This window comes from Struthio camelus, chromosome 25 (assembly GCF_040807025.1).
Source record: "Struthio camelus isolate bStrCam1 chromosome 25, bStrCam1.hap1, whole genome shotgun sequence".
NCBI classification, from domain to species: Eukaryota; Metazoa; Chordata; class Aves; order Struthioniformes; family Struthionidae; genus Struthio; species Struthio camelus.
Genome location: NC_090966.1, coordinates 5,229,832 through 5,367,525, shown reverse-complemented (window position 1 = coordinate 5,367,525; position 137,694 = coordinate 5,229,832). Strand labels below are relative to the sequence as shown.

General features: G+C 49.5%; 7 protein-coding genes and 1 long non-coding RNA gene across 12 annotated transcripts; 3 read left to right on the top strand and 5 right to left on the bottom strand.

Moving 5' to 3' along the window:
- Positions 1 to 13,854: 13,854 nt before the first annotated feature.
- On the bottom strand, positions 13,855 to 15,523 carry HOXB13 (homeobox B13). Its single transcript, XM_068918760.1, has 2 exons — positions 14,914 to 15,523; positions 13,855 to 14,108 (listed from the first exon to the last, which is right to left on the bottom strand). The coding sequence occupies exons 1-2, from the start codon at positions 15,521 to 15,523 to the stop codon at positions 13,855 to 13,857; spliced, it is 864 nt and encodes a 287-aa protein (XP_068774861.1).
- A 4,482-nt stretch (positions 15,524 to 20,005) lies between these two features.
- Positions 20,006 to 40,296, bottom strand: LOC104144342 (uncharacterized). 2 transcript variants are annotated; one of them, XR_011136321.1, is made up of 6 exons: positions 40,166 to 40,296; positions 39,548 to 39,684; positions 38,398 to 38,527; positions 37,538 to 37,676; positions 35,829 to 35,864; positions 20,006 to 23,946 (listed from the first exon to the last, which is right to left on the bottom strand). It is a non-coding gene; the product is annotated as an uncharacterized lncRNA (long non-coding RNA). The 2 variants fall into 2 exon arrangements; XR_694105.2 differs by lacking the exon at positions 35,829 to 35,864.
- A 7,249-nt stretch (positions 40,297 to 47,545) lies between these two features.
- CALCOCO2 (calcium binding and coiled-coil domain 2) lies at positions 47,546 to 60,495 on the bottom strand. The gene is made up of 13 exons (XM_068918948.1): positions 60,377 to 60,495; positions 57,456 to 57,644; positions 56,757 to 56,859; positions 56,228 to 56,361; positions 55,354 to 55,479; positions 54,725 to 54,852; positions 54,084 to 54,174; positions 53,170 to 53,292; positions 52,345 to 52,431; positions 51,205 to 51,300; positions 50,358 to 50,499; positions 49,636 to 49,667; positions 47,546 to 49,140 (listed from the first exon to the last, which is right to left on the bottom strand). Exons 2-13 carry the CDS (start codon positions 57,633 to 57,635, stop codon positions 48,964 to 48,966), a joined length of 1,419 nt encoding a protein of 472 aa, XP_068775049.1. The 5' UTR covers positions 57,636 to 57,644; positions 60,377 to 60,495; the 3' UTR covers positions 47,546 to 48,963.
- A 213-nt stretch (positions 60,496 to 60,708) lies between these two features.
- On the top strand, positions 60,709 to 63,750 carry ATP5MC1 (ATP synthase membrane subunit c locus 1). 3 transcript variants are annotated; one of them, XM_068918945.1, is made up of 5 exons: positions 60,709 to 61,353; positions 61,769 to 61,817; positions 62,403 to 62,480; positions 62,747 to 62,922; positions 63,526 to 63,750. In XM_068918945.1, the coding sequence occupies exons 2-5, from the start codon at positions 61,779 to 61,781 to the stop codon at positions 63,638 to 63,640; spliced, it is 408 nt and encodes a 135-aa protein (XP_068775046.1). In that variant the 5' UTR covers positions 60,709 to 61,353; positions 61,769 to 61,778; the 3' UTR covers positions 63,641 to 63,750. The 3 variants fall into 3 exon arrangements, with proteins under 3 accessions (XP_068775046.1, XP_068775045.1, XP_068775048.1); XM_068918944.1 differs by having other exon boundaries at positions 61,256 to 61,412; XM_068918947.1 differs by having other exon boundaries at positions 61,298 to 61,460.
- Positions 63,751 to 66,280: 2,530 nt separating this feature from the next.
- Positions 66,281 to 78,061, top strand: UBE2Z (ubiquitin conjugating enzyme E2 Z). The gene is made up of 7 exons (XM_068918941.1): positions 66,281 to 66,648; positions 68,279 to 68,351; positions 70,158 to 70,345; positions 72,128 to 72,239; positions 72,864 to 72,976; positions 73,510 to 73,600; positions 75,537 to 78,061. Exons 1-7 carry the CDS (start codon positions 66,296 to 66,298, stop codon positions 75,705 to 75,707), a joined length of 1,101 nt encoding a protein of 366 aa, XP_068775042.1. The 5' UTR covers positions 66,281 to 66,295; the 3' UTR covers positions 75,708 to 78,061.
- Positions 78,062 to 78,350: 289 nt separating this feature from the next.
- SNF8 (SNF8 subunit of ESCRT-II) lies at positions 78,351 to 82,850 on the bottom strand. Of its 2 annotated transcripts, none has more exons than XM_068918942.1 (8): positions 82,731 to 82,850; positions 82,259 to 82,309; positions 81,482 to 81,620; positions 80,894 to 80,998; positions 80,111 to 80,183; positions 79,354 to 79,495; positions 79,059 to 79,133; positions 78,351 to 78,592 (listed from the first exon to the last, which is right to left on the bottom strand). In XM_068918942.1, exons 1-8 carry the CDS (start codon positions 82,782 to 82,784, stop codon positions 78,455 to 78,457), a joined length of 777 nt encoding a protein of 258 aa, XP_068775043.1. In that variant the 5' UTR covers positions 82,785 to 82,850; the 3' UTR covers positions 78,351 to 78,454. The 2 variants fall into 2 exon arrangements, with proteins under 2 accessions (XP_068775043.1, XP_068775044.1); XM_068918943.1 differs by having other exon boundaries at positions 82,193 to 82,309; positions 82,731 to 82,838.
- A 1,269-nt stretch (positions 82,851 to 84,119) lies between these two features.
- Positions 84,120 to 96,662, bottom strand: GIP (gastric inhibitory polypeptide). Its single transcript, XM_009675300.2, has 7 exons — positions 96,256 to 96,662; positions 92,315 to 92,499; positions 90,065 to 90,192; positions 88,849 to 88,995; positions 88,377 to 88,508; positions 85,296 to 85,388; positions 84,120 to 84,257 (listed from the first exon to the last, which is right to left on the bottom strand). The coding sequence occupies exons 3-7, from the start codon at positions 90,136 to 90,138 to the stop codon at positions 84,248 to 84,250; spliced, it is 456 nt and encodes a 151-aa protein (XP_009673595.1). The 5' UTR covers positions 90,139 to 90,192; positions 92,315 to 92,499; positions 96,256 to 96,662; the 3' UTR covers positions 84,120 to 84,247.
- A 5,005-nt stretch (positions 96,663 to 101,667) lies between these two features.
- On the top strand, positions 101,668 to 134,078 carry IGF2BP1 (insulin like growth factor 2 mRNA binding protein 1). Its single transcript, XM_068918962.1, has 15 exons — positions 101,668 to 101,930; positions 103,081 to 103,141; positions 122,383 to 122,431; positions 122,969 to 123,020; positions 123,751 to 123,814; positions 125,685 to 125,966; positions 126,766 to 126,900; positions 127,155 to 127,277; positions 127,829 to 127,964; positions 128,083 to 128,205; positions 128,578 to 128,694; positions 128,970 to 129,044; positions 129,429 to 129,560; positions 129,793 to 129,906; positions 130,828 to 134,078. Exons 1-15 carry the CDS (start codon positions 101,756 to 101,758, stop codon positions 130,918 to 130,920), a joined length of 1,731 nt encoding a protein of 576 aa, XP_068775063.1. The 5' UTR covers positions 101,668 to 101,755; the 3' UTR covers positions 130,921 to 134,078.
- Positions 134,079 to 137,694: the final 3,616 nt, after the last annotated feature.

Sequence of the window (137,694 nt, the reverse complement as noted above, 5' to 3'; positions counted from 1 at the left end):
ACTCATGAAATCACATTTATCGCCGTCTGCCGTCGGCGATGCAACGCCCCGGGCAGGGGAATCCGGAGGGGGAAAAGGACAGCTCGTCTAGAGGATGCCAGCCGTGGAGATTCAGGTTTCAAAACTGCAGTCGCGGGCAGATATTTGTCTCTCAGCCCAGGCGCTCCGCGCCGCGCCGGGAACCCGCCGGCTGCCCCGTGCGAGGCCCGTCGGGGCTTCACGGACACCCCTTTCCCTTTCGTTTCTGGCCGGGCACGGCCACAATAAACCCCTCAGTCGCTCTCGGAAGGTTTCTCAGGTCATTTTACCCAGGCGCAGTGAAAAAGCCGGGTGAGCGCAGAGCCCAGACGGGGACCCTCGGCGCCTGCCTACAGGTTTGGGGACGGGATGCGGCTTTGGGCTTGGACCCTCCTGACTCCTCTCCGCGCTGCTCGGAGTCGGGAAAAAAAAACCATTTCCCGGTGCCCCCCTGCCACGGGCCGACCCGGCCCGGGGATCATAGCAAGCAGAGTCGGGCTCGGGGAGGGCGGGCGGCGCCGTGCGGGGGGGGCAACACTGCATTCCCGATGAGCCCCGACCCTCTCCCCTGCCGTGGCCTGCCTCCCTTTACAGAAAAGGACCCTTTGTTGTTGTTGTTGCTGTTGTTTTATTATTACTGTTACTGTTACTGTTACTATTACTATTACTATTATTATTATTATCATTATCATTATTATTATTATTATTATTATTTTGTTTCTGCCTTTGAACCTCAGCGCGGCCGCGGAGCGCAGGGGCACAAACGCGGGGCCGCGGCGGGGATTTACGATCTGGCCCTTTGGAAACTGAAGCGCCGGGAGGATTTACTGTAAAACGTTGCAACGGCCTTCCTGGCCGGGAATTTAGGTGGGGGGAAAAAAAAAAAGTCCAAGAATGTCACTTAGCCAGTGTTTGTCGCCAAAATACGTGCTCTTGTTCGGTCGGCGATAAATTTCCTCTCTGTCACGCAGCAAATTGAACCGCAGTGGCGGGGGAAGGGGGAGAGACTCCGATTTCTCGACGGGAAGGGGTTTTTGCAGACTATTATTTCTCGGCAGCTTTGTCCCTGCGTGTCGGGTTCAGGCAAGCCCCCCAGCCCGATGCTTTCCCCACCACCCCCCTGGCAGGAGGAAGAATCACCCCTGTGTTGCAAAAACCCACTCTGGGCAGTCCCTGCACACACGGACTCGGGGCTCTGTGGTGGAGAAGGGATGCTGATTTATACCCGAGGGATTACTGGAGTAAATTACGCTTGCTGAGAGATGAAAAAGGCCAGGCACACACGGGCACCGCAAGCCAGGTCCTGGGAAAAGGCACAGCCCTTTGGGGTGCTCGCCCCTACTTAGCACATCTCAGAGGGCTCTCAAAGGGCTGTGGAGGGCTCAAAGGCAAAGTCAGCAACAAGGGCAAGAAATGAGGGGAGAGTACAGAGAAGCCAATGGCCACAAATTCCCTCTAAGAATTTTGATAGCTCCTTTGATTTCCTGCTTGCGTTTTACATTTGCAGCAAAGGGAACAGTCAAAAAAGAAGCAATGAAGAGGAAAAGGGTCTAACTTGCAGTATTTGCGGTTAGTTCTTCTAATTTTTAAGGCTGAAAAGGGAGAGGGAAAAAAAGATCTGGCCAAGCAGAGATTTTCTAAATCATTTCTCCCTCATTCCATCCAGGGCTGCTCTCGGAGGCAGCCAAACATGTGAGTGGAGGAGCAAAAATCTCAGCCAAGGGAGGCAGAAATTTGGGCTGGCAAACCAGTATATATGCCCCTTCTGCACTGCTCAACATCCAGAAATGCCATTGTGTTCAAGACAAGAGCGAAGCAAGAGATGTTCCTGCCCCCGTTCCTGTAGCAGAGGTGGGATTAAAACATTGCTCTTCTCACAGAGGCCACATCTAGAAACGCCACTGGGGTAGCTAAATTGATCCTATTGTCCTATGGGAGTTGCTGGGGTCTGTATTTGCTGCTCGGGCATTGCTGACCTAGCCAGCCATGGTCTGGACTATTCCCGTGTGCACCTGGATGGTGGGCTCTGAAAGCATTCCCACTCCAGAGCTCTGAGACCGAGGAGAGCCCCCATTGACATTAGACAATGTGGCCTTTTCCTCCTGAAGTCTTAAAGAAGCAGATTCGAGAAGACTGGATTTCAGGTACTGGCTAAAGATAAGAGTTAATGGTGGAAGGGGTTACGTTTTGAGAGCGCGCGGCCCTTTGAGGTGAGCAGCCCTGCTTTCCACACGGACTCTCCGTGGCCTTGTCTATTGTAAAGACATTCACCATGCTCCACCTAGTGTGACTGTGAAGGCTCCTATTCACACGCAGGGGCTCTGCTGTCTTTTTATGAACTCTGCTGTCAGCTGTGCTAGAGGACACAACAGGTCTGCCAGCTTTTCAGACTGATTCTGGCCTAGTGCTGACAGCCAGGCTAGACTCTAGTCATATTTGGAGGGATTTTCTCGCAGCTTAGACTATAAATGACATTAGCTCTTGTATAGCAGTGTTCCGCTGAGATCTCAGAGTCCTTTACAATGGATGTAAGAGGTAAAAGTAAAATTAGCCAGAAATTATGGTAAAGCCAGAAATACAACTCAAATCTGTCATGTCCCAGGGTAGTGCCCCAGCCACTGGGCTCTTGGATCTTCTAAAGTACATGAATTCCTTTACAGCAAAAGCTGTAAAACAAATGCAACCCAAATCTTTTTTTCTTTTTTCTTCTTCGTCTTTTTATTTTTAACACAGCCTTGAGCTTTGAATTCATGTTGAGAACAGAATGAAGGCAACGTTTATTTTTGCCTTTGAAAAACCTTAGGCCTGAATGTTCACTTTTCTTCTAAGACTTGGGTGGGGAAAGGGAAGAACTGGTTTCGTTCAGGGGAATATTATGGTAAGGAAGAGTTATAGTCAATGTCAAAGTCTCCAATTATTTCATTAAGGATATTTCTTAATATATGTATTTTACCTCTCCGTGGAGTATGGAGGAAAGTCCCGCAGTAGTGGGATGTGATCAAATGCCGAAAGTCTCCAGTGTGTTTTCAGCTCTGCTCCATACATCTCACACTGTTTCAAGCATTTGTGCAACCCCAGGTCTAGTGGAATGTGTCTGAATGATGGTTGAGCACAGATGTAGGAAAAGATTGCCAAAAGCACTCCAAGAAAGGACATAGGATTGGCAATAAATAGAGCTGCATCAGCAGGAATGGAGGCTACGAGCCCTGGAATCTCGCTCCAGATTTCACATCCTCCATGGACTGGTGACGATGGGGAACTTTTGAGAGGGACAGAAAGCAAGCTAGCTGGTGTCCCAGCACTAGCATTTCAGAAATAGACTCTGCACTAGATTTAACAATGAGAAAAGAGTAAGTGGTCAACCAGAAATGAAAAATTCTGGGGATGTTCAATGGTTTGAGTACCAAAATACTGACTCCACTGATTTACAATGATGGGGGCTTGACCATGGGCATGGAAAGCACCATGCAGCTGATCTGAGAGTACTGGGATTCTCAGATGTTAGTGGTCCACAGTGCAGCTCAATTTAGACTAAAGGGGTAAAGGAGAATAAGAGCCTGTTCTCCCACAGTCTACCAAAAGCTATCCAGCCCTAGAGACTAATGGGGCACGCATAAGGGCCTGGTATGCCTGATATCTCCCTTCCCTCTCAGAAGAGTGATCCTGGAAGCTTGTAGGAATGAGCTTTGTCCTATTTTCATTTGCACTGAGCTGAGTCATGGGGGAGGAAAAGCTCATTTATTAATGTGAACAAAGTGATAAGGTTGAGACCGGCATCCCTTTGGTTACTGTTGAAGAACAGGCACTAATTTCCCTGAGGTTCCTCTTAAAGCCTTAGCTGAAATTCCTGGTGCTGGGGGCCTCATCAGCCCCTTCTTTGCCTGCCAGCAGGGCAGAGGGGGCAGCAGCCTGCTTGGCTCTGCCGTACCCAGTCTGGCTGGACAGGACGACAGCAGAGGTGCCATGATCTCCTTACGCTTCCCCTAGAAGCGCAATGGAGCTGTGCTCAGGGCTGTGCGTGAGCGTAGGCTGCACATAAACACTCCTGACCTTGGATCATCTGCCCAGACTGTAGACACAGCAGTAAGGTATCATAAAGCCTCAGGTGTGTGATTTTTATGTAAACATTTATTTAGATGCCGGTTCCGTGGTCTATTCAAGAGACTGTACCTAGAGCATGTTTGCTGCTGTGTACAAACTTTCATGCTTCCTTGAAAACCCTCCTAGGTTATGGGGCACTCAGGAATAAGGAGTTGGGGAGTTCATGAAAAGAGGCATGGAAAACCAAGAGGTTTTATCGGAGAAGGCAACATACATTAACCAGGGGTTCCCATAAAAGTATCGCTGACCTTCCTCTGCTTGTGAAAAACCCAGTGTCTGGGGATCTGCAACACCAGGGTATTTGTTTCCCCATTTATACAAAAGCACTTTTTCCCTTAGCTGTCAGTGAGGAGGAAGGTACGAGAGCTTGGTGAACGTGCTGGAGACCGGAAATTTATTTATGTTGGTTCTGGAAAAATATGCTGAAGCCATCTCAGTGCTAATGGCCAGAGTCTGACTTCTTGGAGGCAGAAATAGGAACAAAACCATCCTTTTGGAACCATCTCTAGAAGGAACAGATCTTTCCTAGGGAAATAACCTAAGATCTGGGATAAACTGGTATATTTCAAGAAGAGAGAAATGCCATTCTTCAAAAGTATGTTTAAGAAATCTAGAGATGTTAAATTCTATTTGAAAATCTTGAGGAGATGGATGGATGTTGCAGAAAGGGCGACTCCTCAAGTGCCAGGAAACTCACCCCAACCTACTATGCAATTCAGCAGTGGAATTTTAACAAGAAGCACCTGCCTGTCTCCTCTAACTCAGCACTGGCCTTTATGGCTTTACACACATTGTTAAATTTAATCAAGCACATCAGTTTACATATTGTTTCTAATGATTAAACTCTCCATGGCTGATTTTTTACATATAGGTTAATGCGCTTGCAGTCTATTGACATTTCCAAGGGAATATTAGTCAGCCAGGAACGGGAGGACTGTTTGCGTTCTGTGTTCTGAACCAGTAGCCAGCATGTTCTCGGCGCATGCACCCACCAGTTCATGCAGGTTCTTGAGGAATACTGTAAGCCAAAAATTATGAGACCGTAAAGGCATGTAACTTAACAGCCAATCTGTACTTTGTGTGTGTGTATGTGACCCAAGTAGAAGCAGTAGCCCAGCAAAGTGTCCCCATGGCTGGCCCAGCTCAATTGCTGGCACCGCTGGAAAGTCCGTACACAGTCCACTGCAATCTGTTTGCCATGATGCCCTTCAGATTAATATGAGAGGAAATATTTTGTGCTAATGAACATTCTCTAGGGTTAAAAATTGAGACACTCCCTCCCTTCCCCCCCAAAAGGAGGAAGTTGGTGTTGGGGGGAAGGAAGGGCTGTCACAGCTTGGAAGTCCATGGCACAAGGACCTCCATGGCACCACACAGCATATCTGGAGGACATTGGACTCCCTGCCTATGCACCGCACAGATGAACTGGCTTATAGGCAATACATCAAACATGTCCCAAGTACATCAAACTTTCTGAGCTCAATGGAATTCTTCTATTCCTGTATTCCTTTGTTCTGTACCTCAGGACATCCCAAAGCCATGACCAAATTCCTCTTCTTCCATCAAGACAAAATGTCGTGGTGGATAAACAGGACAAGACATGAGGCCATCAGTTCCCACTTCTTTCTCAGCTACCTTCTTGTCTGGCTCACCCTTGTCTTCACAGGCCCATAGGGGGTCTTTTCTGAGTATAGACATGAAAGAATACAAGAGCACATATTGCTTTAGGTATTAAAAATCACAGATACGTTGTCCATCTGAAAGGCATTACCTTAGGGTACCGCTGCTTGAACAGGAAAAAGTAGAGTGAAGAAACTGAGAAATCCACTGTAGGAGACGAATGAATATTAGTTTCCTTGGGAGGAAGAACAACTCCACCATCAGTGGAGCTGCAAAGCTGGGTTGGTGATTCAGCACTGTCGACCAAGGGATATTGTGGAGTGACAAATAGGAGAAACCATAATAAGGGGACATAAAATAATGATTCACACTGTGAAGAAAGACTCTGCTTCAGCCCTTGCAAATGTGCAGGAAATGATGCTCTCATTCTCCCCCGCACTCGAAAATGTTGCTTTGAGCTTAGCTGATGCAAAGGGCTGCAGAATTTTGCAGCTGAACTTTGTGGGGATTGTCACTGATTTGCACAGCTTAAGTAAGCAAGATGGAATATACTAAACTACAAATCCCATAAGTGATTTAAGTTATTAAATCTCATTTGAAAGTAGATCTGGATACGATTCATTGTGAGTTAAGTGCCTAGCTACCTCTCAGGTAAGAGAGGAATTTGCACTCCAGTGAGAGGTGCACGTTTTGTCAGATTATGTTTTGTGTCCATATTAGAAAATATGTACTATGGCAAGACTTACGTAGCTGGACCAGTGCTACCCCAAGACAGGGTTGTGGGCTATCTGGTTTAAATCCTGCTTAAAATAAATTTAGAAAAGCATCTTAAGTAGAAGCAAAGATTATCACTATCAGAGCTTGTCAGGTCAAATGAGCTGTATTTCTGCGTAGCTCCTGGCTTTTTGGCATATGTTTAGCTGCTTTATCTATAGTGTCTCCAGCTTTCTGGGTTGCTCTGTCTGGCTGTGTGAATTGCTTTGGAGGTGTCACAGCTATTGAAAGCTGTTGCTCCAGGAGCTTCTGAGATTGACTGAGCCCCCATACTTCATTTCACAGTACAAGAAAAACGACATTTAACCTAATTTAGGTAAATTCCACTTCTCTCCTCTCCTCATTCATACAGCGAGCTGGTAATAAACAAAACGTGAGAAAAGTATAGAGTTTTTATTTTCTGAGTAAGTTAATGCAATACTTACATTTCCGATACAATTTTTTAAAAAGCGTGTTTCTGTCTTCGTGTGTGGATGTGAACGCCTGTATCCGAGCAGGTGATTGGTAAAGCAAAAAGAAATTTATCTTATGTCACCTCGCTGATTTTGGGGGGATCACGAAGACATATGTCGACGTGTATAGATTAAAGACAACATCTTCGGTAAGAGATTTCTTCCGGATAGTCTTTTCCTGCTGGAATTTTCCAAAGGAGCCGTGTTTTCCTTCTTTCTTTCATCTGCTAACAGCAATTCAGATAAGTAATGACTGTCATAGCAACCTCGGTTATTTACCCCCGCATTTGCCGAGACCATTTCAGCTGGGTGCGGTGCCGGAATACAGTGTTAGGACACCCGTGCCCCAGACGGTGCTTGAAAGCTGCCTCAGCTTAAACCAGCTCAAGCTCATGCATTTCGTTTTCCTATTTAAAAAGTCAATTTACTGAAGTATCCCGCTAAAATGAATGAAGTCTCTCTCTCTTTTTTTATGAATTGCTGAGCACTGCCAAAGCATATGCACGCAAAAGCCCCCACGTCTCCGCTTCCCTCCCGTTTCCACAAGTCTCCTGCACTCCAGCGCAATTCAGTGGGAACCAGATACGAAAGCCCATTTGCTCGGTTTCCATTTTCCGTGCTTAGTGCTGCTGTAAGGCACATATTTGTTCCTTTTGCACAGGCTTGGGTCTGTCCTTGACGTTTCCACACCTCATGCCCTTTTACTTTTGATATTCTTACAAGGACCTGGTTTCTGCGTCGCAGCCCCAGGATGCCCCGGATTGAGCTCAGGGACCGGTTTTGGTGCTGTTTCAAGGCGAGCTGGGTTTCGAGGTGAATTTTGGTAAACTACATTCCCTCGAGCCTCCTAAATGCGTGCAGCAGGTCTCTGGAAAAGGATTATTGCGGCAGGTGAGGGTGACACGGCCAGGCATGGCATCGCCGCTTTCCTCTAGCCATCAGCCCCCAAGTGCCCCGTCCCCCAGCGCCTCAAACCGCCTCGCTAGCCTCGTACCTACGTTTCGGTCAGGAATGAATAGGATGAAAGAGCAACGTATCCTTTCGTTAGCTGCTTTTTCTGCTTTGCACAACCAAACAGAAGCAACCCCAGGATCTTCTTCCCCCCGCCCCTCCGCGCAGAAAACCGTGTAGTTTCATAAGAACCGGTTTCATAAGTTTCATAATAACCGGTGCATTGACTTTTGCACTAAAGTAACCTGTTCTTTAGGTAGTACCCTTTTGTTGGCTGCGTGGAGAGGCTTCCTTGCTTGCTTATAACAAATAAAAAAGCAATCGAGTGTATCCTCCAAGCATCTTTCTTACTCTTGGGCATTAAGAAAACAAACAAACAAACAAATCACTACAGGTAGTGTAAACACCCTCGGGCTGCAAAGTTGTTCAGTGGGAGAGGAGACACTTGCAAGGAGAGCTCGAATAAAGCCAGAACTCTACTCTTTTAGGTAGACCCGTGCTTCAAAAGTGACTTTTTCCCTTTCCTCCCGTAGCTGGGGCCGGTTTCGAGATCCCGGCAGGTTTCTGCTCCCTCGGGGGAATCGGGGTCGGGGTTGTCGCTGGGGCTGTAGCTCAAGGCGGAGGGGAGCCTTGCGGGGCCGAGCTAATCCGCCGTTTCCGCCTCGCTTTTCTGCTCGGGTTTGGATTTCTCCTTCTGCCCCTGGCAAGCGGCAGGACGACCCGGAGCAGCGGCAACCGGCGACTTGCCGCCGGCCGCAGCGAATAAGTCGCTGCGCGCCCGCTAAGGCTGCCTTCGGGCAAGTTAATGCAAATTTAATTAAGACGATGGTTGAGCCTGACCGCAGAGCAACCGGTGCTGCGGCGAGGAGCTGCTCCGCGGGCTGCTCCGCGCAGCCCCGCGCACGGCACGGGGCTGCCTGTGCGCTCCCGGTTTCCAAGCGTGGCTGCATTTGCAAAAGTCTCCTTTGGCCACCAGCATGCGAAGCCGGCTAAAGTAAAGGCAAACGGGGGCTTTCGCTCGAAATAGATCTATAAGAGCCCCCTTTTCTCTGCCTTCTGGTTGCGACAGACAATCGTCTACGGATGTATAATGCATATACTTCACAGTCTTACAGTGCACATTAATATTCAGCTCACGACTCTCGGCAGTAGGAATGAAATTGTTCTGAATGCGCATTACCAAGCCCGAGTAGGAAGCCATGACTTTATTAAATTTCAGCTCACAAAAAAATGAAAACAAGTCTCATATGGAAGCCTGCTTGCATATATCAGAACAAAAATCTTCATGAAAAGAGCTTTTATGTGCTATTTAGGGAATATTTCATTCCAGTAGCGCTTCTATAGTGGCGATGAGACTCATCAGTGGCGACTCACTTGCCAACAATAAGCGTGTTTTATCTTCTTTTATTTTCCATTTGTTTGTTTGTTTGTTTGTTTTTAATAAAAGGCAATTAAGTTATGTAGCAGTGGAAGACAGGGCTTACTCCGGTGGCAAATTAATTGTATTTTGCCTTCATACATAATGTAACACCACAATATATCGAAAAGGCATTTTCCTGGCAACACTTCAGAATAACGAATTTCAGCTTATTTTTAATGCATATGTTCTGTTATTTTGTGTCTAGATCTAAAATTTACATTATGAGGTACAACTGGACACATACTATGTGGGTAAAATACTTCTAGGCTTTGTAAAATAACTCTACCAAAAGAAAAGAGGTAGAGAGAGAGAGGCAGACAGACAGAGACAAAGATCCCGGAGATCCTGTTTTATTGTGTTTTACTTTTGGACTCAGTTTAGGAAGCAAATGAGGTCAAGACTTAAAAAAAATATACCTTTGATTCTGCTCATAAGATTTAGCTGAGACTCTGCTGTGAGTTGCAAAAAGGGCTAACATAGAAACGTCCCCAGTAATCTCGGGTCTCCGTTAATGACATCCCGTCAAGATGCTTGTAAGACCCAAGAATGTTTACAGCGTGGGCTCAAGTTCAATGACAAAACCCTTTGAAGGGGAAAGGAAAAAAAAAGCCCAGACACTTTGTGTAGTGGGCATGAACTTGAACAAAAGGAAGGAGTCAAAGACTGGGGGGAGAGGGGGGAGGGCGTGAAGGACTCGGCAGAGGTGTTGCCACTGTGCGTATTTCTGTCTCCCTGGTGTTCATAAGTGTCTCTCTGGGAAATTTTAATCTAGTTGAGAAAAAGAAGAGAAGAGAAGAGAAGAGAAGAGAAGAGAAGAGAAGAGAAGAGAAGAGAAGAGAAGAGAAGAGAAGAGAAGAGAAGAGAAGAGAAGAGAAGAGAAGAGAAGAGAAGAGAAGAGAAGAGAAGAGAAGAGAAGAGAAGAGAAGAGAAGAGAAGAGAAGAGAAGAGAAGATTCAGAAGGAAGAGAGAAGAGAAGAAAACACCTCCCACAAGGAGGCCAGGGCTGCGCTTGCCCCCCGAGCGCGGCCTCGGGGCCCCGGCGGGTCCCGGCGGGTCCCGGCCAGACCCCCGCAGAAAATCACCTCAAACCCTGCGGAGACGGGGCACCCCCTCGGCAGCGCACCCGGGGGCGAGGCACCTCCGGGCAGGGCGGATGCAGGGGCCTCCCAAATGGCCCTGGTTTAAACTCACATTTTCTTAATAAAAACACTTCAGAGGTAGGCACTGGTGCCCCTGCCCTGCCCTGCATCCTCCCCCACCGCAGACCTCCCAGGGCTGCTCGGCTCCAGATTTTAGGGCTGCTCTGCCCCTGGTTTTCTGAGTTTCAAGTTCAATGGCAAAGCCCCCCCGCCGGGAGCCTTTACCTGGCCCGCCTCCCCCCGCCAGCGGCTCCTTCCCAGGGTTTTACGAGCATGTCAGGCCTTTCTTGCCTTTTGCTGAGGCCGACGTGTAAAGGTTTTACAGCTCTCCCCGAGACTTTCCTCCTCCCCTTCCCATCTGCATTTTCCGCCTCGGATTCAGGGCTGGACTGAGGACGCGAAATGGGGGTAGGGGGATCAGGTCTCCCAGTTTCAGCCCAGTTTCCCCCTGGAGAGGGGGGGAGAAGGCGGTCACACATGGTCTGACCTGGGCTGGAGGTGTCTGGGGGTCCCCCTCCACTGCGTTTCTAGCCACACTAGTGGTAAAAGACCCAAGCAGGGGAAAAGATGAAGGGAGAAAAAAAAAAGGGGATGGGAAAAAGAAACTTGTACTTAAAAGGATTAACCCTTTACATGCCAAAGAGGAGAGCTTTAAGGCGAGCGTCCGTTTCCAAACCCGTAAATAGACCTTGTTTCTTTTGAAGTTGCACTCAGAGATGAGCTGCGTGTAATCGCGGCCGTGTTTTTTATTGGAGTATTTGTTTTTATTTGGTGAATATCCGAGTGACTTCTTACTGTATAGTAAAGCTGCTTCTGCTCTGCAGTCTCTGCAGATTCATAGAAATTAGGGTTAGAGGACTCATTACTGGTAGCACATGGGAAAAGGAACGGAGATTTTCTTTCATCCACCCATTCAGAAAAGCAAGACAAACATTTCTAGCTGCTTTTTAGGAAGGGGAGGAGTGGCGGGTCATGCTGACTGCATTCATGAGTCAGGACCAGATTCCCCTCTCCAGGACACAATTAAAAAGATGGTTCAAAGTGGAGTAATTCAGAGCAGAATCCGGATGGGGAAGAGCGAAGCATAATCGGCCCCTGCGTGGCAACGCTGCTTGAAATATTTCAGCTGCCGGGTCATCCATCACCGCTGTCAAGGGCCTGTGCATCGTTCAGGTTTCCCTGTATGTGCCCTCCTTCACACACACGCACCAGCGCAGACGCTCGCAAAGAAAGCTTTAGAGACCTGCGCAGAAATCTGTGCGCATCTAGAGGCGCCTAAACTTTGTCTATAGGCAGATGTCTATAGGCGTCTATACCCTGTGTGTGCCTGTACTCTCTCCCGTGCTTGTCTCTACCTGCGCCTCCGTGCTGCATGTATCTGTATGTTTGCGATATGTTTCTATACTGCGAGTTTCCATACTGCACAATTTTCTTTTTGACTGGAGTCGCGGTAACAATTCTGCTCCTTCCCTTCCTCATCTCCGCCCCCGGCCTCACCCAAAAACTGGTCAGGGCGTGCGGCACTGAGCCGGGAAGGCTCCTCTGGCCGGGTGACGATCTGCCAGGACGGAGCTTGCCCCGGCCCCGGCGGCTCGCCGAGGCGGGACGGGCAGCGCCGAGCTCCGGGCGGCCGCGGTGCGCGGCCAGCGCCGCTCTTGGGGGCCGCCGTGATTTATTGCGTCTCCCCCGCTGCGTCACCGCTTGGAACGTCCAGCCCGAGAGCCATTGGCTCTTCCCCTCCTGCCCCTCCCGCCGTCATCAGTGACGTCACGGGCGGGGTGACGCCCGCCCGCGCTGCGCCCGTGGTGCCGCCGGCACCTCCCGCAAAGCCAAACGGCTCTAACGAAAATAGGAGGGGAAACGGGTGAGCGACATGGTCTCAGACAAGAACAAACCCGCTGTTAACAAACCGGGCGGTCACTACTTAGGGTACGCTGCGGTTCGCTGCTTCCAAGCTATAAAACGAAAAAAAAAAAAAAAAAAAAGCAATTTTAAACGACTTTAGAGGTAACGATATTCTGAAGTTTATTCGCCCTTACGGAGGCTGAACGGCTGTTTTTAGGGTTTTACAGGCAAGCTGAAGTGCAACGCTGCTGAGGTGCAATGCACCCTGCAAGCCGTCGCCTTGCTTCTTTTAAATACCGAGATCCTGAGCGCAGAAACTCCATCTGTGAAGCTTACGCTCGTGTTGCTTCTCCCGAGTTGTGAGCATAGCCCTAAAAGACCAGGTGAAAGCGCAGGTTTGAGCCTGTTTCCTGTCACCTTATTTATTCTGTTGTAAATGATGGCAACGTTTCTTGATGTCGACCAAGATATTTTAGTATTATATGGCGATAATTTCAGCATATGCTACGAGATGTATCATTATGGTTATGTATTATTAAAAGAAGGAAAATGTGCATATAAATACACATATATTAGCACAAAGGAAAGTGTGTATGGAATTATACAAATTGCATTTACCTGTATCAAAACATATGCATGAACATACATTTAATTTCGTATGTATGCATGTATACAAACACACGTATATACAAGTTTATCTAAGTATATATTTATATTCACATATCCAGTAATATATAGCATGTATACGTGCATACTTTTGGATATCTGGATATATATAAACACATGAACACAAATATTGTATAGGATAAAAGGTAAAATAAAGCATATTCCTAAATATGTGCATATGTATATTTTATATATAACCGTACAAACATGTAGTGTGTATCTTCGTAAATGTGTGTCGACGTGTACATGTGTTATACACATATATTATCCATTAGCACAAGAGCACACGTTTATGCAAACCATTTGTGTGTATTTCCATATAACACACCTGGACTACATTTATTCTCCCTTACACACGCGTTTTGATACTTTAGCCTGGAATTAAGGAGATTTTTTTTTTCCTGCGACACGTAAGACTTTTCTTTCTTAAAGACCATTTCCCCTGAAAAATTCGCCAGCGCTCCGTGCCCGAACAGCCTGGCTCTCGCCGCACGCCGCACGCCGGCGAGCTGGGGGTGCCGGGGAAAAGCCGGGGTGAATTACGTTTCTGGGGTCAATTAACTCAATTAGGCAGTTTTTTTTTAAGCACTCAAACAAAAAAAAAAAAGAGAGAGAGATAAAAGATGGGGGGAATACGATGTCTTTAGTGGCGTTATAAGATGAGAATGAACTGTACATGGTCCTCTACGTGCAGACGGGTCAGATATTGCGTCTTCTTAAACCGCCGGCGTTTGCGGCTGGGTTGAACCGTCGGAAGAAACGGAGCGGAGTGCGGCGGCCCGACGGGGGGTCCCGGCCCGGGGCTGCTCCCCCGGGGCGGTGCGGGCCCCAGCAGAGCCCTGGGGCGGCGGTGAGGGCCGCCCTCTCCTCACGAGGTGCTGCTGCTTTTGATTTTGGCGACGACTTTCTTCTCCTTCACCCTCCTGTTCTGAAACCAGATGGTGATCTGCCTCTCCGTGAGGTTGGTGGCGGCGGAGATCTTCCTCCTCTTGTCCCTGGTGATGAATTTGCTGCTGGCGTACTCCTTCTCCAGCTCCTTCAGCTGCCCCTTGCTGTAGGGGACCCTCTTCTTTCGGCCCCGGCGGAAGGAGCAGCCGTCGGGGGGGAGCTGCGCGGCGGCGTCTGGGCGCGGGGAGAGACGGGGCTGAGCGGGGCCGGACGGTCCGGGGTCGGGGGATCAGGAGGGGCCCGGGATCTGGAGTTACGGGGCCCGGAGAAGTCTCCCCCTCCCCGGTCCCCTTTGCACCCCGGCTCCCTGCTACCCCCGCGCTCTCCCGCCTGCTTTCCCCTGCAAAGAGCAGCCCCTTTCCCTGCTACCCCATTTTTACCCCCTTTTTCTTCCAGCGGGGGACCCCACCTCCCTGTCGCCTCTCTTCCCTAACGACATTTAACTGTATTGCTGCTGTTCTTTTTTTCCCCGGGGAGAAATAAGAGTTAATGGCAAAGTTACCTACATGAAGCAGCTCCGCGGTAACATCCGCGGTTTCATTTTGCGGCGCGCACTGGTAAGTCGGAGCAATGCTCAAACGCGTCTACACTGCAGGCGTAGCGTCGGGGGCACGGCCGAGCCGGCGGGGGGGGGGGGGCAAAGCCCGGCTCTACACGGCTGGGGCCGTGTCCCCCCCGCCCCAACCCAGCCCAAATCCGATCTCTCTCTGCCCGCAGCTGCAGAGCGTGTGCGAGGCCAGACAGCGGTAGCATCTGCCTCCGCGCGAGGGGCTGCAAAGGGCGGCGGTGGTCCCAAATATTTGTTGCCTCCTTCTCATCGGCTGCCGTTTGCCTGGCAGAGCAATTCCCCGTCCCATTATTTTTCCTCGTTAGGGGCGACCAGGGCTGCAAACCTCACCTGCGCCGCACAGACCCATCGGCCTCCCTCCCCTCTCCCAGCCCCTGCGTACCCCAGGAAGAGGGCGGTTGAGGACGTTACCTGCAAAGGCAGATTTCAAGAAGTACCCAGCCTGGCTTTGCTCTTTGGGACAGCACATCTGGCTGTTCCAGCCGCTGGTCAAAGCCCACGGCTGGTGATAACTGTCCACGGGCAAAAGAGTCTCATGCCGGGCTTCCCCCGGGCCTCCTAAGGTCTGAACCACCGAAACGTCCAGGTAGCTGGCCACGGGCTGGTACGGGGCCCCGTAGCCGGGGTAGAAGGCGAGCTCGGCGGGTCGGCTCGGGAAGTCCTCGCTGCCGGCGGCCGCGTCCAGGTACTTGTCGGCGGGGAAGGCGCCCGGGCCGGGCCCGGCCTTGAGGGCGCTGCGGGCCACGCGGCACGAGTAGTAGCCGCTGCCGAAGTATCCGTAGGGCAGCGGGGCGGAGGCGGCCGGGCCCGGCGGGGCGGCGGGGCCCGGCGGGGCGGCGGGGCCGGGGAGGCACGGCTTGGCCGGCTCCTCGGCCGGGTAGCCGGGGTTGAGGCCGGGGGGAGGCGAGGGGCCGCCTAGGGCCGGCGGGGGCGGCAGACCCCGGCCCTGGCTGCCGACGAAGCCGCCGGCTGCCAGGAGCCCGTCGAGGCCCGCGGGGCCGCGGTGCTCCGGCGGCTGCATGCGGGGCGGCGCGGGGGCCCGGGCATGGGGAGCGGAGCCACTGCCCGAGGGGGGTCCCCGGATCTTTTTAAAAGGCTGAGAGCTGCCGAGAGCTGCCTTTCCCCGCCGGCCTGTCCTGACGCAACGGCCGGGCCCTGCCTCATTGGCTGCCGCTCGGGGGGAAAAGGACGGAGAAGGAGGAAAAAAAAAAAAAAAAAGAACCTCCAGCCCCAATAAACCCTGGCTGCAGAAATTGCGAAAATACTTTTATTGCAATTGGAGAAGGAGAGGGGGAAGCCTCCCCCTCCCGCACGTGACAGGCGGGTGCACGAGAGGCGCCTGAGAAGGCGGTTTAAAAACTATATCTGGCCGCAAAAAAAAAGTGGGGGAGAGTTGGGGGGAGGGATGGGGGCAGAGAGGAGGAGGGGAGGGGAGGGGAAGATCACAAAGAGAGCAGAGGAGCAGTCCCCGACGGTAAAATCCAGGCTGAGATTAAAATCACCTTTTGCGATGTGTCCTTCCCTTCCCACGCTGGTCCGGGGGGCTTTTGCCTTCGAAAAAAAAAGCTGCCACAGCCCCTGGACACCCCGGGACTCCTCGGCCTGGCGCATCCCCGGCGGGCGAGAGGGCGCCAGCCGTGGGGCAGGGATGTCCCTCCGCAAGCGCCGAGGGACAGACACCCCCCCTCTGCCCCCGGCCTGGGCAGGGGTCCCCCTCGCTCCCCTCTCTCGACGCCCGCGCACACGTCCTCCCGCTCCGTGGCAGTCTGCGAAAGCCTAGATGCCTGGAGAAAAGGGCAGGGAGCAGCCCTGAAACCAAGAAAAGAGAAGGAAGGGGGTCGGCGGCACTCAGGAAACAGAGCAAAGGCTGGAAAGGGGGAAAAACCCCACCAACAAACAACCCTGTGCCCATAGCTGTTGCCTGGCACGGCCGCGGGCCGAGCTGAGCCCCGGCCCAGGTTTGCAGTTCAGACTTAACCGTGGCCAAGAAGCAGCCCAAAGCGAAAGAGTTTGGAAACTGAAGGGGGCTGGGAAAATAACACCGAGAACCCCTTTTAGGGCGAGCACGGACAGACGGATGGAGAGACAGGCGGACGGGCAGCAAGGCAGACGGATGTGTGGAGTAAATACACTGGCGTGCGTGCAAGTGTGTGCGTTAATGAGTTATTCAGATATGCACACTTTTCGTTGTCTGTACAGGCGGCACAACCACACAGAGCCGCGCTTCTGCCTCCTCTCTGGTCTTCCCCTAAGGCCTTGCCTGGATGAAGCCTTCTGCTGAATCCCCCAAACCCAGCTCTTGCTCACAGTCAGTGCGAGGGATCGAGCCCTCCGCCTGTCGCCTTTCTTTGGTGCAAAGAGAGCGGCACTAAAGTTCAGCCGCCAAGAAACGGAGAGATTTTTCCTTTCTGAATATCAGACCCTAATAAAAATGCCCCTTCCACCATCTCCTTAGGGGTCAAAGCCCGACCCTTTACGCCCAGAGGAGCAAGGACAGTATTTCACACCCAGGGACCGAAAGACAGACATAAAACGGGGCTGAAAAACGAGGCGTTTGCAAAGCTCAGGAGGGTGCGAGCAGGGAGAGCTCCGAAACGCCTCCTCGCCCCGACCCGAAACCTGCGGAAAGGTGAGCCGAGCCCGGCGGGGAAAGCTCCGTCTGGCCGCGGCAGCTGGCAGCGAAGCCGCCCGCCCCGGTGGAGCAGCGCTGCTCCGAGCCCCGCGCGTCTGCAGGGGCCTTTGCGCCCCGGACCGTCTCGGCCAGACCCGCTCCCACATCCCAGCCTCCCGCCTCGCCTCCAGGGAAGCAAATAAAGCCAACCGCAAAGCTGCGGCTCAGCCTCGGCTCACCGGCCCCGCTCTCGCACTTTTGCTAAATTTAGACTTTTGAGCCTCGCCGAACCTGATGATTTTCTTGTCCTGAGAACATTAAAAGAAAAAAAAAAGTCTGCCGTTCTCGACTTCACCTTTGTGATTTCAAAGCGTCTTTCCTCTCTTGGCGCAGTTTAACGACTGCCCTGTTTCTTTGATGCCCTTTCGATTTTCCTGCGCTCCTGCCCTCTCCCCACTTGCCTTGAAACGGCGGCTCGGGCAAGGCGGCAGCGAGGGGCAGAGAAATGTTTGCAGACGGGGCTGGAGCTCCCCCGCGTCTCCCGATGCTCTTTTCCAGAAAGGTCGGGCTTAAATTGGAGGTCAAGGCCAAGTTGAAAGTTAAGAGCCTGTTTGCTTCGGGGGCTTCCCTTCGCCGAGGAGCTGCTACGACCTGGGAGGTTTCCAGCCCCGGCCGCTGCCGTCCAGGAGCCGGCGGGCCCCGGCGAACCGACGGGTGAAGCCTCTCGAGCTCAAACCATGCTGGATATTTTCAGGAGAAGCTGTCCCGGCGTGAGGCCAAAGCGGGATCCGCGAACAGAGCAACCTGTCCGACTTGCTCCAGATTTTTCTGGTAGTTTGTATCATTTTATTTTCTTGCAATTTTTTTTTTTTTTGGAACACAAGGAGGGCTATGCACCAGAAGAAGCGCTCAGCCCACCCTGCGCGCAGACAGACATCGCCGTAAAACGAGGGTACAGACACCCGTCGCTGAATAATGGAAATAAGATTTTTTTTTTTTTCTGTTTCACAAGAAATCCTCGGAGCGGGCTTGGCTCGCACCCTGCCGTGCCTGCGCCGCAGTTCCCAGCAGCAGCCGCCTCGGCTCTCTCGCCTTGCGGATGGTACACCAGGAGAAACAAAATCGCAGAGGGAATCCGCTTTTTACCTGGTTTCACCCCAAACTTGCACTTTGGCTAGTTTAGTCAGAGAGGCTGCCGATTTCCGAAATTGCGGCATACCTCAAACTTTTAAAAATCCAGATTCCGTTCAGTGATTCTTCTTTATTACATGGTAGGAAAATTTCGACCACACTTTGCCGTGAAATAGTTCAAAATGTGGGTTCCAAATTCAAATTACGATTTCTGCTCCTTGACAATTTTACAGAGAAAATTCAGTGTAATATTTAGTGCTACTTTCAATACGGCAAGAGGAGTGGGTTTATTTTAAAGGAAAGGATTGATTTCTTTTACTCACTCGTCTCTCCTATCAACAATTGCACTTATAATTAACAAATATGTTTATTACTAATTATATTTGCAACTATCTTTTTGCTATATTCCCGATAGTATCCACTTAATATTTATGCCATCTGGAATCTGAAAAGCTTTGCTCTAACTTTTTGACAGTCTGTAATTTTCTAAGCAATTGAATTTGAAGCTGTCGTTACAAAATTCAAGAAAAAAAAAAGGAACCAAACCAGACCCCAAGCCCAAAGCAGTTTGAAGAGGAAAAATTGGAACTACTTAAAGATTTAACGTTTGGAAATAATCACTGCTGGAAAATTGGATTCTGGGTCTAGCTGGAAGGGAGCCCAGCTCTTTGGTTTCTGATTTTGGCAATATTTCTGGGAGGAAAAATCAAATAAAGGCAAATATTTTCATCTTTTCTTCTCTTTTTTTCCCCCTCTCTGCCAGTCTCTCCTGTTCCACCCCACAGACATCTCTGGAAGCGCCTTGATGTGTAGGTGCGAATATTTCTCTCCGTGATGCCTGCAAGGCCAGAATCTATATTTTATAGCGCATTTCTCTTTGGATCCTTGGAACGAATCAGCTGGCGGGGGAACACAGAATATGGTCTGACTTTTCTTTTCTGTTTTTATCCCCGTATATTTTCCCTGCTCAGCCCTGAAATTCTGGCCAGGCTCCCAGGGCTGAGGCTGCAATCACTGCAGCGCACTGCTGGATCCTCTGGGCTTCGCGGCCATTCAGGGTGACCCCAGTGGGGTTTCCGACCAGGGGCCTTTTGCTCAACGTGGTTTGCCCCATCCCTTCACCTCTCAGGTCTCCTCTCCCTTCTCGGGGGTTGACTGGAGGCTTTTTTCTGCGTGTTTTAGTTTCCCTTTGAGAAAACGGAAGAGCTGAGCTCCACCTCGGACTCCCTCGTTTCTCGCTCCCGGGCAGGGGAGGGTTGTCATAGCTGAAATTTCCAGTTTGGGTCTTTCCCTCTCCTTCTCCAAGACCTCAAGGCGGCTGCACGGCTCCCGCAGGACGCAGCTCTCAGAGCTCAGCCTTTGCCTCCAGCCCCAGCCCCAGAAGATTTGCCGCTTGCCCAAACCTGTTGCTACCTAGAAAATGCCCCTTATGGACCCCTCCCCGATCCCCTGCAGCCCTGGCTTCCCCCCTCTCCGAGCTCCCCAGGGGGTGGCTGAAACCCCAGAGCGGGGCTAAGCCTGCCCCCGGCTCCGGGGGAGCGAGATGGGAGCCTGCGGTGGCTTTGCCCCTTCCCGAGGTCACCCACAGAGCAGAAGCCTGGGGGCAGCAGGAGTACATGGGCTGGGGGCAGCTTATGAAGCAGAGAGACAAAACGCGGATGTGCGTCTCCCACTGCAAACAGACAGTTGTACGTCCTCAACTTGGAAATAACCATGTGAATGTGGGTAGGTGCCCACAAATTGTGCTTGCTCTATGCCCAATCTAGCTCTTCAAACACTCTCTTTAAATATGTCTAAATGTGCATCTCCGCACAGCCGCTCCACGCCCGCTCCTATGCTTTTGTATACATGCACTGTGTATACAGCCGTGCATCCCGTCCGTCCCTTTCCGTTCTCGCTGCTCGGCGCCGAGCCCTGCAGCGTGCGCACATCGCTGCACGCGCCGTGGGCCGCTGCGTGCACGCTGGGCCTCTTCCCGGGAAGCCGTTCGTTTTTCCTCGAGTGCCTGCTCAGCTGAAGCAATTCACTTCAGCCGTGGTGGGAGAGAGGGGAGTTGGTCTGTGCATAGTTTTAAGTCCTTCCTCTGTAGTTTAATTCTCCTTGGGGAGCCTTCAGGATCCTGATGCGTTTCCCCTCTGCTTGCACGGAGCAGGGTTGCTGGTGTGGTCTTATCTGAAGCTGACTTTGGGTCTGGAGGGAAGACTGGGAAGGGGCCTACCTTGATTACTTCTTCCTGTATGGAGGGACTGGGGCGGGGGGGGTGAGCCACATTTTTGGTGGCATCTGGAAGATTTTGAGGCCTCTTCCCCTAAATAAGCGTGTGAGGGATAGATTCTCATCCCTCTGATGGGGTAAACGGGAGGAGGGAGAGGGAGGCCGACATAGTGGTATGCAGCCGAGGGCAGGAGCTGCTCTCCCTGCACCAGGCATGCAGCTGATGGGGTATCCCGGCTCCAGGCAGTGTGGTGGTGGAACCAGAGCACCCTGCCAAGAACAGTCCCAGACGGGGTGTCCCCTTCCATGATCCCTGGGGCAGCTGATGGGTCACAAGCGTAGAGGCGAGTTTGCCCCAAAGGCTTGTGTGCATGCTGAGGCAGCAGCAGGGCTCTGACAGCAGAGCTCTGGCAAACCTCGCTGCAATTTTTGAAGCTGTTCCTGCCTCCACTTTCCAGGTTGGGTGTAGCTCCAAGCAGGATGGTGCCTCTGTTTCCAGCACAGCTCCGCAGAGCTGCCAGGGCTACCTGCTCTATGGGTTGAGGCACGCTGCAGTAGGCAATGACTTCAGTCACCTCTTCCTTTTTGGTTTGCTTTCTGCAGCGAGGAGCATGGACAGACTGCTGCCAGCAGCTGCTACAGCAGTTTCACAGGTTTCTGGGGCCCAGCAGGGCAGTGGTGGCTGTGGTGGTTCGTACCCGCAGCCTGTTGCAGCCCCGCAGTGAACCTAGAGCTCTGGCCCTTCAGCTGCTGGAGGCAACTTGACTCATTCAACAGTTTCCAGTGAGGTGTCTCACCAGGGTCACACAGCAGCTCTCTCATGTAGACCAAGGGTGAGCGTTGCCCTCCTGCTGCTGTGCTCTCCATACGCGCTCGATGGTTATTGTTTTGTCTTCTGGCTCTCTGGTAATTCAGAGATTTCTCCCTAGGGCAGAAATCCAAACACAAGACCTTTGTCTTTTGGACTGAGCTCTGCCTCAGTGAACTGCTCTATCTTGGGAACACAGGCTACTGATAGAGCAATATTCACCGAGGGCCAGGCCTAGCACACACTCCTAGTGTGATTCATGCCTGCTCCCAGGAAAGCCTCACTGAGCTCAGTAGGATGGATCATAAATCATGGCAAGAAGAGTGTTTGCTGTTCCAGCTCCGGGCAGAGCGTGGAGCTGCCAACCCAGGTGGTTGGCGACCAGCCAGAAGGATGACCGAGGCCCCCAGGCTCTGCACTCATTTTTCATTGCAGTGGAAACTACAGCACTGCCGTGGACCAGCCTCCTGCCATTCATGGTCTTCATAGCAGGTAAAATACTGAGGAAGTGTACAGGTGCATCTCCTTGGGGCAGTCAAGTGGTGGGCAAGCCACAGAGGCTATCCAGGCTGCAGCACTTCTGACTACACAATGTAGGCTGCAGCGTTTTGCAATCAGTGGAAATCTGGGACATTGCCTTTCCGAAAGAATCTTGCATGTTTTTTACCTCTACCGCAGGGAGAGATCCGTGTATATCTGAAAAACAGACAAGCAATTCATTCAGGTTTATGCTACCTTCCCGAGCCTGGATCAATGATGCCAAAAGCAGGGAGTTATATACAGGCAGAGGGGTCAGCTCAACATTGCCTGGCCAGAGTGGAGGCATTCATTGGTGCAAAACCTGCCACAACCACATCCAAGCATCAACCGGCACAGAGCCGTGTGCTCTGTATATCCTTAGGGAACAGACATGTATGTGTTTACTTGTGGTTGTCCCCTTCTTTCTGCGATCAGAAAATTTCCAAGCCCTTAGGATGTATGGGCTGAAAAACAATTTTTATTTAACTTCCCCTTGCCCTTGGCCTGGGGAAGAGAGTGGTTCCCCTGGCAGATGTGTTGGAGACATTCGTTATTAATAGATCGCAGCAGCAGGGAGTGTGGGTGCAGGTGCAGGAGTCTCCAGTACTGGGGCTCCAGATGTTACTGCAGCTACTGGGAGAGGGTCCCTGCCACTGCCACTGTCACTATAAAAAGTTTTTCCTTATGTTCACACAGAACGTCCTGTGTTTCAGCTTGTGCCCATTGCCTCTCATCCTATTGCTTTTTTACTGTGAGGTGCCCTATTGCTGGGCTCCACTGTGCTCTGACTTTAAACTCTGCGAGCCCCAGTTGGCTCCGACCCACCACTTACTTCTCTTTGGCCCAAGGAGACATAATAATTAAGACCTGCGAAACATAATAAAAACAAGACATCCCTTTGAAAGCTTCCCTGAGAACTCTGTGTAACTGAAGTGCATTCATTAATATATTGTATTAATAAATGTATCAAAAACATTAGCATTAATTACTGATATGAATACAGTAACAATTACATTGATATATATTATGTTATAGGCATTATTATAATCATTATGAATAAAACGACATCATCCCACACGTGTAAGTATAAAGGCGGGTACAGAAAGATGCTATGATGGCAGCGTGGAGGGGCAGAGGCTTGAAACAAGCATGTGCGCGCAGAGACAGGGGTGTGCCTTTGGAGGCATCGTGGGGAGAGCAAGTTACTGAAGTGCAGCAGGAAAGTAAGAAGTGCACAAATAAACAGGGACTTTCTTTATCACAGTTAATGCAGTGGTCAGGCAAGGTTTCTTTCTGCTTGTTCCCTCCTTTCTTTAGTAATGTATGCCAAAACGAAAAAAAACAAAAACCAAAAAGCAAAAAAACCAAGTACCGAGATGACACTGCAAAGCAGAGAAATAAGTATAACATCAGTTAAGAACCCTGTCTCACTTTTTTGCTTGCTTTCTGAGGTGCCTAAATTACACTGACTGTCACCCGAACGGCAGAGGAGCCTTACCCTCTGCCCCTTTCTCTAACATTTCGGCATTATTCGTTTGTAGCTGACTGGGGAAAGGGAGGACTTGTCCTTCCCTGTGTGGAAGGCCCCGGCCCTGGCGGGGTGGACGCCCCGCAGCCCCCGCACCCGGCTGCAGCCCGCTGTTACCTGCCGGTGGCCCCTGATAACCCAATCTGCTCTTTTCTCTCCTGGGCTGACAAAGGGATCGTGTTCCCTGCAGTGAAGGGATCCGATTTGTTCTACGTTAATTATCCGGATTATTAAAAATGAGCCAAAACTGAAGATGCCCCCTTATCCTAAGGGGAGACCTCTGGCTGCCTCCAGGAGGATACCACAGCCCCGGCGAGGTGCTGGGCACCCGGCCTTCTCCTCTGCAGGATCTAGGTCGATCAACCCTTTCCCTCGCCCCCAGGAGCCTTGGGGGGAGCCCGGGGCAGCCCCTTCCCCTGACTGTGCTCCCTGGAGGGACCTTGGCGTCCAGGGCGTCCCCAGCGAGGTGCCCGTGCAGCCAGCTCATTTAAGGAGAGCTTTGTTTGTGAAGGACCCAGATGGGACCACATCCACATTTGACTTAGCTTTGATTTTGGTTTCATTTTCTTCCCTTTTCTTCTTTCCAGAAGATTTATCCTGGAGAAAACCATGGGGGTCCAATCCTGGAGATCCCTGGAAGAGAAAGGAAGGGACTGACACTTGGATCTGGTAGGAAAAACTCAAAACCTTCCCTAATGAATCATTCATGTTCTTATGAAACCTTAATGGAAATGAAATAACGCATCTTTCAGTAACCTTTCCCAGTCCGATTTATAGCCTTTCACGCCATAATTTCGAGGCAATCTCTAGAGCTTCCCATCCTCCAACAAGGAGAATCAATTTTCTTAATTATCAAACAATCAGGATGCAAAACACGAAACCGATTATAGCACAAGCAAAAAATTAAAAAAAAACCCACACATGTGCATGCTCTTAGAGAAGCTATGTATAAACGGGACAGTTATTTATCTATTATTTATTTCTGTCTGCACCTCGGTTATCTTTCCTAGTCCCCACTAACTGATACATTCCTTTTACCCAGAATCAGTTCTTAGTGCCTTTCTGCTAGGTATTTATAGACTGAAGTTGTCTACACACCAGGATTCTCACTGAAAGAAATCTCATTTTCAGGCTTCTGATATTTTAGCTTGTATGATATTCTTAAAACCCTAGATATTGAAACACCTGGAGCCAACATTTTCAAAGGAGTTGTAGTTCTGATACGGTCAGCTCCCACATCCAAGCTGCGCTCCACTGCCCTACAATGACACCTTACAGTCTCACTGGGAACCTGTCCTGCAACATTTTGATGGTCTCAAACTACCTCATTTTTTTCTGATTTTAGTTCAATTCTTGCTGCTGATCAATGCAGCTAGAGAATATGTCTAATTTCCAAAGCATGATGTAGGAAAAAAAAAAGATCCACAACCCCTGGGTTATTCACTAGCACACTAAAAAGTCCTTCAAAGACCATTTGCATTAATTCCCTTTGAAAATTGTCCTTTCAAAGTTATCCAGACCCAGTTTCGTTATGGAAAAAGAGATAGAACATGTACCTGTATTTGCATATTCACATTGAAGAAGAATGTATCTGGCTAGTTATTATTTTTTTTTCACATTCCCAAAAGTTTCCAGAATGTTTAATGCCCTTATCCATACCATTCTAGATTCACCAGGAGAGGCAGGTCTCAGTTTTCTTTTCTATTTGTTTGCATAGTCTATATACCAAACCAGCCAGAGCACTTTCTAAACACACGTTTGACAGATGGCACACAATTAATGTTGCCTTTCCACTGTTATTATGTAAGACTTACCCTGTTGACTAGTCACGTACCACAAGATATCAAGCAGAGCTGGATCATTTTATGAATGCCAGGACCAATAAAGGCTGATTGTTGGTCCTCGGTGGTTTTGAGTAATGTTACCACCCATATAACTTAGTGTAATGATATATCTCTGCATCCAGTCCCCAGCCAATAAAAGCAGGGTGTGACATTGCCATCAGTGGCTTCCTATTTTCCATTCATTACTAAACACATGTTTTATCACCTCAGAATCATGATAGATTGTTGCTTAAGAAAAGAGATTAAGGAGTGAATACTGTTTTATCATCACTGATTCACTGTAATCCTCTCTTCTCTGGTGCTCCCACTTGTTTACCGCTTGTAGGGAACATATTTGCTTTTTCTTGGATATTCTGAAAAATCTGTATTGGCTCCGCCTGACCTCTGCACTTCTTGGGTGTAATAACCCAATGACTTCAGACTGAAGCAGATGCTTTTCTGGATGTGCTGTGGGGGTGGAAATCTAAAAGACTTTCAATAGAAACATGTCAGAATACTCAACAAGCTACATTCCTCACTGTCTCTGCTAGAATATAAATTTTCAGATATATGTTGTAATGAAAGAAGTTATCCCATATGCACCGGAGCTAATTAAATCCCAATCACATGTTCCCAGCACAGGGAATGCGCCCTGGGAGCTCCACTCACACAAGCCGAGTCTTGCACCTTCCTACACAAGCTAGTAGCTGGAACTACAGGCCCCTGAAAGATGCGAGGCAAATGTTTTGGCTCCTGGCCTATGTTAAGCCTCTATTATTCTGTTTTCACTCCTACTGTTGCTTCAGTAAAGCTAGTGTGGGTTTATCTTCTTGTGCTACACTCATACTTCCATTTGCGGAATATATCCTGAGAGCCCTGCCCCAAACCTGCAGGAGGTTATCCATACTGCCTAGGCTGGACTGCAACACCACGTGCTTCGGTGCTCTGGTACCAGGCTGGGAAGACCTGTGTGGGTAGGGCTGTGTTAAGATTGTATTAACTGTTGGCCACTTGGCTGGAGAACGACTGAGCTGCAGCAACTTAGCCTCGGCAGAACTCCCCAGGTCTTTCTAGGAAGGAGATCTCTGAACTCAACCTGAAAGGACTGCGATGCCTCCAACCTACAGTTTTTGAGGGGAAGCAGGAAAATGGAAGCTGAGGCTTCTTGCGCCAGTAGCTCTTGAATTGAGGCTATCAGAGGACAAATATTATCTACACAAACTGAAAAGCAATATGAATAAAAAAAATGCAATTTTCACATGTAGACTAACCCTTTATCTCATTTTGCGTAATTGTATTGTTGCTAAGGGATTATGCACTATTGAAACTACAAATATCTCTAGTCTGGATCATTTCTTGGAGCCTTTCATTGATAGTATTGCTGTATACAATAATTATAGCTCACAATCACCTTACTTTGCCCAGCTGTTATTGATATAACTCGTCAGCCAGACATTATTCCAGAAACATACTACTAATAAATGCCACTGAAACCTGCATATATACAAAATATGACGGAGTGAAAAATAATAAACCTGTTACAGTGAATGATCAGAACGAGGCAATAGTCACATGTAGGAAGACTTGAATGCCTTCAAGGCAGAGACATTTACTGGAATTGCTTCCAAAATACACAAGTCAAAGTGAGCAGAACAATGGATGTTTGGTTAATCTCAGCAGGGAGGAAATTTATACAAGAGAAACCAAGGAGGTGGTGCTTGATATTTTTACACAACGGGATACCTTAACCCGATTAGCCGCTCACATCTCCTCAACTCCTGAGCACAAGCAGCACTAAAGGAGGGATGAGAACATCTCTGTGCTTTAAAATCGATGGAGCTGCTAGCCTACTCTTGTAAGGACCTTCCCTCCAGAAATATCCCCTTTTCCTAGCTTTCTGTAACTCCTCTTTGCTAACTCCCATTTCACAGGAGTTAAAATTAGAAAATGGCACCATTTTCCTTCTTCTGGCAATTTGATTTTTAAGCGGGAAGCATTGAAAAGACAGCACTGTCCTGCTTTCCCCTCTGTGATCAGTAGCACGGTAGTGCCACATGTACAAGTGCGGATATCGTGAAGCAGGTCTTCGTAGCCAAATGAAGCGAAGACAACTGAACCTGTGCTTGCCCTTAGCTGAAGGGCAGTGTCAAAACTTCATTTTCTTTTTGATTAACTCTCAGATTAAGTAATTTAAATGGAAGGAAAGTGATTCTGCTGAGTGACACTAATTTCAGTCTGATTCATTTTACAGTGTTGTAAAAACAATTATGTGCCTGGCACCCTCCAGAACATTGAACACTGTTCAATAACCATCAGATCTACTGAGATGAAACTGATACAGCTTGTTAGAGCATAAACTTATTGAAAATGTGCTCTGTAGCCAGACCAAGTGGACAGTGGCTTATTTTTTGTAATATGAGCTTGGCTGGTTTTCCTCCAGTTAAATAAAAAGCTGCAGTTCCTATAATCTCTTTTGATCAGATTTTTAAAAGAGTTTAACTCTCATTCAGGCATTTAATCAAAGTAATCTAATTTTCAAAAGTATTCAGAATAGGTAGGATTATGTTTAAGGGGCTTTCAAAGGACTAAATATTCATAACAGCTTGGGACATATTTTTAAGCATTTAGCAATCATGTAGAAGCCAGAAATGGCCAGCTCCTGTTTGAGAAGTTTCATAAAAGCTCCATTCCCAATGCATTTGCTCCCAAGGATATCCCATTCTATCCTAACTCACCGGATAGGATCCTTAGCATGGCATACTTGTGGACTTTTGAAAATCTTGTTCTTTTGAAACCAGCTGCTTTGATTTGCTGTTTCCTGACTACTATTACAAATCCGACCTTTTTAATACCAAATTGATGCCACCATAAAACTAAAAGGGAAAGGGCTAGTTCTGTATCTCTTTCCTTTCTCTGTAGCGACACAAAACAACAGAAGACTCAACTAAGGGTGGCAAAGCCATGAAAAACTGTACAGCCCAGAAACTGCCTCTTGCAGTGGTAGGAGCTGAGCAGATACAGACAAAGAACCTCTTCTAGTTGAAATAACAGATGACCTATAAAAAGAATAACCTAACAAAAGTTACTTTCCCAGCACCAAACGGTAAGAATTAACTGATGTCCTGAATATATCTGAAAGTGCCATGAAGGTGCTATCCACTCTGAGATGATCAAGATAAGGCTGTGGAAACGAATGCTATGAGATCTCACCTTTCATCCAAGAGCCAATAAGGGCTAAAACCACTAAGGAGTATCTTTGCTAGCTAGTCAAATCCCGCACCATTAACAGCCGAAGATGGAAACAAAACCAGGTAGACGCACGCTGTTACAAGTAACTACTCAGTACTGGAGAAAAGAAGAGATTTGGTTCCGCTCCTCTCTCTACAGGTCACAAAGTTTCAGAGGTTCAGTGACACAAACAGTCATCCCTGCCAGCACCAAGTTCAGTGACTCAGTTTCCCTGTCTACAATACCATCAAAACTGTGTTTTCCCACTCCATTAGTGATGCTTTGTAGAGGCAGCGTTTCTAATGCTTCATTTCTTCATGTAGGCTTGGTTCCAGAACTGAAGGATGAAGGAAAAAAGGAAAAGATATTATCTGTCTTGATTGCTGCCGTGTTTTACATGGTTATGTGAGCTGGAACTCATACATTTATTAAGCTAAACTAGTTTCTCCCTTCTCCTATATACTCAAGTATTCCTCCAATATGCTACCAGCTACGTGGTAGTTTCCAGGGACTTAGATTGTACTATATTTTTATATAAGAACTAGAACAGTCTTGAGGTGGGTAAAATAATTTGTACCATAATTTATATTAAAATATATTAAAAGATTAATATTTTATTGATGCCCTGTATTGGAATAGTCTTCCTTGAAACACAGAGACATCTGTCTGCCAAGGCGAAACAGCTTGCATCACTAGCTGATTCAAAATCAGATTGATGGTACAGACTAAATTCATTCTTGATGCAACACTGCTGAGGTCAGTGAAATGGATAGCATCATCTCAGTCTACAGTATAAAATTGGCTACTGTCAAAAATTGAGCTAAAAATGCAACGATGAGACCCTGATTTTCTTTTAATTTTGTTATCTACATCTAAAAAAGAAAAAGCATCGCTCTCTATGTGGAAGTTAATTCATTTTTGCTCAGAAAATATCTCAGGTAACTGAATTAGAATTGAGCCCAAAAATGAGAGCCCTTATCAACTAGGAAGATCGTTGAAAGTGTAACTGGAAGAGAGGTACTCAAAATTAGAAATGTTCAACAGGAGCCCTGATATTTTTTTTAATGTGCATTACACTGTGAGACATATTGCATAACCATTCAGGCACATTAGTCAACTAATGCAAGAAGAGGTTGCTAAGCTTTGTACGTGCACCATGAGGACAATTTCCTATTGTTTCTAAGTAATCTATAGGCACATTTTAAACACTCTGGTTGCAGTCATTTCTTAAAATTTAAATCATCAGGTTTCTGTCTTGCTGTTTCCTTTGCGCTGATAAGAAGATTTAATGAAAAGGGCATGTTTTCATGCTACTGTTCTGCAGGGATAGAATCAATGCTGAGGCTCTCATACCCTTCTCACTCAGCTGCTCATTCCTGACCTTTCCTCAATGTCTACCCACTTTGAACTGAAACAGTTGAAGAGTGCCTGTATCTTAACTCTAAACCAGACCTGTGAAATGCTTTTGTTAAAATCTCAACAAAGCAACGTTTTATTTTTTTCAGTATTTTTTTATAACATCATTCCACAGATGAAATTTGAAGCATGGGTGCACCAGCTGCTCTGTAATTAACAGAGCAGTAAGCTCTGGACACAAGGATGAAGAGCAAGCAGAATAAGACATGGGGCTAGTACCACTTAGATTTGGTCTGCTGCTGGTAGAAGAGAAACACGGAGTCAAAGCTTTAAATCCTTCTTTTATGAAAGCAGATCTTAGGTTGTGAGTACTATGGACAGGGACAGTGCCTCCTTAGCTGTCTGCAAAATAGGCAGAAAATAAAGTAGCTAATGAACACAACAGATTTCCTTGTTCTTGACAAGCCACAAATATTTGAGAGACTTTCCAATGAGACAAGATGGCAGATCACAGCATAATTCCAACAGATTTGTATGATGTTCAATGAGCAATACTTGTATTTCCCATCTTTCAGTTGCCAGCATCAGCTGTTCCATCATTCATCCATTCATTCACCTCACTGCAGTTTTCAGGATAAGCAGAGTAGCCATGGTTAGTGCTAATCTTAATAATCTATACTTTTGTTAATATACAGTAAACAAGTGCACATTTCCTGAAACTGAGCTTGAAAAGGAAATCAGCCTATCCAATGAAGCAATTTCTTTCAGACACAAGAGGTCTTTTTGCTTCTGATTAGATGAAAACCAGGCCAAGGAAGGGAATATCTGTGAGCAGCTGAGTGCTCTCTTAACAGAGTAAAGTGCAAAATGAATGACTCTCAATGGAACAATATAAACAACAAGCCCTGCCAAACCCCCAGAGTTATAAGATCACAGTTGGTGTTTCTCATCTCAGCCTCTTCCACCCTTTGCCCTCTGTGAACCTGAGAAGTGAAACCCTGCTATACCACATTAAAGTATTTTTGTATTCTCTACAGTCTTAGGAAGGGTCATAAACATGCATACTTATTTTAAAAATATCTTGCCTCGTGAAGAGAAAACTTCAAGATGTGGTGCAAGGATTCAGTTATTCAGCTGAAGTTCAGTACAGAGAACTTTTTTTCCCTCATTAGCTATATTCCATTGGATAGATCAGACATCACACTGGCATTCTTAGCAAAGGATTTTTCATTGAAGAAAACAAGAGGTGGCAGTAATCAGACACTACCATAGCAAGCATATATACGTCAAGTTCCAGTTTCACAGTTTAACATCAAGGCACCCACAGACTCTTGACATTTTTTTTAAAGGTAAATTTCACTGGTCATCTATTGATGGATGTTTCATGCTAACAACTGCCAAAAAATATATTTAAGAAAAAGAAACAACAAAATGGTTCTGTCAGTTCCTGATGAAGAACTCTGTCTATAGAAGAGAGGATCTCTCAGACTCTGAGAGACAAACAGCACTGCAGAGCGAAGGTTTGCTCAAGGCCTACGGGGAAGGAAATACAATAATTAACAGGTCAATGGTATGTCCACACTACAGGCTGAAGCTTTAAATCTAGCTCACATTCTGGAAGCGGTATAGCTACGGCAATACCGAACTGCACGTGCATTGTCAGTTACTCAGTGAAGTAAATTAAACGTAGCTTGGATACCACTGCACAAGCTGGTCCCCTAATCGGGTTGCTCCTTGATGCTATGCACCCGCATGCAGAGAAGTGTTTAACTGTTTTGGTGGTATTTGTTTGTCATTTTAAGTAGTCTATGTACTACTGCCTAAAAAGGCACCACAGGTTGAGAAACACTACTCTGTTCTACCCCTATAAGTCTGCAGAACAGATACATTCTTTGAAAGTGGACTGAAATCATATGGTGAAAGCAGGCACACCTTTCCCCAGCAGCTTGTGACACTTCTCCCATAGGTTCTGTTGAACTTGTACTTTAGATTGCTGAACAACTTGTGAAACAGCTTCTAAACAGTCTTCTCTCTGGTATATCAACACAATCCACTTCTGATTTCAGTTTATTTTAATATATAAGACCGAAAGCTAAAGAGTTCAAAATTTGCTTGAGGAGCTATTCAGTTGCTCCTGGTTAAGGGCCAAGAATCTCTGAGAGAAGAGCACAGAAGATGACTAGAGGCAATATCTACTGCATTCATTCCGTTTTAAATTCCCTGCTCTACTTAAGTCAGTACACTGCAATATATTTGTCCTATATTGTCTCCAATAACATGATGGTCAAAGTGAAAGGCAGTAAAAGAAGCTAGCACCTTCCTTGTCAAGGTTTTCCCTTCTAACTATAGCTTCTACCAAGTCAATACATCATTTCTGAGACAGGTATCATACGCTGAACATTGCTGATTAATCATCCAACACACAAAGCAAGTCTGTTCCCCTCTTCTCTTAGCAGTGTTCAATCCTTCATTCCCAAATCACTTTAAAATTAAAATTAGAAATCTTTTGCTCTTTCACGACTTTGCCTTAACATCTATAAATAGTATACTAAGGATACAGTGCTAAGCCAGAGGAGGAAAAATCACCTGCTGAGTAACTTACATCACTCTTTACTACAGCCTGAAGTCAAACAAAAAATGATCAGGCCCACTGAAATGCACCATTTTTCACCAAATGCAGTTCACTGCTAGCTGGCTAATGCCCATTATTTGCAGAATACTTTTGGAAGCTGAATGCATTGACACTTCCTCTAACACAGGACCACTGTGATTAGTAGCTACTACCTACTCGCTAGAGAATCCCTTGAAGTTGCGATGCCGCTTTTGCTCGGTTGCCGGGCCATTCAAACTGCAGTTTAGAGCAGCACGAGTTCTTGAAGATTAAATTAAAGACACGTGAGTTTCTGAAATTATGTCCGACTGCTCTGAAGTTCAGTCTGCCTCCTGCCAACAGAGCAACTGCAGCTCTGGATTCTCCAAGAGACAGTAGCACTTCCTGAGTGGAAAGAATTTCAGATTTTACCTCACATTCACCATGGCTGCCTGTTGTAGCCAGAGCATAAACACCTTAGTAGCTCTTAAGACTTCTCTAATTTACAGCGGGGGGCACACAAACCAACTATTCCAAGAATTAAAAATGTCTTCCAGTCACCTTCTGCTTTCACTTCCATACTTGTCTAAAGCATAGGAATGGAGAAACAAACATTCAGCTTCTAAACATCTATATCTTATGACTGCAGAGATCATCTCCAGGCTATGAAATGTACTGTCATCTGAACGAGTCTTCAGAAAACATCAGAAAAAAGTTAGCTAGGTGCAAGCTGTTCCCTTACTGTTTGCAGGTGCCTACTCTGAAATCTAATGCCAATATTGGGTAACAATCACAGAATCACAGGACAAATGCCAATGTTAACTAGATCACTGTTACTGATTTTAGCGATAACATCTGGCTATTTTAGAATTCTAGTGGTTCTTGGGAGGATATTTCCACCCAGTTTCTCCTGTTTCTCTCTGCCTTTGTCCTCAGTTATTTGTAGTTCCCATTGTTTGTAATTTAAGACACATTATGCCATTCTTTGCACCAAATAGTTAGTATGCTGCTGCCACAAGCCTTTTAGTATCTTTATACGGAGACGAAGGTTCTAGTGGACTGGGATTGGAAAACAGAAAAAATACTGTGAATACAGTTCTCCTACTGTTTTGGTACTTGCTAATCTGACTTCTTAATTGGTTGCAGGGATGTGACCATGTACTGCATGATCTCGGGGCCTGGATTAGAGTTATAGCCATCCAAGATAGTAGCTGAGTCTGGCTTTGCCAAGTCTAGCAGGGAGCTGCAGTGCCTTATGCTTTTCTTTTCACTCGTCCTGGGCTGTTTTGGTTATAAAATGATGGATTCCCTACTCTCAATCCCCTCCTTTGTTTCTTTTGGAGAATGATTCACCGGGAAAGAAAAAGAATACATAATTTGTTTGCTGCAATCCAGCCTTTACTTGTTAAAGTAATCTGAAGACTGGATTCTAAGAGCTTACAGCTGCCAAATGAACTGACGGTGGTGACAGTAAGCAAAACACCACAGACCAAACTCAGAAGTGGCATAAACGGTAGGATAGCTTTATCACATAAAACCACAAGGTTGAATGCAGAGTTGATACCAATCTAAGACTTGCTGGGAGTAGTTGAGGAACTGGTGTTCGTTTGCTATATTCTGAGAACCACAGTTAGTCCCTTCCATTAGCAAGCGTGACTTCCACTGTGGCTCACTGATAATGCCGAAATTCTTCTTTACGCAAAGAACGCAAAGCTGTCCACATAGGTGAGGACTCCTGCAGGCAGGAAACGCTCAGTGCATGTGTCTGGGAGAACAAGTCACACTATTTTCACACCTGATTCAGCGTAGTCTATCCCCCTCTGCTGGCCACCCATCAACTCTCTGCCTATGGGAACACTGCAGGAGATCCTACAGCAGACTGTTAAGAGACCCCGAAAGATTCCAAGCCGGTGTTAAGAAAGAGGCTGATGATAGCAACCAACAGGCTGAGAGAAGGGACCAGTTAATGCAGGATCAAGGAGAGACTTATTACAGTTCTTATCTGTAGCAACTAGATTTGTGGTGTGACTCAACCTCAGTATTTCAAAGTAAGCACTACCTCTCGTTTAGTAGGATGTGCTGATATCTATGTTTTGATAATACCACCTGCTATATCCAACCACAGCCATTTCATCCATTAAGTATCACACCCATACATCTGCATATATTTATTAAAAGTGGACAGTTTTTTTAGAAAGAGGGAAAACACTGGAAATCTTTGATAGCTAACACAAATGCAACTGAACTGGTGTATTTCTACCCCGTTACTGAAATAGGTAAACCTGTATACAGCATATTTATACTACTTTAACTACATTAATGCTTAGAAGCTTGTATTGCTTGAACTATTACTGAGTTGGAGCAATCCCATTTCCTAGTGAAGGAAAGGTTTTAGGAAGCAAAATGGAAAGAAGCAATGTATACTCTTGGATCATCTTCAAAGAGCTGCATCTTGCACAAAAACAGTACTGCAGCTGCGAAGCTGGCACTGTTAAGAGTTCTTGCTGCTATAAACAGATATCATTTAATTTTTACTAGGAGTGGACAAGATATTAGACAGAACTATCCAGATACGTGATATCTCATTACTTGCAAAAAAAGAACGCTGACGGAACATCCAAAGGGAAACCTCCATATCATGTCTAGGTAAACTGATATAAGACTGCTTATCATAGCTGCCAAAGATAACAAACATAGTGAAGATGTAGAATTGCTGCAGCATGATGCCCTACGATTACCAGCAAAGTTTGGAAGGAGTAATAATACCTTATCAGACAAATCAATGTAGTCAGGAAAAGTAGATAAGCATTTAATCTCAAGACAAAAACTAAAACAAAGGCATTTTACCCTGTCAAGCTGGAGTACAAACTTCCGTTTGTGGAGTTTTCCCCTAATTTTGGTGTCCAGTTCTGTTACTCATCTGAGTTTCTTCACTTCACTTACATAACAGCACAAAATATACTCTGCACTGGAGAAACAAAGACAAGCTTCTAAGACTAAAACATGCATATTAAGATACATAAGAAAAGATAAACACTACCTTATCCAAGACTAGTTTAGAAATGTTCTCTCTCTTTTACCTTACTACCAGAATCTTCATCTCTAGCAGAACTAACACTGTTCTTGTAAAGGGAACAATTTGTCAGATGTATGCATACACTATCGTGTAAATGAATGAAACAAGATGCAAGGCTGGAAAGGTATTAGCCTCCTTCCTTCTTCTCTACATGATCCTGGTCACACTGCATAATGTACAAGCATCTTAATTAAGCACAGAAGATTTAATGGCACTAAATATGATCAGCCCTATACTGATCCCATTACTCTAAAGAACTCAACAAATGAGGCTCAACAGCTTCAATTTCACTTCACTGCAATCTCATCAGCATTCCCATTCCATCACTTTTGAGAAATCAGCAGTTTCAATGGAAGAAAGCCCTCTTTCTCAGTTAGGCCCCTTTCTACAACGACTTATTAGTGGAGCTAATGCTGTGTTAGAATGATCCAGAACTACATACCAGAACCTTTTCCAGCCATCAGCCAAGCCACGACTTCTTCTCATAAAGAAGAAAAACAAAGTATTTTAGTATTCAGGCATTTTGTTCCTTCGAAGATTACCTCTTCTTGGAATGCTTTTTTCACAATAACACTTATGAAAAATGGCACCAGAATAATATAGAAAACCAGTTTGGTACAGGTTTATAGAAGTACTAACTGCCCTGAAACTTGTATGCAGCACTGACCTGAACTATGTAACACTGCTATCTTCTACTACAGAGCCTGTTCAAGTATTCAGTGCATAATTTTATTCACAACACTCAGATGCTGCAAAGATGAATTACTAATATTTATGAAGTGCTTAGAGATGATCAGGAGAAAGACACTTTGGATAGTCAAACCATTATGGTTTCTCTGCATCTCTGGTTGCTGTGTATTGAACTGTCATTAACTTCTGTTAATAGGCTTGTTTGCTTACCGAGTTCTTATACAAAGGGTCAGAGTATACCGAAGTAGCAAAACGTGCAGTGCCCTCATAATAAACACATCACAGGATGTCACCAGCACATAAATCCTCAGATTAAACTTAAATCTACCAATAATAAAAGGCTGGGAAAGAGGACATGAAGCTGATTTACTTATAAGCTTGTTTGCAACACATGAAGAATACTAGTAACTCATTAACCCACAGAGCAAAGGTGGTAAGCCTCGTGGATATCCCTACTGAACTCTTTTCTATACCTGATACGCTTCTAGAACTAGTCTAGCCCAGCTAATTCTGAGCTGAGAAAACTACTGTAAACATGTATTGCTGGGGTGGACGCCCCTAGCGCCTTTTAGCAAACTAGAACTTGAGTCTGCACTAAAACAAAAGCACTCAGGCTCTCCACTTAAGTTAAGCAAGCCTTAGCTGGTCCTATACAGCTTGGCAAGTGTTAGAAGTTCACAGAATGAACAGAGGACAAATTTTGTGTTTAACAACAGAGAAGGAGCCTATGGGTAAGTCTATCCTACCTCCTGCTCAAGAGGATCCGAATTACCTACTTTCTTTTTCACTAGGCCAGAGGCTCCATGTGTCCTTCCCTGCACCTCTGATTAACTTCTCCAGATTTTCATGGAGTTCTATTCTTTCCTTGGAGCATTCCCCAAAAACATAACACTGAGGTCAATGCAAAGTCAAACAATTTTAGCTCATAAAAATAAAGTGTGCCCCACGGTCAATGATAAATAAAAGTAAATGAAGGTTCTGTTGCTCAGATTATTAGCAGTCCAGACAGCTAGGTGCTTAGTGAGGTTTGTATATTAGACTTCATTAGGGACATAACTTAAAGTGCCAATCAAAAACACATTGTTGTGAGACTTGTAAGGAACAGGACGATAAGGTTGAACTGAACTCATGAAAAATAAGCACCTTTTAAGTGCTCGTTCCCTGATCAGAGATGAAGTTTTCCTTGTCCAATTCATCTGAATGGTGTGAATTCTTGTCAAGGTGAATCCACCTCAAAATATTAAAAAATCGTTTATGAACAAGAGTTTACACAATAGTATGTAAAGCAGACGTTTTTCTTTTGACAGTGATGAATTCTTTTGACAGTGATGAATCTACAGAAAATGACCAGTGAATCCTATTTATGGCTGACTGACCACATCAAAGCAAGGCTAAACTGGATATTAAAACACTAGGTCAGTGACAGAACAGTAATCTTGAAACAGGGAATGGAAGGATTACCCTTGAGGTGTTGAGCTGGCAGATCATATCCTGTTCCGTTTTTTTGTCCTTCACAGATCTGGTGATGAAGATGCTTCTCCCCTGACAGTCAGTCCAGTTTACAGACATAAGTCTTAAGTTTCTTTCATCTGCTACTGGCCTGCAAATCGCCACAACAATGAGAAGGAGTAAAATGGAACAGAGGCACACTTCATAAGTTATGAAATAATTTCATTAAAGCAGCTTCCTAATGTAGATTTCCTGGGCCTAGTTTTTCAACCTATTACAGGAATTTTCCAAAAATGTAACTCTAACTATGACAGCAAATAAGATTGTGAGAACACTGTAAAATTAAAGAATCAGGACTACTTTCCTTCAGTGCTCTACATTTACAATCTCAAAAGTTTTAACCAACAACCGCTTACTTTTCCTGATTTCATTTCCATCAGTAGTTTACACAGAGAAACCTACTTGTTTTCCTGTGCCACAATATATGAATCTTAGTCTGTCATTCAGGAAATAAGGGCTTCTAATATCATGCTGGAAGTTAGGTGGGTAGAAATGTAAGACATGAATCACAAGCGCATGATTCTGACACTTGCTGTCCCAGAGCTTAGCAAGGCTGGAGATATTTTTGGCAGACGAATGCTTACAGAAGCAATGACCAGAAAGAAAAAAAATACAATTTATCCTACACTGCCAGAAATACCATCCCTAACAACAAATTCTTCTTTCAGCAGAGTCAAAATTGCAATTAATTGTACATTTACAAAAATAGTCTGTTATAATATGCAAATAAGAGAAGAATTTGAATCTGATAGTCAAAAAAAAAAAAAAAAAAGGAAAGCCCAGAAGAAAATCAGGCTTTAAGAAGGACTTACTCTGCAGGAAGACACCAGGTCTGGGAAAGAAGTTGAATTCTTTTGGGAAGAGCTTTACCATCCTGCTCATGTTCCTATCCAGCAAGTCTTTCCTCTAGATCTCACTCATTTCAGGAAAGTAGCTCATTTTCTGGAGAAAGAAGTCCAGAAAAAAAGAGACAATCATAAATAAATATGTTGATCTTCACCTTTTGAATTGCAAAAAACAATAAAGGGACAATCATTTAGCCAATTCGATTCACAGTCCTAAGTACTGCATAACTTTTCATTTCCATTAACCGATCCAGTGAGACAGAACAACCCACCCACTACCCTGGCCACTTCTCGCTATCCTTTGCTTCCCATAAGCCATACCATTTAGCAGCTCGAGGCACTGCACCACGGAACAGAAACAGTTTCAACAGAATGAGGATTTATAATTTCAAACTTTCTGTTTGGACTCAGAAGGGAAACTTAGAATCACTGTTCAGTTAGACCATTCCACTCATCAGTCAGTCAAGGTGGATTGCTACCAGTCATTTGCTCACTGTGGATGTATTATCTACAAATTGGCTGCTTTAGATGATGATCTGGGCAGTTAGTCATAACTGACTACTGAACAAATCAACAACTTCTTACAATTTCAGAAGCTTCTTACTAGCTAGCAATAACTGCTAGAACAAACAAACAGTTCCATTGATATTTCTGATGAGTGATGAAAAACAAAGCTTCCTGGAACACAAGTCTGAATGATGCTTTATTTGAATTGGGAACGGAGCCATTTATTGGCCTCCTTGTGTTCTTTGTTCGAGGCAAGAATCCAGAAAGTGCTGGCAAGAGCTCATAGACATATTAAGTTTTGACTTCTTGCCTAACTTCAGTCATTGTGAGAGAAACATGTAGAATGATCGCAAGCTAGTTCTTAAAAAAAATGAAGCATTAGTGATCGTGCATGCTTGCAAAGAGCAAGTGTTAAGACAACAGGGGACACTCTGGGGCAATAAAGAAATACTTTGACAAATGACTTGTATGCTAGCGTATGCCTGAAGTAAACTGCATTAACGGGGGAATTTTGAGAAAGTCTGCCAAACTTTGTGCAAAGCAAGACACAAAAACACTGAAGCTTTTGTTTTCTAACAATTCAAATGTTATTTTAAAATAACGTCGCGACCTGAAGGCAAATGTAAATTTACTACTCCTTTAGGAATCATCTGCACCAACTCTTTTGGCTTCTCCATTCAAGAAACAGCAGAAGATGATTTTCCACCAGATTTGTACTTGCAGTTAGTCAGATTGATCCCAAGTCACCTGAAAAGAAAAACAAAAGCAGAAAGACAGAAACAAACAAAAATAGTTCATGTTTTATTTTGCAGTCCTGGGAACTTTATAGTCATGTTTCCATAAATTTACATAAAATGCTTGCAGAAACGGATGCAAAAAGCATTAAGCAATAAACTATACTTTCATTAAACAATCCGTCAGGACCTGCCTCTCAGATATACCAACAAATCAGTATTTTAAAGAGAGAGCACAGATCCAAACGTAAACAGCGCACAAAGGCTAGGCAAAGGGCTTTTCCTCCGACGTATATACAGCCACACACTTATTCAGAGGCCTTCCGTTTAAAGTCAGTATCTCAGTAGGTATTTTCTGTTCCTCTTACAAACTTCCATTCAGCTTCCAACTTATTTCTAACCTCTTCTTCCTCCTTTTTTTTTTTTTTTAAATTCCAGAAAGCTATCTGAATGGCAAATTCTCCTTTTCTCTTCATACTCCGCTCTATCCTGACCTTTTGGTACTCAAGGCACTTTTATACTTTTTCTTCCCCTAGGCCGAGGCACCGGCGGGGCCGAGCCGGCGGCGCAGGTGCCCCCGCGGGCTGGGCGGCACCGCTCCGCGCTGAGGTAAAACCGGCTGCGCTGAGGGAAGCGGACCTCAACGCCCACCCGCCCTCGCCCCACCTCCTCCACCTTCTGATTGGTCAAAATGACCCCCCTCCACCCTCTCCGCCCCGCCTCCTCCATTGAACTATTGCAGCCCCATTGGGCCAAGCGAGCAACTGAGTCTCTGATTGGGTAAAAACCGCAAGGCGGAGGCGAGGGGTTGTTACGGCGACGAGAGGACGCGCGGGCCTCGCGCGCCTCGAGGCGGCGTGCGTGCGTGCGTGCGTGCGTGCGTCCGCCGGAGCTGCGCATGCGCATGCCAGCCCCTCCGCTCTCCTTTCTCCCCCCCCCACCAAGCAAACGGCCGCCTAACGGCTGCTGATTGCCCCGCCTCGTGCCAGGGGGCGGGGCTTTCTTTGACGGCCCACAGCCAATCACAGCGGTGAAGGCCAGCGTGATTTGAATATTCATGAGGGGCGCCAAGGCAGCGCGGGGTGTTCTGGGAGGTGTTGCTTGAGGAGGGGTTGGCTGAGGGGGTGGTGGGGTCCTCATGGGGTTGGTGTCTGCTGCCTTGCTTGGCCTGGCAGGGTGTTGTGGCACTGAGGTGGTCCCCGCCTCAGAGCACTGCTCCCCTTCTGTGTGCAGGCATCGTGTGGGGGCCTGGCAGCGTGGGGCTTCTGCCTTGGCCTGCTGTGGCATTGCCACTTCTTGGGGGCAGGAGGAGGGAGGCAGGTGGACGTGAAGGCCACAGCAGCTTCACCTGACACAACGGTGTCAGAGCCCTTGATAGAGCTAAAATGATGATCCGGAAGCATCAACGGGCGTACCGGGTCTTCCCTCCTTCCATGAAGACCTTGTTTGTGAGGCGATAATCCTTGACTCCAGGCCTCCGGTTGCCTGGATGGGATTTCAGGATTCCATTTTAAAAGCCACAAGTGTGGAGATAGGTCTGTCCTGGCTCTGCCAGTGCTGTCCTAACTCTGGATAAAGGGTATCGTGCAGTTCCCAGAGCAACCTCGTCTCAGGTTTGAAAATGACACAAGAAACGCCCTAAATGAATGATGAATCAAAATTACCAGCTTTGGGAAATTGAAGTTAGACCCTGAATGAAGTCTGTTAGGGCTGCCGAAACAATGAGTACCAACATCTACATCTAGAATCTGCAACAGTTGTATTAACTCAGTTCCTGCTGCCGTGGAAACAGATGGAGATGGCTAAAAATGGAGCAGGTTGTTTTAAGCTAATTGTTCGACACGCACAAAAAAGCTGGGATTCTCTTTTATTTTTGTGATACTGAGTCCTTTAAAGTAACCTCCATTTCCATGGCAGCCAGCAGCAGATTTACTAGAATTCATTTTAGATTTTACAATCCTGATATATGTCATAAGGTTAAGCGTTTTGCAGGATTTTTATAGAATTAAAGCTCTAGTAGGCTCATTAGATTTATCTGAGCAATCTATAGCGTACCCAGTAAGATGCATCCAAATGATATATAGATATATATAGCTTCTACTATAGCTTCTACATTAAAGCAGCTTATTCAGTAAATTTCTCTTCTTCTGCTTGTAAATACAACTACTAGGGCCTTTACTGGGAGTAGAGAAATTTTCATCCAGGATCTAACAGTGGTTCATCTAGTCTATATTGTGTTTCGTACTGGGCCACATGTTTTAGAATAAAGTGCAAGAAGCATTCTCATGGTTGGAGTTGTCTTAGAAAAGTTCACTGAGAAATATGATTTAAAATCTCTTTCAATGTTAATGAATCTTCCAAAATATGTGTTAGGATTATAACTCTGAACATTCTTGCTAAGAATTCCTCCTTCAAGAACAGAGGGACGTTCTAGTAGATAGCTTGCAAGAAAGTTTGAGTGTCTCCGTTTTGGCTGGTTTGTTAAAAAAAAATCAGCCATGTAAAGCAACAATACCGTCTCAAGACATACTTTCTAGTTATAGTTCCAAAAGGACAGAATGCAAAATTATCTTGCAATAATATAGAAGGCATTTTTGCAAAGGTAGAAAAAATACTGAGCTGCCTGAAAAAAGGTATTTGTTTTCTCTGATTCATTTAGTGAAAAGCCCCTCTCCCAAACCTTTCCAAAATTTTGAGTCGGATTTATTCCAACAACAGCCCCTTTTCAGAAAAGATTGTCAACTCTAATGACTCTGTTAGGATGATCGTGGATCGTCTTATGTACTACTACAACCAAGTAATAACTCTTAGGGCTAAAAAAATCCATATGGCTCTCTCAGCAGTACTGCTTAACATGTGTGACGGCTGCTCTTAAAAATATAACTATTAGAAAAGGAATTAACTGCACTGTGTGGCTTATGAAATGCCAACTTATTTTTGAATAGAAGCAATTTTAGTTTAACAAATGCTCGGGCTGGTCATCCTTTTGTCTTTTCCGTGGTTACTATTGGTTTCTAGTTGCATTTAGATGCCTTAACCGTGACCAAGGCCCCATAGGAATACACATTATAAAAGCACACGCAATATCCCAGTCTCATTTTGTTCCTGGGAAAGGAGGCAGGCAGAGTGTGAGACATACAGATGTAAGTGCCTCAGGGCTTCAGTTATCAACTCACTCTAGAAGCAGCTGCTCCCACTGGCAAATCTCTTATGGATCAGTAGTGGAGAAGTACAGCCTGATGAACCACACCAGGTTTTTCAGACTGGGAAAACCATTGGGAAGGGTTAAAAACTCCCGTGAGACTGAAGGGCATCAATCCTTTTTGGCAGCCATCCATTTTTTTCTCCATCCTGCCTCACTTCTTGTGCTATTCAGCTTTTCTCAGAATGAATTTTAAATCTGGTGAGAGAGGGGGGATTATGCCACAAATTTTCTCAGAGAATTTGGCTAAATTCCTTCATGTCTGCATAACTCAATTTGCCTATTGTAAGGTAGGGGTAATATTTATGTTATGTAGAGTTTAAGTCTCGTAAGGCCTACCTCTTCAGGATTTGTCAGGAGCTGTGAAGCTGCAGTGTGGAAGGAGTTATATTTTAAAGCAGTTATTTTACTTTAGGATCTGTGTTGCTGATGGTTTTACCATATTTTAGATTCTCAGTGCCAGACTAGTAATTATGTAAGACTATAATCCCTGGAGCACTCTGAAGCTAGCGGAAGCTTTGTCACTGATATCGCTTTTTTATTTATGTTACATGGTAAGCCAGAGTGCAAGCCTAACATGACCTTGTGTACGAATGTAACCGAGCTCTGATGCCTGAGCAGGGAGGGTGCCCACCCCACCTCTTTGAGCCCCGTGCAGTCCACTCTCTGCAGTGTGAGTAGGGTGGGCACATGCACAGCTCCAAGCTGATCATATTGTATCCTGTAGTATCATATAGCCAACAGAGAGCAGACAAGTCAGCTCAAGTTCCTTCTTAGAAGCCTTTAATGTTGTATATAGCAAGGCGCTATGATCTACGCAGGCAGCTAAGCTGCAGATATTTTAGGGATGTCTATGTGGACACACAGTGCAGGTCAAGGGGGCATACTTTGCAGTAACCCAGTTTCTGGCTAGAATCCAGTGAACTGCACAGACATTGCTATTTGGGTCAGGATGTGGTGTTAAATTTTCAGTGAAGATATTTTAGACTGGCCAGGAAGGTAGAAACAAATCATCTTGAAAAGGAAAATCCTCTTTAACTAACAGCAAGGGGTAGTCTGTGCAATACCACTGCAGTAGCTCTACAACTTAAATTGTGACCAAAAAGTAAGAAAACCCTGTATTTGCCGAGATTTACTGCTTCACAGACCAATGGAGCGAAATGTAAACTGCAACACATCCGTCTTTATTCCACAAGCATCCGTGGCTCTGTTATTCCCGTGCTCCAGTCCCCCTGGATGAATAACCCTTCCCCCTCTCCACGCTGAATAGGGCAGGTGACTCGGTACCCGGCCACCCAGCAGATGCTTCCGCAGTACCAACTGTTCTGAATCCCCCACCCCTTCTCCAGCTTTTTTTTCCTCCTTCCCCCCCGTGTCCTACCAATCTAGGCTGCCTGGCACATGCTGCAAGCTGCAGTCCCGCTGGAGTGATATTGTGATGGAAATGAGGGAGGGGATGCAAGCAGAACTGCACAGATTTACAGCACTCTAAGGGTTTCCATTAAAATCCTTGACAACTTGTTATTTATGAGTAGACCAACAGCTCTTCTAATATCCAGGGCCTAGACCCCATTCACTTCAATAATGCTGGTTTGGAATAAATGAGCCAGAGGATGGAAACCAGTTCTGTTAGTATAATGGAGGAGGCTAATAGCTGTTTAGAGAAAACAACTGATGTAATTCTGGGACCCAATCCTTTCACTAACTAAACTATAAAGGTTTGATTCTTTAAGTGCATTTCAAATAGTGATTTAATTCAGTACAAAGAGGGTGATAAATGGTAGCATTCTGATTTCATGGCATTATGTACCCACTTTGCACTGCTCTGGGTACTATTTGCACTAGTGTGCTAGAGATAAAGGGACTCATTGACTACTGTGCAAGCAGAAATGGGTCAGTTTGGATCTCCACAGCAGAACAAAGATGGACAACAGGGATTCGTCCTTACAATTTAATATAAGCAACAGAAAGAGCTCTGCATAAGCACATTATCTTAATTTTTCAGTCTCACAGCATATGATCATTTCTTCCCCAGATTTTTCTGAGCTTCTCAGCAACCAACTGCAGTGGCAGTCTAGATGTCATTTTTGAACATTTTTTCCAGAGCAGTTCCCTTCCCTGTTCTCTTCCCCTTCCCAGCACTGACATGTCAAATACTGGAACGCCTCTGCATAAGTACAGGACTGACCCCTGAAATAAGGACTTTGACGATCAAACCATGTTAAGAACTAGGATGTGCACTTTGCTGCTGTAAAGAATTATCGATCTCTTCTGCTGTGTCTTAAAATCAAGCTGGCTCATATACTGTTTTTTCCTTTTTCTCTATTGTTCACCTGCTTCTTGTCTATTTACAGTCCTTTTGTCAGGCATCTTTTTATTTCCTTTCTGCTTCCTCTGCTCTCCGCAGGAGCCTCATTAAAGGTGAAGTGAAGAGAAGCAGCAGCAGTGCTCCCAGGCTCGGTTTTGCGGGGGCGAAAGACGAGGAGAGGCAGCACTGCCAGATGGATTGTGCTCTGTGCCACTACCTCCCCCCCTCTACTGCACCCTGAACCCTCTGCGCTGTGATTTCGGAGCAGACAGACAGTCCTGAAGGTCCAAACTGTTCTGCAGGACGAGGAAGGAAGATATGGATAGATGAAGAGGAACTAGGAGGAGGAAGGGGGGTGGGAAGAGGCTGTTAATGTGAATAAGGTGACTGAGACCATAAGATTGGGAATCACTTTCTGAAGGAAGCAGAGCCGCCTATCATTTATCTCAGCAGCTTTTCAGGTACTGACTTTCAGGGCCAAAAGAGTTTGACAGTCTGGCATCTGTAACTGTCTCCTTCGTGACCTGTCTTTTTCTTCTGTACCAAAAGTAGCTTTTCCTAGGGAAAACAATGGTCTTTCCTGTGGAAAGAACTGAGATCAGGCAGTATGCGATGCCCTCTGTGACCATAGATAGGATTTGCGGCATGCTTTTGCAGTTGAGAAATATTATCATCTATTTTGCATTTTACACATAAAGAGATATACCTGTTAATTGGAAAATGATTTCCCATGGACAGATCTATTCAGATTTTTCTGCGTGTGAAGGCACAGAGAAAGCCCAGGGGAAGAACCAGCTTCTTGGGAAAAGAAGGCAAACGGTCTACCAAAAAGTGAGGGAAAACCAGGCAAAGAGAGGAGAGCTCCCTGAGGCCGAACAGGTTTGTCTGGATGGGGAAACAGAAAACGCATCAGAGCAGCGATCGCTCATGGAAACCAAACGGGGCTAGTTCCTAAGCTAGGAAGGTTTAAAAAGATTGTGGGGCTTGTTTCTCCAGAAATTTGGCCCACAGACTATAACATCCTCCTTTTAAATACATTTCTAATAGATGTCCATTCTGGTTCTACATGGATTCTGGTATAAACTGTGCCAAACCCCTGCCGTCCCTTTGAAATTTTCTTTCACGTTTCTCACCCAATACATGCCAATGGAATATTGGATCTTACCCAAAGTATAGCTATATCTAATTATCAGCCATTTGAGCTACTTCTATATTAAACCATAAAATTGAGATAGGACTGAAACCTCTTGTGATTCCAAGGGCTAAATGCAGCAGTAACATAAATAATGCTGTAAATTACAGGCAAAATGAAAACTCGGTCAGAAAATATATGATGTAATTTGTGCTTAGGGATAAATTGGTCCCTGGCTGCACAGGATAGGGAAGATATGACCTGCATCAGGCCAAAGTATATGGCTGGGAGCCTGAATCTGAGTCATTATTACAGAACACAAATGATATACTTTAAAATTTAAAAAGTCAGCATCATCATGAGATTTATTGCGGTCTAACCCCCCCTGCCGGTCACCTGCTAGCTGCCTATGTCACAGGGCCTGCGCCTCAAAATAGGCCTCTTAAGGGATTTGTAGAAATGATAGGAGCAGGCAAGTGGAAAATGATAGGCACCCGTGTAAAAGGGATGGCGAAGCAATTCAGGGGCACTGACACAGGGCGCTCACAGCTCCAGGACATAGATGGAATCGTGACATACCTCTAACCCCAAGTGACTGGGTTTGGGTTGATAATATGAGCTGCTGAAGCCAGTGCAGAGTGGAAAGGAAACAAGTCCAGTAATTCTGATATTGCGTCAACTACCAGAATTTTAATAAAGATGGCGTGGGTGTCCTTCCGTATCGGATCTGCTTCTGTCAAGATGTAAACTTTTCCTGAGGAAATGAATATTCCGTGAAAGAAAAAAAGCTTCATTGTGATGAAATCTTCAGTTGTGAAAACTGCAATAAAAACATTGAAATGCTCCTATGACAGAGTATAAATTCAACTGTTTTAATCAGCTGTAGGTTTTGGGATACATTTTGATATAGACAATATGGCCCATACAACTCATTTTATTTTCCTGATTTGTTCTTGTTACTATATACCACACTATCCTTTGACCTTCTTGATATATTTCCATGCTGTGAGGAGCCAGTGAGGACCAGCCACCTAAATATGTGCTTTCTGTTAAATAAGAGTAGTCCCGCTAACTATAGGAATACCATGTTACATGCTAGGTGTTCAGAGATGTTCTGAAGTACTTGGTTGGACAGAAGCTTCAGAAAGTAACTGAAAGCTTGCAAATAGCTCCATTATGACTCCATCAGCTCCTCCAATCTATTTCTTTAAGAATGAATAGACACAGGCATCTTCTTGAAGGATTTTCTCAGCGTAGCTTTATTTTTGTTTGCTCTTATTTTCTGTTACAGATTTTTAAAAATAATGCTTACCAATATAGTACAGAAATACTCTATTTAAACCTAGATTGATAAAAAAGTTTATGTGCATAGAATCAAAACAGTAAACATTTTGAAGTCTCTGCTATTCTTAATACTAAAACTCCATAGAAACTTATCAGGATTTCCTATTGCTTCAGCTATTCAGCAGTAAACACACAGTTTAATATAGGTAGATAATAAAACTTTACCCTTTCATGTTTGTCATAAATTGAAAGCCCCAAAGCAGAAATAAAAATAGCAACTGGATGATCTGTGAACAAAGCATTGTAATATCCCAAGGCACTTAATAGTTTTGAATCGAAATGTTTTGGTTTGAGAAAAGGCTCTTCTTGTTAAATCAAGAAGGCTTAGAAACATAAAGGAGAAACGATCCAAATTCATTACGTCCTTTAAAGGAGGGTGCCCAATTTCTGATCGCGAGGCCATATATGCTCTGCTCTGTCAGGACAATTCAGCTCCTGCTTTCCTCCGGGCTCCACATCACACCGACCTTCCCAGTTGCAGACATTACAATGGGTTTCCTCATTATGAGATGGATGCATGATAAGCGTTAGACTGCACAATCACAGATTGATTGTATCACTATTCACTGTAAATCTGGTCATATGGAAAAAAGGGACAACGATTTATGTGCCTTGCTCTACAACAAGCTATACTGCCTGCTTTCCTGGAAGGATGGGCCCTAGACCTTTAGATCTGCAAACACATATTCAGTCTCATTATAAATATACAGCTTGCACTTGCTTTAGGACTGAGGGCGAAAGAAGAGAGGAAAATACATTTTTATTTAGTTATTTTTATTTATTAGCAATTAATTCTGCATTCCAGAAGGTGAGGAGACTGGAATTTTGATCTTAAAGGATTACACAATGTTTCTAGTCTTTGGTTAGCGATCACAGTGCTGTATTAAAGAATAAAAACATTATAATAGAGATGTATCAGCCAAGTACAGAAAATTGCTGCACCACATCTCTTTACCTGGCCCAACGTGGATGCACGGTTACATGGACTGTTCTAAAGTACTGATACCACATTCAACTAAATTAATAATAACAGGAATTGGATCAAGTATATGTACTTGTTAATTGGTCACAAGACAGAAGACTTAAGTTGATGGTGCTGATTCAGTTTCAGGGTATGGATGCCTGATCCAATTCAAGTGTTGGGTCATGTGCTGCATGGAACAGAAAGCTCAGAATTACAGTACTAGTGGCGTATTCAGTCTTGTCTGGGGGATCCTATTAGCACAAATTAAGCCTATAGAATGATTCTGGTCTATTCTATACTGCACCCCCCCATCTATTCTGCACAGAAGATGAGAATTTAGAACTATTCCAGGCCATGACAATAAATATGATCATCATACACCTGCTTATTGGACGTTTCAAAGGTCTCACTGCAGAGCGGGCACTCCAGAAGGTGGCTCTGCACATGGGCCTCATACTGACTTGTGTCAATATCTTCAGGAAATATCTCATCGCACATGGGGCATTTCCTTATCGAAGCCTGAAATGCAAAGCAAATACAAATAAAGACAGTTAAAACATTGTATTAGCATTTAAAAGAGGAAGAAAAAGAAAGGTTTAATAGTCAGAAGTCATCAGTTCTGCACAAGTCTTTCTGATTTCTAACACTCTCAAGTTTCTAATGTCTCCAGGCTTCTCTGACTATCACTTTGAAGAGCTTCTGAGAGGTACTCTAACTTTCCATCCTACATAGCACATGTCCATGTCTCCAACATGGAATAAGGTATCTAGCAGCTGCCTGCTACACAGTCTGACATTAGATGCTGCCAAAAGCTGGAACTTGAAGATTAAAGTCAACAGTTTCCTTTCTCTTCCTTAACAGTTATTAATTGTACAGGTTTAGCATACAAGGCTCCACTTTGTTGTCCACTGTCTTACGAGGACTAGAACAATACGCAGACAGTTGGCTACTGAGCTGAACTTGGAGCTTCTCATTTCAAAGCACTAATTCCTGTCCATAAAGTACTTTACTTACCATGTCTGTAGCTCCTGCCTCCAGGTTTGCTCCTGAAGATGGAAAACAAGAGAAGTTAATTTAACCACAACAAAATGATTAACAATGTAATGTGCTGATAACTAGTAATTCTTGAAACATGAGGATGTGGCTCTTGATCTAGACCTCTATATTTAGGACTATGGAAACTGGACGTAAGCCACAGAACTAGCTGTCTCACAGCTGAATAAACTAGCTAATAGTTGTCTCTCTTGGCAGAAAATGAGCAGACAGCTGATCACTTAAGTCAACTCTTAACACCTGGCACTATTTTGCAGCTGCCGAGGCATCTGCACATATGCAAAGCTGCAATGAGGTGCTGCCCAGAATTTATTTTCTACAAGCATTCAATTTGAAAGGGAAGATAATTTGCTGAGATCCTTACTGCCATGTACTTGTGGTTCCTCTGATAACAAGAAGAGAGGACAAAATTCCTCTTCTTAGAACACATGCACAAATATATAAGTATTTTCCTACACATAAACACTCTATTTCTGTAGCCAGAAGAAGGTCGAAACAGTACAGAAAAAAACATACCCTCAGTATGGGCAGGTGGAATTTTTTTTTAAAGTCCAAATCCATTACTTCTTCAGTTATTTCCGATTCTAACCCAGTTCTCCCACTAGGATTCCCTTTCTCAGAGGTAAGGATGTCAGTAGATTTGATTTTAGATGGGCTTATGCTTTCAGACAGAGTAACCTTACCACGATAGGGATTTCCAAACACAAGATCTCCGATTGCAGGAGGTGGAATTTGAGGTTGAGATGGTGAAACAGCAGAGAAGGAAGAAATCTCTGCATTCTGTGAGACACGTCTCAAGAGGGCTTCATTCTTTTCCCTTAGTTTCTGCAAAGCAACAGAAGGACCAGCTGAATTTCCAGAAGCTCGGGGGCCATTTCAGACAGAAGCCATAATTTGCGCTAACATAGCTCCTCTGATATCAGAATCAAAATTGCTCTGTAGCTCCTTTTAGGTAGACCAGTATTTGTCCTATCTGATGGACAAATCTGATGGAATAGGAAGGTGGGGTAAGAAAGTGAACGGATCTATTCTGTGGCCTGTCGGGAAGGCAGATAAGATGAGTACAATAGAGCAATATGTTTTAAAAGATGATCCTGAAGTCCTGTAGAAAATGGCAGAGTAAGGAACAAAATCGATAGTCACTGTTTCGACTGGGTGAAAAGACTGTTCATTTAAACAAATGAGTCCATTCATTTCAGGGGTGTCAGAGTTAAAATGAGGAGTTTTTGAAAAACCCCTCGCTAATATGGGTAAACCAATCTCTTCTGTGGTGGGAGAAAAAAAGTGCAAGTTTTTGGATCCTTCCTTTTAGACTGTACAGAGGTGGCAGCAACAACACACTGTGAGTCTACGCACAGCCTTGTATGTGCGCACAGACAGCACGGCAGCCTGGTTTTAGGTGATGGTCTGTGTGCAGGCACAATTAGTGATCCATCTGGTAATAGGGTTAACGGAACTGAATAATAGACTGAGAGATTTATACCATATTCAGTTCAGGAGAAGGACAAGGGAGCTGCGCCAAATTCTCACCTGATTTTCCTTATCGGTTTCATCCTTTTTTGCCTGCAAAATCTGAAACAAATGTTTCTTCTCCTCAAGTTCTTTCATTAAGTCATGGTTTTGATGCTGTGAAGGAACAGTGTTGTTTGGTAAATGGTGGGAAACCAGCAAACAAAAAACTATGAGAACTTCGAAAGCTGTTCACACATATTAGCTGCCTCGCTGCAGTTATTACCAACAAATAAACCTTCACTTTCAATATGAGTCTTATCATTTCATAATTTGTAACCTAGGATATCTCCATATCACCATTCACTTAGTTCCGTGTTTTCATGACAACATGAGAGATGACATGTGACCTCCAAAGGAGACAGAAGTCAGGTCAGACAAATGGAGATGCTGAAGAAAAGGAACAATTACAGTTGAAAAATGCACCCTGACAGGTGAGAGCTCTCCCAGGCTGCCAGGTTTCCTGGGACTGTGAGACTTGCCTTGACTCTGGATAGCTAGTACATCCTTAGGAATTAATCTTGTAGCTGAGTCTTGAATTAAATCAGTAAATTAGATAAGCTAGAGTACTTAAGGATTCTGCAGTCATTCTCAAAGTATCACTCTAAGAATCCTGAGCATTTGGCATCACAGCAGAGGTAATCACATAATCTATTTTAGGCATCTAATTTGCAATGCCAGAGTCAGAGTATTGCCTCCAACAGCTTCCTGAATAGCACATACAGAGAGAAGCACCTTTAGAAGGTGACTCAGGGCAACAGAGTAAAGATAACGTGAACAGCCTCAGCCACTGCCAAGGATGGTTCCTTCAGCAGAAAGAAATGCTACTGCATTTCACCTTCTTTTGTTCTCTTATATCCTTCACGTTTCTTCAAGGAGTGATTTTCAACGCTGGCGTCGTGGATTACCTCTAGAAGGTCTGTGGAAGTTACTTAAGAAAAGCAAACCTCTTGTCCATAAGCTTAAGTTTCCTATATAGTCATCTGCAACATCACTGGGAAACTGTGAAGGTTCTGCAAACCTTCTGTAAAAGGCTGGACGACAGTGCTTTAAGCAAATGTCAACTCTACTTCACTGGCAACAGCAGCTTATATATAACACAGCAGAGCTCTGTGCCTTTGGGACAGCCTCCCCAGCTGCACCCACAGAAATGCTGGGTACCTGCTCATTTTGCAGAAAACGTGACAGGCTGGCCTCCGTCCCCTTCAGGTTCTCCAGGGCACATTCAAGCTCCTCCTTGTGCTCCCTCTGCACAGAAATCCCAGATTTGCAAAGGCAGAAAGGCAAAGGGAATATCAAAGAAAAGAGGTATCAGAGACGTGAGGCAGAGCACCAAACTGTAGAAGAGAAACTTCAAACTGTTTACAGATTGGTTTGGTGCACTCTGACAATACTGTGCCTGCTTATTTTATTGATTATTAAATGCCAAATCTGAGATATTAAAGACGAGAACGGGACAAAAACATAAACAGAGAGAAGACCAACAGGGTTGCTACCTCATACCAGTTACAAGTCATCTTCCTGTTGCAGGTAAAAATAACGGCATATGCACTGGGGCCGATTTTGGATAACTTGTTTCTTTTACACATAAGTCCCAGTTCTGGGCCAGTTTTGGTAGATGAACTAATTTGCAAGCAGCTGAATATCTGTCCTGAATTGCCACTGAGCTACTTCATCCCTTGAATTGATTCTAGAGGGACGAAGGCAGAGACTGAATCTTCTTGCTTCAGACAGTCAGAATTACAAAATGTAGTTATATAGGTGTTTATTCCAAAACTAAAATATATTTGTATACTATAACAACCTGTCCACACAACCATCTACCCGGACACCCATGCCACCACCATGGAGAGTCCTCTTTCTCCGTGTCATGCAATCCCCCAGACCTTCGGTAAGACTGAGCAATATTTGTACCTGCTCACTGCCAAGGATTCCTCTAAGTGTCCTAGCTCCCCCAAGCACCAAGACACTCGAGAAAGGCTTTACCTGTTCAGCTATAGAGATAAGCAACTGGCGATTCTCTTCCTTCAAACTTTCAAGCTGCTCAGTCTTGTTAACGTCCAGGCGAGCCAGGTTTTCCACTTCTTTCTCATAATTCAACACCTGAGACTAAGGAGAAAGAAGAATGGACAGAAGTTTTAAAAAAAAATGTAAAAAGTGATGACTGAGAAGCACAGGCACTTTTTGCTGCACAAAGCACAGCACAGCAAAGCTCCACAAGCCATGGCTGCTCAAAAACTTTGTAGAAACTGGGAATAGTTAAATGGGGATACACTGAGGTTGATATATTCATCAGAACACAGTATTCTTGAGGAGCTTTCTAAATTTCAAAAATACACTTCTAGTCTGGAAAGTTACAGAAAGAAGAGGAAAACAAAGACTCTATGGCCAGATAGATACCGTACCGTTCCGGATCTCCCATGTCCCAGGCCTAACCACCAAGCTATTTTCGGTCTACCTTCCCCGTTCAGATACCTCCCAGCAAGGAAACTTGTTTTCACCCAAGGATTTAACACAATTTTAGAATGTTTTCCAAAATAGAACTGTTTTCTGACCCATCCTTTTATGTACCTGATCCTTAGCTAGCAGGAGGTAAACAACAGTCTTACTGTGGTGAGCTTAACCTGTATGCAAACAGGATACATTTAGGGAATAAACAAAAGAATCCTTACAATTTCTCTTGACACATCCCACTCTACCCTTCCTGCTAAGATACAGCTTTCTTGAGGTTGCCTGGTTTCATATAACAGGCTCACGTTTTCCTAAAGACCCCAGGTAATCAGGAAAGGAACTCACACGCTACATATTTGCTCGAGATTGTTCAGTTCTCTGTCAGAGACAAACTGAGACCCTCAGATGCAATTCACAAAAGCAGAGGCAGGCAACTGTGTGTTTTCTACCTGCAGCTGATCCATGCGATCCAGGGCTGTTTTCAGTCTGTTTTCCAGGCGTTCCTTTTCAGAGGTCACATTCTGAATTTGCTCTTTGAGTCTACTCAGGACAAATCAAAACACACCATAATTTCAACAACCCACGTTCCCAATATCACACTTTGGTAAGCAAAACTAGGAGTCTACGTTTCCAGACCTAATAAGAAGCTCAGGTTGCCCACATCCAGACTGAAATGAAGTAACCCTCATTTGTGTGAATGCTGCGGGGTTTCCAAAGTCTTGTTTGCTTGCACAAACTTCTGTGCTAAGTTAAGTGAGGCCTTGTGAATCCTGGAAGAGTTACACAGCCTGGGGTCGCCTACCCAAGCTTCCAGAGAAACCTAAGCACCTGCAACCCTTGGATGTGTTCCATGAGTCAGTTTTGTTCAGTCGTCGCCACACTCAGGTTTTGCTGAGGTTCGGTTCATCTGAATGTAAATCCAAACCCTAGCGAGTTGCTCACACTCTTGCTCAGTAGCTTAGCACTAGGCGCACCTGTAGACACACAGCTCCTGGCTTTCATGAACACTAAATGCACAAGAAAACTTAATCCACATAGGCAAGGTGCTTACATGAACTCCTGTTTTGAGATATGCTGTAAATACACTTACTGGTGCAGTTCTGTCTCTCTGCAGTTATCCAGCTCCTTGAGATGCTTGTTTTCTTTTCTCAGGGAATTCAGCTCCAGATCCAATTTCTTTGTGTTGCTCTTTAAAGACTCAAAATCGTTCTGCAGCTCCTGAAAATCAAAATCTGATCAATGGGAGTCAAATGGGACCCAAGCAATAGTCCTGCTCTGAAACTGCAAAACCCCTCTAATGCAACACTTTCAAGCAGCTCATCTGAAGGAGGAAAACCTCTCCTTTAAATCTTGATCACTCCTGCAGACCCAGTTTTATTTCCATTAAGCCATGAGCAAAACCAAAGGAGGAGAAAATAATGCTGGAAGAACATCAGAAGCAGCGCTGGCCTTGTGATTTTGGGACGGGTCTACAAAACATTTTTGAACAGTCTCCTTCCCATGTGAGTCCTGTGTCTGCTGATGCCTCTTGTGCATTATCATCATTGTTATCTCTGTAGAAGTGTTGCAGGATGTGGTAAAGGATTAGACAGATAATCTGAGGAGAAATCCCTTAAATTTTCTCTTGGAAGCACACAGTGGAGCAAGGCCTGACTCAGTCAGTCTCTTTTTGTCTTTCCGACTTAAAGCCTCTGACTTATATTAACCTCTTTGTTGTACCTGTGTCTTCTTGAGTTGCTCCTGCAGATCCATATTTTGTTTCCGGAGACTTGTACAGCTTTCTTTCAGCTCCTCGTTTTCTTTGAGCAAATTTTTGTTTTGTAGTTCAATCTCTTCCACTTCTCCCTGGCAAGCAACAGAGCTGTTCAGTCATAACGGAAGCATTGAAAAGCTATGTTCAAATAGCCCAGCATGAAGAGCAAAGAAAGATGAGCTCTGTAAAAGAGAATACCTTGTACCCTCCCCATGCTTTCACTACTGTCAGAGACCAGACTGCTTCTTCATTCTACCCCCTGTCTGCCCAAAGCTGAGGAGGAACTCAGTCCTTGAATCTTGAGCACACAGACACCTGATCTTTCAGGGTGCAAAGCCTTCTGAGTCCACAGAAGTCAGTGGAGGCAGAGGATTGGGTATTTTTGCAGTCTATAAGATTAGGCCCATGGGCCAAGTATCTGCATAGCCATTAACAGAGAATAAGGCTGCATACAAGAAACTGCAAAATAAGAGTATTTGTCTTCATGTCAGCTCAATTATTGCCCATGTGCCTGCTCTTACTCCCATCTAAGGGAAGGCTGCTTCCATGAATATGACATTTTATTTTTAAAATATTCAAAACGCCCTGAAACACTACATACTACGGCACTCCCCATCACAAAGTGCTCACAGTCTAAGTACACTAGTCTGGCAAAAGGCAAGGAGGGAAACAGAAGGTGCCAAATTTGTGCAACAGATTAGTAGCACAACCAAGAACAGAATCCAGGTCTGCTGTGTTCCAGCTCCACGTTCTATTTACCGGATCGCTCCACGGTAGCGATGAGCATGTGCCAATGAAAGACAAAGGCAGGAAAAAAACAGAGGAAGAGAGGAAACATACCTGTGTGGTAACCACCAGGATATCGTCCTCAGTCTCTGCTCTGAACTGGAAAGGTACGCTGGCTCCACGGACCACTCCATCCTGGTCAACGTAGCAGAACTGGTAGTATTCATCGTCTTTCGGTAGGTAGTAAGCTTCAAACAAACACAACAACCCCATCAAATGCCTCTTCTACTTATTCACATTTCTCAACTATATAACGCAGAAAGTCTGAATCTAAGAAAACTGAGACATCCTAGTTCAATACTGTTCCTGCACCATAAGTAACTCTTTGTGCAGGGTTCAGAACACAAACAATATCACTCAGTCAAGGCAGCAGAACTTAGCGGTTTGGAAATTTTGTGCCTATCATTACAGGACCGATTTATCGTTCCAGTTCTTTGAAGTAAGTTTACCTAAGCACAGTACTGTAGATGTTCTGTAATTCTCCATGTAACGCTCATTAACGGTATCTGGGAAGGGACTGTGCGTGCGTGGCTGTTGTGCATGTGCACACGTGTTCCCTGAGTGGCTCAGTTTCCCCACTGACCTTTGAACTGGATCTGTTGCTGCACAGTAATATCACCGCTGACACCACCGGGCAGAGGAGCCCACATGAACGTGTAATATTCCCGGGTTGTTTTCCATCCCACCTACAACAGCAAAGTTGTTACACAGGATCACAAAGTTCACGTTCATCCTATGGCAGTTTCTAGATGGTAGGTGATAACTTAGACTCTATTTCCACAGTTAACGGCAGGACTTATGCATCGCTCTCCTAACTTAGATTTGTGGCCTATGCATAAAAGGACAACCAAAGTTATTTGCCAGTTTATTGCATGAGGGTATGTGGGTGATGAGAACACTGAAGAAGGAAATACTTTGGAAAGGAGGGTGCCAGAATGGCCTATAACGTAGTTATTTTCCACCAGCTGTGGGAATTAGAGTCCGTTTGATCAGCCTTGGAGCTGTTCTAATTGCAATGTGAAGTTGGGAGAGCCTTTCATGCAGCATGAAAATGAGGAACTCTGCTTTCCCCAAGGTAACAACAGGTCTGGTACTTTGTCCCGAGGTGCAACAGAGATGTTCCATTACACAAGCTTATTATTGAAAAAAATCCCTTAGCCTGTTCTACCAGAGCCCTAAATCCTTTCTGAGAGATCAAGCGTGAAGTAAATAGATGCCAAGCTACTTGTTTCTGCTGGCTGCTACCTTCTCTTGGTATGTTGGTTTCACAGAATTCACTTACCCGGAAAATGCCCACCCAGTCCTTCCCACGAGGAGCAATGTTGTTTGTGAGTGTATAGTAACAGGTTATGTCTCCTCCGGGAACATAGAACTTCTCCACGTTATTAAAAATGACCTGGGAGAAGTGGCAGTTGTCTAAGAGGACGGCAGAAGTGGGAGGTTCGTCTAAGGTCTCATCCATTGCGGAGTTCTGCAAGAGGAAGGAATAAGGTGATTATTTAATCTTCGGAGGCTGCCAACATAGTTGTATCGGTGAAGGGTATGAGGATGGAAAGCTTGTGACTGAGAGCTGTAACGTCTGAAAGCCCCTGCATGCGCACACAAGGTTTCTCAGCAAGGCTCGCGAGTGCGCTGGAGTCCCCGCTGCTGTGGCCAGGCAGCTCACAACATCCATGGCAGCTTGCACAGTCCGCAGGGTAGAAATCCTCTATCGGACGCAGCTGTCAAACTCCACGCATTACGTGCGAGACTCACGCGTTTGACTGCTGCTTGCCAGCTGCAGCGCCTGGAGCTCTCGCACTGCCGGCACGGCACTGCAGCCTGTCTCCTGCGCAGGACAGCACAGCACGGTCCAGGCACTGCCGACTGTCCTGCAGCTCTGCTCCACGGAAGAGAGGCAGCAGAGCCTGGGAGCAGTTGGGGCACGTGTGCCTCCTGGTGGGATCCCATGCTTGCAGCCCTGATAGTAAGTCTGCTGGCCCCACAAGCAGCCTTGTGCTGTGGTTGTAACGTGATTTGACGCTCCAGGCACATCCCCGCTAGGTAGCTGCCGTGGCAGTCCATCACCTGTTCTGAAATCTGGAAACACACTGCTCGAGAGGAGCAGAGATTTCACTGCATCAATGAAATGCTCCTGCAGAGATTAATACAAGACCAAAGTAACAGCTTGTGATTGATCACAGTGGGACCTCCAAGAATCCTGCAGTCTCACCCCCAGCACACTCCACCTTCACTGGCGGACCATCCTGAGACACGCAAGACACACTCATGCTGGTAATGAACAAACTCAACAGCCTCCCAATTTTCTGCATTCAATTCCAATGTACTGGTTTGACCTCCAAATACAGCATCTTTCATCTTCAGCTTTCTGGCCCCAAGGGAAGAGAGGTAACTTGTTAAGCTCAGCTCCCATAGAAGAGCACAGAGAAGATCCTGCCTAGGCAGGCCATCGTAGTTCTGCCTCACAAGCCTGCGTTGGGAGGCTATTATAGCCTTGCTACTCGTGACTGCTATGGAGAAACTGCAAGACGATTCTCAGTATTGAAATCAGTATGTTGCATTGCAGCAGGGTCAACAAATAGCATTAAAGGTTTTGCATCAGTTATCTATACAGAAAACTTTTCAGTATGTTGTGACGCTGTGTCAATATAAATCTATTGTGGAGGCATCTATTAGGAAAACAATACCAAAATTTCCAAGAGCCTGGGGAAGACTGGAAAAGGAGAACTAAATTACACTCTTTGGCAGTACGTCGTGCAGGCAGGCAGGCTTCAATGCTGGCAGTCTGTCAAGAGGCAGATCACTGCTGAGAAAACCCTGCCACCAACCCTGGACAATTCAATTCCAGGAATCCAAAGCAGAACCTCAGCTGATCTCAGTGACAGCAACAGAGAGCGAGTCATGACCTCAGAAAGGAGGGAAAGTTCATCTCAAACAACCATCCCACTTGGGCTTTTAAGGTCATCTCAAATCCAGGAGTTGCACATGGAGATGAACTGCCTGGAACCCTTTATTTTGTTGTTGCTGAGGATATCACCTGCTTTCTGTGCCAAAGAACAGCCTGAAACGCAGGTAGAAATAGAGATGGGTATTGTGGGGCTGTGTCCAGAAAGCAAAAGTTATCTGCACAGCTGGAAAGAACAGTGATAACAGGGCATTGAAGCACGTTGCCTAGGGCGGTCGGAGAATTAGTCTTGCTGAAAGCAGAAGGCAGGTCAACCCTGGGCAGGCTAGACACGTCTCAGTCCCCCAGGAAATCCAGGTGCACAGTTTCAATATATCACTAAAGCATAGGAAATTATGCCCGATTAATCTAAGCCTCAATCTTCATCTGGCTGATGTCAATCTTTCCTACCCTGATGGCTGCCACAAGGCTTAAAAGTAACTTGAAAGGAAAATGAAACGTCAATGCCTGGATGTAGCACAATAACGCATTCTGCTGCTGCAAAAAAATGCTGGTTTTGGAGAAAATAATCGTGATCTTGAAGAAAAGTAGACCCAGTGCCCACAGAGAGTGCTCTGACGGGTGTGCCAGTTCACTCCTGGGGGGGGGGGGGGGGAAGAGACAGGAAGGAGAGGAGGAGAATATTTTAATAATGTTCAAATTTTGCAACTTGTTATGCGAACAGCTCTTATTTCTTCAGCAAGGGAAGGAGCAGAGGAGCCCTCCGAGGCTGCCGCTGCCCAGGAGCCGGTGAGAGCCGCTCCTTTGGGGATGGATGATAACGAGTAACGGGCGGCCTCAGCCCGGCACTGAGGTAATGAGATATTATATCGTGCACAGAGCAAGGCGGAATAAATAACCCATCAGACTTCCTCCTGTATTGGCTGCCCAACCTCCTTCTGAGGGCTGGTCTCTTCGGGTGGTTTTTTGTTCCTGGGTTTTTTTTTTGTTGTTTGTTTGTTTCGTTTTCATCTTTTCGGGAAACTGTTCGGAAGACGTTGGAAAACCTGCGTTTCCCTTTCCCCAGGGAAAGGGGGGCAAGGGGACCCGCACCGAGCCCCGCTCGGACGCCGCCGCCGCCCCGGGCCCCGGCAGGAAACGAAAGCGAAAGCGGCGCCGCCGCCGCGCAGCGGGACGACCCCGGCTTCCCCCCCCGACCCCGCTCCGAGCCCCCCCCTCCCCTCCCGCTCCGGTGCCCGGGGGGGCCGTCAGGCTCCGGTGAGGACGGGACCCCGCCGCCCCCTCCCCGTTTCACTCACCGAGAGACGCCGCTGGAAACCTCCGGAGCAGCGAGCGGGAGGCGGAGCAGCAGGAAAAGGCGGAGCCCCCCCCCGGCCCGGCCCCGCTCCCCCCCCCCCCCGCCTTGATGGGACTTGTAGTTCACTGCCCCCCCCCCCCGCCCGGTACCGCCGTTACCGGCGCTGAGGAGGCCCCCGCTGACCGCTCCCTCCAGAAGGGGGGCAAGTCCCGGTGGTGGTGGTGGTGGGGGGGGACAAGACACAGCGCACCGCGGACACCCCCGCAGGGGCCGGCACCGCCGGTAACGCGCCCCCCCCCCCGGGCGGGGCCTTCCCACCGCCCGCCGGGGCGGGTCCGGAGCCCGGAGCCTCCCCCCGGCGCCGCGGAACCGAACCTCGGCTCCAGCGCCGCGCGGCCACGGCGCACACAGCGCTTCCGCCGGGCTCTGCTCGGGCGCTTTAATAAACCCCAAAACAACGTAAAGCGTGTAGTACAATAATAACAATAATTAATAATAATAACAACAACACCGAGGCGCGCCCTCCAGCGGGCCCCAACCGCTGCGCGGTGAGCAACGGAGCCGCCGGCCTGGCACGCAGCGGAGGCCGCGGCGGCACAGCGCGCTAGGCCGGAGCGGACCGGGCTGGGCCGAGCCGCCACTGGGCCGGGCCGCCGCTGCTGCTGCTGCTGCTGCTGCCGCTACGGGCCGCCCCGCGCGGTAGTCTCTATGGTCGGAGGCGGAGCGAGGGGCAGCCCCACACGCCTCCCGGTCATTTGGAGGACCTGCGGGCCGCTAGCCAACCAGCACGCCGGGAGTTAAAACAAGCACCCAATAGCAGCCCGCGGGTTGGCTCCGCCCTTCACTGCCCGGCCCCCGTGTCCCGGATCCGGCCTTTCGGCGGTAGCCAATAGCGAGCGCGGACGTTGGCCCAGGGTGCAGCGCGGCGCGCGCGGCGACAGCCAATGGGCGTGGAGGACGCGGGGGGGACACGGCAAGGTGAGCGGGGCGGGGGCCCGGCGTCCTGTCAGAGCCGCCGCCGCTGCCGCCGCGCGCAGGTGGGGCACGGGCGGCGGCATCGCCATCGCGCCCTTCGCCCCGTCGCGGTGAGGGGCGGCTGCCCCGCGGCGGGGGTGGGGGGAGAGGGGCTGCGCGGGCCCCTCGTGGCGGCTCCGGCCGAGCCGAGCGAAGGGCCGGAGCGGAGCGCAGCCGCGGGGGTGGCGAGGCCGCCCCGGCCCCGGCCCCGGTCCCGCGCAGGGGAAACGGCGCAGAGCCCGCGGCCGCGGGGGCTTCCGCAGCCGCTGCGCGGCCGTCTGGGGGCGTGGGGGAGCGGTGGGTGCAGCTGCGACGTTCCTCCTTCCTTTTTTTAATTTTTTTTTCTTATTTCCCTTTTTTCTCCCTTTCCCCCTAATAGATTAACCAAGATGCAGACCCCTGTGGCTCTCCTCGGCTCTCCAGCTCTGGTAAGTGACCTTTTGTCAGAGGGTGGTGGTGGCAGTCCGTGGGCATACGGGGCTAGGAAACCTTTCTTGCTGGTGCTTTGCTCAAAACGCTGTCCTGGGCACCCCTAACCGCGATGGGGTCGTGTGGGTTTGTTTCGCCGTGGCTTTAATACAGAGGGGAAGCAAGGTCACCTCTGGTGACCTGAGGGTGATACCGACCATTTTAGGAGGCCTGCTTTGTAGTGTAACCCCAAGGGCTCCAGCAAAGATATACTAACCTATGTGGCAGAAGAACTCAGTCAGTCACCTTCTTCTCTTAAAGTGTGGAACTGGGAAGAAAATGTAAGGATTTATAACAATGACTGAATTCTGATGTAGCAGGCACAGTGCTGCAGCGTGTGGTCTGCTGCAAAATTGCTTGGAGATTTAGCCCTCCTGGCTAAACTAGAAGTATCCTAAATGTGCATATGCTTTTGCTTTCTAGTTCTGTTTCACTCTTGGGATGTCTTCAAAAATTTCTAAGGCTTATTCATAAAGCAACTGCTCTTTTCCGAGAGGTACTGTGGAGGTATCCAACTGAGAGTAATTGCCTGTGTTTTGCTGCAGTTCCGGTGCTGTTCCAGGGCTCTGGCCAGGCCAGTTTCAGTGTCTCTTTTCAGCAGGCCTGAGATTCAGACTGTACAGGTAAGACTTTGCTGTGGTAAATGGGGTCCAGTATTTCTGTGTTTATCACCTGTGATACTTGATGGTTTCTGCCACGATGGAGAAGTAAGTCTGTGAATCAAGAGGGTGGCTAGTAAGGGGATATAGCTTCTAGCGCACATCAATGATGGATTAGCAGGTTTGGCTGATCTTGCTCTGCCTTGAGTAGAGGAGAAGTGGTGATTATGTATTTTTATTTAAAAAAAAAAAAAGTGTCATTACCGTGTTTCTTTTGCTGTATCCCACAGCCAGCTGGTGTTTCCCATCCACAGCTGAGCCGGCGGGAATTCCAGACCAGTGCTGTTTCCAGGGATATCGACACTGCTGCAAAGTTCATTGGTGCTGGTGCTGCCACGGTTGGGGTGGCTGGTTCGGGAGCAGGTATTGGGACAGTGTTTGGCAGCTTGATCATTGGCTATGCCAGGTAAGCAAGATGCCAAACGGGCTTGAATTTATTCCTGTCTTCAAGCAGGAATCTTTGGTAGATTAGGAGATCCTTTTCTGGAGTTTATGTTCAGTTCTGCAGTAGTGTGTATATGCAGCTCTTGTGTTTAACTGAGGCAGTGCTCTCTGGAATATAAAAGGATTTCTATACTCTGTGATTCTATTAAAATACAAAAGAGAGCGCCTGGATTGTTTTAAACTCCCTTTACTTATTTCTGAATTATGCAGCAGCTCTCTGGAGCTCCGTCTGCCTCTAGAAAAAATGAAGCCGTAGTGAGTGGTTAGCAGGAACTGTTGCTTGGTACTGCCAGGTCAGATGAAACTAGTCGTCAGGGTTTGACATGTCTACTGGCAATCGCTAAAAGCAGGAAAAAGTCATGGCTTTCTCATTCCAACTAGTGGCTGCCTGCTGTAAATCTGATCTGTGCTCCAAAATGCACTACCTGGGTGGGTTAGTCCTGGTTTTCTGTGATACAGGCTGTGGTTTTTTGTTTGTTGTTTTTTTCCTCATTGTGAATCCACTTCTCTCTCTTTCTCTCTCTCCCTCTCTCTCTCTTCCCCTCCTCCCTTGTATCACATACAGGAATCCATCCCTCAAGCAGCAGCTTTTCTCTTATGCCATCCTGGGCTTTGCCCTGTCTGAGGCTATGGGTCTCTTCTGTTTGATGGTGGCATTCCTTATCCTCTTTGCTATGTGACAACTTCTGGCCCTGGCTGCAGCTTCCATCACTCTGTCCTCTGTGGTTTGAGTCCGCTTCCATCAGAGCGTTCCAGACTGACAATTAAAGAAAAGATTTCTCTAAATGAACTGGTGGCTTTATTTTTTTTCTTATGTTCCGGTCCAGTGGTGGGGAAATCCTTGGGGGAGCTGGCGTTTTGATTGAAGAGGGCAATATCCTAGGAATATGGGATCCCATTGGTGAAGCAGAAGGGGGAATATGAAATAGCGGTGGGAGGACAGGACAACTAATGCAAAGTCAGCTCAGACTGCAGCTCTGTGAATACAATAATCTGTGTCAAATCTATCCAAAAATCTCAAAAATCCCAGCAAGCATTGCCCTAGTAAAGCAAATACTTCTGTATGAGCTGACAAAGCATTGTTTCCTCTGTGTACTGCTGTTGAAAAATGCCATGCCTTTCTCTTGCATCTGAAAGACAGGGACGTTGAAAAGGCGATGGGTGCAAGTGAGTGTACTTAAGATTGGAGTGTATTAATGGTATTTGGATAACTAAGTTATCAGTAGATATGCAAGAATATGCACTGCCATATCCTCAACTTTCTTTCCTCACAAAGAAGAGCTGGCTTCAAGGTCACACTCTTCATGGGCCTCTTCCAAGCATGCAGAGTTTACACAGAGGTCCACAGCTCAGTTATATTTCTTCTTCCCCAGTAGTTATATGCTGCAATTGTTTTAAAGATGGGAGCGTATGGCAGAGAAATTCTAAAAATGTAACCTGAATCTTGGACTTTGTGGTAAGACCACTGTACCTTTAAGGGATGTAGGAAGGTGACCATTTGGGGAGCTTGTCTGGTTATCTGCTTTGGGTAATTGAATTAATGCAGCTCTTGTGTTTTAAAGCCTCTAAAGCATAGTTGTGACCTCCTTTGAGATATGAATGGGATACTGTAACTATTCTGTTTCTTCATTCTAACAGCTACTCTCACCCTGTGAGGGGACTAGGAGTAGTAGCATCTGAGAGTAATTGTCTTGTGCTAAAAAGTGTCAATGAGACTATTTGGAGAAATGTGATTTTTTTTTTTTTCTTTTTCGAAACCAGAAAGAACCCAGACTTACTGGCTGAACAAGGAAGGAAAAATCCTGCATCTTCAGCCAGGCTGACCCTTGGGGACATATGTGACCACATGATGGGAGGGACAGGATCCTCTGTGCCTGTGTTGCTACTATAGCCAGGGCTCAGCTGTTGTTCTAAATGCCAACTGTGCCAAGCTGCATCCTAGACGGCAGGTTACATGTAGCAGAAAATTCTTATCTTGGCAGAGGGGATGATGCACAAGTAACTCGAGAGCTTCTTTCATGTTTTCTTTAAAGAGAATTCTGTATAGTGCATTACAGACAGCTATCACCTCTGAGGCTGTCTGGTCTTGGGAGGGGCTCCTGCAAGGGTCATAGAAGACTTCTCTGCACACCTCTGACCAAGCTTATCTGTGCTTCCTGTAAAGGGGAGGAAATGGCAGCGTGATTAGCCAGTCAAGAGCTACAAGGAACTGAATAGCCAGGTCAGTAATACTTTACGGTGCTTTGAGAATCCGAAGTCTAGAACTGGTGTGTTAATGGCAGGCAGTAACTGTCAGCCTCCCTTGTTTCATTGTACATCAGATGCTCAGATTGATAGTTTCAGGAACACAATGCTATATTACCTGGCCTTTTTCAGCATTTGAGCAATTTACACTTGATTGTTCCATACAGTGGAACATAGATCTTTTATCTATGAAACTGGCTAAATATATATATTTTTAAAATATAGCCTTAATAAAGGAGACGTCACCCTGGAATTAAAACTGGTCAGGCCCAGTTGCACTATGTTTCTGTAAATGAAAAAGTAACCAAGTGCTTCCAGGTGGTGTTGCAAGGTGTTGTACGCATGAGAGATCCTCCCCCTTGTCTGAGAAACGTAACTGCTGGTTTCCCACAAGCCTGCAGTAACAGGCCTCTCCCATCTGTCCCTTTGTGCAGCCCCAGGCAGGCTATTTTACTTCCTGCCTATTTTGCTGTGCTTGCAAACACAAAATGATGAGACTGAGGAGTCCAGAGCTGCTGGTAGCAGCTGAAGGGAGCTGTAAGGCCCCCGGACGGGACAGGGGCTGCTGCCGGGGTGGCAGCAGTGCTGCCCTGGTGTGCGCCGTACCCCCGTGCAGGGCACTGAGGCTGAGCAGGCAGCGCCCATCCTGCCTGCACTCTTTCACCAGCCTGCGAGGCTTTCTCACCGCACCTTTTTTCCCGGGGAGGGGGAAAAACCAGCCCCGTTTCTGCAGCTGCCAGTGCCAGGGCTGCTGTGCCAGGGCTGCTGCCCCGGGGCCGGGCGGCGGCGGGAGCCCCCCGCTGCGGCAGGGGGCGCGGCGGCTGCCTGGCAGGAGGGTACTCTCTAACCGTGCCGCGTCTCTGTGGAAGGGGCGCTCTGGCGGTAGAGGCGGACTCTATAGTGGCTGGGGGGAGTCTGCGGCGGCAGTGGGCGGGCTGGTCTCGGCCCCGACGCGGAGGAGGGTGGGGAGAGGTGGAAGGCGACGCTCTGGCTGGCGATCGGTGGCGTCGAAGCGGGGCGGGGGCCGCTCTGGCCGGCGGACTCGCTGGTGCGGAGTCCCGGAAGCGGAGCTCCCCGAGGCCGGGAGCGGAATGGCGGAGAGTCCGGCCGCCGAGGAGGCGGCCCCGGCCGCGGTGTTGGCGGCGGGTGGCGGCGGCGGCGGCACCTCAACCGGTCCGGGCGGCGGCGGCGGCGCGGGGAGCCCCGGCGTCTTCATCCCCGCCGAGTTGTGGGCGGCGGCGGGTTTCGGCGCGGCGGCGGCGCCGCCGCCGGGCACCGCCGTCGCGCCGGGCAGCGGCGCGGCCCCCATGGCCGGGCTACCGGCGGCGGCGGCGGCGGCGGCGGGGGCCGCGCTCCTCACGCACTCCGCCTTCTGGGACCCCACCGTCAGCGGCGACTGGGACAGCGAGCGGCCCAGCCCCGCCTGCCTCCTGCGGATCAAACGGTGAGAGCCCGGCTAACGGCCCCGCTCCTCGCCCGCGGCCCCCCCCCCACCCACCCACGGGGGGCGCGGCCGGCCGTGGGCCCCCTGCCCCGGGGTCGGTGCGGGGTTTTACCCGGGCGGGAACCGGCCGCGGAGCCTCTCGCCTCGTCCCCGACCCCCTCAAGGCAATAAACGTCCCCAGGGCACGGCCGGTGGGCGCAGGCCCGGGGCTCCGCGGGGGTCGGGCCTGGGCGCAGGCCCCGTCCTTGCCCCCGGGGCTCCCCGCGCCTAGGTGCTCGGACGAACGCAGGCCTCGCGTGTCGCCCCCTCGCCTGGGGTCTCTTCCTCCCTCCCTTACCGCCAGGGTCTTTGGCGGCGGCGCTCCCGTCCTGCCCTCGGGATCGCGGGCTCTTCCTCGCAGTCGTTAAACCGGGAGGGCAGCGGGCGGGTTGAGGTTTATAAGATACCGGTCGCAAACCTGCCCGTAACGCTCCCCTTTGCTTTCCTGCTGGTGGCCCACCCCTGCTCTGACTCTCAGAGGGATCGCCCGAGTTAAAGCTGGCGTGTCGGTAGCCATCGATGTAATGAGCAATATGGTCTCGTATTGTTAGAAATGCTGGCGCTGTTTCAACAAGTTCTTCCTCTTTCCTCACAGCAGGTATCGCTGCCTGCCAGGCTCTTGTTCATCCTTGTTCTACTGCCTGTTCTAGACCTTGTATAACGTCTTCCAAAGATGGCATCAAATATTTGGGTGGTTTCCAATCCAAATGGCCAAGAGCACTAACTTCATAATGTTAGGCAGGAAGGCGAGGCTCTCCTGTTGCTCTTGCGCTTCTTCTCATACTGAAACCTCTCTGAACTCCGTTTTCTTCCCAAATGGGAAGGCTTAGTGATAGCTAGCCTTGGAGTTTGGTGCAGCTCTGATTATGGGAAGGAGCTTTTTGGTGATGGGTGCCATTCAGAACATCTGTAAACTGCACTCGTTCGTAGGTCGTTCATTATTTTTCATTTCATTTAGTCTGCTTTCCTAAGGAAACAAGGCCTTTGAGATTAGGTGATGTATGTGTTTATGTTTGCTAGTAACTCTTGAATCCATGGGCTGATCAAAACCAAATGCAACAGACTGACAAAGTTCTCAGAGACAGTTGAGAGAGTTTGGGGAAAACAAATGACTGGGTATAAGAAAGAGATTCTTTAAATACTCTTGAGTGTCGAGAGGGAAAACAGTCATTTTCCATGGGAAGGGAAAATTGTCCATTAGACAACAGAGAATTCACCTAAGAGGACTTTTAAATGCCCACCTATAGGAGAATTTGTGGTTGAAGTCTTAGATGCTGAAGCTGATCTACCCTAAAATGCAAGACTAGGTAATTGAGTTTCACTTGGTCTGATGCCTCACTTACTGATTCATTGAATGCTTGCCTCTTCAGCTGCCTCAGCTATTGTTTAGGGTAAGCTGGAAGAGCTCAGTCAGAAAACAGTGAGACAAAGGAAAAAGAAAAACATCTCTAACTCTTTCAATTGCAAGTTTCCATCTTAAAAATCTGTCCCTTTGTGTATGTGCACAGATTTGTCGTCTAGAACGTTCTGTGCCTCGAGGGCTGATGAACGCCAAGGGAGATCTTGACTAATTCCTGTTTCCTTTGTTCAGGGATATCATGTCCATTTATAAGGAACCACCCCCGGGAATGTTTGTTGTGCCTGATCCCCATGACATGACCAAGGTAAGGGAAGATTTGGAGCAGATTCAACTTTCTGTTTCTCTGTATTTTGCTGTTGATAGCTGCTTTAAGGGTTCGCCCAAATGGTGCGTTCCCTTAATGTTTTGAGAGGAGTCAGGGTGAATCTTCAAGAGAATAATCAGGCTCCAGTTTTCTGGGTTACAATGAGATGGGCTGCATTTAAAATGGGAGGAGGCTCTCAAGGAAATTGGCTTGGTGGAGAGTTATCATCTCAGGGATCTGAGCAGCTTCCACAAATAAACCCGGCGCTGCTTCGATGGCCCTGTGAACTAACGAAGCACTGCTCTAGCTGGTTTTATCCTCCTGATGCTTGAAAATGATCAACAGAGCAGCTTGAGGAAGAGCCGGCTCTGGAAAGCTGTTGGCTGTGCGATCTTCTCAGAGAGGCTGAAAAAGAGAAACGTCCATCAGCCGCAAGCAGAGCCGCAGTTATCTGTGGAAGCCGGAGACGTTTAATTCTCATGACTTGGTGATGGGATGTGTAACCAGGCCTGCACCCTGTCCTCCCGCAGAGCTGCTGGTTTTCACTTGTACCAGGGTCGTACGCAGGTCTGACCTGCGCAGCTGCTCCCAGCACATCGCCTTGAGCAGATGTACTCCCTAGGGATAGGTAAGGCTGAGGCCTCTCCCGTCCCGGTACTTCCTCTCCTGGCTGCCTGGCTCTAGGTGTTTTCCAGGACTGGGAACTCCCACTTCTGTTTGACATAGTGCAGTGAACTGGCAGACAGAGGCTGCTCAAATGTTCTTGATCCAGTGCGTTTCTTGGCCTATCTGATGCTGCCCTTTCTTCAGCTAGTGTCACCTATTCTGGCTGCCCTGGTTTCTGAGAAAGCAGGGTGTGTGGCGGGGATGCTTTGGCTTCTCCTCTGCTGCATACTTCTACCTTCCTGACAAACTTGGCGTCCTCCAGACTCCACCAGTGTAAACACCTGCCTGGTTCAGGGCCTCTGGGTTTTTGGAGGCAGCACAAAGGGATTGTCTCTGCACAGGCAACTCCCGCATCGAGCATTCAGCTATAGCTCTGGCTTCCCTTCACACTGGAAGCTCAAAGTGCAAAAATGCCCTTCAAGGAAGAGGTGGATTTGTAAAACACCAGCCTTGGGGCTTGTAACTAAAATCCTAGGTAGGTAAGAGGACATTAAAGGAGACCGCTTGGATCGCTTCAGGAGGATGGAAAAGGGAGTAAGCTTCCTTAAGAGCCCTATGGGAGTAGATTTCCTGGTACACAATTGAGATCTTTGAGGGTAATTAGCACGGAGAGAATAGGTTCTTAATTTTGGATCCTGGCAGAGGATATTGAGTGATTGGTTTCAATAAGGCCAAATCAGCACGAGACCATAAAATTGAGGAATGTTCTAGTTCTGGCAGTAATTATGATTTTTTTCCCCCCTAAAATTAGAATTTTTTTAAATTTGAAATCTTACTTTTTTTTTTTTTTTTTTTTTGGAAGCAGAGCTTACCAGCTGAACTGTGATTCAGTCTGGTTTGGACTGTGTAGAGATGTATGTATGGGAGGCAGCTGCTGTGGATTCTGGCCAAACCTTGCGTTGGAAGCCTGCTTTGCACATTGAGCATGGCAGAGGGGGAAGAAGTGTGCAGCAGTGGCTCAGGCTAAAGAGGGAAGGAGGGAGGGTAATGTGTGGCCTGCACATGTCCTGTGCTTATGGAAGATGCTGCGTCCATAATGCTGCCTGGGTGGAGATTTCTTGCCTTTGGTTGGCTTTGTTGAGGATTTGATGGTGCTGCACAATTTTGAAGTGGTGCGCAAGATGGGCTTTTGTTTTCCAGATTCATGCATTGATCACAGGCCCATTTGACACGCCTTATGAAGGGGGTTTCTTCTTGTTCCTGTTTCGCTGTCCTCCAGATTATCCCATCCACCCACCAAGGGTCAAACTGATGACAACGGGAAATAACACAGTGAGGTTTAACCCCAACTTCTACCGCAATGGGAAAGTCTGCCTGAGTATTCTAGGGTAAGAGGAGACTTTGGCTTTTTTCAGGGGAAACCAGGAGGTGGCTGCAGGCTGTCTTCTGCCTCACGCGTCCTTCTCAGTACGTTGTGCCCTAATCTTGCCCCAGACATTCGCTTGGATGCACCTTTATGCTTCTGTGAAGTTATGTGCAGAACTGGAGCTTTAAAGCAGCAAAAATTTCTCTCCTCTACTGAAACAGGAGTCTGGCTTGTCTTTAAAAGCACCTGAGAATGGAGCAGGGGAAGCATGAAGTTCAGTGGATGCTGCCACTTTCCTCCTATTTCCCCCTGCAAAGACTTGGCCCAAGCACTGCGTTTCTTCCACTTTTGTGCTTTGCAGCCTGATCCTTAATGTTGTTTGAATATAGGTTTTTGTGGTTTTAATTTCCTCTCTCTGTGTGGGTTTAAAAATAAATAAATAAAATATAAAGCCGCTAAGAACTTCCTTGAGAGCCATTTGACTGCTCTGGGCTTCCACCTACACGTAGTATGTGGGGCTGAATGGTGGGAGTAATGATTTACAAGCCACTGCTCCCGTGCTGCCTGTTCAAACAGGCTTCGCTGCTGCAAACGCTTGTTATTCACCTGCTTGATTTTTAAGCATGTGAAAGTCCTGGTTGATTCAATGGGCTTAGGGCCCAGCTTAGGGGCTCTGCTAGAGGAACCCTGGCTGTGGTATGGGGTTCCCAGCTCCAGCTGTGATGGGTTCAGTTGCCAATAAAGGAAGGTTTTCGCTGAGTCCCCAGACTGGTGCAGCTGAGGTGTTTGTGTGTGTTCCCTTCTGTTGCAGAGAGGCAGCCAGGTGGGGAAGAGGCAGCGATGGCTTGAATTGCTGTAGGGATTCAGTTAGATAAAAGGAGTCTGGGTCTTGATATGGTTAAAAGACTGCCTTTGCCAGGGTGGTTTCAGCAGTGCTGTGCACATGCCACTTATACCAAAGCTGGTCCAAGTAGCTGACACTCATCTTATCCAGGATATGGCCCAAGACTGAGTGAAAGGGATGCTGTCTTTTGGGGAACATTTTCTTCCAGCGTTTCAGTCTTCCTGATCCAGTGAGCTGGATGCCAACACCTGCGGAGTACTGAGACGTGGAGGCATGTCCACGTCTTGGGGGTCTGAATACCCAGCAGTTTCCGCACAAGCTGCGTTGTTGCTCATGCACTGTAGCCCTGGCGGGAAAGCTAAATTATTGAAGAGTGACCCAAGGGCCTTGGCCTTAGCAGAAGTGGGAAGCACAGAGGCAGCTGTGAATGAAAGGATTTAGGAAGAGCATGTGTGGGTCAGTACGTTTGTTCAGTTCTGTATCTAGAACTAGGATATTAAGGGCAGGCAGCAGAACAGCTTTTCCTGACTATGCCTAGCTTGTAGCTTGTGTTGTAGCTTGTGTGGTAGCTTGTGTTGCTCCAGGGTGCTGTACAAGATGACAGCCCTAGCTTTAATGTGCCTTGTAAGAAGTTTGGAAGTGTTACTTTTCCCCCGCTCTTCTGTGTGTGAGGCCCTGTATGTTGTTGGCAGTGGAGTAAAGTTCACCAGACTCTTGTCTGGCTCCGGTTAACGTGTGCAGTTGGGTGAAAGAACACACGGGCTGCACCCTTAAAACCTTCTCAATGTCCAGTGCTTTGTATATCTGTAGCATCTGTTTCTTTTCCTGTGGTGTTTCTGTAAGATATAGATGTCTCCTTGTGGTTTCCCAAGCTTTCTGATCTTTTGGCAGTTGGAGGGATGGTAGTCACTGGGCTTGTCCTGTGTTGTTAATTAATACTTTTCTGTTTTGATGCCTCAGCACTTGGACCGGGCCTGCATGGAGCCCAGCACAGAGTATCTCTTCAGTCCTTATCTCCATCCAGTCTTTGATGACTGAGAACCCCTATCATAATGAACCTGGCTTTGAGCAGGTGAGAGTTTGGGATGGATCATTTCTGATTCTGCAGCTATTTGTCTCTTCTCTCCACACTTTGCTTCTGGTGGTAAATCCCATTCTGGAAATGGGGACAAAAGTAAGTTATGTCACTTGGCTCTTCTCCAGCTTCCTCCCCCTCTACTCAGGACTTGAGGGGGAGTTGCAAGCCAGCTCTGAACTGCAGGGTGCTTAGTTCACACCTGCGGAGGGTAACAGAAACCAGAGGCATTCGAGAAGTTGCTGGGGAGATGGGAGTGCTCTTCATTTCTCTGCTATGCAGCTCCTGAAATGGCTTCCTCGTGACATATTGTTCTGTCATGCAGGAACCAAACTGCTCAGGTTTTCCTGGTCTCCAGTGTCCCAAGGAGAGATGAGGAGAGAGGCAGGTTTCTGTGCTGGCTGTATCAGTTGACCTGTCTCCACTGCTGTGTGAATCCAGGGCTCTGGGGACATGTGAAATCTTGCCAGCCTTTCAGTTGCAGCATAAATTAGCTCACCATACACTGAACAGACAAAACCGTAGTGGGTTCATGCACCGGTGAAATTCATCGGGCCCAGGAGGGAGAGACTAAGAGCCATTCCAGTTGCATGGACTAACTGGCCCAAATTCTGTTTCCAGGAGAGGCACCCTGGGGACAGCAAAAACTATAATGAGTGCATTCGGCATGAGACCATCCGAGTAGCAGTGTGCGATATGCTGGAAGGAAAGTGTCCCTGTCCTGAGCCTTTACGGTATGGAAAGGTGGCATGGAGGGAGCGTAAGAAAATGGGTGTGTGTGTGGGGGGGCCAAGATCAACTTCTCTGACTGCCCTTCCTGACATCCTGAGAGTTGCTCCAGGGAAGAGCAAGCCTTTAACTCTACCAGATCCAGCAAAGAGTGATTGTTTGGGGTAGCTGCATTTGTATGGTGCCCAGGAGCCGTTCATTGACAAAGGCGGTGTTAATGTGCACAGTGGCTGCATCCTCTGACTAGCGTGTGAGAATAGATGTGCCTTGTCTTACGGCAAAAAAAAAAAAAATCTTGGGGCAGGAGGGAGACCGCAGCTGTTGTGCAAGCACATGCAGAATCTGTTCAGCTGCAGTGGTGCTGTAGCTCATTTTACTGTGTGTCCTGCCTAGCTGTACCCAGTTGTCTGTAACATGCTTTGCGGGCAGTTGATTTGCTCAACTGGAGTTCAGTGGGATGGTTGTGACCCTGGATGAGGTGACTGTTCTTGTAACACTGTCATTCTGCATTGACTGTATGTTCTCTCATTGCCTTCAGGGGAGTAATGGAGAAATCCTTCATGGAATACTACGACTTCTATGAAGGGGTGTGCAAAGAAAGACTTTATCTCCAAGGACAGACGATGCAGGTGGGTGGCAGACAAGCTTCCTATTGATCACACGCTGCCTTAGCAAGGAGCATGTGGTAGGACAGCTTAGTGAGAAACAACTGTGCTGTGATGTGCAGTACCTAAAGGTACTTAGGATGAAGCTGGACCTTTTCTATCAACTGTATGTTCCAACTTTGCTTCAACCTTGAAACTGGGACCCTGAGACGTTCCTGTGGATAAAACACTGCTTTCCCCGAGCTCAGGGTACGCAGGCAGCGCTTTCAAAGCTGTTAGATTTCTCTGAATGCTGGACCTGAGCTACTCTTCAGGAAAGCAGGTACTTCTCTGAGCAGTGAAACCAACATAGTTTGCTTTCATGTGGATTTGGTGTTAAGACGGGAGGGCAACATGTAGGTTGGCCAGTGCTGGTGGGGACTGAGCTCTATTGCAGCATTTTCCTGTCGGGATGCTAGTAAGATTTTTTTTCTTCTGAGATTCCTTTGCTCATACAGCAGATAGGAACTCTCTCTGACTCCTCCTTGTTCTGTCGGATCGGGTTGAAAGCGGCTGACTGAGCCAAAAGTTCCTGGAGGAGGAAGGGGTGAGGGAACAGGGATAACACGGCAGACGCATCTAGACAGCTTGAATGCAGGAGCCTTGTTTCTGTAGGAAAGTACACTTTAAATAATAGATTGCCAAGCTACTTGCATATGAACAGATGCATCTTCCTTTCTCATCAGCCACCTCTTGTCTGACTCATTGAGAAATTTCACTATTAAGAAAAGATGGAGGTGGTTGATTTAACGATCTAGAGTCTACATAAGCCCTTTTTTCCTGTCAGAGCTGTCACTGGCTGTGTAATTCATAAAATGAGAGCATTCCTGAAGCAGGAGAGCTCTTGTTTGGGATGAGAAATTCCCCCACGGCAGATCTGTGCCTGACTTGTATCGACAGAGAGTACTGGACTGTATAGTAAAATTTGACGTCAGAGGGTTGTCAGGCGTGGCCCGCTCTTGTTTCTGCTGCAAGGAGCCAAGGCTTAGTTGCTTTCACCATGGGTTTGTGAAGGACACCGTGGACTGGGACTGCGTTGTACTTGGTTCCCAGAGGTAGGGACTGCCATGTTCTGTTTTCTGCTCGCTTGTAAATGGTAGGTAGCATAGGAAGGTATCAACACAACGTGCTGGAGAGATGCCATTGTTGTCTCCACAGCCCTCTATTTAAAATGAAGCCACTCCAGGGTCAGTATCAGTTGAGCGCTTGCCTTATCTGCTGTCTTGTTAACTCTAGAGCCACACGTTGGCTTGTACTAAAGGTCAACATCGGACGGGACGGTGTAAACTCCCACCATCTTATGTAGCTCTGGCAATGTGTCTTCGACTTGGAATTGGGATGAAAGGAGCAAGTGTTAAGTCTCCAAAGGTGTCTTGCCTTTCACCCAGCTACATCTCAGCTGGGGGACTTGATTTGCAGTAAGAAAAGTGTTACTTTCATTTGGAAGAGGTCTGTAGCACTAATATAAAGTGTGATCAAATCTTTGGCCCCTGGTTATAGAGGCTTTCATTTGTAATACGTTTTCTTTCCCTCCTTGGTATGGGCCTGAGACCAAATCTTTGAAGTAGCTTACTTCCTCAAAGCTGCTAGCAGAAATGCAACCCGTGTCTGCCTGGCCTTTCTTCCGTCTCTGAAGTTTGCTTGGGTTTGTAAGGCTTCCCGAAAGAGACTCTAAACAGAACAAAATCTTCAGCCTTCAACCTCTGCCTTGACACTGAAAAGTTCAGGGGCCTCTTGGTCACAAGTTAGGATTTAACCCTGAAGTCTTTGACCGTTCTTTGCCCAATTACTGTGCAGCTTTCTTCTTTCTGCCTCTTGGCCTGGTAAATATTCCACACGCTGAGCCTAGTTTGATGTGATGCTTCACTGTAGAAGGATAATGGTCTCTATTAATATAGATTTGTCCACGCTTTCCTTCCAGGATCCTTTTGGTGAGAAGCGAGGCCACTTTGACTATCAGTCCCTATTAATCCGTTTGCAAGGAATTCGGCAGAAGGTGCAGGAGAAACACCAGCAGGAGAATACAGAAATAGACTCTGAGAGCAGCTCCTCTGAGACAGAGACAGACACTCAAGGTTGTTCCAAAGCTTAGAGCTGCATAAGGAGTGGAGAGGCCAAGCCGTGGGGATGTTCTGTCTTCACACTCTAGAGTACCCCTGACAGACTCGACAACCAAACCAGTGCCAGAGCGGAGAAAACTGCGGGATGTCTTCTGTCTCCTTTTACTGCTCTGGTGGATAATACTGAACGAGAAGACTTCATGCTAGACAAAGCCAAGCTTGTGACAGGCTACTATTAAAAGGTACTTACTATGCTAGAAAGCTGGAGCATGTGGCATCAGGTTATTTTTTGGAAACACCTACACTGGGTTTTTTTTTTTTTTCCTTCCATTTGATTAAAGAATGAGATCTAGACCATGACTCCTCTTTACAGCTTTTCTGTTCCTAGACAGTGAGCCCATCCCTGGGGCCACGCTGAACATGGAGCTGTAGCTGTGGGAGTGCTCTGATGAGTCCAGGGTATGACAGGGCCCATGCACTGTGTGCCCGGGTGAAGCCTGTTTGTGTGGGTTGGGAGGGATGAAGCCCCTCTGCTCCGTGGGAGCCCAGCTACCTGGTGTCTTTCTTCTAGACACTGTTCTAGACAGACCAAAGATAAAGAGCAGTGGTGGAATCTGGGCTCCCTTCTGAAAGCTTTATTCAAGCCCTGGGTGACTTCGTCCACTGGGACTTCAGGCACAAAGGGGAGAATGAAAAGTGGAAACTGCAAGAATTCATAAATCGAGTGCAGGTGTGTTCACCCTGGCATTTTGAGGGAGGGAGGGTGAGAAAATCATTGGTTCAGAGATGGGGGAAGCACTTAAAAATAAGTCTAGTTTGTGTATTTTTTTAAGGTGTTGATTTGAAATTAGTGTTCTAGAAATGTTTATTTGGTTGCTCTGAATGGAGCTGTTTTGTTTCCTCATCTGAAGTACTCTTTGCTTTCCACCCCTCTAGTCAGTGTAATATTTCATTTTTCTCCTCTCTTCCTCCTGCCCCCTCACTCCCAACTGTTACTTTGATCCCTCAGATTTGAAATGCTAGTATAAGGAGCATTTCTAGCTAAGGAAGCCACCGTTTCTGGGTGGAGTTCTTCAGAGGTGCATGCCTCGTTATTGACTGAAAATTCCTTTGCCAAACTTGGCCGAGCGCAAGCTAGCTGAGTGTCGTAAAGCACTTCAGCGCTTTGAATATTTGTTTTAAACAGCAGCTTTTTACTGTGAGCGAAGGCAAACCTCTTGGAGAGGTGTCTGCAGGCTGCGAGTGCCATTACATCAGAGATGTATTCCGTGTAACTTAGGTGGAGGTGAAATACCCAGTTTCTCCAGGCAAGTGAGCCTGGTGATGATTGATTGGAGCAGTAAAATGTTTTGTTGATGAAGAGCTTAATCTACTTTTGTTTTTTACAGGAGCTTTGATAGAAAGCTAAGCAGAGAGTTGCACATTGTCTCAGGCCCTCTCCCACCTCCCTTAAACACCTTCTACCAGCTCAGCCCTGTTTCAGACTCCTAGGGGTGGTGAGGGAACTCCCAACCCAGTCCTCTGTTAAGAAAGTGCATAGAGAGGGGCCAAAAGACCCCTGCAGTGTGATGTACAGAAAAGCAATGTCCCACGTGTCACTGAATTATCTGGAGTCTCTGTGATTTGAGCATCAACTATTGCAGAAGCCTGCACACTGCTGTCTAAGCAGCTCTGAAAAACCAAAAGGTGGAAACATTTCTGAATTAGAAAGGCGCCATCTAACAACTCGGGAATCTTTTTCCCTTTAGCAAGCAAACTCCCCTGGGTCTGTCATTGGTATGATTTAGACTTAAACCCTGTCTTCCCTTGAGGGAAAGCTAAACTTACATAGGACTCACTCAACACATAAACCAGATGAGAGTAAATAAAGCTGTGTTCACCTTGAAATAAGGTCTCAGGGAGGCAGCAGGGTCTCCTGAGAAGTCATGAGCTGTGTGCTACTTTAACGCCTCTTTAATCCCATTGTAAATGTCACGTTGTTTTTCACCATTCAGTAGCATTGTGGGTAGAGCTGTGACTCTGCTGCCTTCCCAAGGCAGAGCTGGTTCTGAAATCTGTTTGTGATGCATGTGGCGTTACCATCCACTGATACAATGAAACAAGAAAATGCCTTATTGTGGACACTATTCACATAACTAGCATGTGGCTGTAAAAGAGAAGTATTAGTTTTATAGTTCTAATGTTGTCTGTCCTACCATTTCTGAATGTTTCCATTTCAAAGTGACAATCCTCAAATGACTGCTCTAGGCAGAGATGTTTTAGCAACAGATTTTTAGACCTAATTGAGTTGAAAATATATGCACAAGAGTCACTCTAAGATACCTTGTTTATATACTATTGTACATAAGATTTTTTTGTGCAATAAAGTTTGTTTTGGCAGAATCTAGACTGTGGTGGTACTTAGTGGAACAACGGCTCGTTCACAGAGCAAAGAGGACTACAGAATAGTTCCTCAGCTGCTTTAGAAGTGTCACTGCTTGCTCTGAGATTCTCTAGACACAGTCACGTTTGCATCCTTCAAGACTGCAGTTGAAATAGCAGCCTAGATAATTTTCCTCTTGCTGTGACAAGGTAATTAGTGTCTGTAATCATAGGTGGTATTTCTACCCACAACACAGGAACAAATTCAAAGGTAAGCAAATATGAATTAGTCCTATTAAATTCTTCAAGCTAGACACTTTTTAGAAAACTTTATTTAAAGTCCACTGTCCCTGTGTTTCAGGTGATATGCAAATAACCTCACAAGAAGAATTATATACAGGCACAGAATACTTAGCAGTCAAGGTATTGCCTCCTTGGCTTCCTCTGGAGTGATTTCCTGAGAGTACAGCTCTGTAAAGAGAGCAGGCAGCCAGTACTGAGGTTCTCCTGCTGCCTGTGTATCCAGCCAGGCCATTCCTTCCTTCAGCAAGTGTTCCTGTACAGAGTGGAAACTGTGAGTGAAACTTAATGAAATGGCTGAAAAGCCATTCGTATTAGAGGCCTGATCTCACATTTATCCTAGGGGAAGGAAATGTTGTAGAACTTGCACAACAATTGTTTTTGCTCATCTTGAGCTTAGGGAATATAATTCAGGCACCCAGTCGCACCCAATCACACCCACCCTGCTACAGCAGTATGTTTATGCAGGACCTGAGCTAACAAGATTCAAGCTTTTGGGTTAATCAGTGAAGCTACAGGAGGGCCATCTGCAGCTGCTGAGCCTGTACCCAAGAACCTATGTTGCGGCGGCATGTACACTGCCTTTGGTCTACCAGCTTAGCTTAGGACCATCTACATTTGCTGTGATCACGCATCCCCGCCGGGTCTGCAGCAGGGCTGCAGGAGCAGCCACTCTGCGCTGTCATTTAACCCCACAGTGTGTAAGAAACCTTCGTACATACCAGCACCTGCTTTGCTCGTTCTGTCTCCCACTTTAGACTGGATCTGATCTCACTGACTGTTACGTATCCCTTTTTCTGAAACAAGAGGAAAAAAGTCTTGACTATGAGTATACAGTATAAGGCCATAGTTTAGGAAAGTGTGAACAGTTGTGCCTACAGGCTTGACCTACTCTCAGCTCAAGTTTTAGATTGTGTTCATGCTGGAATTTGCATTTTCTACACCATGTGTTTCCTGCCATGAAAGCAATAAGGTTCTTTTAAAGTGGCTGTATTTTAAAATTGCCTGACTCAATACCTCTGCCAGCTGCAAGACGACTGTGTGATCCATGTTCAGTTCAGCTGGTACAGACTGGATCAGATATGTTCCACCAACAGGAATAATCCCAAAGCCATTCCCCAAGACCTTCAGCTTCTTGATTGCTCGAAGGAGATCATCCCTGAGAAGCAGAGGTCAATGCAAGGCTTTAAAGCAAGAACCTCTCTTGAAGTGCACGCTACATTCTGTAAATAAGGAAGATTTGAATTGCAGAAGCTAGGAGCAATAGCTCCTTGGAGCTTACTGCAACTAAGTAATGAAAACTGAAGAAGTGTTTTATAAAGCAATTTAGAATTAGTCTGGATGTCTATGCCCCTCTTCAGAAGTGTAGATCATGGTGAGCTGTTTCCAAATCTAATTCTGTACTGATGCTTATCAGTCCCTTCTGGATTCCTTACAGCTCAGGAGGCCACAACAGCCTCAGCAGACTCTTGACAGCAAGAGAGCTGGATTTGTAGGGAACTAATTCTCTCCAGCTCACTGCAACAGTCCTTAACACCTAACAGCTTGCAGAGAAAGTGCACTTCTGCTTTCTGAACTGAAATGGTTAACAGCATCAGAATAGCACACTTGTAAGTCAGTAATTGTGCATCACGTGCAAGTGGCTCCTTTGTTAGGAATCAAATTTGGAATCCAATTAACAGCAGCATTTTCAAGTGCTACTGAGATCAGTCATCCCTCTTTTCTTCCCTGAATGCTACTTGACTCCCCTTTCCTGTAACACACAGATACTCACTGGCTGACATCCTGAGCAAACTTCCCCCTTCCCTTCAGCACTTGCTGATGAAGTTCTTCCAGTGTTATCAGACCTAAGAGTCAACAAAAGGGCACAGGAAAGCATTACTACATAGCCAAAAAAAGAGTAGTCAAGGCTCCTTTTGTATTTGCCACTGGCTCACCTCTGCCTTAACATTTTATAAGTGACTGTTCATTGTTCCCAGTTTCAAGGCTTGGGTAAGATAAGCATCTTGTCATTTCTGTTTCTAGAGCTAACATACAGCAGTCAGCTGTTGCCTTCCCCCACAAATGTATCACACAAGTTTCAGCTGGTTTTGATGTAGCCTATTCCTGGTCTCAGATTGTCTTTCTGGAGTAAAGAGCGTCCGCTGTCTTCATCAGGCACTTGCTACTATTGTGATTCTTCAGAATGTTGCTGTGATCCTTTAAAAATGATCTTACTGTCAGGCTCAAAGCAGTGACTTATACTTGACTCCCGTCAAGATTGTCATTTATCACTACTGTTTCCCCAAGGTAATGGGAATTGCAGTTCCATTACTTCAATAGGGCAGAGTTGCTTGATTTCCTCAGAAACCGATCAATCTGGGTAACTACCAGTGGCACAGCTTTAACGTGCTACAAAAACAAGAAGGCTTTTGGGGGGCAATGAAGACGAAACTGTCATCTCAGCATTTTCTGAATCTAGTGAAGAACACAGCGCTGAGCGGGGCGACTCATTTTCCAGAGGGAAAAGGTATTCTCCATTCTCTGCAACTCCTAGAAGCCACAGTGGGATCCTTACCTCCGTTCCTGTGTTTCAGAGCCAGACAGACTTCAATAATCTGCACGCCCAATTCATAGTAAAAGTCTCCAACTCCCAGCATCTCTGACCAGAATCCTTTACCAGCTGTAAAGCGAGAAAGGGGAAAGCGATTAGACCATTGTCAAAAATATCCTTCCCAAACTGGTGCTGAGCAGCCTGCTTCTCCTTGCAGAGTTGCAGGCTCTGTAACCTTGTGAAGCAAAAGGGCAGAAGAGGTTAAGGGATCTTTGACTATGTGAGACTTACACACAGAACCAGAAGTCTGGCCCAGAGGACAGTGATTTTTCTCCTAAGGAAAGGGAAGACCTGTGAGCACTGTCAGATTTGTCACTTAATTGTCTCCATTTTGGGAATCTCCACCTCTTTTTTTCCTCTTTGAAATAAATAGCACCTGAAGGTACTTGCTTCTTTTCCTCAACCATTACAGCAGTTCACAAACCCAAAGAATCAAAATACTGTCAGCTTTCCTCAAGGACAACTTATATCAGATTCCCCAAGAAATGTTTACTGTATGACAACAGTGAGAGGAACCCTTAGCTCATTAAACCCCTGGTGCCCATTCCTCACATGCCAAAGGATCCACTCCTATTGTTGCACACATATCCTGGAACTGGACCCGAAACTGGGGATTTTTACGGATCTCTTGCTTGTGTTTGCTGGCAAACTCCTCTAAGTTGGTCTTAAACATGTCCAGCTGCTTAGACATCTGAAAGAGACAATTGCACAGAAGAAGTATTTCTGTCTTAACACTAATTTAATGCATATTTTTGATAAACGTATCTTGTATGTACCCTCCCTGCCCAGAAACTAAGAAAGTACAGTCCTCAAGTAACACTAGGGTCTCTGACACGCTGTCTACTGAGCACAGATTGCCCCACTGGTCTTAAAGGAAGGAAAAAAGATAAAGTTGCTTGATGAAATCAGAATTCTCCATTTTACCACTGAAGAAACATCCACATTGCACATTCACACAGTGCAAAGTGCATATTTTAACACTGAATACAAACCACTGTCAGGCCACAGTGGAGATGAGGCAAGGCAAAGGGCTACTGTGAACCAAGCGACAGGCTTAGAAGGGAGGCGGCAGTTATTTTGTGACGCGCGTGGGGTAGAAACTGCTCTACGCAAAACAGACGCTGCTGAGGGTCCTGAGAAAGGAGGCGGAGAAAGAGCTGTCTCCAACATTACAGCTCTCTGACAGAAGAGCAAGCTAATGGGTGCCTTCACTATCCACGCTGCTCGTTACATCCGGACACCGAGGCGGAGAGAGAAACGGACCCAATTTCGGGGCTGGGCGCGCCATCGCGGTTATCCCCACTGCCGGGGTGGGGGCAGATCTCCCACCTGGGCCAGCTGGTCTTCGGCCAGCACCGTCCCTCGCTCCTTGTACTTGGCCTGCGGGAGGAAAGCGGGATGATGATGGCGGTGCTGAGGGACGGAGGATCCGGGGGACCCGCGGCGAGCGGGGGCGGGGGGGTCCGAGCAGGGCTGGCACGGGGGGAGGGGGGCGACGCCGGGGCCTGTCCCCCCCCCCCTCCAACTCCATAGGGCTGAGGGGGCCTGGGAGCCCTCACACTGGACCAGCAGAGCCAGCTCAGGACCGGGGCGGGGGGATCTGCTGCCCCCAAAACGGGCCGGGTGCCCCCCCCCGGGCTGGTGGGACCTGGTGTGTCCCCCCCGCAAGGGCCTAGCGGGGCCTAGCACTCCCCCCACGGGCCCGGTACCCCCCGCCATGGGGGGGGCTGCCACCCCGCCCCCAGGCCCGGTGGGGCCTCCCCCCCCCCCCAGGCGGCCCGACCCCCCCTTCCCCCGTCACCTCGGCGAGCTTCTTCTTGGCGATAGCGCCCGCGCCCACCCCGCGCCGGTGCATCCCGGCCCGGGCGGCCCCTCCGCGCGCCGCGTGACGTCATCACCCCGCGACGGGAAGCGGTGACGCGCGGCGGTGGGCGGGGCCGGAGGGGGGACCGCCCTCAGCCGCCATGTTGGGGGGGACACCGCTCCCTAGCTCCCGCCCCCGGGGCACCGGAGTTGTGCGGGGGGGGGGGGGGGGGAAGGTGCCCGCCCCCCCCCCGGGCCGGAGGGATCTCCTCGAGCACCCTTGGTAGCCGCAGGGGGTGGGAGAACCATCGAGGGCTTCAGGCCCCCACTGAGGGGGCCTTTATCTGGGGGGGGAGGGAAGGCCCTGTTGGGGGGCTGGGCCCCGCCCGGGGTGAGTCCCTCTTTGGGGGGTTGGGCCCCCCCGGGATGGGGTGAGTCTCTGTTTTGGGAGGTTCCCCCCTCCCCCCGGTTGGGGTTAGTCCCTGTTGGGGGCTCTGGGGCGGGGGGGGGTGAGTCCCCATTAAGGGAGGTTTTGCCCTTTCCCCCTCCCCCGGTTGGGGTTAGTCCCTGTTGGGGGGCTCTGGGGGATGAGTCTCTATTTGGGGAGGTTTCCCCCCACCCCTTTTGGGGAGCTCTGTGGGGATGAGTCTCTATTTGGGGAGGTTTCCCCCCACCCCTGTTGGGGAGCTCTGTGGGGATGAGTCTCTATTTGGGGAGGTTCCCCCCCCCCCCCTCGGTTGGGGTGAGTCCCTGCTGGGGGGCTCTGGGGGATGAGTCTCTATTTGGGGAGGTTTTACCTTCCCCCCCCCCACCCCCCCGAGAGCGGTGCGTTCCTGTTGGGGGTTTGAGGCCCTCCTGGGTGGAGGTGACTCTTTATGTGGGGAGGTTTCAGCCCCCAGGGTGAGGTCAGTCCCTGTTCGGGGTCGGGGGGGGTCCCCTCAGAGATAGGTGAGCGCTTGTTTGGGGGGATTGGGGCCCCCTGGTTGAGGGTGAGTCTCTATTTGGGGAGACTTGGGGCCCCCCCGGAAGGGAAGGTGAGCCCTCGCAACTGCTTGAGGACTGGCAGAAGCTCTCCCATGGGGATTTCGGTGAGGCCAGCACTTGGTCAGGGTTTGTTTCCAGGATGAGCAGTGTGGGCTGAACTTCTGTGAAAATCCACAGCTGATGCTGATGTCATTCTTTAGGTCAACACCCCATGGCAGGTCCTAAACTCTTGAATGCCTGCGGTCTCTATCCGTGTTACGGTTCAGTCATCGGCAGGCCAAATTCATTGACCCTTACAAGGTGCATTGTGAGCTTTACTGAGAGCCTTGTTTGGAAGGACACTTTTTTTTTAATGCAATATTTTTATAGTCTATCCTCAAATTGAGTCCAAATCAAACTTATTTCAGCTTCAGACTAAACTCTTTATTGCTTACATTAGCGAAGTGGACAATATGCGCAGAACAGGGTGAACGTAAGATATCTTCCTCCTTAACATATCTGTGGAGACAGCTCCTCCGGAGGGTCCTGGAGTTATAGAGTCCTAGTGAAGCAGATGTGGGAGAAAAAGGTATGAATCCCTATGGTACTGCGTTAAGCCATTTTAATTTAGATTCTGCAGGGGAGAAGTCATATGTTATCACCCTCTCTACCCGCCACTCCCTTCTGATAGCTTGCAACCCCATTTGTTGATTTTGATAGCAAGATAGAAGTCTTAAAAGCTAGTAAGTACCTATTAGTAAGTGCCTTCAAGTTTTGAGAAAATCAGATACTGGTTAGAGAAGGGAGATGCAAATAGATGTTCCTGTGAGGGAAAGGCTGCATTGCGAGCTCAATGGTAATTTGTTTTATCTGGCCTGCCGGCTGGCCAGCCAGCACACTGTGTCTGACCTATCTGCAGGGGATTGTCCGTGGCACGGATCTGCCTCTTATTTTCAACGTACATTTATTCATGACCAATTCATCCCTTTTTGTTCTTGTGCCAACTTTTTCCGTTAGCGTAAACAGCTCTTCTCCCTCTCTCTGGTGTTTATAGATGGTGACTTTGTCCTCAGCCTTCATCTTACTAGACTAAACATAAAAGATGTGCTCTCCATTCCCTTGAGCCTTCTGGTGGCCCTCCCCTGCACCTTTTGCATCCTGAGTTCTTGTTATGTTATGTGTGCCTTTTGTAGCAGTGCACAATGTGCAGAAAAAGTATTTCCTGTAAGTGTTCTGATATCCCTATTTTTTCATTTTTCCTTTTATAAACACCTCATTTTCTCATAAAACAAGGGGGAAAGGGTTTTTCTAATCTCCCTTCTGTAGATAGTCATTATTTGTAAAATGTTTTTCCCCACTTTATGATAAAGTTGGCCAGAGGATAACTTTGCAGAGCCAAACTCTGGCCAGAGCTCTTAACTTTCCACACAAATCCAGCTGAGCTGCACTGTTTGAGCACCAAGTGATTATCTACAGAAATCCTAAACTCGTTGGTAGAGCACTGCAACAAGTACCTTTGTGGCAGGGCCTTTGTACGGTGCTGGGAAGGGGTCTGAGGGATGCTTTTAGGAATAGGAATAGGTAGAACGTGGCTACTCACGTTGGTCTGCAGAGATCAGCCGAAATCAACCATGTCAGAAACTCCTGGCTCAAAACATCCTTCAAATCTTCTGAATCTTCGGAAGAAGTAAAACTGCAAGAAATGTCCCATGCCATAAAGACAAAGGAGAGAAAACAATCCAAATGCAAAATATAACAGCCGCTTATGCCAATACCCCCACGTTCACAGGAACATTTTATTTTCTTTCTGTTGCAATATCTTTGACTCAATGCATTGCTCACCAGCCTGTCAGTCCTGGCAACTTTTCCTTTTTATCCTTTTTGCTGCTTACTGCCAGTTGCTCCCCTCTTTCCTTCTGTGAAACTCTCAAGGTTTTTTGTTGCTAGAAAATCTGGGCAACTCACACTTAGGTTCAGAGCTCCTTGTCTGTCCCACAGAGCTTGAGAAACAAGACCGTTCTGCAGAGCTGACGGTGCCAGTGTCAGTGGGGAGGAAGTGACAAGCATGAGCTGCTCTGAGGAAAGAGAGCCAGAAGGATTTCTCTCTCTCTTCCTGCTACGATTGGGCCCTGGGTCTCAGCTGGGCCTGATTCAAATTAGACAGCTCAGGCTCTTGTCTCAGTTCATCTCTTTTCTGCCTTCATTGCTTCATGTCTCCGCAGCCAGGAGGCTGTATTTTCTTCTTTTCATCTTTCTCAGTACTGCCTGTTATTCTTAACTACATTTAACACTCCATCCTTTTGTCTTTTTTTCTCTGCAGCCTTTCCTCCGCCTATATTCTGAAACGTCCATATGTAAATCTCTACTTCCCAGCCTAGATCAAGAATTAGGTAGTGCCGCATGGATCCATACCCTTTGGGTTTTCTCAGTCCTCTTTTCCTCCAGGTGCCATTTAGATGCTTGACAAAGTTAGTCATTTCCTGCTTAACAGAAGTCCCTCTGCTACTGCCTGAGCATCCCAGCAGAGCCATAAACAGTGAGAGACGGTTTAAATTAAAGGGCATTTTGCTCTTAATAACAGTTTTTCTGTGCTGTGAAACAGAAGTGCCAGTGAGGAAGAAAGAATAAAGGGAAATGTTGATGGCTGGGGGTGTTGCCCCAACTGTAGCCAAAAGAATTCACAAAAGCTTTAACCCCTTTTCGACACAATGAGCTCCTGGCACATAACAGTGCCTTGGTCTTGACAGCTTTGGGATGCCTAACAGCGAGCGTGTCTGTCAGGCTTGGGGCACGAGAAGGAATTGTCCACCAGCTCCCCAGCGCCCCAAGTTCATTTGTACGCCCAGCAGGCATCAAAGCAAAGGCAGAGCAGGGGTGAAGCAGCATCTGTGCTCCAAACTGACAAAGGAAAGTCTTTGTTTCCAAGGACTTTCCCTTAGAAGTCACGTTTTTTTATTTGCAATTAAAGAGATTGGGGGAGACACTAGAAAACAATTTTTTTTGTTGTTAAGAATGAGGCTAATTAAGCTGATTAATCCCTAGCATCAAAGGTTTTCCTCCTCCCCGCCCCCATAAGAACAAGTTAGACAAACAGCTGTCAGGAACAGTTTAGGTTGAGTTGGTCTTGCCTTGGAGCAGAGGTCAGACTAAATGACCTCTTGAGATCCCTCAAAGCCCTGGTTTCTTTGATTTTGTATTTTCGGTATGATTAGCAATTCTTGGTGTCTGATTTTCTGAATGCTTGGCCTGAAACACCTCCGTGAACCATAACTGTGCTCCTTTCCCCCCACCCAGGGTCATTTCCTTCCCCCACCGCTCTTTTTTCTAAAGCAGTTGGCCTGCAAAGGCTGTGAAAGGCTGCAAATGCCACCAGATACTTGTTCCAGATGACTATCCCATGACTCCTCTCCTCGTAGCTAGGGGTTTAGTATTTTTGCGAGGACACACTAGGTTATGCCTGAAGGATGCGGGCTGTGTGCAGTGAGTGCCTGTATTCCCTTGTGCCACCATTTTAGGATTTAGCAACAGCAACCTGTTAAGTTTTGTAAAATCCCCTTCATGTTAAAGAAGAAAATGTTTCCCTCGTTTATATATGGTTTTTTTTTCTTAATATAGAATGCATCTGAGAACAGATTTGTGTTTGGACTAAAGTATGCAGTTTGTTTTTCGAACATTTGTGCCATAAGCTAAGCCTGGGGGAGGTGAAACAGGCCATTGACAGGCTGTGGATGTGCTGACACAGCACAAAGCGGCAGCGCTGCGCTGCACAAGTGTGCTCTCGGCCAGATGGCTCGGGAAACGAAGGCGCTCTAGCTGCACCGGCACAGCGCTCCATATGGACTCATTTACCTTGCCGAGAGGTACCTGTTCAAAGCTAGCTCTTATCGCCATCATTACTGCAAGCTGGGTAGACACATCGGAAAAATGTGTCCAAATGTCCAGGTTGGTTGAGTTGCAAAATAGCCAATAAAAGGCACAGCTCCGAAACACACTGGGAAATTCCTCTTAGGTCACTCAGGCTTCTCTCCTGTATGGCTTCACGTTTAGGTGGCAGGCTTTTCATGACGCGAGCTTGTAGGAGTGATATGAGGAAAGAGCTATTTGTTTTTAACTGGTTAACACGTTCTCAGCGGAATAGTTTTTTTCCCCCATGGGCGGATTTGATCAAATCAAAACGTCTGGTAGAAAATGTGTCAATCCCATCTCATTTTTCCACTGGAAAGTTTTCTTTTGATAAGGTGAAATGGCTTTGTTTTGCTTAGCTCAAAGTACTTCATTTCGACTTCACCGTTAGGGTGAAGTTAGAATGTTGTAGGAATGGATGCGCTTCAGCCTTGTCAAAAGAAAGTGCTTTGACCTTATCAGAGTGAGGAGTTGCTACTCTGACCTTTCCGAAAACAAAACCCTCAACCCCTCCAGCCCCATGTTTCCTGAAGTGTGCGTTTTGGGAGACATTTCAAAATTTTAGAAACTTTTTGTCTTTTTTCGTTTCCTCCCTCATGAAGACAAAATGCATTATATGAAATTTCCTTTTGAAATGGAAATACTTTTTTTTTTCCCCCCTTAGGCTGACATTGTTAGCACTGATTCCTATCCCAAAATATCCGCTCAGAAGATAAGCACTGGGGGACCTCTCCCTCCGTGCAACCGCAGTTTATCTCTTTCTGTTCTCCGATCTCACCTCTGATTTTTCTTGTTTTTTAGAAGCCAGGCAAAGAAGTCTTTCGCTTCCTGGGTGCTCAGGTCCAAGCTTTGGCCATTCACAGCTGATACTTGGGGCTCAGCTTCCCGCTTGTATGGCTCAATGATATTGCTGGAAAGGCAAAATTGGAAGATATCAGCCTGGGATGCCACAAGAGGGTGCTAAAATGCTGCTTTTCCACAAAATTCGGCTCCCTCCCATTCCATCTAGCAGCAGCCAGAGGAGAAGGTGCTCTTGGATAGCTAGAGGGATAGCTGTGCTGTCTTTCGCCAGAGCAGAAACATTTCTAGGGCTTAGAAAAAAAAGAACAAAAACCAAAAAAAAGTCCCCAGAGAATCACTGCTGCAGTCCAGGAAAAACATCCTCAGCTCTACGTTCTTCTGTAGCCCTCAGTTGGTTGACGACAGCTCAAAATCGGGATCGTAGGAGCACTGAAAGTCTACGCACTTACTCGCTTTTCTTCTCTCGTCTGGCTAGCAGCCATTCCACAAAGTTCTTCTTCAGCATGTTGTCCATCGTGCGGCTGTAATCGCTCGCCAGGGTGGCCTCAGAGTAGCGCCTCTGCACTGCGCTGGCGCTGGGACTCCTTATGCTTACGCTAGGGTGAGAGCACGGACACACGTGAGTCCAGCACAGACAGGGAGCAAACGCTACACGAACTTTTGATTGGAGCTCCACGTGCAGCTCCTATAGCCAGCAAGGTTTTGTAATCAGTTTGAATCCCTCTCGGTACCGCCGACCGTTCCCGCACTGTAAAGCGAAGAGATGGCTGAAGAATGGGCGAGCACGCTTCTCACCCATTTTGCTGGCTGCTAGCCCAGCTGCAGCTCAGATTCAACTCCAGAGGAGGAGCTAAGCTCAGGTTATTTACTGATAGTCTGGACTCAGTGTGGTCTTCCCTGCCATCTCCTGACCCACATGGACTGGAAATTTGGCTCAGTGCTCAGGTACCGAGTACGCTCAAGCTCCCTTCCCTAGTGAGCTGCAGACCTAGGGCCAAGGGAGCCGCTTCCTATGTCCTTGAGAGCCTAAAAGGTGGACGGCAGGAGACAAGGTGCGACCTTGATACCGGTGCTGGTCTGACAGCATAGACGTAGTTGGTGGCCACTTAAGTTAGCAAAGGATACCAAGGCTGATTTTGTTTTTGTACTGTTATCTGGAGTTGTAGCAACTCCTGCTCTGATAAGGATTCTTTTGGATCCTCTCAGAAATTTCGTGGCAGGAGTCAAGAAGAGGGGGAAAGTCTTCATCATGTACCTACTTTATTATTACTGATCATATTTTCACATGCCTCCCTATACTGGGTGCCCGCTAGCCTCATTCGTGTGAGACAATTACATCTCGTTTCTAGTTCCCAGCCAACCTTGTTCTCTTCCTGGTTGACTTCCAGCTTGTTCCTCCCAACCCCAAGCCATGAAGTTTATAGGGAGAATTTGGAGAGTTACTGGCTCTGACCCAAAGGCTCAGGGTTTTAGTTTGATATCTCTCTTATCATTTGCTCGTCTCTGTACACGTGGTTGTCTGTCTATTATCCGAGATCTATCCGATTATCCGAGGACTGATCTTCTCACCTGTTTACCAAGATGCCAATGGAAAGAATGCATTTGCCTGCAGCCGGGAGCTGGAAAAGGCTCAAAATGCATTGTGGACTGTTCCTGAACACTTACCCTGAGACGTTCTCTTCCATCAAAACAAGGCTCAGAGAGGCAAGAAGCAGAGAGAGAACTTTCAAATACTTCATTTTCTTGGCTTGTTTCTTGGTTTAAAAGTAGAAAGCAGTTCAGATGTCTGGCCCCTATAATGCATGGGGACAGATAAGTGACAGGAAAGTAAACCCAGAAAGATATGCGGCAGTTAGGCACGTGTCTGTGCTTGTAAACGTGTTTCTTCGGTCCCTGTGCTTGGAACAGCCTTCTCCATCCTACAAAGCCCCCCTCTACCGTTCCCAGTTAAATTACTTTTTCAATGCCAACGCTCTTTCCTGCCTTGGTGTCTTTTAATGTTTGTTCCCTGTACTTTTATTGTAACCATCAAATTCATTGTGGGTTGCACATTCCTCGAGGCAAGGACATTGTCTTCCTCCATGTTTACAAGCTGACCCTGTTGGTACCTCATTGTGCTTTAAGGGTTGAGTCAACCTTAAGCATGTGAAAGGGAACGTTCGTTTGGATCAGGCAGTTCAGTAGCAAGCAGGAGTAGCATGGCATCCCGCCTGTCCCCCGCTACAGTTCTGCAGGGTTTAGGAGCCCGATCTAATTTCTGGGAGATTTTCTCTCGAGAGGGGTAATGCCTTAAGTAGGGACTGGAGCCAGAGCTGGTGAGTATCAGTTATGAAAAATATCCTATGGACAGTGACAGGATCGGATCCCAAGATTTATTAGTTTCAAGCTGTTCCTTGTCCTCACGTCCACAGTTCAGTTCACTAATCCTTGGACATTTGAGCACTTTTAATGACTATTCCAGCTCTACAAACTCTGTACCAAAACAGTTTTGATCATGGCTCATAGATATATTTTATTGTTCTTTGCTCTTCGTTATATATAGATATTTCTGGAAATTGCATTACAATGGAGAGTTGCTCTTAACAAAAATAATGCAGTAACAAAAAGAGCAGGACTAGATCAGGACTCAGGCACCTTGTCCTTCAAAAATGTGTTTATACGTTAATGTAACTGTACTCTTATAAATAGCCATTTGTACTCTTACAACAGCCTTAATTATTATTTTGCAGAAAGTGGAAGTTTGAATGTTGTTTATTATTAAGGCACTTTAGAAAGCTATGACATTTTTACAACTGTTTTCAGCTTTTCTTATTAAGTGAAAAAATATTAAATTACATTACATTATCTCAGATATATCAAGATCAAATGAATACTCTTAAAAGCAAAGGTGTAGTATTCTGTGAACACTGACAAAAATCCCTAAAATACTTTTAGCTAAAACAATAAAAGATAAATAGTTACAGAGTGTGCTAACAGCAAAAGTAAATTCCATGATACAAAAAGCTGAGGAATATTTTAAATTAGAATTGAAAAAAGTGTCATGATTAAATAACTGATTAAATAACTTCTGTTTGCTTTTCATTACATGTATTGATGATATAATATAATGGTGAGTATGACAATGGATCTGAAAATAGCTAAGTCGTGGAAGAATATTATTGTGCTTAAGGTAATTATTTATGAAGCTAGGAGAGGAAATGCATGATAGCCTTAATTTTAAGAGGTTAGTGCTCTTTAAAACATTCTCTGATGATGATGAATTTACCCAAACAGGGAGGAAAAGGAGTCCACGTTTTAAGAGATTGTTGAAAAACAAGTTCTGAATTAATACGAGACCTTTTTGCCTGTAAGGCACTGGAATGGAGTAGTCAAGCTCTGCTGTCCCTGACCGGCACAGGGTTTGCTGAGGCACCTACACTCTTGTGATCCCGAATTTGACAGCCCCGCGAGAGGTGGTTTACTGACCTATTCCACAGCTGCCCTGGAGGAGCTTTACCTGCTGTGGGGAGCTTCGCAACGTGAAGATTTTCTAGCCCCCCTGTGCAATATCGTCTGCTTTGGAAAAAGCGTTATCCCTGTTTTATCCATAGCTGAGAGGACACAAGAAACGAATGAGAACCAATTTCACCTTCTTTCCCTGCACAGTCCATGTTTAAAGGCGCAGATCCCAACCCGATACTTCCTACGCGCTGAAGCCTCCTCTGAAATAACGGTCTTCAACTCTTTTCTGCCAAGCCTAACAAGATAAATTGCTAGTCTTCTGCCACTTTGGAAAAAGCTTAGCCAAAGATACAGGTTCTTCCTGCTCTGCTACATCTACTATCTGACCCTCTCAAACTCTATTCGCTGCCACTGTTAGCTTAGGAAAAAGAACAAAAATTAAAAAAAGAGAGAGACTGACGCAGAGCTTCTTACCTTCCTGCTCCTCTGAAGCTGCCCTGAGGATTTCAGCGGGTTCTGGTGCTCAGAGGAGACCCTCCAGAGCCTTTATATACATTAGCTGTGAGGGACTGAACCCACTTCCATGAAGTAAACAGGAAATAAGCACCTAATCGAAGCAATTCAAACCCACTTAGATCTGCTTCGTTAGGTCTGTTGACCTGCAGAGCAGGAAAATAACCTTTTAGAATATGTTTACATTAATGGCAATTAAACATCACTATATCGCAAAATCAAGAGTGAACGTGTACTGTGGGCGCAACACATATGGCGTTAGTCTACAACTTAACTCCACGTAGCACCTCCTTCTGCTGGTAAAAACTTCCTTGAGCTCCATCTTTTCTTTTGCAAAGCACGAATCTCATCCTGGGGAGATCCAGGCTGCTCCTCTGCTCTCTTAGAGATGAAGTAGGAGTAACTTTGCTAAAGCCACAAACTCGCATCCTTGTTAGGCGTGCTCGAGGACCGCAGTGGGAGAGCAGCCGGGGTAGCGCGGAGCAGAGCGCCCGTTCCAGCCCTTTGAATCGAGCTGCTTCTGTGCCGGGCGAGCGACGGAGCGCTTTCTCCGCACGGCTCGGCCGCTGGCCGGGGGCACTGAGGCCACCACCTCTCCTTCCCCTGACGCAGCGGGAGGGCAGATGTGCCCCAGATGTTGCTCATGCCAGAATTCAGCGAGTGTAAGGGGTAAAGCCACTTCCACCGGCTCTGCCGTGGCTCCATGCCTGGTGAGGTTCTCCCCAGCGTCTGACCTGTCTGACTTACCCCAGGACGGTTCAGGAGGAGAGCCAGGCCTGTTAAATTCTGATGCTGTTGGCTAATATAACGGCAAACCAGCTACTCTGGTGATCTATGATCCTGGCTGCTCCCAGGGGTGGACCTGGTACTCCAGGATCCCCCTCACGCACAAGTTGAAGGAGCAGAACTGGATTATTTTTGTACCAGGCTGAGCTCTGTGCACGCTGCCGCCAAAATGAAACACTGCCCGCGGCTGACTCTGCTGATTTGCAGAATACCCTGCCATCCGTGGTTCAGTTCCCCAGGGCTGGCTGAGCTTTTGCAGGAGGTTAGCGGCGTCACAGCCTTCCCCTCCGGTCCGCCGGCGTTTGCTCGTGTGGTTCAGACGAGCTGCTAGGAGCAGCAACCCAGCACACCTGGATGTAGGAGGGCTGCGCATTCACAGCCTCCCAGACTGGTGCTGCCTCAGCTGCATCTCAGATCGGCGTGTGAGCGAAGTCACTTTAGTGCTATTAGGGAGTAAGTATTGCTTCCGCAGGAGCTGCCGGACACGTAGCTCAGTCCTTTAACCAGCACCACACAAGCACCCCAAGGTCTGCAAAGGCTTTCACCCGCAACAAGCATGGTGCCTGCTGTGCTAAATGATGCAACGTAACAGTTACAAGTAGCCGATTTACACTCGCGGCACAGTTGCTAATCAATAAAATGGAGTAGTTTATCCTGGTTGCTTTATTATATGTATTCTGGGTACTTCACTCCCAGCCAACTCAGATACCTTGTTTCTCCAAAGCGCACCCTATTTGTTTTCCCCTCATTAAGTGCCTCCGTTGGATGTAAAGTTAATAGAGTGAAATAAATATCCAGCAACCTTAAATGTTGACCTAGTGTTCACAGTTACGGTTATTTCAGGGCGTCTGCTCATGATCCAATTTGGACTGCAGCGTTGCTCTGAAATTTCTCACAACCTTTCAAACAAAAAGGAAAAAAACCCACCCAAACAGATATACAGAAGTATTTCCAAGGAGACGTGGTGTTGCCTGCATTTCATTTGGTCTGTGTGATATCCACAGATCAATGCCTAAAATAGTTAAGCTTTGCCTGCCAGTTCAGGTCTGCAAAGTCGAGAGGCTAAGAGTGAAGCGCTAGCCCGAAGAAGGGCCACATACCCACGTGTGCTTTTTCCAGCGTAACAGAGGCGCTAACTAAAGACGCAGACCTTGCCCTTCCCTAGCCTCCGACCATCAGAGCTACCGCAACGCTTCCCCCGTCGCATTATTCGTGGGCTGCTGCCTTCTCTCCTAACAGGACTCATTTCACAGGCTTCAGCTGGGTCCCCCCTTTAGGTTTCACCCAGCCGGAGCGTTGACGTTTGTCTCCCTGCAAACCAGGTAGGAGAGTGAGGAGAGCTGCGGCTGCCCTGTTTCACCCTCCGCAACCACGCGGTCGCTCGGCGCTCCGCTTCTCAGCGATAGACCTGACCTGAGGAGTCAGTGTTTCAGGAATTTGGAAATACTTTGGGAAGATCACAGCTGTGTTCCTGAAACAGCCCTTCTGGTCTGCTTTGGGACACCAAAACATCTCAAGGGCAACTTTGATTTCAAAGCATTTCAAGTATTAGATGTCTCCGTAATCACAGAAAACAGGGCTGGGAGTGACCTTAGCAGGTCATCTATTCATTCTCCTCCTTCCAGATAGAATCAACTCTGCTTAAATCGTATTGAACGGCCAAAAGTCTAATCCGCTCCTAAAAGTGTGCTGCAAACTTCCCAAGAAATCTCTTACAGTGTTTAGCTCTGACATCTCGCCTTCCTCAGCGCCGCTGTCCTGTTCCCAGTGGATGCGGTGAACAACGGTTTCCCTTTCTGCCCGGAGCAGGGCTGCCTGGCGCCTGTTTGGCAGGGCTCCCCTTAGGGCACCGCCGTTCTGCCAGGGCGTTTCAGCGGCTGCGGGTGCCAGGTGAGAGCACCGCTGCCTGCGCCGGCGGGGGGGTCGCCGGGGCGGTTGAGCTGCCGCCGTTCCTAATCGTATCCAGCTCTGGTCGCTCAGCATTGGCATTTGTTCTACTCCTCAAATCACGGGGAGAGAGGAAGGAGGGATTTTTTGTGTTGTTTTTCATCCCCGTCCGCTCTCTGAGATGGCGAGCGTCCGAGCACCTTTCAGACTCTGCTCCTCGCTCAGCACCAAGTCTGCTCTCAAGGCAGCTTTGCTGCTGGCGAAGAGGCTCAAGGCTTTCTTTGGGGCTATTTCTCTCCCTAAAATACCAGCAATGGCATGTTGTAGAGGAGCTGTAAGTAACCCTCGTGTGCTTTTTTCTCACTTATCCTGTTGCATCTTGGCTGGGCACTAATTCTCTAAATACCAACATCTTTATCCCAACCCCCGGCTCTGCAGCCCAGCCTCCGCTCTCCTCCCCGGGCTGCCTGCGGACTGGCTGTCCGCTCGCAGCCTCGGCTAACCCAGGTGGGTCTTCTATGTCTCAAGCACCAGGGGTTTGGGCTGTCGGGATGGGGAAAGCACCCATCTGCTCCCCGCTGCCAGGACTCAGCTTCCGCTCTAGCTGAAGGCAGCGAGGATTTGCCTGGCTCCTGATCCCATCCCTGGTGCTTGAACCCATCCGGCGTTCAAACCGAGCTGCACGAGGACGGTCTGCCTTGATTTAGGGGAAAGCTTTGCAGTGAAGAACATCGCTTCAGCCTCTCTTTTGGACTCAAACCTGCCTTTCCCTCCAGTGCTTGCAGGGATGGAACAGGTTTTTTTACAATGGCTAAATACCAGATATGTCTTTAAATGCCAATACTCCCTTTTAGCTGCAAACAAACCCTAGGGCCTTTTAAGGCTCCAGCGGTTGTTCTTGACTAAGTCAGCTCACTGGTATGGCTGTTTCAGATCCTCCCTGGTTGCCATTTCTTTTGAAGAATCACACAAAAAAAAAAAAACCAAAATTAAAAAACCCCCAAAACCAGGAACCACAAAACACTAGTCTTCTCCATATTCCACTCTGCGCTTTTTTTTTTTTTTTAATGCAGAGCATATACCCCCCTGGGAGCAGGGACCTACAGCATATAGCACAGTAACTGGCGTAACAAAAAGCCCATGGTAGAGGCTGTAACTTCAATGCATTAAAGATGTACTTTGACCACAGAACCACGCCGGTGTACAAACCCCGCCAGCCCAGCTTTTACCTCTGCGTAGCTGAATGCTGTCGCTGCTTCGTGAGGGCGTAAAGATGATCTCGGCTTGCTATCGCCTTCAAGCTACCTGTGCTGTGTCCTTTTAGCACTTTACCTTGCGACAGCTACCTTGATGTGAAAAACACACTTTATTCCCTCTTGGAGCAAAGATAGAGCCAGAACTAAACAGCTGGAGAGATTAGAGCGGTGGAGCTGCAGGCAAGGAGAGGAAATAATCAGTCCCGATAAATCCCAAGTATGTACCAGCAGGACGAGAAACTAGACAGCACAGTCCACGGGAAGGCGTCTGCCCAAGTGGCCGGTTCAGTAACGCGAAATTATTTCCAGCCCGTGCCCTTGCCGCTCTCCTACCATCACTTTCCCCGCAGCCCAGCAGTGCGAGTGCCACGGCGCAGGCTGGGGGTATCGTTCAAGGTTTAGATTGTGAAATGACCTATACTTTTAAAGTGACCCACAGCAGCAAACTTGCTGCACAGTTTGCCACCTCCCCGGATACAGTCGTTTTGGGTACGATGAATGAGACGAAAATGGAAAGGCATTAATGACTGAGCCTTTCGCTGCCTCGCGCTGCAGGGAGTTTGAAAAGCGGAGGCAAGAAGAGCAGGACGCGGTGGCAAACCCTCCGTCCCGTGGGGAATTTAAGTGGCGACTTGCAATTATAGGGCCCCCAGATTCGTGCTCATGTCGTATAAATCTCATCTAAAAGCGTTCATTTCAGCCTGAAGGAAATCTGATACAAATACCTGAAGTCACTGGAAGGAAAACATTTAATCAGCGCTTTGTAAGTGCGGAGAATGGTTGGAGAGGGGTCCAGGAGATCAGCTCCTACGTGAAATAAGGTCAGGGGGAGTTCAGCAGCGGCAGAAGTCCATCCTCCAAGATGCTTTTTGAACTGCATTAATTTAGTTTATCGTTGTACTAAGACCAAAACTTTCCACCATCGCTCAAGCCACCCACGGGAAGAACGGCTGCTACCACTATCCGTCCAACTCTTTGCAAGTGATTTTGAGCAAGAAAAACTGTAAACTTACAGCTTAGGAAGGTGTGCTGGAAGGGAGCTGCTACATATTAATTTGGGGGAAAAGTGAAAATTGAAGGGACTAACAACACAATTATGGGGCTCTTTCCAATAAGCTTTTTTCTTTCCTTGCATCTTGAATTTCCCGCCTACGCAAAGAAACGGGCTGCAGCCCCCCAAGTGAACAAGACCATCGCCATTATGAAAAAATTTGGATGCCAAGCAGCCTTGTTTTGTTTCAGTCTGAACAGTTCATTGCATGTGCACAAGCCCAAACAGAGGATTCAGTTTTCTGCTCTAGGAGACCTGGAACGTGCAACCATCCGGAGACCTAACCAAAGCTGCCCGCCCCGCGCCGCAGCGAGCGCAGCGATAGCAAATGCTCACAAAGTAGAGAGGAGAAGAAAATAGCTGTTTGCCTGCGGTTTTCTCTTGTTTTTGTTTTAAGGAGACGCCAACTTTTAGCAGCACAGCCAAAGGATTCTCCAAGATGCGAGTTGATTTTTTTAAGCCGGGGTTCATCGGAGTATTTGCTTTGTTTGTAACTGAAGCACTAAAATGTTTAGGAAATATCCAAACGTCGAAGAAAGTTGCAGGTTTAACCGTTTGCAACGTCAGCTCTGCTGCTCTTGAGCCTCGCGCCCGGTGCTGGCAGAGGCGCCCCGGCCGGGAGCAGAGGGGCATTTCGCAGCCCGCCCGCAGCGCCTCGCTGGCGCGGCCGCTGCCCCGTCCTCCTCCGCCTCGACCAAGCCGCAGGCAGAAGCAAAAACCGCCCTGCAAGCGCGCAGGGAATCCGGGGATTGTCCCAAATCCAGCGCAATGCTGAATTTTGTTTCGAAGCAAACTGTTAATTTCCCAATCAGTTTGATTCTTAACAAATTTGGCAGCACAGCCTGGAATCGGCGGGACCTTCTCGGACGGGAGCTTCTTTTTTCCAGTGGTGAATGTTTTCCACATAATAAAAAGGGAACAAAAAGGGGTTTAAACTGTGATTCCACTTCACTAAGAGGAAATATTTCCCCACTGCATTGCTCGCTCTTCTTATTCTGTTGAATTCTCACCTGTGTTTTATGCTCAGGCTTGCTCTGAGCTCAGATGATTTCTGCTAGCTGAGAGCTAATTGAAACAGATTCTGCAAACATTAAATTCTTATTTTTTTGCTGTATGACCTATGTATTTTACCGAAAACTTTCAGCACACGTTTATTTGATAGTAATCAACAGATACTTTCAAACTCTTGAAACTGAAGAATTTCCAGAGTTTCTGGGGTTTTTAAATACACCTTTAATTTTCTTAAAATTAAACATAAGTGACAGCACTAGAGATTAAAAAAAAAAACAAATTAAAGAAAGATTCAAATGACAACTGGCAGAAAAATTACAGATTATAATCTGTTCTAGTTTACCACTAATCTGTCATAAAGATTATTTCTGTTTTAGGTATTTTCTGAGTCAGAGCACCAGCAGCACTTGAGCAGACGGCAGGAATTTCGCCCCTTTGTACGAAGCCCACGTTTCATTAAAACCTCAAACGCGCTGCTCGCCCCTCCCGTTCAACTTTGTACTCCAACCAATTTTTCTGAGCACCCACGCGGCAACAATCGCTTTTCTGAGTTGTGGAGAAATTGTCAGTTCTCTGTGAGCGCTTTCCTACCTGCTTCAGGGATTTATATCTAAGGGAAAAAACAACCAACCAACCTTTTGCCAAAATCAGATCTTACGTCTAAAGTCAGGAATAAATTTATGCCGACGCCGGAGCGGGACACCGTTTGTAAGCCCACGCGAAGCGGCCAGCCGCTCGGAGCGATTTCGCCAAGAAATTTAAGGAAATCCTGGGGAAGGGAGAAGGCCACGCAGGCTCCCCGAGCTGACAGCATCCCGGGGGAAACTGCAGCTTAGCAGCGCCCGGGCTGCAGCGCTCCTGACCGGTTGGGGCTCGGCAGCTGCTGCCGAGCCTGACGTCTGCAGGAGCAGCGCGGTCGCCCTTGCGGGGGGCTCGGCGAGCCCCAGCTGCCGGGGGCGGGGGGCCCGGCCGGGCAGCCCCCTCCCACCCTGCCCCAGCCGTGAACGGGGTTGGGGGGGGGCAGCAAATCAATGATGGAGCCTCTGCTGTTTGCATTCCCTAAATACCTTGCATCTGGAACGCTCCACCGAGGGGAAGGAGCTTGACTGATAGTCTTTCTTGTTTCAGACCTAAATTGAAGACTTCCCTCTTTGTTTGGTGCTTTTTTTTTTTTTTAAGGCTGGTTTCCTTGATTTCATTATTGCAAAGGGTTATGTTACACGGGCAAGGTGCTCGGTTAACCAATAAACAGCGGCAACAGCAGTATTAGGGTCAAGATTAGAAACAGAGGCGAGGCAGATAGGGGCTCATTTATTTTGACTTGTTTGCCCGCGACGCGCAGCGCGGTGGAAGCCCGTGAACGTCCCAGGTTTCAGCCCGCGAGGGTGCGAAGCGCGCTGTCTGAGCTGCAGGAGATTTATTTCCAAATTGCATCGCTCTCTCCTTTTCGTCTGTGACTTTTGAGCGTGGGTGACACGCCGGAAGCCTTAGAAACCTGCCCGTGGACACAGAAAGCCTCCTCTGGCTGCGCCGGTTTGGTACTTCTAGGAGAGCCAAATAACGCAGCTGGAAGGATGGAAACCAGACTTGCCCTGGTGAGCAGCATCCACACGCTGCAGGAGCAGCGTAGCAGAGAGCGGTTCAGAGCCGGGAGGGAAAGCGGACTGCTCCGGGCTTTAAATGAGCGTTTGGCAGAGGGGTTTTTTTTTTTTTTGCCGTTCGCGTGAACGAGACGCCCGGGGGGGCTGCAGCGCAGGCGGGCGTCCGGGGCTACGCGCGCCTGCTTCCTCGGACCCGCGCAACTCGCCCATTTCTGAGCGACCTCGGCTTTATTTACTAACAAACCCTCCACGCAGCTGAGCAAGGGGCGGGGGGCGGGGGGGGGGAAGAAAGAAAAAAAAAATCGAAAATAAAAAAAAATATCGGAGACGTAACCGGGCGCCCCGCGGAGGGGGGAAGGGAGCGCGGCAGCGCCGCTGCCCCCCCGCGCCGGGCGCGCCCTCCGCGGGGCTCTCCCGGCGCCGGAACAGCGCGCACGCCTTGCGGGAATTTTAATATATAGATATATATTTTTTTGGGGGGGGGGTGGTGCCCCCCGTCTGGGCCGCCCAGCACGTGGGAGCGAGCTGCCTTGCTGCGCGTTTTCATCGGGAGCGCGGAAAGGCCGGACGGAGCCTCCGCGGCGGCGGCGGGGGGAGCCGGGGCCGCCCCTGCCCGCCGCCGCGCTGCCGAGCCGCCCGCCCCGTCGGGGGGAAGGCAGGAAGGAGGCTGGGGGCGGAGGACGGTAGCGGGGGGGATGGGGAGGGAGGGGGGGGGGCTCGCTGCTATTTTCAACCCATCTCGAGCCTAAAAATAAAAAGTCTCCAGAAAAGGCTAGGCGGGGAGGGAAGGGGGGGGGCTGCCCCGCACACGCCGCTTTGCCGTCGGGGAAAGGCCCTGCCCCAGCGCGGGGCCCTTTTGTGCCGGGAGGAGCCATCCCCCCCCCCCTCCTTCCCCGCAGCCCGGGGGCTTCCGCGGGGCCGCGCACCAAGCGCTTAAAACAATGCCGGGGCCCATCCTCCCGCCGGGGGCGCGCAGCCCCGGGGGGGCGGCCCGCCCCCCCCCCCAGCCCTGGCGCCAGGGGACCCTCGCGGCCCCTTTGATACTGAAGTTGTTTTTTTTTTTTTTTTTTTTACACCCAGAAAAATCCCATTGAGGCACCGGGGGCCGGCGTGGGGGGGGGAGGGGCGCCGGGGGGGAGGGGCGCGGTGGGGGCGGGGGGCTGCAGCAGCAGATGGCAAAAGTGCCTCCGACGGGACGGCGCTGGGGAGGGGTGCGGGGTGGGTGCGCACCCCTCCCCGCAGGGTGGTGGTGGGGGGGGTGGAGGTAAATACCGTAGTATTTAAATTAAAATAAATAAATAAGTGGCGGCGGCTGGGCCCCCTCCCCCCCGGCCCCTCCCCCCGGGGGCCGGGCCCTCCCGCATCACCACGTGGCTTCCTCCAGCAAACATTTTCACTCATTTTCCAGGTCGGTTTTATTTAGAGGCGGTGCCCGGCTGCCGAGAGGCGTCCGGTGACACTCGAGTGCCACTCGGCCGACTTGGGGGCCCCCGGAGCCGGCGCCGCCGCCCGTCGGAGCAGCGCGCCCCGCCGCCGCGCCCCCCACCTCCCCCCGGCTTGCTTTCCTTTCCCCCCCCCCCCCCCCCCGCACCGGGAAATAATCCCCCCTGGATTATTAACCAAAAAAAAAAAAAAAAAAGAGGGAGAGAGGGGGAGGGAAACCCCCCCCCCCCCGCAGCCCCGAAGGCGCCCGGCGGCGGGGCGGCAGCGCGCGGCCGGAGCCCGACGGCGCGGGCGCTCGGTGGAGGCGCCCGGCGAGGCGCGCTGCGAGCCCGGCCGCCCCCCCCCCCCGCCGCCGCCCCCCGCCACCATGAACAAGCTCTACATCGGCAACCTCAACGAGAGCGTCACCGCCGCCGACTTGGAGAAAGTCTTCAACGAGCACAAGATCTCCTTCAGCGGGCAGTTCCTGGTCAAGTCCGGCTATGCCTTTGTGGACTGCCCCGACGAGCAGTGGGCCATGAAAGCCATCGAAACTTTTTCGGGTAAGCGGCCTCGCCCCCCTCCCCTCTCTCCCCTTTCCCCCCCCCCCCACCCGCTTGCTGCCCCCCTTCCCCGACCCCGCATCCTGCCGCCGGGCAGCCCCTTGTTCCCCCTCCCCCCGACGGCGCTTGCATCAGCGCGGGGGCCCCCGCAGGCTGGGGAGGGGGGGGGGCGACCCCCTTTTCTCCACCCAAAAGCAGCTAGCGGAAGGGTGAAACGAGGCGGGGGCCTCTCCCTGCCCACCCCCCCCCCACACACACCCACCCCGGCCGGGCCCCCGTGGGCGCCCCCGGGCCGGGCGCGGCGGCGGCGGCGGCAGCGCGGCGCCCGCCCCGCCGGGGCTCGGCCCGGGGGTCCCGGCGGCAGCGCGGGCGGTGGGCTGGGACTTTGGCCATTTTGATTTGAAACTGCCTTGGCTGGGGCATGTGATGCGCGGAGTAGCGCGAAGGTCGCCATGCTGCTCGCACGGAGAGAAAAAGCTCCCGGGGAAGCAGCTCGGCTCTTTATTATTATTATCATTATTTTTATTTTTTTTGAAATTTCGATTTTTTCTTCCTCCTTTTTTTCTTTCCCCCCCCTCCCCCCGCCCAGCTCTCCCGCCGAGCTCTTCCCATACCCGAGCCCCTCTCCCCAACCCCCCCTCCCTCCCCCGCCCCAAATAAACCAGCCGCAAAGAAACCACCCCGTTTTTCAAAAGCGAGAGATCCGTTTCTGCCGTGAACGACTCGGAGCCTTTGGGTGGGGAGGGGAGAAGGGGAAAGGGGGGGGGGAAGGAAAAAAAACCCCAAACACCCCTAAAACGAGGAATTCCGCGGGAATTCAACACGAGGCTTTGAATAAAGGCGAAGAAATCCCTCTCCGAATATCCCTCTCCGTTTTCTCCCGCGCGGAGCGGAGCGGAGCGGTGGGAAGGGGGCAACGGGGTGTCCAGGCGGCCGCTGGCCGCCCCCTCCCGCCGGGCTCCCGCCCCATACAACGCGCCCGCGGGGCAGCCGGCGGCCGTGTTTGCGTGTAGATCCCCGTAAATTCGGAATGAAAACGAAAGGTTTCACGTGGTAGCATGTTCTCCAGGGCTTTTATTTGTTGCCCCCCCCCATTGTAAAAAAAAAAAAAAAGAAAAGAAAAAAAAACCCAGACACATTTTGTTTTTAGGGAAAGTGGAGCTTCATGGAAAGCAGCTAGAGATTGAACATTCAGTGCCTAAAAAGCAAAGGTAATACAGCGTTTTATTTTCTTTTGTTAATTTTTTTTTCTTTGCTGTTGGGGAGGGGGGAAAGGAGAAAAAAAAAAAAAAGGCCGTAAGATAAAGGAGACAAAAAAAAATATCCCCAAATATGTGCATGTGAAAGGAGATATGTTGGCGATTTGGCTCCCGATCCGTCCTCTGCGAGGTGGGAGTCAGCGTGCAGGATCAATGTTGAAATTTCCTTCCTTTTTTTTCTTTTTTTTTTTTTTTTGAAGTTAACTCTGAGAGCAAGTTTAAACCCTAGCCGAAACAATGACCCCGCCGCTCGCTCGCCCAAGCTCGGGCACGGCCGAGGCGGTTTTGGGGTCTGGGTTTGCAAACTTGTGCAGCCGGGCGCGTTTCCGCAGCTTGCCCCTCTCCTTCGCTGGGAAGCGCCTGCCTTTTGTTTTCCGCTTTAGTTTAAAAAAAAAAAAAATTAAAAAAAAGAAGAAAGGCCAGGGGGAAACGTGCTGGTGGGACTGGCGAGGCCGGGCGAGGCGGGGGGCCCGGGCTGGGCCCAGCTCCGCGCAGCCCCTCGCCTCTGCCCCGGGCTCACGTGCCCGGCCTGGGCCTCCGGCCTCGCCGCGCTCTTGGCCCTTTGTTGTGTGCTTGGGGGGGGGGGCTGCCAGCCGTTTTGGGGCAGGAATGCTGAAAAAGAGAAATAAAGAATAAATCCCCCCTCCTTTTTTTTTATTTGGGGGGGGGAGGGGAGTACCCCCAACCGAACGCCCCGCGCCAGGGAGCAGGCGAGCGGCTGGCCCAGCCGACTCGTCCACGTTGGATGGCGCGGGCCCCGGGACCCCCGGGTCCACGTGACGAGGCGCTTACCTCAGCGGCGGGGCCGGCAGGGAGGAGGCCGAGCCCAGCAAACTCCTTCTCCCTCAACTCTTTGCTGCTTCCCTCCGATTGACCAAAAAAAAAAAAATTTATATATATAAATATATATATATATATATATATATCCCCCGGCGTGATCACGGGGGAGTCCATTTTCCTGGTGCGGGCTGGGCCTTGCCGCGGCTGCCGCCAGGCCTTGGCCTTCACAACTTTGCCCCAAACCCTCCCTCGGAGCTGGGGGTCAGGGAGGGGGAAAGGTTTTGGGAGGGGGGGGGAGGCTAAAAGCCCCTCGGCCTCCAACCCCGGGGTCCGGCTCGTTTAACTCGAAGCCCCAACTCCATCCCGTAATTTTGCCTCTGGAAAGATTTGGGAGCGACGGGACCTGCCTGGCGCCGAGCTGATCGATATTGCTCCTTACGGCGGCCGACACCTCGCCGTGGCTTAAATATCCCGGAGCGGAGCGGTGTTGTGGGAAAGGCGGTGACGGCGCGGAGGGGACGGGGGTGACGCTGGGCCAAGGGGGCCTCACCGTTCCCCCCCTCCCCGTAGCCTGGCTCCATGATCGATAGCTTGGGCCGAAGGGAGCGGATTTCACCGTCTTGCCTGCTCCGCTCTGCCCTGCCCTGACTTTTCTCCCCCTGCGTTATTAGGAAATTATCTCGAAATGTAAATATTTCTTTGGAGGCTGCAGTTCCCCTCCCTCTCCTTCCCCCCCCTCCCAAATATCCACCCGCCGCCCTGTTGTCCAAACTCCACGGTAGGTGGAATCGAACCCGAAGGTTAGTTGGCTCGTTTTTAATGAGAACCAGGAGAAATGAAATTAATTCCGTCGAGCTGCTAAATCCCGGGCTGGGGGGTGTTTTTTAAATTTAGCCACATATTTCTCCCCCCCCCCCCAAATCCGCTGCCTTTAAAGCTATAGGAGCCATTTTTGCTGTCGACTGTCTCCGTGGGCTTCCCCCTGGCAAGAAGGGGCTTCGCGCTGGGTCGCCCTCTTCCCGGGGGGCTCCTGGAGCCCGGCCGGGCTCGGGGCTGCAGTTACTTGGTCTCGGTTTCGGGAGGCGAGTTTGTATTTTGGGAAAGGGGGGGGGGGCAACTTTGCAGGTTGTTAGCTCGAAGCAGGCTTTCGGGGCTGAGATGTCGTATTTTACTCTTCTCCCCCCTCCTGCCCTTTTTTTTTTTTTTTTTTTTTTTTTGGATAAAGACCGAGATGCTGGGACTGCCTCTGTGTCTAAGTAGACTTTGTGCGTGTGTGTGGTTTTTTTTTCTTTTCTTCTTTCTACTTGTTTTTTAAGACTGGATTTTCCAGTTTCAAGACTGCACAGAACAGGAAATGGTTAATTAAGAGTAGTAAGGGCAAAATCAGATGTTTTTGGTGTGATTTGAAACAAATGCCTCCCCCTCCCCAAGCTGATATGAATTTTTTCTTTGGGGGGGGGGTAGTGTAGAAATATGGAAAACAAGACGTGTTCATTTGTGTGCTTTCCAGATGATTTATAAAATAAAAATTTGGCTTGATGGTTGTGTTTCTTGTGTTTGAAACTGCAGATGATGATGCTCAGTCAAACTGGTGTGGATGTTTCTTGGAAATGAATGGCTACAACAAAACTATTTGTTGTAAATCGATGTTGCATGTTGGTGTATTTCCTTCTTTAAAATCTCTCTTGCCCCTGATCCCATCGTAGAAATGAATTAAAAAGTAGAGAATGTGTTAATGTTGCACCAGAAAGAATGCTTGGTGTGTAGTTGCCGCACCAAAATGCGCAAGCATGATAAACTGATTTAGGGCTGTTTAATTACAGGGATTCTTCAAATAACACTTAAGGCTGCAAATGTTGTTAATGGTTATAGGCGACCATTTTAAAGAAATACTTTAGAAATATTTGACCATAAAGAAAAGAAACTGCTGGTAAATATGTCACTTCGTTCTTGGCAGTGAATCCTTCAGAAACCCCCTCAGTTTTAAAAGTTTGTTTAGATTTTTTTTTTTGAAGCATCTCATTGTTCTTTTGAAGTTATTTTTTTCTGCAACTTTGCTGATGGAAAAAACTTGGGGAAAGCTAAGAATATATATATATATATATATATATATATATACATACATATATTCAAACCTGAAAATTATTACATGTGTTATGATTCAGAGGGTTAAAGAAGAAAAGATCCTTTAAAAAAAGTAAGTTCAGCTTCTCCTCCTCAAGATTAAGAACTGGTTTTAGGGGGGTGGTTAAGCCTCTCTGAAACTGAAAAGACCTAAGCAGATAGCATTAAAAAGAATGAATGAATGAATAAAGGAGGAGGGGTGAAGGGGGGAAAAAAGTGAATCCATCAGGCAGACATTCCAAATATGAGGAATGTGGAAGTGAGTCGACCAGAGAGAATGAAACCAAGTAATTGGGGGGAAATAGTGAGTTTGGTTGATAACAGCCAATATACTTTAAACTAAAAAGATTTGTGCGGGGCATTTTGAAGCAGAGGCGATTCATAAACAACATGTGTGTTTAGAAGAGTCAGTGAACTCTCAGGCAGGAGTGGGAATTACTATATGTTATTAATTATGAGAAGATTTAGTGTAGCATATAGAGAATTGGGTGGATAAATCTTGAATTGCCACTTCTTTTTTTTCAGGCTTTGTTTCAAATTAATGCATTTGCACACTGCAGAAGCAGTCTTTTGTGTGTGCATAATCTTGGCATTAATTATTCATAACGAAATATTTAAAAACTTTTGATAACAGCTAGTGTAAATTCTTTGTTCTTAAGTATTAACTTGAAAATACGCCTTCCTACCTAGAATTCTGTGCATTCTGTGAAAATTGAGCCGAAAGAAATGAGGTAGTTCTTTTTTGTGTAAAATAAAGACACTGTCTCAAATGCTGCGACAAAATATGTTTTTAAGCCTTTGTTCAGATCCTTCGCTTCCCCCAGAACAGGTCTGTTTGAGAAGTTACAGTATCTTTTAAAAATTAGCAACATTCTTGTTCACAACAGTGTGTGAAGATTGAAACACAGGATGAAAGCTACTTTCTGAGAGTGCTGAGTTTGATATCACTTCATTCGTTATTGTCTTTCTGTTAAGAGAGAAAAAAAGCAAGAATCTTAGTAGTTCTTTTCAGATCTGTTTCATGAATGTCCAGCTCTTAACTCAAAGGCACTTTTTAAATACTCATTTTACACCTCTGAGAACTGGCATAACTCGCAAATTAATACAGTTTGAGCCTTTCCAGCTAGAAAAAAGTAGAAATAATTTGTCATTGTCACGTCCTCCTGGAGTAAACTGCGTCAGTTAGGTTTAAAACTGAGATAATCTGCCCAATTTTGATAAACACAGGGGAAAGAATATGCTTAGCAACTTGCAGCCTGGAGTGACTGTTGACGAAATGCCTTGATGTCCCCCTCTCCAAGTAGCAGCTGCAGCTGGCAAGTAGGTAAAGAAGTTGCAATTTAAGTGCAAACTTTGTAGCCTCCAGTTTTGCACCAGCAGCGGAGGGGAGTCCCTCTTTGCTAAGAGTGTGATGACTTTTAATTTTAGAAGGAAAGAAGAAATCTGCCCCTCTGGAGGGCGCGCCTGGCCGTTGCGAGGGCTCGGTGCGCTTCTCCGCTTTAATTTCTTTCTGTCTTTGCCTTTTAGGTTAAGAAACAAGCAAACAAACCCCAGAGATACGGATAAGGGAAGTGGGGTTAAAGTACTCCCTTTGAAAAGCGAGACCTTTCAGAATTCAGAAACGTGCAAGATTTCTGCCCACCGCGTCCCCCTCCCCCTGCCCAAACCCCAGCAATGTTAATGTTTTCCAGAGTTGCCAGGAGGGTCTGGGAGAGTTCAGGAAGCGCGAGAGGCTGCTCGGCTCGGCCCGAGGTTAGCCCAGGGCTTCGCAACTCAAGGAGGAGGCAAAAGTCTCCCGGCCCCTTTTGCCCGTTCGGAGCCGGGTCGCTAAATCTCGCCCGCCCGCTTTTTGCCCCGTTTTCCAGCCCTGCTGGCGGCAGGGATGCGAGGTGCCTGCCGCCGAGCGGCTCCTCGTCCTGCCCCTGCCAACGGTGCCCCCGGCTCGGCGGAGGGGCTTTCGGGAGCGGGGCGAGCGAGAGGTGGGAGCCGACGGGGGCAGCAAACCCAGGGGTTGCAAACGCCTTCGGAGGAGAAAGCTTTCCAGAAAAGTTGGGGAGGTTGTTTTTTTTCCTTCTGTTTTTTTTTTTTTGGTTTGATGAGAGAAGCTTTCCAAAAGTTTTAAGCGAGAACTCTCCTCCTCTACGTCACCGGAGGCATTTAAAAGCTTAGCCTAAGGTGGGCGCTCCTAAATCGCCCGCTTCGCAGAAGTGTTAATCCACGTCGCCAGCTGCCCCTTTCCGCCGCTGCGTGAGAAGGGTTTCCTGGCCGCCAAGCAGATAAAGCTAAAACAAGGGATAAAGCAGGGTGGGGGGGGGGGGAAGGCAGAAATAGAAGCGTGCAGGATCTGCGCATCATCCTGGCTGCGAGGCTCCTCGTTAGCTAACGGCTCCGAGTCTCTGTGCACCTTTAAATACTAATTCTGCCCCATTCGGAGCATGCAAATGCCCGGGGAGGGTCTTGTGGCGGCCAGCTGGGGTGTTTGAAAAATGCACTCGCCCGGCAAAGTTTATACAGCGTTAAAAAAACAACGGAGGCATAGGCGAAGGACGGATCAGAGCCGGGGCTAGCCTAAGGCAGCCCGCTGCCCCTGCTGTGGCCGTTGCGGGGAGGAGCGCGAGAAGCGTCGCCGAGACGCTTGCGGCACGGTCCGCGCACCGGGAAAGCTTTTTTTTTTCCCCGAACCTCTTCCGGTTGGAAACTGGCCTCCCGGACCCACGAGGGTTTCTACCCAGCGCAGAAACTTGGGCTTTGTTTTATGCCGCTTCTATTTCCAGCTTGTCTTGTGATTACCGGCAAGCGTGCCAACCCTTTAGTGGATTTAGCTAGGAAATCCTTTTGTGGGGTGTCCCCGAAGGTTGCTGGCTTGTCCTGGCTGACCGGGAAGGGGGAGCGGCGGCGGTCGCGGCGGCGGCGGCGGTCGCGGCGGCTTGTTTCCGTCAGTCCTGCCAGACTGCGCGTGCACCTCTCCGTCCGTTCCCATCACCAGCGCTGCGTGTTTTTTGGGGAGCCTGGAGCCCTTCTGCCCTCGAGACTCGGTGCGCAGGGGAAGGGCTGGGAACGCCGCGGGCCGGAGCGGGTGGCCTCGGCGTGTCCCTCCCGATCCGAATTACCCCGTGCTTCTGTTTAAAATGTCTCAAACCTAAACTGGCCGTTGGTTTTACACTGCGTGACAGTGTCCCAGTGAAACAAGCGTTTGTCTTGGTTGGAAAGTTAACGTAAGATGTTATTTTTAAGCCGGTTTTCTTATTCTGATTGAATAACAACTTACTGAAGGGTGGCGGAAACCAGTTTGCGTCCCGTGGCCGTAGTCCGCTCTTGGAGATGCGCGAGGGGTTTCCGCAGCGGGATGCCGATGGCCGCGGCGTGGCAGCGCTCGGGCTCCGACGCGCCGGCGCTGCCTTTGAGCCGGAGGCTTCGGGGCGCCTCTCTCCGCCTTCGGCTCTTGCTCCCCGCGCCGGCGTCCTTCAGAGCCCTCCGCGCGGGAGTTTCCCCAGCGGGACTCGTAATAAAATCCCCACGGTGGAGGACGTTGCATTGAGATTGTTGCGTAGAGCCTCGAGCGGGATAAATCGGTGTGGCTGGCAAAAGGGGGCAAAAGCAGGCGGCATCGGTAACCGGAGCGGAGCAACTTGCTGTTTATCCTTCTCGCTGTTGCGGTCCGGGAGGGCGTCGCGAGGGGCAGCGGAGGTGCGAGAGCATCCCCAGGCTGAGCCGACCTCCCGGTGCCGACGAGCAGGGCAGCCAGAGCCTCTGTCCAGCAAACGGGAAAATAAACAAGACTCTCTCTGTCCGTCTGTCTCGGAGGAGCGCTCGCGATCCTGCAGGAAATGGGTCATTTATTTTATTGTAACTGACACTTGGGAGCCCTGGCATGCTCAGAGCTGAAATTTCACACTTTTCTGGCTACTGTAATTGTCTGGTCCGGATGGAGAAAAGCGGTTTAAGGGAATGAAACGTAACCCACGTGTATGCGGGGCAGAACCGGGTCCGCGCTTTGTTTTTTGGGAGTAATCCGCCAGGTTGATTTTTAAGGCGCTGCGAAGGCAGCACGAATACAATAAAAGCAGCGGCAAAGCCGAGCACCAGGAACCGCTCGGAGCTGGCAGGGCTCCACGGAGAGCGCAGCAAGATGCAAATCCCGCGCCGGCCGGGGGTATCGCGCAGCGCAAACGGCACTCGAGATTATAGCAGAATTGATTTGCGTGAAAAGGAGAAAGTTTTGAGGCTGCAGAAGGTCCCGCTGCCGTTTCCTTTTACAAAAGCGGAGGTCCTGTGGGAGCTGCCTCCGTTGCCGGAGTGCCGAACGGATGGCAGAATTATGATCTAGATCCGGGGGGGGGTGAAAAAAAGAGCACTCAGGGCCAAAGTTTCACCCACAATTGGAGCCAGATTTTCCAAGTTGCGTTTAAGCGTCGGAACGAAAGCTGCGTTTTCCGAAGCGATTAGCGCCCGATGTGCTGAGCGCTCTTGAGTAACGCGACCGTTGCGGTTCCTTCTCGTCTCGTGGCGTTTGGGTCCACCGGCTCGGGGAGTCGGCGCCGGGGCAGCCGAAGGGGTTCCCGTCCCGGCTAGCTGCTCCCCTTCGCCCTCGGCCCCAGCGGCGGCGGCTGATTGCCCAGCGCGTCTGTCCCGAAGCCCCTAAGAGGAGTGATGAATGCAGGCTGTCAGATCCAGAAAAATGCTTTGCCCCCTCCTTTTTTTTTTTTTTTTTTTGCTTTTAGGGGGAGAAGCTGTTATATTTAGTGCTTGGGGCAACAGGCTTGGTTGAACTATTTGGAAATTCAGAGCCCGCAGTTCCTTTTAGGTGCTTGCCTACCCGCGACCTGACATCTAATGGGCATTCGAAAGGCCATGGAGACACCTCTTCGGGGTGGACCAAGCTTCGAGCTTCCTTAAGGAAATGTTCAGGGATCTGCACGTGGAAAAGATTGAGACCCGTGGCTCTAGACGTGGAATAAGGGGCTGTGCGTGGCGCGGTGGGGACCGAGTGAGATGGAAACTGCTTGATCACCCCTTTCTGGATAAGGAGCTTTCTCTGGAGCGCGTCGCCTGCAAAGCGCAGCCTTTGGTTCATCTCTGGCATGATTAAAGGCTCAGGGATTGCGCCTTTTGCCTGTGTTTGCATGCAGAGAACCGATATCTTCATTAAGATATTGCAGCCAACAACCAGCGTCCACCTCGGCGACGCTGGGAAGCAAAGCTGGTCGGGTAGCGTGAGTTCTGGTGTTACGCCTTAAAACCAGCTCTATCACTCTTATCTGAACTATTCCTTGTTTAATGCTGGTCTTGTCCAAGCAGAATTAGTCACCGAGGTGTGTAGTCATATATATGTGTGTGTATGTGTAAATATATATGTGTATACACATCACACAGAAGCCCACAGAATGGTTTAGGTTGGAAGGGACCTGGAGATCATCTAGTCCAACCTCGCTGCTCAAGCAGGGACCTCTAGAGCATGTTTCCCAGGATCACGCCACAGACTTCTCTGACTTCGGTAGCTTCTCCTTGCTTATGGAGAGGACGCAAAGAGGCTGCGACTCTTATGTCCAATGCGTATTGGAGGGGAGGGAATTTCTGAAACTTTTTGGACGCTGCGCATTGACTTGGAGAGTTTTTGCCGGGGAGCCTTTACCCGCCACGTGAAATTGTTTCTGTGCCTCGCCGGCTGCACGCGCCTGGCACCGGTATTTGCGCAGTGCAAATTTTATATTCGGTTTCCCCAAATACTTGCTCGTGCAACCTTGAAAGCTGCTTTCCGCCGCTGTTTGTGCCAGTAAGAAAAAACTTGGCCACGTGAATGTTTATGGAAGGCAGACGGGAGAGAGGGCACGGACACGTCGGAAGGGAATTCGTTTAGGGAAGAATCCAGATCAGATAGGCGGGCAGTTTTGTGCTGGATTTCCCCAATTGTGCATTGAATTTATTTGGTGTTTGTTTAGGTGTTTGTCGGTTTGGGTTTAATATTGCCTGTAGCAAAGTAGCGGAGGGCTTTAAGTGACTTTACTTAGATGCTGCTAGCGACACGGTAATGAGGTGTACGGGTAGTAAAGGAGAAAAGTCCCATCTTTGCTGTTGTGTGGGCAAGGGCTGTTTTCTAGCTCCTGCCCTGCCCCATCCATCCTTTCCCCTTTTCCTTTTCTCCTCTTATTCCCTGTACCTCCCACCAACCTCCCCGCAAAAGCAGCCCCTGCCAAAACCAAAATAACCCACAAGACCTCTTTCTCTGTCCCAAAACTTGGCATCTCCTCTGCCGCTGGTCCAGCTCTGCTGCAGAAGGAAGCAGCTGGGGGTTTAACCATCATGTCATTTAATTTTTTCCCAAGGCCATCCAGACCCTGAGGTGGCTGGTTCACGGGGGCAGCACTGCCCCCGGCGGAGCCGCTGCGGGAAACCGGAGCACGGTTGTATCCGTGCGGATGCCGAGGGTTTCCCTGATGGTCTTGGGGGGCGTCCAGCCACGGTGGGGAGGGAAGAGGTGCCTGGTGGACCCTTTCAGGACCCCGAGACCCCTTTTTGGGCCCTTTGCCTCCTGCAAATGCTTGCTGCCTTGGGGGCAAGTGTTTTGTGGAGGGCAGGAGCCACTCTCTTGCTCCTGTGCCAGTCAGGCTGGCTGGGGTGGGATAGGTGCCTCTTTCCACCTGCCCCAAAAGGTGGTCTCAGCCGCAGGGTGATCCTGCGGGCTCTGCGGGAAATCATATTTTTTTTGCTTTTGGTGGAAAACCCCATGCTGGGTTTTCTTTTAAGGGTTTTGCTTGGTCCTCCCCTCCTTTCTGCAGAGGGGATGTAAGAGAAAGCGGGTCCAGCTTTAACCGGAGGTGGCGAGAAAACTCTATTCTTCTATTTCAAATTTGTCGGAAGTGCAAAAAAACCCAACAAAAAATCCGTCCCACTTGTACTTTCTCACCTCAGTTTGTTTCTTTGCACCCCCTTAGAAGAAAGAACGGAAGCATTTTGATTTCATTTGCAGGTTTCCGTGAAAAAAAAATAGTGCTTTTAACCAAGTCGGGGCTTAAACCAGCGACTCGGTTGTGATACCAAATCTGCCCTCAGGTGTTTGTCCTCGCCCTCCGGGGCTCATCCATGCGTCCAGACCCACCGATTTTGGTGGGAAGCTGCGACAGGGGTTGGTGGGTGCTCGCTGGGACCGGCCACGGGTGCAGACCGCCCCGGCTTTGCCTCCCTGGCAGGTCTGAGTACGGCACCACGGGTTTTGACTTGAGTTTTGGTTAAAGGGTCTCCACCCTGGAATTAAGTTCCTAAAATAGTATAATAGTATAATCTGTGTTGTAATTTCTGGATTCTCACTACACTCCCTTTGCAAGTTCACTTTGATCTTCATGTGCAATCATTGCACTGGTTTAACCTGATTGCCCTTAAAAACAGATTCTGCGCCGTTGGCCCAGAGCCCTGCCTGGAGACGGTCTTGCGTTGATTTGGAGCTCGTTTTAGCTGACGAATCTGCACCTGCCAGGCATGCGGGTCCGCAGAGCCAGGCCACCTTCTGCAAACGGTGCGAAGGGAAACTTGGGGTCAGCTTGCTGTAACCTCGCGTGCGGAAACAACCCTACAGGCTGCCCGTCTCTCACTCTGCCTGTTCTGCCTCCCTCGCCCGCCTTGTGACACAGGCGTTGGCCAGAAAAACCCTCAAAAATTGCAAGCAGTTTTGCTTCCTCTTCCTTTTCCTCCCTGACACTTGCACGTGCTTGAATGTATGAAGTCGTTGGAGACATGAATCTCTGCAGGTCCTCTCGGCCTTAACTAAACCTCCCTGCTCAGGTTATCGAGGTGCTCTGAGCTCAAGGTGTTTGCAAGATGCCCAGTAATGGCCCAGTATCCTGGAGATCTGGAAATACAGGATAAAGAGATGGCTCCTGCCGCTTTCTGTGTGCAAAACTAAATGAAATATGTCTCAGTGACAGCTGTCAATCACCCTGCTTATTGCCCTACGAAAGCTGTTTAATATGAAGTAATGCAAATGATCTAAGACCCACGAGGAGCACATGCTGACATGGGAACCAGTGCTCTTTCTGCTGTGCTGGGGTCCCATTGCTCTCGGGGCGCGCGGGAGCTGTTCTCCCATCTGCTCGGCCACTTTGCAAAGCGTGAGTTCACCTTGAGGCAGCCCTGATCCCGTTCCCACCACCATGGCCACTGGAAACCAGTTAAAACACAGGCTGGGAGTTGGAGGAGGGCAGAGCTGCCCTCTCGTGGCAAGGAGAAGTGGGCGAGAGCTTTGCAGGTGGCATCCTCCTGCTGAAACCCTGGTGGTAGCACCCTCATGCAGGGAGCCACGAAGGGAGGAAATCGGTAAAATGGCGCTGTTGGTTTTGTGCCTTCAGAGATATCGTTTTGTGGGTTGGATTTGAGGGAGGATGGCAGGAAATCTGACAGACTGACAAATCTTCTGCATTAAATGACTGAAGTTGCAGCTCCTGGGGGCACGCGACTGGGTGAGAATGTGGTCTTAGCAGACTGATCTCGAGTCTAAGGCAGCTTCCAGCCCTCGTGGATGAAGGGAGATGCTCTGAAATGTGCTGCAAACCTACTTTAAAGGTCTCAAAAAGCAAAATGCAAGATACACTTTTATCTCAAATGTGCTTTTATTCATATGTTTTGCATAACACCAAGGATGGAGGGAAGCTGACAGCCACATGGAGCTGGAAGTGCTCACTTTGACGTGTTGGACACGTGCGGGTGATGTTGCATGTTCCCTTGCCTGGTTGCCTGAGTTTGTTGCATAGTGCTGCTCCTGGGCAGTCTCTCCTGGTGGTCTCTGCAGTGCTTTGAGATCATAGGTGAAAGACAGGGTGAAGACCAAGTCTCACTTCACATCTCTTCTGCCCCCCGTCCCCGTGTAAATTAACAACAACAACATTTGCCTCCAGGCACAGGGTATTAGATGGCATGTTCACAGTCCAGTCTGTGCTTGGCTGATGCCAGGTTAGATAAAGGTCTGTTTGAGATTTACGGTTTTAGGTTTTGTTAGGGGGCAAAGATCTACCAACTCATTTCAGTGGCCAGCTCCTGGGTAGCAACGTGACCAAGCTGCATCGTGTTTAAAGTCAGTGAGGAGGATATTTCCATAATCCTCTGCCCGTTTCTTGGGGTCATCGTGTCCCATTAGAGGTTTGGTGTTGGGACGCTGGCTGTGGCTGTCCTTGGAGCTTATCTGGCCTTGCATCGTGTGGCTTTGGGGCATGTTCAGAGTGTCAGAATGAGCCTTTCAATATATGGCAACGTGCCAGCAAATTAGAATGGAAAGATAATGCAGAATAACTCATCTGTCTTTCCTCTCTATTACTTACTGTTACATTTGTCCCGTCCACAGATACTTGATGTATTGACTTTGGCAAGAACCAAATGCAGAAGCCTAGGAGCTAAGGAGAGTCTTTCTCCAGGCAAGATGAGGATAAAAGTTCTTATCAGAGGTGTCTTTGAGATTTCTTGCATTTTTCGAAGCACAGAGCATTGACTGCTCTCAGAGGTTAGCACTTAGCAAGGTGGACATGGCATGTGCTCCATGCCAGGACCAAGCAACTCCCTTTTCCTTCTGGTCACAATGAGGAGTGGAAAGGTAGCGCAGCGGGTTGGTAGAGGAGGGAATATGAGCCAGAGCATCTTTTCCCAGGTCTTAGGCATCAACTTGTCCCTTCCCACTCTATCCAAGATGCAGTAGCTTTTTTAAAGGAGTTCTCTGAGGTTTTCAAAGGGACGTTTGTGGACGACTCTTCATTCTTGGCAGCTCCCGGAAAAATCTCATCAATTATTAGGCATGATTCGCTGTGTACAAAGCGGTTCCGAAAGAGAGGTAACGGGCAGAAACCAATTAAACAGATTTATGAGTCCAAAATCAAATTGTGGTTGCTGAGATGATTGATGGAAAGGATTAATCATGTTGTGCGGGCTTGCCAGAGATAATTACTAGCCAAGGCGAGTAGATTAGTGCGAAATTCTTGCATGAAGGATGCGCACACGTTTCTCTGCGATCCCATGGCCGGTTCGCTTCCACCGCCGTCCTTCCTACTGCAAGCTCCATGCCAGAAGCTGAAGGTCTTTTGTTGACTTCCTGGAGGCCTGATCTCCTCAGGAGGGGCCTCTCGGGTCATTTCTCCTCCCCTCACCAGCAAACCTTCAAGGGGTGAGCCCTGGTTTCGGTCTGGTTTTCCTGCCGCTGCTGCTGCTTTAATCTAGTCATTATGTGCATTTGCATATTCTCTTTCTCACCCTCCTCTTTCTTTTATTCCACCCTCGAATCTCTTCCTCGTCAGCCACCCTGCCGTTCTGGCGCTCCCGTTGCACGCGTGCAGCTGGGACTCCGCTCTCCCGCCCGTGCGGGAAGCAGCGCGACCGTGGCACCGCTGCCCGAAGAGGGGTTTAGCCTGCGCGCGGTTGTACAAGAAGCTGTTGCTTCATGCGGGTTTAGGATTTGGGGGCCGGCAAGGCACCGGGGTGGGAAGGGAGGAAAGCAGCAGCTTAAAAATCCCACAAAACGCTCTCAGAAGCAAGCGTGCAATGTGAGACGCGGGTCGCGGCGGTGGATGTTGCAGTGAGGGAGAGGTGGTTGCACTGACGACGTTAAGTCGAGGTCGGGAAGAAGTGCTTTGGAGGCAGGCGGATGGTCCTCAGCTAGGGTACCCCGTGCTCTCTCGTTATGCGAGATACAGAAAAGCCATTGTTTAAATCGATGTTTCCTAAGAAATCCGAAAGCTGAGTCTCCTTTCAGGAAAAGAAAATGGATACTGTTTCCTGGTTATGTTCCTGCCGGATGCTGCTGAACTGTAGCGCGTTTTAGGGCTTTTTTTAGGGTTCTTCCTCTTTTTTGCTTAGTCGGTGCGTGTGCGTATGAGTGTCACCTGCTGCATGTCAGAGTCCAAATCCCGGCTTGGCCAGCAACTCCGGCGATGAAGCCAGCTTTAAATAAAGGGTCGGGGTGCAGGGTGCCCTGGGTGACGCGGGGTGGGGGGGGAACGGCGTGGCCAGGAGACGGCAGTGACAATCTTAACTCTGGTAGCAAACCTCAAAACTGTTTAAAAAAAAAAAAACCCAAAAAAACGAAAAAAAAACCCTTAATGTGGGGGCCTCTCTCTAGCACCCTCCCGCCCCAGCCCTTGGGGGATGCTAGCCCAGGTCGGCAGTTTTTGGCTGATGTGCTCTGAGCCAGCGGACTTGGTCTGCCATCTCAGGTCAGCGCTGCAGCTGAGCATCAGTGAATAAAGCGGATGCCGATGGCTGCAAAATCTCAGAGCTCCGGTTTTAGGCTCTTTGCAAACTCAGGGGAGGTTTTTTCCTGTGCTTCCTACCCGTTGCCGCACTGAGGGTTTTCTTGCAGATTGCAAAGGTTGGGGGAGTTTGAGCAGGATCTTGGTGAGGAGCTGGGGCAGGACGGCAGATACTTGAGCTCCACCTGATGTCGGTGGGGAAAGGCTTGAGCTGATTTCTCTTCCAGCGGTGCCCGTCTTGCCTGGAAAAACTGCGCTCCTGGTGCAAGCACCTCTGTGAGGTTTGTGACATGGGACAGGAGGCAACGGGGCTTTCCTGCTGCAGAAAGGCCACTTGGGTTTAGAAAATTCATATATCTGCTTGTGCCCCTGCTTATGCATGTCTCGGACCTTGCTAACGCGGCGTTGGAGGAAGGAATTAGGATGCTGGTCGTGCTGTAGTGAATTCGGTGCGTTGCTTTTCCCTGCCGGCTTCCCGGCCAGGCTCTCGCCTGCCCCTCTCCTTTCCGAAGCCCCCGTGGAGGTGGGTTTAATGCTAAAAGACCCGAACGGCACGTGAGGAAGCGACGCGTCGGCTCGAGCGCAGAGCGGCACGGGGCGGATCACAGGCAGAGCGGCTGAACCTCGAAAGCAGGTCGCACCGGCGGCGGACGGGGCCCTGGCGCTCCCGGGTTTTGCTGCGAGGAGAGCGAACTGCTGCGGCCCCTCGAGCAGGTACCTCCTTTTGGGGGGCTTTTGCTTTCTTGTCCGTGAAGGGAACGTAGGGATGATGTTTCTGCCTCGCAGAGATGCTGGCAAATTGAAAGCCTATCAATTTATAAGGGAAAAACGAGCAATTTCAGCTACAACTTTTCTCCGAGTCCCCCTGGCAACGTTTGTGTCTTAGCAACCACATTTTCCTATTAAAAAATGTTTAAAACATTAAAAAACAACAACAACAACACATTAAGCACAGGATTAAGTGCTTTCCTGAATCAAAGCCTAACTAGATAAATGAAAAGCTGTTAATTGAATCAGGGATGCACTGTGTTTTCAGCCCCCCAATTTGCATAACATTTGCATGCGATTGAAAAGCCATCGTTAATGTTGTTTAGTTCTAGCAGGTCCCCCAATGTCTCTGGCTTGGGCCAGACGCGTTGGAAGCCGTCCTTCTCCGGCCCCGAGGAGTTCCATAAATTGCTTCTTCCGGCCTCGATGGGAAATGGCCCAAATTGGCCCGTTGGTCGGGGCTGGGGATTGCCCAGAGCTTGGCTACTCTGGCCGCGGCGCTTGGCTCGCTCAGCTTCCCCCTTGCCCCTAGTCACCTCTGCTTGGGGAAATCCGTGGCGGGGGACGGAGAAGGTCCTGTGCTCTAGGAGGGGTCGGGCGTAAGATGCCGTAGCTACGTCCTGCATGCGCTGCTAGAAGAAAGCATTTGGCATCGGCACAGCGCCAGCTTGTCCGGAGACGGTGATGCCCCGTTACGGCCACCCTAACGCAGAGCGAAGGGAAGGAAAACCCCAGCAGCTCCTGCGTGATGCTCAGGGCTGAGCCTTTCTCCAGCGAACGTGGCACTCGGTGCGCTGCGCTTCAGCTAAACCAGCCGCTCGCCGGAGGCTAAGTAGAAACCGAGCTGCCTGGCCAAAATGTGGCCCCGGGGCTCGGAGCGTGCTTGTCCGGGGGGCCGAGGTCTGAGCATCCCGCGCCCTCCGTCCTCCTGGAGAACCGGGGCGCTTGCAGCTCCCGTCTCGCCTCTCGGGGCCGAATCGCGCTGGCGAAGTAAATCCGGTTTGGGTTTCTCAGCGCCGATCCTGCTGGAGGAGGGGTCGGCTTGCGGCAGCACCGCTCCGTCTAGGCTCCTCCGTTCCTCTTCCCCAGGCGGCCGTGCCTTTATGAAGAAAGCCCTGTGTCCTCTCTGGAGTCACCGCTGAGGTTTTCCTGTTGGGATATGACAGCTCTGCTTCATCCCCAGGGACGAACCAGCGCGTCCGTCCGCGGGCTGCGCAAAAGCCGGCAGGTGGCTGCGCCTGCCTGCGGGCCAGGCTCCCAGACCCGTGCTCGGCCATGCCTGCCTTTTACGCCAGGTATCGGCAACGCGCTGGTATTCTCATTTTTCGCTTTCTTTGCCACGGGCTGAAAGCGCGTGCTTTGCTTCCGCCCCGACGATCGGAAGCTGCCGGGCTGCGAGGCGCCCGCGGCGCTGCTGGCTCAGCATCGCCTCCCCGGCAGGGGTTTCCCGTAACGGAGGAGGGGGACGCCGGCGGTGCCGGGGCCGCGCGGGCGATCCGGGCCGTGCCGCGGCGCAGAGCAGCGTCAAGAGCTAGCGACTCTCGCGCCGGCGGTGGGAACGCTCTGCGCAAAAACGGGTCTTCCCTTTCGCCGTCGCTTCTCGGAAAAGAAAAAGGCACCAGCGCGCGGGCGGAAAGCAGCCGAACCTGCCAAGGGACGTGTTTTGCCGGTGCGTTGGTCCCTCCTGGCTCGCTCCTGGGAGGCTGCTGCCCTTGGCAGAAGGCGCTGTCCGAGGCTGCCGGGAGACCTCGCGCCGGCTGGAAGCAGCCCGGTTTACGGGCGTCCCGCGAGCGCCGCCGCAGCCCGGCGGGACGGTCCCGGCCCCCGAGGCCAAGCGGCGCGGACGTGAGCACGGGGAAGACAGAGCGGTTCGTCTGCGCGCGGCTCCGTCCGTAGTCCAGCCGCTGCCGCGGGCTCGCAAGGAGCCAAATTGGAGAAAGAGGCCGGGTTTGCCCGGAGGGCGAAGAGTTGGCCCCCGCGGGAGACGGGCGCCCGCCGGCGACCGCAGCTCGAGCGGTTGCTCTCGTGAAAGACCCCGCAGAGATGCGGCCTGGCGGTGATTTCACGTTGGCCGAGGAGGCCGAGGGAGCGCCAAATAATCCCGGTGCCATCGGAGGAATTAGCAGGTCATTAACATATTAATGAAGCGGCCCCAGCCCCCTGCGCGGGCCACCGCGTGCTCCCTGGCTTGGCCCGCCGAGATACGAAAGCGGAGATCCCAGCCGGTTCCTTTTTTTTTTTTTTGTAAGGGGAGAAAATCGGATGCCACCAGCAGAATTACGGCGCGAGGCCGTACCCGGCTCGCTTCTCCCGGCGGCGCGCGCCATTGCGCTCGCGTACGCGCCGCCGCGATGCGGATTCGCGCGGAAGCAAGAGATGTGGTCTCCAGTCGTGCTCCTTTCCCGCACCTCCTTCCCCAGCACGCGTTGCAAGTGCACGTTGGTTTTTTTTTTCCCCATCCCATCCACCCGGTTTGTGTTTGCAGCAGCAGCGACGAAATTGGGCGTTTCCGAGCCGGCCCGTTGGCTAAAAATCGTTTCTGCCTCGTTTTCGCCTTTCGAATGGGCGAGAAACTCCAGATCTTCCCGGCCATCCCGGTCCGAATCTAGGTGACTTTGGGAAACATCATGTTGGGTTTTGTTCAAGACCGCCCAACCGAAGCAGCCTTTCCCGGCGTTTTGGTGCGTGAGGATCGAAACCGGCAGCGCGCCTCGGAGGATGCTCTCCGGGGCGGATGCTTTTACCTTGCGGGATAAAGGGACCGATGAGGAACCGTCTCACCGGCAGCGGAAACGTAGGCGTTGAGGACCAGCTGCGCAGGGGCCACCGATGGGCGCGAGGTCCCCCGCGGCGCAGGACGCGCCGGCCCGGCCTCGGTCCCCGCCGCCTCCTGGCTTTGTTGGCACCGATCTCCTCTTGCCTGAAGGTCGCTGTGCCGCGGGGGCCGAACTCGGGAGCGACCGCGGTCGCGCTGCAACGGGAAAGCCCAATAACGCCGAGCGCTTTTGACCTTTTCACCGCCAGACGGTTTCTTCTCCTCCTTGGAGCGAAACCGCCGTCCGGGTTTGTGCATTTAGAAGACAAGAAGCGAGAATTTCATTTTTCTGGATCCATTTTCTGGATCGTTTGAGCCGTTAGCAAGCCCTTCGGATTTGCAGCCGGGGCCTGAGCGGGGCCAAGGTTGTCTCCCCGGCGCGGGCCGCCGCGTCGCTCTCCCTTCCCTTTGGGCGTCCGAAAGCTCAGCGCGGAGGCGAGGGGGGTGCCGAGCCCTGGGGGCAGAGCGGTTCCCCCCCGTCGAGCACCGCTTGCAGCGGGGGGTCTCAATGAGGGGCTGAACTCTTCGCTGCTCGGTTTTTCCCGGTTTCTGGCCCGGAAGCAGCACCGGTGAGGGCCGAAACGCCCCAGCCGTGAGCAAAGCCGGGCCTGGGGCGTTTGCCGGCGGCGGCAGGCGAGGGGCCGGCGGCTCCGCGCCCCCCTCAGCTGTCGGCAGCAGCTGCCGGCATTTTAAAAAAAAAAAAAGGCATCTATTTTGGGAAAAGGGAGGTGAGAAAGAAGCAAAAACGCGAGCAGAGAGGCGGGCTGGGGTCGGATGCTGCGGCCGGAGCGGCCTTTCCTCCCGCGCTCCGGTGGCCCTTCGAGCAGGGGCTCCCGGACGGCCGGGGGTCCCCGGGGTTTCTTTCGGCCGTCGCGGGGCAGTTTGGCCCCCGTCGCCCCGGGTTCCCCTCCGCTTTCGCCGCGCGCCAGGCTGGGCTCCCGGGGCGCCGGGAAGCTGCAGCCGGCGACGCGGGCCTCCGCCGCCGCTCCCTCCTCCGCGTTTGGGTTGCTGGCTCGGGAAGGGGCCGCTCGGCCCTGGGCGCCGAGGAGAAAGCGGATGGAGACCTTCGCCGTCGCCCGGCGAGGACGGCTCGGCGGCGGGAAGCCGAGGGGAGCCGCTTTCCCGTCGTAGCGCCGGCCGGGCGGATCGCGTGCAGGCAGGGCTCCCTTTTTGCTTCCTAGTCCTCGTGTTTAACCTGGCCAAACTCCTCCTGCTTTTACGCCGGGGGTCGCGTTGGGGCTGTAGAAAGGCCGAGGCGGGGGGGGGGGAAACGTTGCCGTCTTGGCTCGCGGCGTGAATCCAGGCGCCCGCTCTGCAGGGCGAGAGCGAGGGTGCGAGCCGGCCGCCGCGCCGGGAGCCATCGGATACGCCGGCAGCACGTGGAGACGTACAGCTCCGTTAGATACGTCAACGCGAAACAATTCGGCGCGAGACAGCTGGAGTTTTGTCACCAAATTTGGTTTTGAATCGCTTTTCGTTTCTTTCAGGAGCCGGAAAATTCAAATCAGAAACATCCCACCCCAGCTGCGATGGGAGGTAAGAGGAGCAACCGGAGGGCACTGGACAAGCCCGACCTACGGGGACTTGCCACAGAGAAGTGCAGATCAGATTTAAGGACTAATTCCCACGCAGGTTTCTGTACTTGGGATTAAAGTTGATTTGTCCTTTTCCTTGTTCTTAATCAGAAATAATTATACCAGATCCATGTAGCTCATTCCCCTTCAATTATGGGAGCAAATTCTACTGATTCAAGCGATGTAAACGCTGCCAACAAAACCCCCGTTAATGATAAGGTTATACGATTTATCTGTTGTACGAGGAACAAAATGGATCCCTTTTTCCAGCCTGCTGCTGGGACTTTTCCCTGCTGCTTTTTTTCCCCCTGCTCCCCCCAAACCGTCCTCGCTGGCTCCTGGGGCCCCGCGGTCCAGCGTCCTGGGGCAGCCGGTAGCTCCGTTAGTCTAATTGCTTGTGAAATCTTAATGACTAGAAAGCTGCTTTTATTGATCGATCGCATTTCCTCGGTCTGTCCTGATGGTCCCGGCGTAAGGCGGTTTCTTCTCCCTTTTCCAGGTTCTGGATGGTTTGCTAGCCCAGTATGGTACCGTAGAAAATTGCGAGCAAGGTAAGAGTGGGGAAAAAAAGAAGCCAACTTGCACTTATTGGGCTATTTTCTGCCCCGGCTGTTTCCCGGGGTGGGTGGGCGGCTTTGCTTTGTCCGCGGAGCCGCTGCAGAAGACGCCGAGAGGTCTCTGCCTGGTCGCTTGTGGGTTTTGTGCCTCCCCGTAGACAGACGTAGAGGCTGGGGGAGCGCCCGGGGGCGAGCAGCGCGGCTCCGCGCGGCCGCCGTGCCCTCCGCACCCTGGGGCAACCCTTCAGCGAGGCCGGGGCACGGCGCGTCGGCGGGCCCGGCGTCCTCCTCCTGACGGCTTCCCGCCTCGGCTCCGTCGGGGCAAGGTGCAAGGACCTCTCTGGAGGCCGGCGGGGGACTATCTGTCTCCGCTCGACAGATTTTATCTCAGCCTCTAATGGCGATCAGTTGAGATGTGAGGTTTAATATTGCCCCCGGGATGTTTAATGAGAGTACGGTTACCATAAGCCTCCTAGAAATGGAAAGGAGGGCTCGGAGGAGCTCCGGGGCAGTCCCTGGGCTCCAGCACGGGCGAGCGGATGGGGTTAGGCTTGGTGGCTTTCTCCTTTTGCTGGTTCAGCGCAGAGAGCGATGACGTCTTGGGAGCCTTTAAGCGAGGCAGGAAGGTCGCGGCTCCCCGGGGACGCGAAGCGCCGGTGGGGGGACTCGTTGCTTCGCCCTAGTCGCTCGCCCTGGCTCTGATTTCTGCCTCTTTTGCTCCAAGTGAACACAGACAGCGAGACGGCGGTCGTCAACGTCACCTACGCCAACCGGGAGCAGACCCGACAGTGAGTGACCCGCAGCCCCGCTCTCTGTCCCCCTCGGAGCCACGCGTTGCCCCGGTGGGAAACTCGTCTCCGTTCCCTGCCCCTTTCTTAGTGCAGAGAGCGTGATTTCCAGTGCCGGGAGTTAGAGCCCGTTCACCCGAACGCTCGTAAGCTTTGGGTAAAAAATGAGGCACATCTTCTCTAAGATTAAAGACGTAACTTTTTGTTCAAAGGAAAGCCAAAGTTTTCTTGTATTTACATGATTTCAGGAATTACGGCTTCAGAAAAAGTAGTAATGAGATTAAATATCATAGGAGTTGGTAGGCATGAGACAACATGCATCCTCGCGGGGTGATGGCAATATCGCTGGGAGACTTTCAACTCCGTGACTCTCCATCCTGCCTGGGGAAGATTAGGCTTTACACTAAATGCAAATGGAAAATTAATTGGGTCTTCGCTGCTGTGTTTATTTCCCTTTCCTTTTTGCCTAGATGAAGGGCTCTGGAAAGCTGTAAAAGGGATGGGATCAGCACTTTGCTTGGAGGGGAGCCAGGGAGAGCGCAGGCACTGATTGATAGATTTTTATCCAGGAAGGTTTACGTCACCGACTCTGGCACTTCTCAAATGTGGCCGCTGCGGCCATGCTGCCGTCCCAGGGGATTTTGCGTGTGGTCACTCCACGAAAACGCGCGCTTCCAAATCACCTCCCGGCCCATAATGCTTCAACTGTCAAAACTGCGGCCGCTGCGAATTTGCTGTGGTCGCATGCGCGGCCGCAGCAAAACTTCATTTGAGAACCACCGTCTCGTTTTACTCGCTGCAATAACACGGGACAGAGCGCCGTGCCCTGCGAGTCCTGTGCCTCCCAGCCGTGCCCGAGTCTCGGACTTAAAGCCGTGATTTCGAGACGGTGAGGCCCTTAATCTCCTGGCTAGCAGTGGATCAGGTTAAACACCCTGGGTTTCCCCACTGGGGAAGCTCGGGACCGAGGAGCTTTATCCATGTAGCTCCCCTGTCAAGCCCGAAGCCAGGCAGTCGTCTCGCAAAGCCGGGGGTAGGCAGATGCGCGTGCCTTGGCCCATCCCTGGAGATCCAGTCCTGTTCCCTGGTCCCCGGATTTTAGCCACCGATGCCTTTCCCTGCCTCGCAGTAGGTGCTCACTTCTCCTCCAGGGAGCCTGCAGACGTTATTGAGTGCCTTTCTGACTCGGGTCCTTCACATTCTGCGGGGAAGTTTCTGTTTGATCACTTGTGGGTTTCTTTTTTTTTTTTGCAAGAGTTGAGTCACTGACCGCTTTGCAGAGAACCAGAGTTTGAGTTGTCTTTGTAGAAACCTTAGGAATGAGAGTTGCGGAGCCCTGTGGCAGAGAGCAGCTGTTTTGCTCTTGCTGCCAGCCCCATCTATCGACAGCTTTCAGGTCTTGCAGCCAGCCCCCAAAACGCCTGCCGGGAGATGGATTTAAAATATCAGGAAAAAAATCATGAGGGAAAGACTCCCTGACCCGTTGCGTCCAGCCCTGCCCGCATCCCGTCCTGTGCACGTTGCTTTTGTCCCCTGCCCCGAGGCCGAGGGCTTGGAGAGGGTCCCCTTCAAATGCTTTGGCTCAGCCCGACTGGGTAGAAAGTCCTGCCAGGTCCCCGCGGCATCGAGGGAATCTCCTTCCCTTGCTCCGGGGCTTCCTTGCTGGGAGCTGAGCCAGGGAGGGCTTGGCCCGTTCCGATTCCCAGTCCCTCGACGGGGCGCCAAGCTGCTGTACGGATGCCTCACATCTGCCCCGCTCACCCGCGAGTGTCCCCAGAGGCTGCCGGAGCTGGGCAGCAGGATGGGAACAGCCGGCTGAGCTGGGAAATGCCTCTGGCACCAACCCCTTCTCTCTCTGCTCCCCCTCCAGAGCAATCATGAAGCTGAACGGACACCAGCTGGAGAACCACGCGCTGAAAGTCTCCTACATCCCTGACGAGCAGTCCATGCAAGGGCCGGAGAACGGGCGACGGGGCGGCTTCGGGGCCCGGGGCGCCCCCAGGCAGGGCTCCCCTGTCACTGCGGGGGCACCCGTCAAGCAGCAGCCGGTGGACATCCCCCTCCGCCTCCTGGTGCCCACACAGTACGTGGGCGCCATCATCGGCAAGGAGGGGGCCACCATCAGGAACATCACCAAGCAGACGCAGTCCAAGTGAGTCCCTTCTCCTCCTGTTCTCCAGCCGGGGCCTTGGGGTGCTGTTTTGCACCTTATTTAGGAGTGTGACGTGCAGAGGTGGTTCCTCAGAAGGGGCTGTTAGCAGATCGCCCGGCAGCCTCTGTCTCCAGCGTTCCCGCTGTGCAGGGCTGTGTTGTCCAAGTGCTGAGATCCCATGCTGACTCCTAGCCAGGCTTCCTGGCTGAGCTTCCTCGTTCCTCTCCCTTTCCAGGACTGCCCTGGCTGTGATGGGATCCCCAGGCTCCTCGCTGCAGGGCAGCAGAAGAGCCCTGGGGAGCATGTGGGGAGATCACTAGTTCAGGAGATCGCTAGTTCAGCAGATCACCACTTCATCTGGCCTCGTTTAGCACGAGCTTGTTGAGGTTCACCCAGATGCTCTTGCTTTTGGGCCACTGCCTTGTATTGGCTGCGACGCTTCTCCCCTAAGGAAGGCTTTATCTCCGACATAGTGATGGACAGCCCACCCTGTCCCCCAGGCACGGGTTTGTTCCACCAGCTAATCAATCCTGTTACTTAAAATAAGTAGCTACTGGTGCCTTATTTTGATTTCTGTGATTTGAGCTTCCAGCCACTGCCTGTGTCCATGTTGTATATCAGGCTGGGAGTTAACTCCTTCTGCGTTCCCCCGTGTGCATGTAGTCTTGCGCTCACGTGCAAGTTTGAGGCAACCTGCAGGGATGTTTGGGAAGAGGAGCAGCTGCACTCACCTCTGGGAAGCCGCCGAGCCTGGTGGCCTCTCTCTGGTGCCTATCTCAGTGCTGCTTTGCGCTTTCAGGATCGATGTGCACCGGAAAGAGAACGCGGGAGCTGCTGAAAAAGCCATCAGCATCCATTCCACCCCGGAGGGCTGCTCTGCTGCCTGCAAGATGATTTTGGAGATCATGCAGAAGGAGGCGAAAGACACCAAGACGTAAGGTTTCCCTCTTCTTCCTGGTGCACACACATCCCGTGCACAGCTTTTTGCTGGGCTGCAATAGCTTCCTAACGCTCGGAGCCAGATGATGCTCCGTGCGGGAGCCTTGACTCGGCACTGCTTGGGTTTGGGGGGCTGCTGGGCTTTAAAGCACGGGGACTTTAGCCTCCCCCATCACTTTGTACCAAATCCCTCCCATTCTGGCTGTAGTAATTGTTAATGTTTTTTTTTTTTCCTGTTCCTCCCTCAAGAGCTGATGAAGTGCCTCTGAAAATCTTGGCCCATAACAACTTTGTGGGGCGCCTGATCGGCAAAGAAGGGCGAAACTTGAAGAAAGTCGAGCAGGACACAGAGACAAAAATCACCATCTCGTCGTAAGGCTTCTCGCACCCTTCGCCTCTTCCTGGAAAATCAGGGCAGACCTTTCTCAGCCCGGAGGTGCTGATGGTGGTGGTGGTGGGGGGTGACCGAAGCAGGCAGAGATGTCTGCCCGTCACTGGGAAACCTGCCTGAGCCATGGGTACTTAACTCCCCAAAGATCTCTTGAAGAAGCTTGGCATTATATTTTATTTTTTCCCCTCCTCCTTCTTTGAGTGGCATGTTGCAGCATTCGGGGCTGCCTGGCTGGGTTTTGTAGCCAGGCAGGACCACGTCTGCGCTCTTACGTCCTGCTTGGGGAAGGGAGGGTTGACTTCCCAGGGCAAACCGGGATGCTGGTCCCTGCTCTGGGTGCAAGCAGGCAGGCGCTGCCTTTACAGTGCTAAGACCCTGCTGTGATGGTGACAGCAGCATCCTTGGTGTCCAGCACCCCTGGTCTCCACCTTCGAGAAGGGAAGGAGGCCCTGGCATAACACGTGCCCCTTGGGGGGCAGGGGACGGGCTCACGCCTGCCGCTTCGCCAGGGTGATGCTCTGTTTCCTCTCAGCTTGCAGGACTTGACTCTGTACAACCCTGAAAGGACCATCACGGTGAAGGGCTCCATCGAGAACTGCTGCAAAGCAGAGCAGGAGATCATGAAGAAAGTGCGGGAAGCCTACGAGAACGACGTGGCAGCCATGAGTGTGAGTGTGGTTTGGGTCGCAGAGGGTGAAAGGCCCTGCCCTGCTTCTGGTCTGATCTGAACTCTCCAAGAGGATGCTCTAATAAAAGCAATGAGTGTTTCTCTCCTCACTCCCTCAGTTACAATCTCACCTCATCCCTGGCCTCAACCTGGCAGCGGTTGGCCTCTTCCCTGCCTCCTCCAACGCAGTACCTCCTCCGCCGAGCAGCGTCTCCGGGGCAGCTCCGTACAGCTCCTTTATGGTAGGTGAATGGTCTGGCAGCATGAGCTGCTCCCGTTTCTCCTGTTTCCAGCTCCAGGAAGCTGTCGGCTCCTCCTTGGGATGCAGGGTTGAATCTCCGCTGCATGGAGAAGATCCCTGCCGTGAGCAGGGTTATGCCCTTAGCGTCCTTCGCTAGCAGCAGTCAGGTTCTGATCCTGCTGGCTGCTGCGTCTCCTCTCTGAAACTCTTGCAGACCCAACAGAGAGTGCGCTCAGGCCCTAGCGGGGTCTGGCCCTGGCTCAGTCCAGCACCTTTGGGTGTTGCATGGGTGTCACTCAGGCTGGCAGGGGGGCGGTTGAGTCTTTGTGGCTGTACTGAGCCTGAACGGTGACACCACGTACTCTGCACGCAGCCTCCGGAGCAAGAGACTGTGCACGTCTTCATCCCCGCTCAGGCAGTCGGCGCGATCATCGGCAAGAAGGGCCAGCACATTAAGCAGCTCTCGCGGTTCGCAAGTGCCTCTATCAAGGTAGCCTTTTCCTGGCCAGGAGCTCTATTTTGATGTTGCCGGCAGGCTCAGCATCACCACCTTACAAAGCAGATGACTTTCCAGCTGGGGGAGAGCAAGCCAAGCCTTAAAACCCCAGGCGTTACTTCTGGGTGACTAATCCTGGTGGGTGCGTGGCCCCTGAGCCCGCCACCGCGGGCGGATGGCAGCGGGTGGGATGGCACCCCAGCGAGCTGGGACTAGAGGTGCCCGTGTCATCGCCCCGCAGCCGTGACCACCTCTCTCCTCCCTTTCAGATTGCACCTCCGGAGACGCCGGACTCCAAAGTGCGCATGGTCGTCATTACGGGCCCTCCGGAAGCTCAGTTCAAGGTTCCTCCGTCGCTGCTGTCTCCGCGGGGACCTGGGTGCCAGCAGGGCTCTGCCGATGCCGCGGGCGGTCGCTGGCGCCCTCGCTGCGCGGCTTGGCCCTCCTGCAGCCCCGTGCCGGGCAGCCGCTCCCGGGCAGCCCGTTTCCTTCCTCGCGTAGCGCTAATGGGAAGAGCAGAGCGGCTGCGTCCCTTCTTGCCGTGCATTTGAAAGCCCCCGAATCTGCGGCTGGATTAACGTAGCCTCATCCCTCCCTGGGGCTGAGATGGCCTAAAAGCACAAGGCATCTGCATCTCACGTGGCTCAGGGGGAGGGAGACGTGGTCTGCTGCCGGGGCCAGGGCAGCTCTCCAGTCGAATTTGACCCCTTCTTCCCTCCCTGCTGCAGGCACAAGGCAGGATTTACGGAAAACTCAAGGAAGAGAACTTTTTTGGACCTAAAGAAGAAGTAAAGCTGGAGACGCACATCCGGGTCCCTGCCTCGGCTGCAGGGAGGGTCATCGGCAAAGGAGGCAAAACCGTAAGTAAAACTCAAGTTTGGAAGGACTCGGGTGGGAGAGCTTTCGTGGGGCTGCGATGAGGAAACCCTGGGATTGCTGACGTCCCTGGAGGGAGGGCTGCGTGCCGGCCGCGCCATCGCTCTGCACCAGCTCCCGGCGGGGTGCCGAGGCCGGATGAGCGGCTGTTGGCCCGGGGGTCTGTCTGCCGGCAGGATAGTGGGTAACGGGGTGGGCTCTGCCCCATCCCCGCAGGTCAACGAGCTGCAGAACCTGACGGCGGCCGAGGTGGTGGTGCCGCGGGATCAGACCCCCGACGAGAACGAGCAGGTCATCGTGAAGATCATCGGGCATTTCTACGCCAGCCAGGTAGAGCGCGCGGGGGCTGCCGCTGCGCTGCCCGCGAGCCGGGGGGAGAGGGGCAGCGGCAGGGGGACGGTGGGGGCTCCTGAGGCCGCAGGGCAAGCGGGTCTGCGAGCGGCAGAACTAGTGAGATCCGGTGCCCGGCGCGCGCTTGTGCTTGTGGCTTCTCTGACGTCTCGTAAGGGTTGCGTTTGCTTGGCACCTTTCCTCCTGCGGGATTGTTTTCCTCCGCTTGGCAGTTGATTTTTGCAGAGCTGGATAGCCGTGAGGTGCCCGCTGTGGCCCGTGGGGGCTCTCGAAGGTGATGGCGGGGGGAAGGAAAGGGAATTGCTCGAGTGCATGCAGGCGCGCACACACGCATTCATGGAGCATGACTGCATAACTCTGACTTCCTGAGGAAACCAGCCTAAAAATAGGACAGAAAGGGATCTCCACGAGTCACCTAGTCCACCCCTACCCTGATGAACCATCAGCTCTTCTCACTTACTTCCTGACAGTCCTTTATGTCTCAGGTTCTTAAAACCACCAGCGATGGAGATCCTGCGCTCTCCCTCCCTGTTTGCAGTCCTCATCGAAGAGACTGTCCTGCCTTTTCAGCCAAACCTGGCCTGAGCCAGGCTTTGCTCTTCTCTGCAGCTGCAGATGCATTTGAAGCCTTCTGCTTTTCACTCCTTTCCCTGGCCTAAGCAGCCGGCGTTTGCTTCCCTTTCTCCCCTCCGTTGTTTGCCCAGGTCAGACCGCTCGGGCTGCCGGACTCTCACCGGTTGCTCTACGTCTTTCCCGACAGGCAAAATCATGTCCCTCTTCCCCGGCGTCCAAATAAGCCGGACAGAGGTTGGGGAGGGCGCGGGGGGGCGAAGCCGGAGGGCAGGCGGGAGGGTGCAGAGCGGCTCCCCCCAACGCGGCCTCTGCTCTTTTCGTCCCCAGATGGCACAGCGCAAGATCCGCGACATCCTGGCCCAGGTGAAGCAGCAGCATCAGAAGGGACAGAGCGGCCAGACGCAAGCACGAAGGAAATAAGAGCAGCAACGACGGCAACGTGAAAAGTGGAACAAGCCAAGGCCGGGCTTAAGAGTGGCTGGGAATCAGTTACCGTAGACAGATGCTAATTTTTCATTACCCGATCGAGATTAAAAGGCAGTTTGATTGGCTTCCAAGGTAGATGTCTAGGTTCAAATCAGACCGCATAATTGGATCCGTTTTTAGCTCCGTGTGCCAGAACAGCTACTTAAATGAAGTGAGACGTGCTGCAGCGTGGCGGGCGAACCCGATGCGCTCTCGCTGCCGTGGCCGGAGCGGCGCCAGGGTCCCCGGGAGGAGCGGCACAGCCCGCCGGCGCAGGGCCGCGCGCGTGCTCGGTCCCCCCTCGCTGGTGCAGCGTCGACCCTCTCATTTAAGTAGCCTTTGGAGGTACCAAGCCACCCGGATCGTTGCGTGGGAGCTTTCCGGCAGCTGCGTCTCCCCGTCCCCCCGCTCCCTCCCGGCCTTCCCCCAGCAGCGCGGCTGACGAAAAATTCCCAGAGCGGTTTTACGCCTTTTGGAGCGTTTTGATTTTTATTTTGGCCTTCCTAGGTTTTATTATTATTATATATTTTTTAAGAAGTTCCAGCGGGCTGTTACCACCTCCCACGGGTAAGGAGATCCACCGCGGGCGAACAAACGCGCGCCCCGAGGCCTGGGCGCCTGATGGGCTCGGATGCCCCCGGAGCTCTGCGCTGCTCGAGCCTCAGCGCCTCCCGAGCGCAGGCGTGCCGCCTGCAGCGCAGCGCCTTGCAGAGCCTTAGAAGCCAGGAGAGCACCTCTGTTTTCCAGGATTTGGTTTTTTTTTCTTTCATTTGTCTGAATGTTTCTTTTGATTTTTAATTTAGTTTACTTTAAAAGAAAAAAAAATTTTTTTTTGGTTTTTTTTTCGAAGCCTATGAAATGATGGCAGAATTGGGACATGCAACCCAAGCAGTGACCGTTTTTCTCTGTGACCTCAGCTGCGGGCATGACGACCCGTCCTAGGGACGCGGAAAACCGTCCGGGGAAGGGACGGGGTGAGGGGAAGGCTTTTGATTTTTTTTTTTTTTCCTCCTCCCTCAAAGCAAGAGCAATAAAACAAACGAAAAAAAAAAAAGCAAAGAAAACCATGCTGGGTAGGAAACGATCTATTTAGCAATCAGATGATGGGAACTAGATGCATGCAGAAGAGTGAAGGCTGGGGGTCGTCGGAGAGCCGAAGGGATTTAGGGTGCACAGGGCGATGGGGCTTAAGGCCGCCTGGGATTTGGGTTTAGATCCCAGCTTTGCTGCAATCCTCACGGCTGAATCCGGGGAAGTTTTGGCACCGGAGCTTCCCCGGCGTCCAGGCGGAGGGAGGGACCGCGGCCTCCTTGGCCAAGTCCTCCGAGGTCTGCTGGGGACGCGCGTGTTCGGCCTCGGTTTCCGCACCCGGAACATGCGATTTGTGCCCCAAATTCCCTTCGGTTTTTCTGCAGCACGAGAATGCAGGTTTTTAGAAAAAACACCCGGGGGATTTTTTTTTTTTTATTAGCCCACTGGGAAGATGCCAGTTCACGTTGACTCTCCTGGCGTTGTTTGTCTTTTATTTCCCCTCTGATCTCTCTAGGTGGGGGGGAAAAATATTTCTGAAATTTGGCACGTTTTTCTTATATTTTTTTTTTTAAGATTTTTTTTCCTTATTTAAAAAACAAACCAGCACCCTCCTTTCTGCAGCAAGAATAACTGTTCTCGTGAGACAATGCCAAATATATACGTCAAACGAATGTAATATGGTCACTGATTCCCGTCACTCTTACGTGGATTTTATATTTTAGATATATTTTAATGATTTGTTTTTACTATGAGTATTTGGAAGGGACAGTAACTGCTGCGATCGCCTCTTCCGCGCAGGGTAAGGTCTCGTCTGCACGCCGCGAGCGGAGCCAAGTCCTGCCCGGCCGGAGCGAAATCCAGCCGAAACACAGCTGGGCGCCGCTTCCCGCGCGGCTCCGGGGCGGCGAAAGCGAAGCAGCTTTTAGTTTTGGGAGCCGGAGCCGGGCCGGCTTTGGGAGCATTCGGGGCTGAAACGAGGAGGGAATTGGGAGGGAGGAAGAAAAAAGAAAAGCAAACCCCCCCCCCCTCGCACTGACGATTTTAACGTTTCTTTTCGAAGTGGAGACCAGACCTTCTGTTCCAGCAGTCGTATTCCTGGGTGCATCGTCCAAAGCGAGAACTGGCTTTTGAATTTGGATCATGCAGCATCAGGAACGCGGGCGGTTTATTGCTAAGGCACCGCGTCAGCAGTTACTGTCCTTTTAAACATTGCAACAACAGCGAGATGTGGGGGAAGGCCAGGTATTGCTGTGTGTTTGAGCAACGAGAGGAGAAAAAAAAAAAAGAGAAGAGAAAAGAAAAGAAAAGAAAAAAAAAAGCTACCTCAAGGTATGAAGTTACCTCAGCAATTGTTTTTTTTTTTTTTTTGGGCTTGCTGATATTTTATATAAAAGCTGATAGTCTTGAATATTTTATTTTTTTAATGAAAAGAGAAGTTAAGTTTCATAATTTCTTATGAGCCAGGAGTTATGTGCAGGTAACCAAGTGTTATGAGCTCTCTATGGAGAACGACAGGAACTTCAGACATAGTGGAAAAGATGGCAGCAGCTTATTTTTTGGCCTTTTCAAGCCAGTTATAAATTTCACCGTGATGCAAAAGCTGTCAGATGTCGCGACTCTTCGAGACCTTGGACAAATTGGAGCCCACTACCTTTTTCAATTGGGAACGCTTTTATTTCCCTTTTTTTTTTTTTTTCTTTTTAAATTAAAAAAGAAAAAAGAGAAGCCACTGGATTAAAAGCCTTTATCGATCCGACTCCCGCGGGAAACCAAATTATTAAAGAGCTTGGGATCGGGAATCTTCCGCTAAAGGGCATACGAGCGTGGACTTGCCTTCAAGCACCTCTCCTGGGCGTTGGGGGTGACTACGCAAAGCGGGGTACGCGGGGCTCGCCGGCGGCGCAAGCACGCCAGCCCGGGCGCTTCTCCAAACGCCCTTAAGCCATGTGTCACAGAACCGAAAGGAACGGGCCTCCCGGGTCGGAACGGAGGCAGCGTCAAACCATCTTCTCCACTATGATGCTGTTAAATGTTTTACCGAGATTTACCTCAGTTTTACCGAGGATAAGCAAAGGAGTGGGAAAAAAAAAAAAAAAAGCAAGAAGGAGAGAGAGAAAAAAAAATGAATGGGAGCCAAATTTTTTTTTTTTTTTTTAAATCCAAACGCACATCGAGTTTAAGGAAAACCTGACGGAACGATCGGCGCAAACTGCTTTCCGGTTCGAAAGGTTCGCGCGGTTTTTTCTTTTTTTTTTTTTTTTTTTAAAAAGTCCCATCTTGCTATTTTTCACTGTACCTGCAGAAAAACGACCCTTTATCGAATGTTCTTGGAAAAATCGGTGGCGGTGAAGTCGAGCTGAACGTGGCCCGACCGCATCCCGCTCTGCCCTCTCTCCCCCTCCGCGTGAGGGGCGCTGGATCAGGCCCCTAAAGGTTTGCAGCTTTAAAGAAGTATTGGCCCTTTTTCCGTAGACAAGCGAGGAATTCGGAGGCGGGTGGAGAAGCCGAACGGCCCCGGCGCGCCGCGGGAGAGCGGCCGTGGGAATCCCGCGCCGCCGTGCTCGGCCGGCCGCGTGGCCGCAGGCGGGAGAGGCACGGGCAGAATTTAAACAAATTTTCCATTTTTTTTTTTAAAAAAAAGCCTTGTCATTTGTCCTATTGAAAAGCGGTTTCTTACTTCCTTAAATCTCTGGCTCTCTACTTTTTACAGAACTTGCCTAGAACAGTTTATTCAGACATCGGTGATTATAATTGTGTTTTCCAGCAGCAAGCGTTTTTTTGATAACTGGTTCAAACTGTATCATTGAGGAGAAAAAAAAAAAAACAAAACAAACCGACGACAACAACAACAAGACAACAACCACCACCAAACCCACAGTCGTGTTAATGTGATTGTTGCAGTGGTCTAGCGAGAAGAGGGGGACACGTACGGGGAGCCGTGCAGGGCGCCGCCGAGGCGGGCGGCTCCGCTGCTGGCGCCGGCCGCCGGCTCCCCCGGGGCTCTCTCCCGGCAGAGCCATCGGTGCTTTTTCGGGAGGATCTTTGCTTTCGCGAGGGAAGGCAGCGGCGTTGCGCGGCCCGCCGAGCGGTGCGGGTGGATTTTTGCCGCCGGTCGTTTCTCGCCTCCCCGCGGCCCCGCTTCGGGGAAGCGCTTCGATCCGCGCTCGAGCCCCCCCCCCCGTGGCCTTCGGCGGGGCTCGGGCCGTCGTCCTGCCGAGCGGCTTTGCCGCGGCAGGGGGTTGGCGGGAGGGAGGACGCTGCCGTACGTCTCCGGAGGCAGCCCCAGCCGGCCCCCCGCGGACGGACCCTTCGAGAAGCCGAGGAAACCCGTGGAAGGAGCCGCCAGCCGACTTCGAATCGAGCCCGACCTGAACAACCGGGAAATAAATCTCTGGTCAAAGCAGGAACCCGAAGGGAAGGAGAATAACCAGCCCCGCGATGGCGCCCGCGCGTTACCCGCTCTCTGGGCGCCAGGCGAAAAAAAAAAAGGAAATTTCGGCGAAGCCTCCCGCGCCGCCCTTGGCCGGCCCGGCCGCGCGTCGGGAGCGGGCGGCTCGACGGACCGGACCGCCGGCAGCCTGGACGCGAGCGCCCCGAGCTCGGAGCCGGCGCCGCCGGTTTATCCTAGAAGCGGTTGAGGTTTTGTTCGTTTTTTTTTTTTTTTCTTTAAACGGGCCCTTTCGGAGGGTTTCCGGAGGCTCCTGAGGTTTTTAACTTGGGGTGGAGGGAAAGAAGGCGCCTCAGCGGGGACGTAACGGGAAGGGAGAGGGGGGCAAAGCCGGGTCCCCACGCCGGAGCCGCGGAGCACAGAGGTTTTGCCCGCTTTCGCCACCTCCCGGCTCCGTGACCGGGGGCAAAACAGAAGGAAGGAAAGGAGGGGAGAGAACAAAAACAAACAAACAAGCAAACAAAGACTTCTCTGTGCCTCAGTTTCCCCCAGCTGGGGGTGATGCTACTTACCTACCTCGCAGGCCTGGAGTGAGGATTACCGACCTAACGCCTTGGAAGCACTTTGCGATCCTCCGTGCCACGTGCAGTGCAAAAGCATCGCTACCGGCGCTAGCGGCCGCCACGCCGCCCAGGGACTTTCTTTCGGGCTCCAAAAAACTCTTGTTTTGCCATTCGGCTGGAGAAAAAGAGGGGGAAAACAAAACAAAACAAAAACCTAGAACAAAACCAAACCAAACCGCGCCGCAGGCCCCGCGGCGCGCGTCACGACTGTGCTCTTCCGAGCGCGGCCCCGGCGCTCCCGGCAGGCGCGATTGCAACCTCAGCAAACGGACGAGCTTGGAAGGTGTTTATTTTATTTTATTTTTTTTTAAGGAGTCAAAATAGACTAAAACGCCATTGTAAATATGAAAAAGGAACTGCCTCTAAGCTACTTTTTGTGTTTCCTGGGCATTAGGTTTTGGGCTTGTTTTTATTTTTTATTTTTTATTTTTAGTGCAAAAAAGAAGAAAAAAACAGCGGTAAAAGTTAGTCAAATAGTTAATCAGTACCAGAAAAATCTTTTTTTTTTTTTTTTAAATTTCTAGCTCCAACTCTTGTGAGTATTTTTTACGATTCTGAAGAAAAGGTCAGAAACGCAGACTTGCTAAAAGACAGTTGAAGACTTTTTTGCTAAATTTAATTTCTTTTCTAAAACAGAAAAAAAAGCGATCCAGGTGTTCCCTTCCTGTCCCCTGCGGGTCCGCGCAACCCAGGCTTTTGCTATTTGCAGAACTTTCTTGTTTTCGAAGAATTTAGCAACGGAGCCTTTTTATTTTTTTCCATTTTGGTTTTTTCTTTCTTCTTTCTTTTTTTTTTTTTTTAAACCGTCGTAGGTTTCGGTTCGTTTTGGATGAAATCGGTGCGATCCTGTGAAACGCGTGTTCTCCCGCGAGGGCACGGGAACTTTTTAAAACGCCCCGAAAGCGCGGGAGCGAAGGACCCGCCGCTGGGCTCGGCAGCTCCCGCCGCTCGGCAGCTTTACATCTGCTTTTCGGAGCCGGGTGGCCGAGCGCTGGGGGAAAGGATCTCGGAGCGGGTGCTGCGGAATAAAAGCGCTCGATTGGCACGAATCGCTCCGGCTGGTAGAGGGCGGCTGTCCGAGCGGCTCGCCGCGGGGTGCCCGCGGAGAGGAGCGGGGACCGGCGCCGGGCGCAGGTATCCGTGCGGGACCGGGGTGCCCAAGGCACCGGCGTTGCTCGGCCGGAGCCGAGCGCCCGGCCGACGTCCAGCTCCCGCGGCCGGACGACTCCGGAGCAGCGGCGCGTGGGAAGGAAAGAAATGAATCACGATCCGATCGAATGAGCCCTTTTTTTTTTTCTTTCTTTCTTTCTTTTTTTTTTTTTTTTTTTTTGCTTTTGGTGTTTTGAACTCACTCGCAATCGTTGGTAGGAGGCAGAGGCGGAGCGGCAGCAGCCAGCGGCTCCGCCGCGCCGGTGCTGCGAGCGGAAAACGAACCCGTGCAAACTACCTCAAACGTGGCAGCAAGATGGGAATTCGAGGCGGCCGGAGGCTGGGGGGCCGGCCGGCCCCCTCCGGCCTCGGGGAGCCGCCTCGGGCCCAGCCCTTCCCCCGGGAGCAGGACGGGCCCCCTGGGAATATCTGTGTTCCTGCGCCGGAGCGGGGAGGAAACGTGGAAGAGGGTCGTTTGGAGGAAGGCGAGGAAGACTCCTTCGGGGATTTCCCTTCGGGGCTTTTAGGGAGCCGCAT

Bases quoted from the DNA above. Each gene is read 5' to 3' on its own strand.
- HOXB13 (XM_068918760.1), bottom strand. From the start codon at position 15,523: ATGCAGCCGCCGGAGCACCGCGGCCCCGCGGGCCTCGACGGGCTCCTG. The intron at 14,109-14,913 runs GTAACGTCCTCA...CCCCGCGCCCAG, and splicing joins CTTGAAATCTGCCTTTGCAG to ACGCCGCCGCGCAGCTCCCC.
- CALCOCO2 (XM_068918948.1), bottom strand. From the start codon at position 57,635: ATGGATGAGACCTTAGACGAACCTCCCACTTCTGCCGTCCTCTTAGAC. The intron at 56,860-57,455 runs GTAAGTGAATTC...TTGCTGTTGTAG, and splicing joins ACTGGGTGGGCATTTTCCGG to GTGGGATGGAAAACAACCCG. The intron at 52,432-53,169 runs GTAAAGCCTTTC...ATTTCTGTGCAG, and splicing joins TTATCTCTATAGCTGAACAG to AGGGAGCACAAGGAGGAGCT.
- ATP5MC1 (XM_068918945.1), top strand. From the start codon at position 61,779: ATGCAGACCCCTGTGGCTCTCCTCGGCTCTCCAGCTCTG. The intron at 61,818-62,402 runs GTAAGTGACCTT...GTTTTGCTGCAG, and splicing joins TCCTCGGCTCTCCAGCTCTG to TTCCGGTGCTGTTCCAGGGC. The intron at 62,481-62,746 runs GTAAGACTTTGC...TGTATCCCACAG, and splicing joins CTGAGATTCAGACTGTACAG to CCAGCTGGTGTTTCCCATCC.
- UBE2Z (XM_068918941.1), top strand. From the start codon at position 66,296: ATGGCGGAGAGTCCGGCCGCCGAGGAGGCGGCCCCGGCCGCGGTGTTG. The intron at 68,352-70,157 runs GTAAGGGAAGAT...TTTGTTTTCCAG, and splicing joins ATCCCCATGACATGACCAAG to ATTCATGCATTGATCACAGG. The intron at 72,977-73,509 runs GTATGGAAAGGT...CATTGCCTTCAG, and splicing joins CCCTGTCCTGAGCCTTTACG to GGGAGTAATGGAGAAATCCT.
- SNF8 (XM_068918942.1), bottom strand. From the start codon at position 82,784: ATGCACCGGCGCGGGGTGGGCGCGGGCGCTATCGCCAAGAAGAAGCTC. The intron at 79,496-80,110 runs GTGAGTATCTGT...TCTGCTTCTCAG, and splicing joins TTTGCTCAGGATGTCAGCCA to GGATGATCTCCTTCGAGCAA. The intron at 78,593-79,058 runs GTATGTACGAAG...CACTCTGTACAG, and splicing joins AACGAGCAAAGCAGGTGCTG to GAACACTTGCTGAAGGAAGG.
- GIP (XM_009675300.2), bottom strand. From the start codon at position 90,138: ATGAAGTATTTGAAAGTTCTCTCTCTGCTTCTTGCCTCTCTGAGCCTT. The intron at 88,996-90,064 runs GTAAGTGTTCAG...CTCTCACCCTAG, and splicing joins ATGGAAGAGAACGTCTCAGG to CGTAAGCATAAGGAGTCCCA. The intron at 88,509-88,848 runs GTAAGTGCGTAG...TTGCCTTTCCAG, and splicing joins AGACGAGAGAAGAAAAGCGA to CAATATCATTGAGCCATACA.
- IGF2BP1 (XM_068918962.1), top strand. From the start codon at position 101,756: ATGAACAAGCTCTACATCGGCAACCTCAACGAGAGCGTCACCGCCGCC. The intron at 128,695-128,969 runs GTAGCCTTTTCC...CCTCCCTTTCAG, and splicing joins TCGCAAGTGCCTCTATCAAG to ATTGCACCTCCGGAGACGCC. The intron at 129,907-130,827 runs GTAGAGCGCGCG...TTTCGTCCCCAG, and splicing joins GGCATTTCTACGCCAGCCAG to ATGGCACAGCGCAAGATCCG.